The 144,179-nt window shown below is 40.5% G+C and overlaps 3 protein-coding genes across 15 annotated transcripts in view; 1 reads left to right on the top strand and 2 right to left on the bottom strand.

Annotated features, from left to right (window-relative positions):
• Positions 1-6,074, bottom strand: part of EPHX1 (epoxide hydrolase 1) — a 19,917-nt gene extending 13,843 nt beyond the window's left edge. Inside the window, exon 1 of one of the 2 annotated variants that reach the window (XM_042875029.1) lies at positions 6,007-6,074. The gene's annotated coding sequence lies outside the window, so the exon portion shown is untranslated. Of the gene's footprint in view, positions 1-2,919; positions 3,033-6,006 lie in introns of those variants that run through there. The other variant, XM_042875020.1, reaches the window with a different exon arrangement.
• Positions 6,075-12,442: 6,368 nt separating this feature from the next.
• Positions 12,443-19,808, bottom strand: SRP9 (signal recognition particle 9). Its single transcript, XM_042875082.1, has 3 exons — positions 19,667-19,808; positions 16,835-16,903; positions 12,443-14,988 (listed from the first exon to the last, which is right to left on the bottom strand). Exons 1-3 carry the CDS (start codon positions 19,736-19,738, stop codon positions 14,869-14,871), a joined length of 261 nt encoding a protein of 86 aa, XP_042731016.1. The 5' UTR covers positions 19,739-19,808; the 3' UTR covers positions 12,443-14,868.
• Positions 19,809-50,952: 31,144 nt separating this feature from the next.
• ENAH (ENAH actin regulator) lies at positions 50,953-139,349 on the top strand. 12 transcript variants are annotated; one of them, XM_042874942.1, is made up of 16 exons: positions 50,953-51,053; positions 96,354-96,519; positions 97,644-97,821; positions 106,519-106,530; positions 106,896-106,980; positions 119,281-119,600; positions 121,481-121,591; positions 123,279-123,586; positions 123,843-123,976; positions 124,381-124,435; positions 124,723-124,771; positions 128,692-128,758; positions 130,513-130,572; positions 134,578-134,656; positions 135,049-135,106; positions 136,103-139,349. In XM_042874942.1, exons 1-16 carry the CDS (start codon positions 51,049-51,051, stop codon positions 136,138-136,140), a joined length of 1,725 nt encoding a protein of 574 aa, XP_042730876.1. In that variant the 5' UTR covers positions 50,953-51,048; the 3' UTR covers positions 136,141-139,349. The 12 variants fall into 12 exon arrangements, with proteins under 12 accessions (XP_042730876.1, XP_042730829.1, XP_042730835.1 ...); XM_042874895.1 differs by having other exon boundaries at positions 120,791-121,591; XM_042874901.1 differs by lacking the exon at positions 106,519-106,530 and having other exon boundaries at positions 120,791-121,591.
• The last annotated feature ends 4,830 nt before the right edge of the window (positions 139,350-144,179 follow it).

Here is a 144,179-nt window from a genome sequence, read left to right as displayed (position 1 = left end):
TAACCTACACAGCTCAACTGGGAAAGAATTAAGCATCTTACGTAAATGAAACTTAGTAAAAATAGGAGTTAAAACAGGTCAAGAGAATATATGGCTTGATAATTAAGCAGTCCTCTGATTAAACACACTTCCTCATTGGCCATTGATTGCTGCTGGACTTCTTCAATAGCAAAGGGAGTGACTGTGGCTGCAACTCAAGTTCAGAGCATCCTAAGTAGAGCATCTCTTCAGTAAAGTACATATTAAAAAAAAAAAAGAAAAAGAAAAGGTGTATGCAGAATGAGAAGCAAGAACATGAGGGCAGCCATCTTGTATCTCCCCATCACTTTGGAGGAGGGGAAGTATTTGCAAAACCCTTGAAAGGTAAAGAGTGGAAGGGCCTTCCCTTTCTTTCTCCCTCGGAATGTTTTTGAAAAGAAAACAGAAGACCACAGACATTGCACTCCAGCTCTTAAACACCCCTCCACAGTCAGCAAAGCTCTCTTGAGGTGAAAAACAACCTGATCTCATGGCAGCAGACGCATTACCTGCCTGCAGAGCTGCTGTGTCTTAGTCAAACAGAATATCGTTTAAAAAAAAATTCGTTTTGAATATATTTGAACTGCTTTATGCTGCAAGTAGGAAAAAAAAAACAAGGTTACTCATTCTCTTCACCAATTAATGTTTTCAAGCATCCCTTTAAGTGCAAGAAATGTTTGCTGGGGAACACTGCTGTCATCTTCTTAGTGTGTAATTTTAAAGGATGTCGTGATTCAAGCACTCATACTCTGAGAAACTGATAAAACATTAAGTACTTCAGAACTTCCATAGAGCAGGCACTGTTTATGGATGGCACTGAGCAGCACACATTCTCTCCAGACTTCAGAGGTTTTGTTGGTTTTACTGCTGCTGTGAATTAATTTGATGCTCTGGAATTGCTCAATCAAATAGTAAACAGAACAGAGCAACTGTATTCCTGGGTCAAAATAAGAACTGTAGCAAAAGTTACTCAAGTTCACATGTAACGGGGTTAAGGGTGACTTTATCTTGTAAGTGCCTTTATATGATGTGACACGTTCACTTCAGTTGAATTTTCTGAAGATTGACATATAATAAATAAGGCAATTAGATGGATAGAAGCATTGAAATAAGCACCCAATAAAACGTTTGTAGAGAAGTCAGGCAGTCAATGCAGATAGGACAGCCAGCTACAAAAATGTATCACTTACACATACAACTGCTACAGCCTTGGAAGTGACCTAATATTCCCAAATCCTCAGGAGCCAGAGAAATGAGAATGATTGGCACTGGAGGAACTTGATCTTTCTATTTGCTTCATGGGTCCTTCTGTACTGTCCGTAATTTGAGAAAGTGCTACTTTTCCTCCGCCACGAACAAGGCAAGTCTCTATGTGATTCCACTATACTTGAACCACAGATTATCCCAGAATTAAAGAGCACAATTACATTTTACTGCAGAAAGAACTCGAGGGGCTTTTAGAAACTTCAAAGCACTTTACACAGAAATAATAACTACCAAGGCATTTAGTAGATAGGATTTCTCCTGTTACGTATTCACAGAGAACAGCAGTTTCCCCCAAATTATGACACAGCTCCATGTCTGGACTACAAAGGTTTGCCAGCAAAGCTGTACAAACACCACATATGAAAGGAAATATCTTCCACTCAAACACTGCGCAACTTGACTACCATAGCTTGAATAATGTGCAGTAGTTACACCTCTGAATGGTGCTATTAAGCCATATCAGTAGAAAGCAGCAAGGGCATGGGTGAAGCAAGTGCTCTAAGAGACCACACTGCTTTCAGACACACACCAGAGGTTATTGTGATTAGTGTTAATAACATTTTTGCTCTAAGGTTGGTTTACTAGCAAATTGTGAGGTGGCTCAGAGCACTTAGCACACTAAGACACTGACGGATACAGGATTTATTGATTAATAATTACTCTGCAGGAGAAATAATGGCTCCATTTACAGATGATGTTTCAGTTTATTTTTGTTCTGTTATATAACCCCCCATTAGGTTTTACTGAACATGTTCCCCTCTGCCACAGCATCTCTGTTTACAGATCGATTTGCCCGGAGAGCAGCAATTACAGGTGTCTTTTCCCAGTAGATGTGGAAAGAAGAACCATTGAAGGACTTCATGAACTCACACCACCTCTAACAGAGTCTCTTTGCACTGACAGCCTAAAAGGGACAAAGCCATGGCACAATCCACGTGTTTCACCTTCAGCCTGTTGTCCTACCATATTTGGGCACCCCATTTTGGCACTTCATAACACCAGAAGCAAGTAGAAAAATGAGGACATTTGTATAAGAAAAGCTTCCTGCTTATGTGGTTTATGGAGCATGATGACAAACTTCAAAATAGCCAAGCAATGCAGGAACTACTTTGCATGCATCTGATAACATCTCCCGAGTGAGCACAAAAGGATACATTAACATTGTAGGAAAAGAAGAGCAGTAGGCAGTGGGTAAAATAAAGCGTCCCACGCAGGAAAGCGAATGAAAGACAGGAAATACACATCCAGGAGAGTTTCTGGTTTGTCTTGATAAGAAATTTAACATTTACATTTTTATTGCCACAAGGAGGTGGCATACAATGATACCTCCAAAACAACAGGAAGAAGTGATACAATCCTGTTCCACAATCTTTTTCTAGGTTGTTCGCAGCTAGGAGTTATGCAGTCCAGCAGGAGCCTAAGACCTAAGGAGGGGCCTACAAACAAGGAAGGAGGTCACCTCCCCAAGAATGGGAGCCCTGCTGTCCCCCAGGGACAGGGCAGCTGGGTACCACACAGGAATAGGACTGCAGGCGACGACAGGGCTGGGGATATGCCTCCAGCACCACTGAGGGCTGTGCAGAGGAATACCCAGCATCTGTGGCAGTGAGGCACGGCTCTCTAGCAGCTACCCACCTGCTTTGCCCTGTGGACAGCAGCAACCATCAACAGAAGGCTGGTTTAAGGCTATGAATGGACCACTCAGAGCTTTTGCTTGCGAGTTAGTTTGCTGCACCTCATTCTGGAAGAGCATTTGAGTACCTTTATAACACATTCCCACCTATTCTGCCATCCTATGATAGCCAAGAGCATGAACTTTTCAGCACTGCACTGAAATCTGATAGGCAGGGAGACTCGAGCCTAGATAAGTAAAAGTATTATGGGACTAAGTTCACTGTTAGCCAATTTGCCTCACCCAGAGAAGGTGTATTTATACAACCACCGCCTGGTCAAAGCTCATCTCATAATTTAAGAATTTGGTATGCAGTATTTTAAGAGGAAGGAGCTCACTTCACAAGAACATGTATTGAAGCAACATTACTTGCTCTTTCAAATCCATACCCGATGTATTCCTATGTGCTACTTTAAAACACGTCTTGTTTATCTCAGTTCTCTTATTTTGCTTCTATGATGTTTGAATAACCCCATTTCCTCCAAAGAGTCAAAAACCCCAAATAAAACAACAAGTACAGGTTGCATAAACACACAGTGGCAGAATCTGACCCAGGCTGTCTGTGCTGCGTGTTACTGTAACCAAATGCCTGAATGATGGGCATGATTTGGGGGAAAGAAGATCTGTTTCTCTGTGTCTGAAGGCTGCTAAAGGATTCTTAAATCAGCACGGTTCTGTTAGAAAAGTGAAGGCCAAAAGAACTGTTTAAACTTCCATAATAGCATTTGACAGCTACAACGTTAAGGTTGGCAAACACAAAGATTCTGTGCAATTTATCCTATCTGGCGAATTCCAACAAGAAAAGCAAACAAGAAAAATATAATTTGCACACATGAAAAGAAGTGACAGCAGCCTGGCACGCGGCTGTGGGGTGAACACAGCTGGAAGCTGGGTCTCCCAGATAGGCATCTCTCAAATCCAGCTAGAGAAGTGGAGGATATCATGCCAGTAAAAAGTTTTTCAGGCCGTTCATAGCCACTGTCCAGCCAGTTAAATGACACCGTTCAATGAAATCGACACTAAAGTACATCTTGAGCTTTACTTCAACATTTAATTTCTAATGTGAAAAAAGAAATGATGAATAGCACATTGTTCTATTTTGCCTTCTAGCGATAATGAGCTTAACCACCTCTTTGTATGCCAACATCTGCATTTTACAGATGGGAATGGAAAAATGTGCACAAGAACCAAAAGAGTTTGATATAAACAGATAAGGAAATGAGATCGAGGTAATTGTTCCTCAGACTTTAAGCTAAGTTCAGGCTCTATTTTTAGCTTCACCAAATTCTCCAGTGCTAAATATTTAAAGGCTGCCTCCCTCCCTTGCAGTGATATTGCCAACGCTTTGCCCAGCCTGACCTCCAGGTCAGATGCAGACTCATCCTGCACAGCTGCTGCTATGGCACAGCACACATCCTGCTCCTTACAGTGGGATTTTACAGATTAATTCTCTTAAGATTCCTCCATTAAATCAGAGAGATCTTCATTAACTAGCAGCTTTACAAGCTTTCTGTATTAGCACTGCGAGGAAACTGTTATTAAAACCTTTAATTACTAACACATGCAGAACTGACATGCATGCGGGGTGCCTAGCAGAGGAAAAAGAGTGCTGACAGTTAGAAATGTTGTATCCAAAGTACATCAGAACAAAGGATGTGATGATCTTCCAGTTAAGAGAAGGTTTAGAGGCAGAAATGACAAATAAAAGACTGACAGGAGATCAGATTCTGGCGATCTGTAAGGCAGTGAAATAAGGTGCACATCGTAAATTCAATGGGGATCGTGACTCCAAGCAGAAAGGGGTAGCACAAAAGACAATATGAATGAAAATGTATCAGATTTTAAAACAGAATATTTTTCTTCAGTAATTGTGACTATGGAAACAGGAAGAGACCACAACTTGTAATCTCTCTATGAAGACTTCATTCTCAAAGAGAAAAGGAACTTGAGATGATGATGAGAGGAACAGATGGTAGTCATCATTTTCTGTCAAATACTGCAACACCAAAAGAATGTGCCAGTGTAAACGTGTACTGAGAACAATTCTTCCTTCTTCATATCTCTCTTAATAATATCGAAATGTTGGAGTTCTCTTTGGATTTGAGTGCTTCATTCAGAAGTGCACTACCCCTACCCACCAGATTAGAGCACTTAATGCTGAAAATGAAGTAGCCAAGAGGACCGGTCCTGCAATCGTGCTTTAGTTTGGATTCTTAACATACAGCCATGTAATCTGACAGAAAGATCTACGAGGCAACAGATTATGTTTAGTGTGCAGATGTGGTGGACAGCTAGGACCTACAGAACAAGCTGACAGAGCAATAACTAAGTGCCTTCAAGGCAGAAATGAAAATAAAACATCTCCTGCCTCTACCAACAGAGCAATCCGCACAGAAGCGTTCCAGCAGGCAGAAAGCATTCAGTCAGTAACACTGCTTCAATATCCATAGCAGCTGATAACGCTGCTCTAAAACAAAACCAAAAGAAAACCCCAAACAGAATGCAGAGGATGGCCACATCTTTACACCAGCTGCCCACCTGGCTGTGCAGACTGTGACCAAGACACTCAAGCAAATGTCATTTCAGAAGCAGAATTTCGTTAACTGAACGCTTTACCCTTTGCGTAGAGGTCCACTTGCAAACACAACAGTTCTTCTAATTAAAATAATGCGTTCAGAAAAGGAATCTGGGACTTTTTCAGTAGTAATTTTCAGAAAGAGAAAAAAAAAAAACATGTTTCAGCCTTAATTACAAGCAGACCGGAGCTCTTCGGAGAGAAAGACGGCACTGCTTTCTAAACGCCTTTTCTTTGGGGACTTGCACACTAATTAGAGCTCCGTTTGCCACGTTTGGAGCAGCACCGCAGCGCCGAACAGAGCGCCCGGACACCCCGCTCCTGCCGCTTCCTTCGCAAGAAGTTCCCTTTGCTCTCGGCTCTTCAACAGGGACGGCCGGCAGCGCGGCGCGGCGCCCGCCGCTCGCAGGGCACTCGCAGGGCACCCCGCGGCCCCCCCGCCGCCACCCCGGCCCCGCCCGCCCTCCCGCGCTACCTGCCGCGGTCGGATCGCGCCTCGACTCGCCGATCGCCGACTCCCCCCCCGCGCCAGGCAGGGCCGGTGACGCGGTGGCGCGATGGTGCGGACCGCCGGGAGATGTAGTTCCGCGGCGGGGGGCCGGGCCGCTGCGAGAGCGAGATACGGTGCGCGGTTGGGGCGGCCCTACCGCCCTCGAGCTGGCAGCGGGCTCCTCCCGCGCGGGTCGCGTTCGACGCCGAGCCACCGCCGGGCTCCGAAAGGCGGGCAGCCGAGGGTTCGGCTCGGCGAACGATTTGCTGCTGCGGTGCGGAATCGGCACGGGCAAAGTAGCGAGAGACCGCGGGTGAGCTGCCTGTGTCTTCTCAGACAGAGCCTCCACATGCATTCCGACTCCGAGCACGGAGAACACCTGCTTCTTCCCCAGGCCTGTTCTCCAAGGCATGTATGTCTCTAACTGGGTGTCCCTGTTCATTCAGTCTATTTCATCCAGTTGGACTAGATGGCCTTCAAGGGCCCCCATCCAGCTCCAACGGTTCTATGATTCAGTGTCATCTGAAATTGGTTCAAGAGATCAGAGTGAGCCTCAGAAGAGCAAGCTGCAGCCACTATTGCCAGTAGTATAAAACCATAAAATTATAGGTTCACCAAGGTTGGAAAAAACCTACAAGACCATCCAGTCTAACCACCTATCACCAATAGTTCTCACTAAACCATGTCCCTCAACACAGTGTCTAAATGTTCCTTAAACACCTCCAGGGCTGGTGGCTCCCTGCAGAGGGACAATTACTTCCCCACTCCTGCTGGCCACACTGTTTCTGATGCAGGCCAGGATGCCGTTGGCCTTCTTGGCCACCTGGGCACACTGCTAGCTCAAGTTCAGCCGACCGTCGACCAACACCCCCCAGGTCTGTTTTCTCTACACAGTCTTCCAGTCACTCTACCCTAAGCCTGTAGCATTGCCTGAAGTTGTTGTGGCCAAAGTGCAGGACTCAGCATTTGGTCTTATTGAACCTCATCCCATTGGCTTCAGCCCAGCGATTCAGCCTGTCCAGATCAAGTAAGACAAAGCAAGCAGCTTCCACTCCTTTTTGGCTCTTAGAGGTCATGCCATTCCATCTCAGTTTTCATCTACCACTTTTTTTCCTAAGGGCTGGTATTTGTTAACAGCCAACAAAAAATAGAGGAGGGGAACAACCATGGTAGACACTTATAGGACTAGAAGTGTGAGAGAAACTGCATAGAACCCTGAGGGAGGACCGTGTAAACAAGAAGAAACTGAGAACCACACATGTGATTAGAGAACAGCTTTTTTATTTTACAATGTACTGAATCACAGAAAATCGCAGGGGTTGGAAGGGACCTCTGGAGATGTTCGAGGCTCCACAACCTCTCTGGGCAGCCTGTTCCCATGCTCTTTCACTCTCAGAGTAAAGAATTTTGTTCATGTGGAACATATAACAAATATGACAATGCAGAATCTCCCTCTATTGAAGCTCAGATTTGAGAACAAAATCGTTATTAAATCCACAACTAGAAGAAAGTGAAGATGCAACTGCGTAACAATCCTCTTCCCACAGAAAAGTCACCATGGTCAACTACGAGGAGAAAATAAGATGAATTAGACCTATAGATATAAAGAGCAAGATTAAATTTAAAATAGATGGAAAAGAAGAAAGGAAAAAAGAGTCCAGAAGGAAGTTTAATAAAATAAGTTAGAAGAATGAGGAAGGAAAACCTTTTTTCTGATCCTGAAATCAAAGAGCCCCATCTCTCTAGTGATAGAACAAGAGGTAATGGCCTTAAGTTGCATCAGGGGAAGTTCATATTGGATATTAGGAGATGTTTCTTCTCAGAAAGAGCGTTGAGACAGTGCCCAGGGAGGTAGTGGAGACACCATCTCTGGAAGGGTTAAAGAAACAGAGATGTGGCACTGAGGGAAGTAGCTTAGTAGGGGAACTGACAGATCATGGCCTGAACTGGTGACTGAGCACCTGGAGAAGAGGTGTGGCTGGCCTAGGAAGCACAGGCTAAGTGTTTGCACCTGTGCTCCCCATGTAACCAGAAGAGGTGGGCCCAGGGTAGCTTGTATAAGGGCTGGACACTAAAAGAAGAGCATCTCTTGGATCTGGGATGCTTCCTGAGGAGGTGTGCTGTGTGGTGAGAGAGCCTGTCACAGCTGGGTGAGTTCAGCTCTTCTTCTTGTCTATGATTATTAGTCTACCTGCAAGTACTTTGCCTTGTGTTGCCAATAACCTGTAGAAGTGATGTTGCTTCTTTGTGAGTAGAATGTTAGTTATGGGGGATGTGGGTTGCTGGCTTTACATGATGATCTTGGTAAGCTTTCTGAGCCCTTATGATTCTATTAGTGAAATGGTACCCTGTAGATGTTGTGGTGTTTGAATGGGTTATTGTGAGGGGCCACCTGGATGCAGCCAGGAGGCACCTTAAAAACATTCTCGTTTGGAGTAGCTGTGTGTTGGGCAGCTGCTATTGATGTTGTGTATGCTTTACTATATGCTGCTCACTCTCAATCCCAATACTCAGCATTTTAAGAGTTATCAGACAGTTCTGTGAATCTGTGGGATATTCCTTTACCTTATAGCACACGTTCAGTTCAGAATGTTCCATCTGAGAGGCTTCTAGAGGCCCTGAGTGAGAAACTAGTCTTTGTTTCTGTACTACTAAGTACTGTCTATATGAACTAGAACAACATGAAAATATTTCAGTTATTGACAGTCTTCCAGTTAAATGTTAAGTAAAATCTACACTGTAGACCATTTAATGGACAACTATGAGGTTTTTACAAGCAAGCTATGGAGATAACAGAATATAAGTAATAGAGGTTCTGCAGTGGTCTAAGCCAATCTAACTGGTGGCTCTTCTATTCCAATTACTCTTCTCAGCCCTCCTCAGAGCCCGAGCCCTGACTTTCCTTTCCCTAAGCACTCATCTGACCTTTAGTGATGCCGTGTCAGCACACAAATAGGCAGAATACCATAATAGCAGGTCTCCAGATGAAGGAGCTTTTTGATGCACTGGTAAATGGAAAGGGTTTAGCCAAAGCTCTGAGGTGTGCTAGAAACTGTGTGATAGAGATGGCAGGCATCAGCAACCAGCTGTTACATTGACCCAGGCTAGTGTGGAATTCCAGTTTTGTTATGTTGGTCAGATGACACGGAGCACTGCTGGAGCGGTTAGGGAGCTGTTTGGAAAGCAGCTGTTTGCCCTCATGGAAACACTGAAAATATGGTCAGTTGGTTGCATGTTTAAGTGCAGTCACCTGTTATGCACTTCTGCTGAGTGAGAAGCATATATAAGGCTTCCCCCTGAGTGTAAGCCCAGGTTAATCTCTTCCATTTCTTTGGCTACTGCCCTCGGCTGTTGGGTAGCACTGCCATGGGAAACTTGTCATGAAACAAAGAAGAGCAGCCAAGCATTTGAGGCAGGGCTGGATGGGGCTGTGAGCAACCTGGTCTAGAGGGGAATGTCTCTGCCTATAGCAGGGTATTGGAACAAGTTGGTCTTAAAGGACCCTTCCAACACAAACCATTCTATGAACCAATTGTTAAATGCTCACTGAGAAGGTCAGCTGCCTCCTTGTTCTCCAATTTCAAGAGCTATTTTATAGTAATTTAAAGAAAGGCATCAACTTCTGCACTGACATGCTTAAAGCATTAGTTCATTCTCCTATCTGCTGGCTTCTTAAAGGAAAGGATATCTTTGGGAGGTAGCTTCTCTAAGGCTTGCTCAAAACTTGCCAGGGCTCATTTATTAGTGCCCTGAGGCAAGCCTTTCATCTTTCAGTCACATAATGACAAGAGAACTGTATTTTAGATGGCTCTATTTACATGCATCAGCAACCCACTTAAAATACATATTTTTTTTTACTAGCCAGTGTGAGCAGTGACTTCTCATTGCTCATGACCAGTCAACAAGTATTTCAATAGGTTTCCAGAAAGCTCAACTCCCCTATGAAACTGGTGTTTGAAATCTTGCTGTAAACACACATGCAATGCTCAGGAGGATTCTTCTCAGTATCAGCAGAACAGATTGGGCCTTTTATGGAGATACCACTTCTAGACAAAAAATGAAGGCAATGTGCTAGCACAGCTTCAAAGGAGAAAGCAACAAATCAAACCTTTCCCAGGCCTTTCAGCATGACTAACATTAAGCTCTAGCAAAAAGACTAAGAATCGCCACAAAAAAGCAGACAGAAGAATGAGTGCAGAATCAAAAATCTCTTCAAAGGTGGTCTTGATTTAAATAGAAAACAGTTTCATGAATGCCATCAATTGCAGTATAAGAGAAATTTATTCTTGGTTTTCTAATACCCAAATTCCCTGCATCATGGGCTGCCATTATGGGGCATGCCCAGGCTGAGCACACAGGCTCCGGCTGGGAGCCTGGCCAGCTCTTGAACCAAGAGCCCTCAGAGATGGCACTAATGGCTTGAGATGTTTTTAGGATAGCAGAAAGTCTTTGTTCCCATCAGGGGACTCCAAGAGCAAACACCTGTGACTAAGTGACTGAGGCACAATGTAAGGGGGGGGGGGGGGGGGGAAATGCGTATTCGCTAGAAACAAAGACAATGTACAAAAATAACTGCATTTACATGTAGGTAACTAAACTCTGCTATCACACTGACTGTGCTCTTACTGGCTCACAGTTCCCACAGACTTGTATTACGTGGTCCAATTTAAGCCCACGTTCTCCTGCCAGCTTCTGGTCTCTTACAGCAGCCAGGGGGCCTACACCAACTGTCAGGGATTAGTGGACTGCCTCTCTATGTGTTCTGCTGAGTAACTGTTCTCTTCCTGAAATACTGTGGTAACGTTCTCTGATAAATGCACCACTTCTGCAGACTAAAAGGCCACATCTACCTCCAGCGCATGGTAATTCCTCCCAATAAAAAGCTGGGGAGGTGTATCTGGAAGTCAGTCTGAAGAGTATTTGCTGGAAAGTAACAACAGATAAAAGGTGTTTTTATGTCATCTCCAACACGAAGGTGATTTAACTCTTGCCTGGATTTAAATACCTTTCAAGGCCTGTGTAAAAGATAATGCAATTGTTTGCTTACAAAGATTTTTTTTTTATCTCCAGTCATGCAGCATCTACCTTCAAAGTGGTACCGAGTTCTCAGACTAGATACCTCATCTCTTGGAAGTGAGATCACTGTTAACTTAAGCAAAAACTCGATGTGGAGCATAGACTAGATTTCTAAAAAGCAAGTTAGTTGTTATCTTTCTTAATGGATCTTCACAAGAAAGCTTCTAAAATATGCTTGACGAAAGCAACTTCGTTTCAGTCAAAGTTACCTCAGCACAGTGCATTGTACAAACCAGGCTTTCAGTTTGAGATCCAACTTTGTAAGGCTGTGTGCTGATGTTCAGTCTCTTGAAAGAATGGGAACTGTTGCAGAATCTGGTCTCTAGATGAGAAGATATCACACGTTTTCACTTCTGTATAGCTATTTGCTGTAGATTCCTTTTTCCACTTCAGATCAATCTCAAGTGCCTTTTAGAAGTGGTCACAGTATCATTTCTGTGTAACATTCTTCCCCTAAAGCAGAAAAGAAGGGGAAAAAGCTCAAGTACAGGACAACAGTGTGTTCCCATCCTTATTTATAAAGAAGTGAGCAGATTGCTTCCCTGTGAAGCAAGAGGGCAACACGCTTTACAGATGATGTAATCCCTTAAAATCAGCCCAAGGGAACAACAATCATCAAAGGCTTACTGACAGTGGCTGGCAGAAACCAAGGTTCCTCCACATTTATTACAGGGATGTTGAGCAGTATCCACTTCTTTCTTGCACTGCAGGAAAGAACTTATGGAGATAAAATGTAATTATTTTGACAAGTTAAAACATTGTCAAAGGCTTGGCTTCAGTTCAATTCCCTATTTGCACGGACTCAGGCACAAAAGCACCTAATTTTCCGGAATAAATCTGATGCTCTTGAAAGCATTAGCTCGACTTTGATGAAAACAAAAGCCTCTTTCACAAGCATCTCTAAAACCATGACTTGTAACCAGTTCTCACTTCTACAGATAATTAAAGGATCTTCCTGTAATCCAGAACATGCTTGCATATCCAGAGGCTTAGAATTAAAAACTCTGAAGGAAATAGACCCTTCTTTTTATTAAACTGCACTCACAGAATGAGATGGTCACTGAAAATGACTAACATATGCAGCAACAAAATAAGCTGAAGTAAGCAAAACCATCCTTTGATTTTAATAACTTCAGTCCTCCTGCAAAGATTCCCATTACCAGACAAGTCACACATAGGTTCCTGAGCTGGCTGTTTGCATCCTTTAATTGGCACAACTGCTTCTGGAAACCAGAAGCATTTGCTGATAGGCTGGGCTGCTGCATTCAGTGCTTCTGAGTGCAGATATTCTATGCACATCAGTTATCTTTTTTTCCATCATGTATCAACAGACACCTTTGAGCAGTTGGCAGTTTGGCTTAACTCCGTGACAACGTTTATTAGGAGTTGGTAACTACAGTACAGATGCAACAAGTGCGAACTGTACTCTCAACAAGAGCATCAGCAGTACGAAGCAGAGCTTTGAGTTCGGTGTTTCTACGAAGCATCCCATGAACAGAGTACTGAAGTGACTGAAAGCTGCAGGACAAAGTCAAAAAGCATGAAATATGTCATCTTTTTTCCCCTAAGTGAATTTCTGAAGGCTTGTTTGTTTTTAAAGCAATAGCTTTAGCAGTATTTTTATTATAATTGCTTAGTACCATCTTCATTTTCCAGCAAGTACACAAAGAACAAGCATAACATCACCTTTAAGAATGCAGCTTTAATATTTCCTTATGATTTTACAGCAATAATGTCTGAATGTAGGCAACCAGAAATTGATTTTCCTGCCTTTTTCTTGACAACTGCAATTTAGTATAGCACTGTAATCCCTTCCTCTGCTAGTCACCAGTACTCCCCTTTAAAACCTCCTCAGTCTCTAGTTCAATCCTTTCAGCCCCCTGGTACACAAAGTTTACCTGCAGCCCTCTCTTTACCTTTATCCTCCATGCACAAGTGAATACAGTCAAATCCTTCTGTCCCTCTGCTCACAGAAGACCTCTCATGCCAAACCAATTTGTAAGTGGCCAAAAATCACACTGAAATAGCAGCAGCCTTTGCACCTGCCAAGTTAGTAGTGTAAAACTTCACTTGTGTGACTTCTACACAGCACCCATACACCGCAGAACAGTATTCTAGATTAAAAAATGGCTTGAGTCCTTAACATGCTGTATTGTAATATTAAGATGACAATTTGGAGCATCAAGGAAAATTTTCAGATCACAGTATCTTATTACAGCTTAATTATGGACAAACTCCATAATTCTCTCTGGGTTTATCTGCATTTCAAAAGCCAATCCAAAAACATTACATGTAGGTCACTCCTACAGAGTGGCTACTGGCAATTTAGCACCTAAGGGCTTTCCAAAAGCATGCAGTGTTGCACATCAGTTGGTTACTGGGTACTCTACTGCAGCAGCTGAGCCTGTGTTTTGTGTTAGACCTCAGCAAATGTGAGAATTGCTTCTAATTAGACTGTGCTTATTTAATGTCAGTGACAACAGGTAGCTATTGAAGTGGATTGTTTTGCCATATTTAAATGCTAGCACAGACAAGTCTTGTATGGCTCTGGCTTGTTTTCACAGCTTGATTTTTTTTTTATTTTTTTTTTTTCTTAAAGCCAAAACAATCTGGGCATACAGTACAGCAGTAGCATATTTATATAAAAAACAAAGTGTGGTTTTAAGTATGCATGGTCCAGTATCAATTTCAGCTACTGGGCTGTCAAGCATAAAAACATTTGCAAAAGACAAAGTTTCCATCACCTTACCAGAGGTAAGCGTGCAAAAAAAGTCAAAGCGTAGTGGGCACGGGTCTATTTTTGACAGTTGTATTTATTAAGCTGGTTTTTATCTGTCTGTTCAGCTGGCTGATATCCATGTGCCTCATGTAACATTTGAAAATGCACAGTTCACAAATAGCTAAAAATGATGACTGGATAGTGGCTGGTTGCATTCTTCTATTAACATAACAGGCAAGAGCTTCTAGAATTAGTCCTGCTGATACACTTCAACTCTGCCCGAGGCAAGGATGGCAAAGGTCCCCTTTTCTAGTATGCAATAGTTCAAGTACTGAAAGAATGTTCTGGTATTTTTCATCAATATCTGCCTAACCAGAAAAGAAACTGCTCGAGTATTGCTAACTGCACACAGCAAGTGTTACTTTAACATTTCAAATAGAGAAGCTTAATTATTTACCCAATATAACATGGATTCTACAGATGCATTGCTGATGTTACACGTGACCAAAATCAATACTAAAAGCTAAAATTTTGCTAGGTGCAGTCTTAATATACATTGGCTGCTTTCTGAAGTGAAATGTTAAAATTGCATTCTTCTAAACCCCACTGAAGTATATTATTTATGTAAATATTTATTAGATCCATTAATCACACTACAGTATTATGTTAATAAAGCCTCTCACTGAGAATACATCAGCATAACATATGAAGACAACAAAACCTATATGGAATTTTATTACAACTTTCCAGAAACATGCTTGTGGCCCACCAAATTCACACAAGTACTGTAGAATTGTGAAGACTTGTCTTCTTAGCGTACTTAGTGTGTAAGAATAGCTTCTTGTTCAATTCCCGAAAATAAATACAAGCTTTCAATTGAAAGCATTAATTTTCCTAGTTTTCCAAAGTGGAGTCTGGGGAGGAGGATACTCTACACGTGTAACAGTCCACTTTGGCATGAAAAAGCATCTCCTGTCCCGCTATTTGTTCAAATCCAAGAGATGTTTTCTTCCAGTGAAATCCGACCGTGGCGCTCCTTTCTTTTCAGCAGCTCAGTCTGTTTCCATGGCAGCACTGCGGGATTCCTTAGCCACCATCAGTCGCATCAGCTGACTGTGGAACTTCTCAATCTTCTTTACATCCTGTGCCTGGTCTGTTCTATACAGCAAGCACTGCAAGAGAAAGTTGCTTAATATCAGATTCCATTTGCACTGCTTTTACCCCACTTGCAGCTGTAACAAATTTGTGCTCGAACCAATGAAACAAGTATTTCAATGAACATTTGTGGAGTGTTGCTACCATGTGGCAGCAGCAATACACATCTACCTTCTTTTAAAATGCCTGTTTAATTTTCTTTCAAAGGTTCTTGCCTTCTGTTTTGAAAACAGTGAAGCTCATCGTTTCTGTTATCTTTTCTCTCAAAGGTGGTAAAACTTGGGCTTTAAAGCTGTCTTTAAGGGCACACTTGGTTTAGGTTGAATTTTATCTAGAAAAAGGTTTTTCACTATCCTGTTCTCTATATCTTGAAAGTATATTCTGCCTCTAGCAGTCCTTATACACTGCTAGTGACACAACATCAGTATTTCCCACTGAATAGGATCCCCCTCCCCTACGCAAAATCCATTTTAAAGATAGTTCTAACGAGGAAAATAACATCTAATTAAGATGAAGAGGAATTCCTTCATGTGACAAGCCTGTAAATGCAAAAGGAACGAGAGCAATATGTTAGTGACTAATCATAAAATGGCTGCTTAGCTTTCACTGCATGAGTAATTTCTTACACCTGCACAGCATCAGTTTGACTGCTCAGACCTACGTAACAACTACACATAACAATGCTCCATCCTCCAGCACTCTGAATGCAGCAACTTTTGCCAGCAATGAAATCCTCTTTTAATTCAGAGGTGAGCAGTACAGAAAAGCTTATTTTTTTTTCCCTCAGCTATATTAGTTGTACACTTAGCAGAAAGGAAACCCTTTATTTCCTCTCTTTACAAAACAATCAGCCTAACAGCCTTCCACAACTGGCAGCAGGTAAGAAGGCCTGAAATAAAAAAGCTGAAGCTTACAAGTCACAGACACCAATCTTCCATTACTGAAAACTTCAAACTGAACTGCCTTTTGCTTCCCTGTTATCAGTACACCATGATCAGCATCTCAAACTAAGCCCTGTCACTACTGTGTCATTATTGGAATTTTGCATCTTGCCTTGGAAATACCAGTGCCAGGCCACTCCTGGGAAGGAAAAATCAGGTTTTTCCAGATCTCAGTGTAAGGAATGGGCATACTACTGTTGCTTACTTGGGCTGCACAACAATAACTTGGCTGTAATGTTGTTACAACCAGAACTTGTTGCTGGCATGTACTTCTGCATGTAGATAAATTCTATTTCTACCTGCTGTCTTTTTCTAATCCCTTGTGAGTTTAAGCACCCTTCCAGACTATTTAGATCAATAGTAGTAAGTAAATGCAGCTCAAATGTTTCTGAATGCATAACAAATGGCTGTGGTACCATAGTATTATTTGAGAGGATGGGATCTTTGTGCTGTGAATGAATGTCACATTTCACTGTGATAACATTCTAGTGTCTTCTCATCACAAAGCAGCAGCTTACCCTACAGATTAAACCTGTCACCACTTTCAGCAAAGTGAAGGGACCACACTTGGCAGTAAATGTGTTTGAAGATGCTCCTGAAATGCTTCAGCAGGAAGTACCAATGTAGTTCCATGAAGATGGATTTTTTTTGTAGTGCTCAGATAACTATTTTAGGATTCTACAAAATCAAAGATACGGGGAGACCTAGAAAGGATACTGAAGTGTTTGTTAGAGCTTCTTGTGGACTATGTAGAGCTGAACTACAGAGGTCAGTTTCAGTCACCAGAAGGAAATTAGGGAAACCTGAGCAAAACAAGGTTTTAGAAAACTGTAAGGTACTCAAGGCAATGGCTAAGAGCTTATACTTGCAGAAAGCAAATACTTGAAGTCCAGTAAGCCCTGAGAGCGTGTTCTGTACTTACAGCTACATCATCCGTTACTTTGATGCAGAGGTTCCCATCACAGTGTCGATATTTGAGAACAACTCGCACCTGAAATAACAAGCATTTTAAGAATTAATATCCACATTACTTGCTATAGAATGTATGAGGGAAGAGTGCCTGAGTTCATACTGCCTTCATTAGAATTCTGCACTGCTTCAGTTTCACTGCCTCTCAGTGGACCCCAACTCCACTGTCTATTGACCTTACAGACAAGATGGTTTGGAAGCTAATCACCATGCTTCCACATGCTAAATCAGTACTATAGTAGCAACACGCATGTTACAAACCACACTAAATACAGCAGTGACATGTGCAGGGACTCCAGTGACAGGTAAACAGATGACAAGAGTCCTGCCAATGCAAGACACTCTCTCACTGTGTATCACATAGTTTTGCTTGCAAGAAACCTTAGGAAAATAGTTCTGTGTGAACACTTGAAAAGGCTTGACTGAGTGGGATAAACTCAGCATTACTTCTTTTCTTATACAGTATCTAATTATGTATTAGGTGAGTATGATGTAAGTGTTCTACTTCCAGTCACTACAGTTAATTCAGTAGCTACATTCATGCAGACTTGAATCATGCTAATGCTTTCATAAGTGGAGAGGGGAGACATAACAAAACGCTTCTAGTGTAATTTAAAAAAACAACAAACAAAGGGCTCTTTCAAATTGCTTTCAAGACTCAACAAGGCTAGGTTTGAAGTCAGGAAGCAAGCATTCTACTTGCTAAAAACAGCTCCTACCACAGTAACCTGCCCTGAGATTCAACCTACCCACAGCCCTTCTGCATTCTTCAGTTACAAAAGTTCTCAAAACCATTGTGATAAAAATCAACTCTCAGCAACTGACTGAGCATTGAATGAGTTTTCCTGAATGCAGAACTGAATGCAGAACAAGGGGACTTCTATTGTTTCTGATCTCAGCTGGCATTAGTATCTATAAACAAAGCAACTTGTGCTTTTGAGAACGTTCTGAACTAAGACAACCCATGCTATAAACAGGTTTTTGTTGACCTATGGTGTGGTCAACAATCACCATGACTACAAAATGTGTTTTGAGACTGTCTCTATGAGAGATCTCTTCACAGACTTATCTTTCTTGTTCAAGAAAGCCTTCTGACCACAGCACCTGTGTAACTACACCTCTCAGCCAGGCAGGCTCAGCAGCACAAAAGAGGCTGTTAGAGACATGGACTAGGTAACTTGCTCCCACTAAAGCAAGGCCACTTGCTGTCCAGCCTCATCAGCTCCCAAACAACGCAGACCTGTCTCCCACAATTCTTAGTTTTTTGGTAAATGCAGTTGCATACAAAAGCTTTTCAGGCAAGTAAAAGAAGGGTACTCCAACTATGACTCTGGAGCCTACATAAACCCTCTCATAAATAACCAAGTTGATAGCCACAGCAGAGTGTGAAGGAAGAGGGTGCCTTAAGGTCCCTTACAGAGAGGGAAAGGTGCTTCTGGCTGCAACGGCAGCCTTTCCAAACTCTTAATTTAACTGGATATTGCAAAGCATTATGTAACAAGTTATTTTTAGTTTCTTATCAGTAGGTAGGAAGCAGTTGCATAAGAAGTGGTTATTAATGCTAATGGCAGGTCTGGGACCCCCAGCACAAGAAGTGGAAGTTTTGTTCTGCCTAGAGGAGGCTCTGACCTTGTTGTGGGCCTCCAATACTTAAAGGGAGCTTATAATCAGAATGCGAATCAACTTTTTACATAGGTAGATAGAAAATGAACGAGGGTGAACAGTTTGAACTAACAGTAGTGAACTAATTAAAAGAGGGGAGATCTAGATTAGATGTCAGGGAGAAGTTTTTCACTGAGAGGATGGTGTAGCACTGGCACAGCTGCCCAGAGAAGCAGAAGATATTGCAACCCTGGAGGAGCTTGAGGCCAGATTGGAGGGGGCCCTGGGCAGCCCTGCTCATGGCTGGGGGGCTGAGACTGAATGGGCTTTAAGGTCCCCTTTAATTAATGCTATTCCGAAATTCTATGGTACTACTTCTGGTGAATGAAACTAAGCCTTTCCTACTGGTGTCTTCTCAGGCTTGTGAGTCCTGTTGCCTTCTGTAACTTTTTGGCTGAAGGTTTTTAATGTTTGTGCAAACTGAAGACAAAGGCTACTGGAAACAAAAAGCAATCGTATATTAAGAATTCCTAGAGCAATTACTCTCCAGGAAACAAAGCCCTTCCAGTCTTAAGTGATGCTGTGGGCAACGAAGTGACATGGGAGTTAATCAATGCTTTTGGTCTGGATCTCCAGAGGTCCCTCCCAACAGCTCTGTGATTCCTTTAATTCAAACAGATACAGCCTCATACGCTGTAAGCCAGCTCTCAATATACTTTCATTCAAGAGAACTGCTTTAATCCCCTTCCCGGATGTCACGGTGCACCTGCTGTACAGAGGCACCACAAGTCAGCACACACACAAGTTCTCTGAGATCAGGTCCTCGCGGTCCCCACGTTTCACGGGTAACGCGGTTCCCTGGGCACGTTACACGGGAATTTGGTTCTACTTCTCGGAGCGTGACGATGATGTATCAGCAAGGAGCCCCCTCCTTACCGCTCCATTTTTATCCTTGAAGGCCACCGGGATTAAACGCAGGGAAACGCTCTCCTCCGCCTCGTGCAGGGCGCTGGCAGGCACGCGGCCCGGAGCGGCCGCCTTACGGCGCTGCTTCCCTCACCGGGCGGCTGAAGAACGCGGCGGCGAGAGCCCCAGGTGCGCCACGTTACTCGAGGCCTCCCTCGGGAGCCGGAGGCCCGGCCCACCCGCCAGGCCTACTCGGCCCGACGCTGCCGCCACCCACCTTCATGGGATCGGCGAGGTAGAGCTTCTCCGCGGCGCGAGTGAACTCCTCCCAGGCCTGGTAGTGCGGCATGGCGGGCCCGCACAGCGACTCGCTGCCCGCCGCTACGCTCCGTTCCGCTCCTCCCGGCGCCGGCAAGATGGCGCCGTAGGCGGGCGCTGACTCGCCGCGAAAGGACGCCTCCCATTGGCCGGAGGGAAGCGGCTGCCCAATCACGAAGTGCGTGACTCAGAGTTTGTGGCCCGGCTGGGACGGTCCAGCCGGCACAGCGACCCCGCCAGGAGCGGCGGACCGCGGAAAGGTTCGCGCCAGGTGGCGGCTCTGCCTCCTCCGTGTGTTCCGGGTTCGAGTCCCGCGGCAGCCCGGCGTTGGGCGTTCCGCTGGCTAACGGGATCCGGCCTTGAGGGGGTGCGCGTGACCCGGTCACCGGTACTCGTATGGGAGCTGAGCAACAGCTCCAGCCTAGCATGTGAGCAGTGAGACAAACTGTGAAATTACAGGAAAGGCACGGGTGTGGTGGGCATACGTTCTGTTCTTGATGATAGTTTTGCTGTCGTGCTGCTTGAGAATCCACTTTCAGAAATGTGTTGTCTTCCAGATCAACAGCTCTTATCAAAGGCGATAGATACATTGGCAGTCTGAACCAGCTGTCCCAAACACAGAAGCTAACATGGAGGGAGCGCTGCTCCGCCATCTTACGTTGGGGCAGCCATGTATAACTGCAAGGTAGGAATTGCTTTTTGGTAGTTTTATAGACAAGAAGGGCTGTAAATATGTGAAAGTGAAAGGTGTGGGAGGTGCAAACCCTGTAACACAGCCCAGCACTTCACAGAACCGTGGCACACCAAGTTGGGAATCTGTTTTTCAAATCAGATGTGGATATTTTCTTTCTGAAGGAGGAATCCCAGCTTTGGGTTGTGTAGTCAGGAGCAACTTAGGGTTGATTTTTAGAGGATTTTCATCTTAATGTAAGTGTTCAAGATCTTTTGTACTTTCTTCAACACAAGAGCTGGCTTAAGAGCTTGTCAGCGCAGTTATTAGCCTCACTGTTCGTAATTTCTTCAGTTAAGCCAATGTAACAGAATGGCTAGGACAAACAGCACATCTTGAGATTTCTTTTTTCTTAACCAACATGATTTCTGAAATCCAGATTAGTATCTTCTAGAATTCTTGTATGTGCATACTTTTAGATGGCAGACTGCAGGAACCAGGACAAGAAACTAAAAGAAGGATTTCTTCATTGCCTGTGGTGTGTCCCTTTTGCATACGATGTGATGTACAGTTCTACATAGAGTGTTCTTGGCTGCAGGTTTTAAGGATTTCCTGCTCTCTGCCACCGCCACCTATGGCCCCACACTTGTGCTGCCACAGCTGTTTGTGACTCCAAGCTGGGGATCAAACCAATGACCTCAAGTGGATTAAAAGCAGCACCATTTTTAGTAACACATTTTTTAATCAAGGTTGGTTCATTTTTCCAGTTGACTCTGTGGCCCTATGAACTGCTGTGCTGACGTAGCTGTTGAAAGTGCACCTTTTTTGGTGGTGAGGCGGGATGTGGGAATTTCTACTGTTTTTGCTGGGTTGGCACCAAAACCAGGGGGTTCTACTTTATAACCCCAGCTCTCCTGGAAGAGAAGCTGTTTGCTGAAATCTCAACAATTAAAAAGATAGGCTATTTCCAAAACTCAGTAGATGTCTGGAACCAAGAGCTGGTGTGCTGCTTCACTGTGTTCTCGTGTCCCTGAAGAACAGAATGTTTTCTTGACATGTTTGAAAAGTAACCCAGACTGTTGCAGTTATTCATCTGTGAGTTGTATTTTATGTGTGTCCAAAACTGTATTTTTCAAGTAAGTTCTGGTGAATGCAGCAATAGTAGAAATCTTACAATGGGCTTTTTGTTTGGTGAAATAAAAAGAACAGTTGTTTATCACTGTGTGAAATATTTGATAGTTAGCCAATAATAATTTAGCAGTTAGAAAGAATTCTGCTAAAACACACATACTTATCTTGCTTACTTTTCTTGAGCTCCTGCTTTCTTTCATGCAAGAAATCATTCCAGCAGCCTAGTGGCTATTCTGTCATTAAGTAAGTGAAATTAGGAATGCTACAAAACCTCATTGATCCCTCTGTCTCCTTTTATATCCTTGCTATATTCCCTAGGCCACCTTAGATAATGTCTTCTTAGGTTGGATTTAAGGCCATTGAGAACTATGAAGCAATAATATAATTACTTGCGTGATGAAGATTTTTTTGTGTGTTTTCCCTCAGGCCTTTCCCCCTCATCCAGCGTGTTTATACATGATGAATGATCTCTCTTTGATCATGCTTCTACATGTATTGCCACTGCAAGTCCTGCTCTGTGTAGTTATGTTCAGGCACCTGGATTCCACATGGAAAGGCTGTTGTTTTCTTTACGTAGTGTCTTCCTTTGCATAAAGGAAAAAAAATAATGAAAGAAAACGGTAGAATAAGACCTTGCACTTAAAATATCCACTGAGATCTTGAGTTTAGAAAGATCATGGAAACTGTAGCTGCTCAGCATCGCTCAGGGTTCAATATTTTGTTCCTGTTCACTCATTAATACTCTATTTAGCCTAAAGCAGGTACCGTATTACTATTTGCAAGTGTATTTTTCAGGTAAGTGTATTGAATTCATTAAAACAATTCTCTATCACCACAGCATACTGCTGGTGGTTCCTTCCAGCTGAAAGTAGCTTTGTAGAGAACACTGTGCGTTATCGCGATAAAATGATAGTTGTGATGGAAAACAATAGGACAAACTCTGATCTCAGGTGGATTGGGTTTTTGTTTTTCTTTTTTCGTATCTGAAAGAGTTTAATTAGGAACAAAAGTTGATGCTGAGCTGATGATGCTGTTCTTCAAGAGCAACATAAAGTCACTGGAGTTATACAGGTCTAAAAAAGTTGTAATAAGGAGTTAGTTACAAGGGTATTACTACTGCCAGGAGTGCTTCATGCTTTAAGGAGATAGAGTCAGTTCTGTCAAAATATCTTCCCTTTGGTGAAATTAAAGGAAAAGCATGGGCATGGTGATTACACGTTCCATTCTTGTGTGTATGTTCTAAAATTGCTTGGGATTTGTAATGATGCAAACTTCAATTACGCAAGCTTATTTATGTGCATAAGGATGCAGATTGATGTTGAGGACAGGAAGCTCAGTGGTTTTTGACATCTCATTCGTTTTTTGAGCCTCAGCAACCATGAGAACAGAGTCTGCAGTCAGAAGCGGTTGATGCTCCTGGATGGGTTATAACATGCCAAACTGAGCTACAGTTTTTTCATTCTGCAGCTCTTGAAGGAGCACAAAACACACTGCTGCTTTCTATAGGTTTTATGTTTTAAACAGCTTGGTTAATGGTTTTGCCGGGCTGAACAGCATATGATTAATTACATCAGTGTTACTTTCCTACCTTTCTTGTACATAAGCATTTAATCAAGTGATTCAGATTCACCTTGTCCTAACAACAGCATAATTAAATATTGGTGTAACTGAGCAGAAGCGTGGCTTATGGCAATGAAGGCTGTATGGGGGTGACAGGATTCTGAACTGTTGTTCACGAATCTACGTGCCTCTCCCAGCCAAGTCACAGCAACTAGCCAGGATGAGACCTGAATGCCCATTAATTTCCTTCCTTTTTCCCCAGTGGCCTTATTTCTGGGAAAAGAAACACACTCCAAACAAATCCCTGGGTCACTGGGGATTCAGAAACCTTGGCTGTGCCATCATCTATGTTTGCCATACATTATAGCCATAGCCTTCCCCAAGGCAGCATTATCTGCTGGTTTGCTTTAACCATTTGAAAGAAATACTGGCCATTTAATATGGTTTAATCTAATCTTGCTCTATCTTAGGGTGTTTATATAGGTACAGGTCAATAGCCATTGCATGAGGCAGAGGGCTGTCCCTACATATGGCCATGTTGCCTTAATAGAAACTGCTGTTTCATTTTTGTATGCTGTTCTGATGCAGTTCTTGTTAAGTTCTTTGTTTTTGATAACTAGAAAGATATATCCCTTCCTGTTAAGTGGTCAGTTTAGTCCCCTCAGCATAATAGTGCATTTAAACTAATGTCTTGTTATGCGAGAGACATATGTTGGAGAGCAGTCTGTATCTCATCATAACGTTGACTGTGGAGATTTCAGAGTGAAATAGCAGTCCTCGTGATGGCCTTCAGGGTAAAGAGGAGCACATCTGGTAGACAGCTCATGGACCCGTATGTCAAACAGGAAGCAGACAGGCACTCAGCACTAGCTACTCAGATTTCGTGTCATCATTACATGAAGTTTCTGTGCATGCTTAGGATTGGGTTAGATCATCAGTTTGTACAGACTGGAGGTGCCCTGATTTCTTACGTTAATCTTTAGAGACATTTTCTACTGAATAGACATGTCTGAAGTCTGATTTACCTGTGATGTTGATGCTGCTATGGCTGATAGAATTGAACAGTGCAACCAATGGAATGGACAGGCCATATCAGATGCTTATGGCAATACCTTCCAAAGTCATCTGTCCCAGAATAACTTATAGGTGGTGAAAGCACTGAAGGTACTTCTGACTACATTGATTTCTAAGACTAAGCTACGTCTCAGCCCATAAGATTGTTTGAGCATCCTCCTGAGTCAGCTGTTGGTAAAAGGGATCGATGGGCCCAGCCACCTGTCACTGCCTTTTCCCAGGAATTAATGCCCTCTCTCGATCTGTTTACAGAGATGCTTGTGTGAGTGCCCCTTAACCCACTTCAATCAAACTGGGTTAGCAAAAACCTCCCACTTAATCCATTTAAGCTAAGTCTGGCTCAGGTTGACCAAAAGTAGGTTAGGGGGTGCCCACACGAGCCTCTGCAGGCAGAGCTGAAGAGGTGGTGATTTCCACAGGAAGAAATAGGATGAGCTGAGCTGGGGAAGTGGATCTGAATCAGCAGCTTTTTCCATCCCCTCAGCTGCGGCAGAAGAAGATGGAGAAGGGCCTGCTCCACACACATGGCTGTGCTGGGCCACTTGGCTGGCAGCACAACATCTGAAGCTGCAATAGCACAGCTGTTGTCCCATACTCCCCTTCTCATCATCACAATAGTTAAAAAAAAAAAAAAAAAAAAAAAACAACTTTGTGAAGACCAGCTGTTGCTAGAGCACATGGCAAAGCCACTGCAAGCTCCTGCACTTCCATTGAGCGTTGGTTCTTGTTCAAGAGTTGGTGCAGGTGGAGCTCACAATTGAGTATGACCACGTGTCAAAGTGGATGCTCAGTATTGGCATTGCCAGTTCCTAAAACAACTGCAGGCATGCACATTGCTCCTCTGATGCCTGCAGTATGGCAGCTTTCTATAAAGTATATCTGATACAGAACTTTTGTAGCTGTCAGGCTTGCAGGCCCACGTAGAGCATATGCAAAAGCTGGGATCTGTGCTGGAAGTGCTTCCATACTTCCGACATATGTTGTTGCTGTTACAATCCCTGTCAAGGAAATAGTAAGTATTTACCTGGCCCGTCGACTAGCTTTAGTCTGCAGAGAAATTTTCAGTTCAGATCCATAAGTTTAGCTTTTTCATAACATTTGGAGCATGTGAAAAATAGGAAAGGGGAGCTTGGCAGGGTATAGGTGTGGGAGCAGGGAGAATGTTGTGTAAATGATACGTCAGGGCTGTGACTTTATACCAAAGGGCTAATTCCTAACAAGATTTGAAATGTGTCCTGACAACTGCATTCTTGCTAAAGTATTTTCCTCTCCACATCAGCAACTTTTCGTGATCTCTTTTTTTTTTTTTTATTATTATTGTTGTTATGCAAATCAAATAAGCCAAAATTCACGCGATCCACTTTAGGAATGAATTAGAAAGTATCTGCTTCTTTCATGTGGCAGAATTTTAGGCATTGTGCAGGTACCAGAAATGTGCATGAAAAGATCGTGAGTGAATGAGGAAATATCTACTGCTCTGTTCATTTTAGGGTGTGGGGGAAGATGAGAGGCCTGAAGGAAATTCACAGCCTGGTGCTGACACTCCCTCCCTATCTCTCAGCCTGTTACCTCCTGCTGGATGGGAGGGACAGGAGCTGGGAATGGTAGCTGCATGTTTTCTGAAGAAATCTCTATGGCAGATCTCTATTTATCAGGATTCAGCCAATCTGTGTCCCCTTTATGCGGCACAAAGAGATGAGGCAAGGCAGTGCATCTGCTCATACATATTTCAAATCCTTTATTCTTTTCTTTTTTTTTTTCATAGGGCTGTTTTCATTTTTCTTTTAAAACAGTTAGAGTAAATCTCAGTGCCCTAAAGCAAACTCTTCTTCTATACAGTTTACTCTTGTTGACTTAAAAACAAGCGTCATGAGGAAGATTTGCCAGCATAGCATTTGCCATGCAAAATTTACATGCAGCTGCTTTGAACTAAATTCCCGGCAGAAGTGAAAAGGATTTTGAGGCTTCCAGATCTTAGCAGGCTGCTGTTTTTTGCAGACAGAAATCTATATGATATATACTTCTCTAGAGATCCCTCCCTGCCAGCTAGGACTGTACTATCCTGCTCCAATCCCACTGAGACATATTATCAGCTTATGGGAGGGGATGCTTCTGGACCAAGTAAGTTAATTAGCTTTGCTTGGGAATGTCTTCTACTGAAGTAACTGATTATTTTCTTGAGGGGAGGAAAATTCTTATCTTTAGAGCTGAAAACAGCAAAAACATGCAAATTTGTGCAAATCTTGATGCCTGTTTCTCTTCTGTGGGGCAGCACTCTTCTCACAAGCAGGGCAAATTTTCCAGCAGTTCTGCAGTAGTTGTAGATTGAATCATAAATCTGGTTTTATGGATTGAGAATATGCTCAGGAGTGTTTGAAGTCCATTTTCAAATCAGGTGTTGATAATTTCAAGTAAGTCCTACTCTGTCTGAATCCACCCTCACAGTAGCTGAGAGTCTGTTGACACTGATAGTGTTTTTTTTGGTAACAAAACCGTGATCTAATCCAGGATCAGTGGTAAACAGGTGGTTTGCTGTTCAGACATGTAAGGTAGCTAAGGCTATCAAGGTAGTGCAGTCCACTGACTTCCAGCACTGACACAGTGGCCTCCTCACTCTTCAGTGGCAATGCTAACTTCAGAGTGTGGAAGCGGCTCTTCTTAGGAGCGAGATCAATTAAGTGCCCCATAAATCTTATTATGTATTCCATTCATTCCTCAGAGAAGTATCACGAGGGTTAATTATTTCTCTGCTCTGACTCAGACAGTGGTTTTGTGCCAGAGGATTCTGGCAGTAAGTATAATCCTAGTGATACCCTCTGTGAGGAAACCATTGTTAACGATGTTGATGAGGAAGCGCTAATGGAAGCTGAACCGGAGCCTGATATAGAAATCAAGAGACCTAAGGCAAACAAAGGGAAGAGGTTGGAAACCTTGCTGTTTGCTGCCTTCCGTAGCAGTTCTTGTGAAAAACAACTCATTGTCTCCTTCCCCCTTCCCTCCCCAGCCAAACCCAGACTGCAGAATGCCTCTCCTGAAGGAGGAGGAGGGAGGGAGATGTGCTGCATTGTTCCCTTAGGACGCTGTGCAGCAAGGAGCAGGTTTCACACAGAGTAAGTGACTCTTAAGCAAAGCTGGGCTGCCAGGCAGGGGCTGATTCCCCCGTCCTGCCCATGTTCTGGAGCGAGGCATGGCCAGTCAGCACCGTGAATTATAAATATATTAGCCATGTTACTCCATTCAGAACTAGTGCTGTGGAGCTGGAGATTTCATGAATAAAGCATATGTTGAACTCTGTTCTTCCCTATTAGTATTTCACAAACGCATGATGAGAGACCAGCAATGTCTGCCTGCTGCACAGCTGTGCTGTAAGGGGCAGAAGGGCTCTGTGTGAGTAAGCAGAGATAGGTACAGCCTAGCCTGTAAAATTTCCGTTGTCCCAAAGAGATTATTTTGCTCTCCTACCCTCCTGTGGTTTCCAAGGCCCAGTTTAAATGCATACAATGACATAGTGTAGATAGCTATTTTCCATACATGGCATTGGTTGTTCAAGAGGAATCATTCATTCATTACTTCAAGGCAGTACTGGAAGGGATTCCCACTCTAAAAGAGAAGTGGGCAGGATTATCTTGGGTCACATCCTTCTTCTATTAGTCAAATGGTGAAACCAGACATCTGAGTTGTTTCAGTCTGTGACCTTACCCTATGTTTCCTGACAGATCTCACAGCTTTTCTGTTGTCTCTAGTTTACATGTAGGATTTTTCAGTCCCTCTGGCAATCTGCATTCTTTCTTGAGCTTTTCCTAGTATCTTAGGCCTGTGGGAGATCACAACCTTGCCTTGGTTCCTATGTGACTGCATAACTAACCACTTCACTAATTCTCTGCCTTTCTCTGGACCACCGCCTTAAAGGTATTTGTGGCCTTCTCCAGTGTTTCTTGATGCTATTCAACATACCCGACATCCTTTCAACTTGCATTCCTCTTGGGTGCCTCCAGAAACAGAATAGCAGTCTCTAGTGTTTCTGGATACTGTGGTCCTTTGTAACAACCAGCAGTTTACACATTTGTCATTCAACTCACAATCTGTTTTGCTGTTCCTGGCATCTTACGGTTGCTCTCTCATTCTCTAACATGCTTAACCTTCTTCGGGCTCAGCAGCTGCTCCTGGAAGGTTCCTAAGGCTAGGGAACTTTTCAGATTCTCCCTCATGCACTCCAGCAATGAATGTCATTAGCTCAGGTTTTTCTTTTTTTTTTTTTTTCCTGTTTCATGATATAATACATTTTTTTCCTTGGCATGTTTCTAAGTACTTCTGCATTTCCTTTTAACTCCTGCAGAATGTGTTACTCTCCATTAAATATGGACACTGTGTGACTTTATTATTTCAAACATCTTTGTAAGCTATACCCTGCAGTTGTAGCCTGTCTTCATCAGACTGCATTCAGCAACAATCCCTGGTTACTGAATTACCCAAACAGCTGACTGCCTTCTGTCCCCAGTAGTTCTCAGCCTTCTCTGGCTTTTATCATCATCCTGAGGCCCAGTGTTTGCATTTTGTAACATTGTGAGGCTTTCTCAGACAGCTCTGTCATAGTAACATCTCCTCTGGTTTGCTCTATCACCACAAGACCTTTCTCCACATACATCTCTTCTTCAGCATCCCCGATACCCTGCAGCACTTCACAGCTTTTGCCTACATCCTTAGCAACTTTCCTGGTTCTCTGATGTCCCCTGGCTGCTAGCTGGCTCTGTTTGATTTTTCCCAATCTGAACTGCAACTCTCTCAAGAAATCCCTTTCTATACCATATATGATCTTTTCAGGCACTTCTGGCTCACTAATGGTTATTTCCACGTTTATTTAAAGTTTGACTCAAGACACTTTCACTCATCTGGAAATGGTAACAATCATGCAGATAAATAGGACTTCCTTGTAAAGCAGCAGTTCAAGCATTTGCTTTGGTTTTTTTTTTTTAGCAATTATTTTTAAAGAAAGCACAGAGCTGTCTCAGGGAATTCTGAGAACAAGACATTGTTACAGCATTTCCGAAAATGTGCACCGTCAGTCTGGGTCTCTTCCATAAGCGACTAAGCAAGGTGTCTCAGGTCCTGTATCACAATGAGCTTACTCAGTTTGTAAGGACCCTTAAAGAGTAAGGCTGGCAGAACTGCTGAAAATTTGACCCATGATCGCAGTGCCTTTGCTTCTCTTTAATAAGATGGATATAATTGTCCGATGCAAATCAGCCAGGTAATATTTTTACAATACTTGAAACATTTGGATGATTGATACTGTAGAAATTTAGACTTTTGTTGCTCTTCTGTTAGACATCTCAATCCATAATAATCAATGATAGCATCCTGAGCTGGCCCTGATAAGGCAGTTTTTACAAAACCTATTTGATGCTCAAAGTTTTCGAACAAAAAAAAAGAAACATTTTGAACTTTATGAAGCTGTGGAATTGCCTTTACTCTGATATCAGCCCTCTTGAAAATATTTGAGCGTGAAATAATACCAGTTGTGTTTCTTATTAGCTATTGGTGTAGTCGCATCATCATCACTAGACTCATCTCTCTTGGTGTAATGTAAGCTAACTGCATCTGTTCTGCATGGATGTCATTACAAAGCGAATTTTTCTTCATAAACACTTGAACTCTCTGTCATGTTTCTGTACTTTGACTCTCTCCTCATCCCCAGCATTTTGATTCCAGTAAGAATCCTAAAATGAGTTTGTTCTTGTAGTTTGTCGTGTGCAAACACGCACACTTATTCCTGGTTTCCACTTATAAAGATTACAAAAAAAAAATCCATGTGACGTAAACCTTACAGTGGTGCGTTACAGTTTTATTTATATAGTTCCTTTGTCAACCCTGCTTCTAGTTACTTCCAGTATTGAGTTCCCTTTTTAACTATGTGAGGGTATGTGCTTGTTTGCTTACATTATTTCTTTTGCTGTTTAAGTTCTAAAGCAGTCAATAGCACATTAAATGTGGATTTATTACTGCTTGTGTATCAATGAACTGCAAGGGAGGGGAATGTTACTGAGAACAGTGGGGTCGTTTTCTTTTTGCACAAAAGCTCTGTTTAGCAGAAGGGGAAGAACCTGAACCTGGCACCAGCTATTTTTGCACTAGCCAAATCCCGTCATCAAAACTGCACGGGAACTGTGCTACTTTAATTCTGCAGTAGGGTAAAATCAGCTTAAGATTGCAGATGTGTGCTTCCACAGACCTCTGGACCAACCCTCTCCTTCCCTTTCTCCCGTCCCCTCAGCCCCTTCTAGGACAAGGGCAGAAGCCATCCCCACCAGGTGGATGCCATCAGATGAGGTCTGTGATGGTCACCCTGTGACCATTCTGCAGAAGCCAATTCAGCACCTGATCCACATTCAGTCACAGCACAGCTGGATTTTTTTTTAACGTGAAAGCTGAGCTGGACCTGGTAGCTTTTAAAACCTGGAAGATTTTGGAGAAAGAGAAAAGCAACAAATGCTGAATATCCACCTTGCACCTATCCCTTGCACCGGGTGGATGTGTGTTTTTCCATTTTTTCCTGGTAGGAATTTCTCTGGAGTGAAGGATTTCTTTCCAGGTACAGGCTGTCATTGTAGCACGGAGGCTGGAGAATAACCATAGAATAACTTGAGATCAAGTAGACCTCCAGAGATAATTTGCTCCAAACTCCACTCCAACCAGCACCAATTATATAAGACTGCTCCTTGATAATCCATCTCAGATAGATGGCCCACAGAGAAAATAAAACCCTTGAGCTTACATTAGAAAAATATTCCTTAAACTTCTTGTGAGCGTAAACCTCTCCTGAATCATTTGTCTTCCCAAGAATTTCCTGAGCGCAGCACTTCTTCCTGAACTGCTAACCACCTCTGACTGACAGCAGCAGCTCAGATCCCTCCAAGGTGAGGGAGTTGGAATTGATTGTAATGTACTGGCTTGCAGTGTGAATCTCTGTTTCTTGCCTTGGCAGAACCGCACTGCAGTGAGCAGCTAGATGATCTTGCATAAGTGCTTACAGCCAGTGCTAATGGCCACAGCCTGGAGGAAATGGGCATCACCTAGTAAGCAGATTTTTCACCCTCTTCTTTCTGTATTCCATATTCTTTCTGCGATTGACCTCAGTTTATGGTTAATACTTAGAGGAAAAAAAAAATATTTTTCTTTCTTGTCTTAAATATGATTATTTGAATCCTCTTGCATTGGAAAGTACATTCCAAGCTGCCTATGGTTAAGCACAGGGTTGAAGGAGGGTATTAGCAAGCAGGTTGAGCCATGGCTTATTGCAAAATTAAGTTTTTTATTTGTCTTGCTTTGTAATTTGGCTCGTGGTTGAAATAGCAGCATTACCTCTAGCAGTGCTCATTCTGCCTTTAGCCTCTCTATTGATATTGCTAACAATAAGTGAGCCATCTATTTTTGTGAGCGCCTTGTGACAACCAGCTCAAGTGACACAAGGCGCTGAACGCATCTAGGCGAGGCTCAGAATAATAACATAGAGCAAGAAGTCTCCATGTTCAAATAGCAACTGCAGGTTAATCTGGACCAAGTGTTTGTCTTTCAGCTTCTGGTCTGTATGACAGCTATTCGCTTAAAATAGCATTTCAGTGGAAAAAAAAAAAAAAAAAAAAGGAAGATGTTCCTCATGACAGTGCTCTCAGCCAACCTTTGGAAGGCGCTGGTTTACCCTTAATACGACATGTGCAGCTTCTCTGAAGTCCCCATCTCATCTGTCCTTGGTACCCACAGTGTCAGGAAGCAGTTTGGAGAAGAAGGTACAGAATAACTCCTCTGAATGCAGCTGAAGTGGAGAAGCGTTAAGGAGAGCTGGGTATAATTACCTGAGCTGGAGCTCAGCCAGCACAGTGCTGATCTGAGGAACAGGAAAGTCCCGACTCTGCACAAGGGATCCAGGCAGATTTGAAAGAAAGTGCAATAACACAAGTGCATTTGAGTATCTGGGAAGGTGTTTGAGAGAGTGAATGAACCCCAACTATGACCTCTGGGGAGCGTGACAGGAAACAAAGCAGCAAGATCAAGAGTGGAGGAATATAATGGCAGTATATGTGGCACAGCGCTGCCTGATAAAACCTAAGCGTCAAAGAGGGCTAAATTATTGGAGTTCACTTAACCCTCTACCCAAGCAGAGTGACACGAGCACAGAGGAATACAAGACAAGTTATCTCTCCTGTGTCCTTAAATAGCAATGAATAAGAACTGAGTCAGAGCTGAAAATTATTGTACATCTTTAAGGTAACACCAGGTTAATTAGCCATCATAAAGCTTTGTGCAGGAGGAAGGATTTCTCCCTGCTGGGACACTCCCTGACTGAGGAGACCTGGTCTTACCTGGAAGGATATTACCTTTACCTCCAGAGTCCTTAATGGGTGGTTATTCCACCACTTGGCCACAAGCTCTAGCCAGCACCAGCACTGAGCAAGCTTTTCACTCCTCCTTCATTCAAGCAAAGCCTTCACAAGTCAGAAAACTGATACAAGCAACAGAAGGATGAGAAGGGGTTTGTTGCCAGCCACATTGCATTTTAAGGTCCTCCTGTGCTTTTCTTTGTATTTGCTGGGAGCTGAATATGTACTCAGGTGGCTGCCATTGATCTGATTGCCCGCAAAGCTTTTCGGTGTTTCTGAACTTTCTCTTTCAGGCATTCTAAATGCTTTATAAGTTTTGTCAAAAAAAAAAAAAAAAAGTGATTTAAAAAGGAATGCAAATGGAAATGTGGAGAGTCAGTGGATAGGAGCAGGAAAGGTGGTTCAGAAAGCAATGTGAGAAAAAAGGAAATGAAATGAGGGGCTGACGGGAAAGTGGGGCGAGAAGAAATCCAAGCAGGACAGCAGAAGGGATTTGAAACCCTGCATTCTTCTCACTGGCAGGTTTTCTCTTTTCTTACTTTCTCTGAGCTCTTTTTTTTCCCCCTCAGCTCATTTGTTTTATGCCAAGAGGCTTATTTGTCTTTCCTGGCTTATTAGCAGTGCATCTGGATTTAACCACTCTGATAAATCAGCTCCTCCAAAGGCTGAGATCTCAGAATGAAAATTAGGATGGATTTTGAGCTAATTTAAACTGATATACATCTGATGAAGTAACGTTTAGCCATGTGGAATTCTAGTGCTTGAGCAAATGCATAAACAACGAACATTATACCCCGTCAGTGTGTCAGAAAAAGCATCGTCTGCTTCTTCCAAAGAGATTATTTTACATTTGAAGCACATACCCATAAATGTCTGTATTATGCAGTTTAGAAAATTTAAGCATGGGAAGTTATGTTGACACACACCAGGCTCCGAGGGGCTGTCTTCTACCGAGCGTATTATTTTTGCGAAGTGGTAAACCTTTCATTGTTTTTATCTGCCCAAATGTAGTTTCTAAATTGTGTTTGATTTGCTTTCTGAGTACCGTGTGTGCTTACTCTGCTTTAGCCGACAAATGTGAGCTGGGGTCAGAGTGCAAGCTCAGACAATAGTCTGCATTTCTCAGCACCTTGCAGGATTTGGCAGTTCAATGGCATTTTCCCCCCCTATTTATTATTGAACGCAGAACAAGAGCGCCGTGGAATGGATTTGTCTTGGTCACTGTTCTAATATAACTGGCTTGGAATCCGAAAAATACATTTTAAAGGCAGCTTTGCTTCCTAGCGTAGGAAAAGCACTGATAGGAATTGGTTAAGCACCTCTATTTAAAAAACAAAACAAAACAAAAGAGGTAATTGGAATCCAAGTTTCAGTCATGCTGCCTTAGAAAGCAAAACAAAATCAATAACGATCTGAAATCTTGTCCCTTGCTTCTTCTCACTGTAGCAGCGAATGCCCAGTTCCCTCAAACAGTTTTTGGTGGTGAAGAATGAGCTGGCAGGAAGGACCTCAGCCACACCTCAGCTCCTTTGTGGAAAGCCCAGTTGCCTACTTAAACTCATCTCGATTGGATTTGTGTCTGGATTTGCATCGCTTTGAGGTGGAAGCGTGGCCTTCCTGCTGTCTGCTGAGAGCCTCCATGAGAGGGATGGAGCAGCCAGGGGGACTCGGTGCTCCCCAGCAATACTCATCCATTGGGGCTGGGGTGACACCTGCGTGGCAACAGTAAGGTGGGCCAGAATGGGAGCAGGGCCTTGAGCAGCAAAGCCAATGGGGATTAGTTGTGCATGTGGGAATAACAGAACACTTGAGGGTCCAAAGAAGAATTCATGTGTTGAATAAAATGATAATTTCTTTGGAGAGCTACAATTCAAGAGCAGTATCTGCTGTGCGGTGGCTTACTGATTTCAGTCCAGGTCCTGGTAGGATATCGGTGCTGGTCAGACTACAAGTTCTCAGCATGGCACAGAGTGGGCTGTTGTGGGGAAGGCTGGCTCTGTCCTGGCCAGAACCAGCATGCTGAGCAGCGAGATCTGCAAGGATAGGGGCTGAGCAACCTGCAGACACTGAGTTATAAAATGGCCTTTAAAGTGGCGAGATGAATAACCAAGACAAGCAGAAAAAGATTTGTGCTTTTATTGTTGTGTACCCAAGGTTCAAGTGCCGCATCAGTGGTGCTTCAGCCTTCTGTTATCTCTGAATATGGGAGAACTGCAGCTGGAATAAAAGTGCAAGGGCACCGTGGCCTAAGCTGAATCTACCACCTGCTGCTAGTGTAACAAGCAGTCATCAGCATTAAACATCTGGGCCTGATGCTGAGCTCTGGGCAGGGTGGCTCTGACTAACTGATGTTCCTTCTTGCCCTGCAGTCCAGCTGGAGACCCAATGTTTAGACGTGTATTTTTGCAGTTCATTATTCAGCTTATTCCTCATAAGCTCGTAGCTTATTTGCTACAAGTAAAATGCATTTGTCCAGTAAACTGCGTGCAATTGCTTCAGGAACTGCTGAGCTCCTGTCTTTTTGTTGTGCAGCTGAAAATCAAATTACATAGGTTTAGCAACAAAGCTATAATTAGGGTCAATGGAAAACTGTGGGTAGGGTAATATTGTGGATTCTGCAATTTTTGTCATGTTGCTCCATAACAGGGTAGAACCCAGCAGTTTTATTTCTCCACAGCGCATTAAAGCTGTCAGTAAAATGTCCCCTGCTTCCTGCAGTGGAACCGGCCCTTCAGCAAGCGCATTGCCCAGGCTGGCCTCAATTTGTGGTAATCCACCAGTGTGGCCCAACTGTGCTCCTCCTGCAGTCGATGGCAAAGCTCCCATTTGTTTCAGAAGGAGCTGGGCAGGTCTAGGCAGAGAAAATAGGAACGGATCGGGAAGATGATAGAGCAGAGCTGACAGGAAAAGAAAGCAGGCTATCGTGTTCCATGGTAATCTCTGCAGTTATCACTGGATTTCATACTGATATCACCAGGAGCATAGATTGTTCATAGATTACAGTTACGTCGTAACTAATATTTAATCAGTACTTTTTTTTTTTTCTTCTTTTCCATCACACAAAGAAAATCTCTTCTCTAGGCTACTGCTACTCCTGCCTCTGGGTTCCTCTTCTTCCTCCTCTGTTTTTCCTCACTTTTCCATCATCCTCTCATTCGCATCCTTCTTTCATCCGTTTCCAGATCTTGCTTCTTGGTGGCCTTCATCCTCTCCCCCTCTACCATTCCAACCCCCAGATTATCAGCTGTCGACTCACTAATTACTGACTGCGTTGTACCATTGCTGGCCCTCTCAGGAAGGAGAGTTCAACTCTTGAAATCATTCTTTGAGGATGTCAGCAAACTCGGGTAAATGTCGTAAGACTGATGTCATGGTTGGAAGGCTGCCCACAAACGGTTTTTATCAAAATTTGTTTTAAAAAAAAAATCAAGTTTGAGCTCTTGTGACTATAGAGGTGGTCTGAATATGTCATAGGGCTTCAAATAATTTCAAAGATGATGTGAAATCTAACATTCATTCCTCATGACAGAAGAGGAAAATAAAAATGAAAATGGTAAAGGAAAAAAAGAAAGAGCTAATTGTGGGGGAAAAAAAGCACAGAAGTAGAAAGGAAAACAGGCATGGAGAAGGGTGAGAAATATAGAGTGCTCACTTTTTTTTAGATGAAAAGTGTGAAACTAAATGAAAGAAAAGAAATGAAAGCTTAAAGATTGAAGGGAAAGAAAACAAAGAAGGAAGACAAGTGAGATAGGCTGGAGATTGGGACTGAATTCAATTCCAGCACTGCAGAGAAAAGTTCCAGCTATTGAATTACAGTCTAGATTCTTTAGATTGCAGCATTGTAAGTAAAAAGATTGGCTCTCTTCTGTGCTTACCCAACACCCCCCGACTACGGGACTGCCACCACATGAATGCCTACTGACACTAAGAATAAAAGGTTGAAGTAATTCCTATGCACTAGATGACTTGGAGGAACCTCTGCATGAAGTGGCAGAAATAAAGACCATATTAAAATGCAAGTGATCAAAGCAGATGAGCAATGGTTGCAAGGTCAATGTCAATTCCTACCCAGCTCTCTGTCACATAACACAAGTTTAATCTGAGCTTGTCCATTCCTCCCTGAACAAATGCAAAATGATTTTCAGGGGTTTGGCTAAATTGAGAGGTTCATTGTACGGACAGCAAAAGGTAACCTCCTTGATGCCGTCATTAGTGATCCCTTCATACTCTAGATTAAGGATGTGCTAGGATTTCCTACATGTGTGTGTGTTAAATTTTAAAGGCGAGTGGTATCTCTTTCTCCTGAGTTGGTTACTTTGGCTGGAATTTTCCAAAAATATTGAAATGAGGTCAATATCCTGAACTACAATAATATTACGATTAATACCTGCCAATGTTCTAAGGAGCTGAAAATAGTGACTTATGAGGAAAACTAAAATCCTCAGCTACAGAAAGTCTAATGTTTGTGATCTATAATGTCGCAATGTACACTTACTTTGTAAATTCCAGCCAAAGACCACAGTTCACCTCAAATGCATTTGCCCTCTCTCAGCCTGCTGGGAGGGTGAGGTTGCCACAAGGCACACAGCAGCAACGCTTGGGAGGTGGGAGGAGGCATTCAGAATCCCACATGGGAAGCAGGAGGGAGCAGCAGACCCTGTAGTATCTTGGATGCCAGTTTCATGCTTAATGCCATCGTTCTGTCCCTGCTGGTTAATGAATTAGCAGGAACTGAAGTGTAGTGTGTACATTCTAGCTTTGCCAGGGAATACAGCCATCAGCAAGGTCTCCCTGTGATATACATTGCGCAGATGCACGCTATTATTTTCCCAAAGGCTTTCACGACTCGGGACTCCATTTACTGTTGTATCACTTATGCCAGCAATCAATTCATGCATGACAGAGCCCAGCCTACTCAGAGATCCTGAAGACTTGAAAGATTGTGGCTTAAAAGATTAAGTTAAAAATTAACTCGTGGCAGTTTTTGCTGAATTCACCTCACCGACTGATTTATCATTTAGCACAGGACTGTGGCTGTCTTTGATTTATGTCCAAAACAGAAGAATGTTTTTTTCCAGCTGTTGTCACATCCCGAGGCTATGCATGTGTACATAAAATGTATGTGAAGGAGAGGAGCTCTGTTTTCCAAGTGTGAAAGGGAAACAATTCTGACTCGAGGCATACGTCATCAACATCCCTTGCCCTTTGTTCCCAAACATGGTAAGGAGCAATAGAGCAGTTTGTGGGCTATAACATGACGTCGTGCAAGAATGCACAGCTCTCATTTTTTTATGCATATATGTATAACAATCTCAGTGGAGCATCTAAAGTATTAAGGGTTATGAAATATCAGGCAACAGCAACATCTAAAAGGTAAATGACACAGTGGATAGGAATCTCCCTTCAAATTGCACAGCACATGCAACCATTCTGGTCTGTGACAGCTATACCACTAGATTTTTTCCATGTTTATCCAAAGTAGCTTAGTAAGCATATCATGCATTCCATTCACTGAGTCCATGTACAAAAATACAGGGTATGATGACCCTAAGCAGCATCTGTAGCGCCTGCAAGCTTGTCAGGAAAGAGAATGGCCGATGTTGCTGCTGCTGTAAACTATTTCAATTAGTTTTTATAACAGAAGTGGTAGAAATAGCTCTCATTCAACTGCAGCTATGCAGCTGTTACTTCAATGGAGCTGTACCTGTGTCACTTTATTATAAAAAAGGTAAGAGCTGTGCTTCTGTTCTGTGAGCTAATGAGAAAAGGTTGTCAAGAATGGCACAAGGCATATATATTATTTTCAGTTTAGAACGAATCCATTTATCTTTTGTGTTTGCTAAAAGGGGCAATTTCAGGGTTTTTCTGGTGACTGGAAAAAAAATGTAATGCAAGATGCAGGCTTTCTTCTGTCCCATATGTCTTAAGTATACAAAGCTTTTTTTAGAGAATAGCTTTCTTTCAGGGCAAACTCATTCTTACTAAAAATAATCCCTATGAGCTCAGATAAAATGAGAGTAATGTTGCTGGCACATACTGGTGCCTTATTTACAAGAAAGAAAGAAAGAAAGAAAGAAAGGCTAAATCAACCTAACCTCAACCTAACCCATGCCTACACTACAAGGAAGGAGCTCAAGAACTGTCCCTGTCGGTGCAGGACCTTGATTGAAGGCCGAGAGCTATTCTGGTTGCTGCGGTCTGCGGGCATGGAGCTGTAAAGCAGGAGGAAAAGGGCCAGCACAAACACCCCCACCCACCCTGACCCCTGGGACTGGCTGCAGAGATGAGCAGGGCCATGTGCTGGAGATCTCCCAGTGCAAGGGGGTGATCCATGCATCCTTCTGAGGCCTGGGCCTTCCATCTCACGTGACTGTGAATTTGCTTTAACACGGTACATCTCTGTGCTTCCCTACAAACACAAAGCACAACAGGATTCCTAAGGGAAGTAGGGCCTCACTTTGAATCTAAAATCCAGGTGCTTCCAGTTATGTGCACAGAGGTCATTCTCCCTCCAGTAGGTCTTGGGGCTGTGTGCTGTATGAAAGCAAAACTGAGATGGCTTTTTCATGTTTGTGTCCTCTTAACATTGAACTTCAACACTGTGTCTGCCATTTGTCTTTGTACAAATGTCTTCTCTTCAGCCTTTACTACTGAACCGTGCCAGATCCCTTCTAATTTCTGCCTTGTGTAATATTTTCAATCAATTCAGCCCATTATTGAGTAGACTGCAAGCCCCTGAGACAGGGCTTGCGTCATCTATTAAACAAAATGCTCAGCAATTATTTATGATTTGTTCTCAGGATGAGATTGCAGCGTTTGTGTACATTATTTAATCTCAGACAAAGACCATGGTTGTTAAGCAGACAGAAAGACCCAAATTTTGAGGAGGGCTGAAGATGATGTCTCAGCTTGCAAGTGTTGTCCCATACCTGCATCAGTAGGCAAACATACTACACATGTATGCTGAAATCAAGCCAAAGCATGCGAGTCACCTTTACTGTTGCTTAAATATTTGCTCATGCAACACGTTGTGAATTGCCTATCCATACAATTACTGACATGGTATCCAGCTAGCCTCTCTGTAGTGGTGTGGTCTGCGTTTGCACCTACGCTAAGAGCAAAACTGCAAGCTCTGGGTGGCTAGGCTCCTTTCCCCCAAATAATGTATTTGCTTATAAAGAATTCATTGACTTAATGCTTTAGAAACCTGTCCCAGGATCAGGTTAATTTTATTTTCTAGCTAGAAGAAGAATCCCAGGATCCAGTTGTTCATTTATAATTCAGCACTACGCATAGTTGTAAATCACACTAGCAGCCACAGAACAGTGCAATGCTGAGCAGCCATTTTAGGTCTTTGGTTGCTTTATACCCTTTCCACATAATGAAGCCTGTTAAATGAATCCTTATGGGAATCATTCATGAGGTTTGTGTTTTGTGCATGAAATTCCATGTAGAAGAGATTAATTTGGCAAAGTAAATGGTCTGTATTCTGTAAGAATTAGTTCAAGGTAGTTTTTTTCTGAAAGGCTTGTTGCTTGCTAGATGGAACAATAGTATTATCCTTTTAAGAACATATAAAGCCATTCTCTCTGGGGAAAAAAAAATATATATATATATATATATATATCAAATATAGTATATATATATATGTATATAATATTTATTTATTTATACTTTTTTTTTCAGGGAGATTGTTTCAGTCCGAAGGAATAAAGGTAGCAAATTCAGTTCTTGCTGGCTTTTATTCAGAAGACATGGTCTTTTGTATCTTCTTTTTTTTTCTGAAGCGATAGCCTATAGCTAGATACATGGAACATATCCTATCTTCTCCTCTTTTACCGAAATGCCCGAAAATAACAGCCTGTTGCTTTTTCATTTCAGGCTTTAAATTGAAGCCCTAACAATGGATTGAGTAGAGGCTCTACTAATAAATGTGTGTAATTGTAGTCCACATTTTTTCTAATGTTCTGCTGATGAAATTACCACTTCCTCTCCTCCCAAAATTTGCTTGCGGACAGATGTATCATTTTTTCAGTGAGAAATAATCCAGGTGTCCAATCGACCCAAAGGTTGTGCATTCATTATTTCAATTTAAGTCAATTAGAACAGTGCAGATGCCTCTTCTATTTGATGAATTGCTTCCAGAGAAAGAGTAGAGAATTAATTAAAATGCACAATCTAATTGAACTGAAATCATAAGATTTTGTTTCTAGGAAACATCTTATGAGTACAGATGAGTCTAGAGTTTTGTGCTTCTATCTAAGTATAGAACGTATCATTTCAGCTTGCACCACCAAACTTTGAATCTGATGTTCCTTTGCAGACTGCTGGTCTGATTTCATTTCAGAATGGAGTACAGCTTAAAATTCTCCAAGCCCAGAGACCTGGGTGGGGGCGTAGAGGGGAGACATGTGATTTTGGTTTCGGTTAATTTTAGACTTATTTCTGTTCAGGAGATCAGTTGTCTCTTTCTAAAAGTGTTTTAATTTTGGCAGACTCCTCAGATGAAAGGCTTATTTCAAGATATTTCCTGTTGAGTAACTGATGTTGCTGCTGCTGAGAGGTAAAAGAAGACATGTACAGTGCTGAAGGGAACGTATGGTAGTGTCATGGTAATGGCAGGCATGAAACTGACGAGTGCCAAGATCTGCCCTGCCACCTCAAGCAGCCCAGCAGGCTGCGTAGAGGGAGATCGCAGCATACAGTATCATCAGATCTATCCCTCCAACCTTATGTGTGAGCTCTGTCACCATGCATTCAAAACATGCATTACTGGTATTACATGCGATCACAGCTTCTAACTCTTCCCCTTTCTGGTACGAGGATTCCCAGCCAGTTTCTCAAATGATCAATGTTTGGTTAGCACGGGGATTCTTTATCATTTATTTCCAACATGCTAGAGATGCCAGAAAACTGCAAAGCAGAATTCTGTATGATGTTCCCATTTGGACAAAGCCATGGTAAAGTGAGATAGCAGCAAACAAGTTCTTTCCTTTGAGGTGACTATTCAGAAATCTTGATGAATTCTGTTGTAGCACCTGGAATACCACTGTTCCCATCCAAGTATTCCTTTTGTTGTCTTGCCCTACTAAAGGCCACTGCTGTGCAATTGCTCTATAGTTTCTGTTCCCACCTAAGACTTCTATCCAATCTCACAGCTGTAATAATAAATACGATGTTAAATAAATAAGGTTTGGGTTTCTTTTTAATGTAGTGACAGGAGAAGAGACGATGAGATGCAGCACTGGGCAGTTAAGTCAGGTGGATCTTTTTTTATTGTGTTGTAGATGATCTGCACTTACATTCAAGTCCTTTGAATACATGGACACCAGCTTTTTTCTGGTTCTTACAGGTTCTTCATATAGCTGCTGTAAAGAGAACGCAATACTGGATAGAAATCATTAGACAAGTGAGGTTAGAATCTCACGAGAGTATGCCTCCAGAGCTTGGAAGGTGAAAACAAGGTCAGAGAAAGTTATTAGCTTTTGAGGAAAACCTCTCATAAAGAATGTAGTAAATGTATATAGTAGGCTATAGGAACAGAAACATGCTTATGGCTACTAGTGAGCCCTCACAGAAACTAGTCAGATATGCAAAAGGTGAACGTCAGAGAATGTGAGGGAGAAACGTTTATGAAGCTCAGCAATCTTGTGATTGCAGCTAACTTCACAAAATTCTTAGAGGAGGAACAGAAACTCCAGGGCAGTCTCTTGTGTGCTTATTTAATTTAATTAAGTAATGCATTTTCAAACCACTTTTGCCATGCAAAGGGATCTTAATTATAGCATAAGAATCAGATGTAATTGATGTAAAAGATCTTCGTGTAAATGGAAATATGCGCTGCTATGTTTGAAGCCAAAGGAAAGAAGAAATATCCCACTGGAAGGTGGGTGTTTATATGGGTCAATTCTGTCTCACTTGTGTGTGCTAACGATCTGGCTCATTCAGAAAACTCATGTACAGACAATGAGGATGATTTCCTTGTTTCTATGAGCTTAAAGATCCATCCAAAAATGTACCTGAAAAGAGCAGCTTTATAGGATAGGATCATACAAATGCTCAAACAGAAATCTCATGTCTGAGACCTTCCTACAGTATGTACCAGCTTGGTCTTCCTGAAAAAAAAAATAGCTGCTTTGAGCTTTTCTCAGGGATCTGTGTGTAAGAGGAGGGAAGAACACCTCTTAGTTAACATACGAATGCAGCCAATAATATGTTTACTAGGGTAAAATGCCTTCCCTCTCTGAAAAAGTTAGAGGCGATGATTGTAAAGAATTAACTTGTCTCATTCCTGCACTGGTCTCACCCTATCAATCACCTCTTATGAAAAAGGAGAAAAGGAGAAACTTCTCTTTTTTTTTGTTTTGTTTTTTTTGTCTGATCATGTTCTCTCCACATCACATCAGCTCACAGTACTGATGATTTTATGAGTACATCGTCTCTATTAGATGCTAATGGTTATGGTTGCTTCCAGCTCAGGGTGGTTCTAAAGCACAAACAGGTAAGAGAGGGAAGGCTTGTCATTTCCTTGCAGGTATACCAATATCCTGGCTGTAACGTTTTAACAATAATAATTTCAAACATTACGAAGCTGGCACTTCTCCTCCACCCACTGGCGTAGTCACAGCAGAATGAATGGCTCATTGTTATGAGAATCATTTCACTGCACAAGGCAGCCTCTATTCACAATTAAAGGGTTAGAAATGTTCAGCCAATCATAACAATTAAATAAAATGATTGTCTGAGCTTCCCTTCGGGCTTTAGTATAAATCAGCCTTTCCTCATTTCACACAGTCAGTGCAACCAGCTTTTCGTTATATATCCAAATAATTTTTTAGAGTAGCAGCAACCTTAGTATGAACGGCCAAGTGAGATGTGTTTGCTGTTTGCACAGTCAGGAGCAAAGCGCAGCTGGCTGCACACTGAATGAAGGGATTGGGTTTTTGCACCCAGGACCAGGAACATGGGAGGGAGCTTTGAATAAAGCTGCATTACAATAGTGGAGGCCTTGAAGAAGCTGAGCTGGGAACACATTTAGTGACATGGAGTGGTTGGTGTTTTAGGAAAAGGTGATGTCTGAAGAAGCCCAATATAAAGCTGACAACTATTAAGAGGGTGAAAGCACAGGGAAGGTTGCATTTACCGAAGCATAACAGAAAGGGAGTAGACTAGGGAGAACTTTATGATAGTGAAATGTACTACAGACCTTGTAAGGTTGGTTTTTAAACAAAACCCTTGAAATAATATGTCAGGAAGAGTTCCTTTCCTGGTCCTTTCCTATCTCTATTTACTTTGATGTTCTCCAGAAGAAGAGTAATACTTTCTTATAGCCAGTTAGAAACGCCAGCATTCAGCAAGTGTTTGAAAAAGGCCATGACCCTATGAAAACCATTGTTTCTTGAATCTACACTGTTCAGCAGCACTTTCTAGGGAATGGCATGCTCAGAAAGCAGTGAGTGGACCTAGTAGCCAAATGTCTGACTGCACCGCACCAGTCTGGCAAATAACCGGTGTGAGTAGCTCAGAAAAACTCAAGGCAATAGGGAACAAGGTGGTACAGTTCTGTCTGAGGTTGGAGGAAGCAGGAAAACATGCATCACTGTTTATGTGATCGTATTTATGAAACACTGGAGCTAAACTAACAGAGGAAGTGGAGAACAAACACACAGCAGTGGATGTTGTTGGTGCATAGTCCTGACAGTGTGACTTAAGGCCAGTTGTAAGGAGTTCCTTCTCACTGGTGTTAAGATAAGAGCGTATCTCAGTTTTGAAATTGCTGCTAACCAGTCATAGTAATAATAGCGGCATGTGTTAGTGTTGTAATCTCTTAGAAGCTCATTTCTTCATGTCTTTTTATAGAGATGTTAATTCATTTGGCAAACATTTTTGTGATGTTCTTTCTAAAATACTGAAGAAGAATATCTTTGCAACTGCTGCTTTGTATATTTTGGGTCTCATGCATGATTTATCGCTTACTAAATTTGAACTCCAAATTATGGAATTGGCTTCAGCTATTGCCAGAAAGCATAATCTGCAGTGCTGGAAAGGAGTAAAGAGGTTATCATCACCTTACTAAATCCCTACCTTTATTGGAACAATATTTTTAATGTAACTTTCTTCCAACCTCATAGTCGACAGATGCTAACTCACAATAGCAAAAGTGCTGTCATTTAACTATAGTCAGGACATTATTTTTGTTGCAAGTTATTCCAGCTTTGCAGTCAGTGGAAACTAGCAGGCTATAGTAAAAGTGTTGTCATTCATCTATAACTGGGACAGTACTTTTATCGTAAGTTATTCCAACTTTGCAGTGAATGGAAACTAACCAGCAATAGTAAGCGTGTTGTCAGTCATCTAAAATAGAAAGGAGGAGAGAGGAGAAAGATGCTTGAGAGATGGAACATGTTGGCAATGCAGTCAGAGTTGGATATTCCCAGTGTGTCACTGCATTGCGTTCCTTTTGTTTGTTTGTTTGTTTGTTTGTCCATTGGAGATAAACTACAAAGTAGCTTAAAACTGGTGAAATCTGATACAGGCTTCCGACTCCTTTGGCATCTGTCTACTTCAACTCTGACAGAAAGACAGGGTACGTCCTTCTGGGGCCGCCAAAAATGCCCTGCTAAGCCAAATCCTGGGCAGCACTGGGGCCAAGAAGCAAGGTAAGCAGCTGTTTGCACACCTCAGTGCTTTCAGCTAGAAGGTAGCAGGTAACTGACAGCAGCTATCTGACATAAGTACTGTAGAAGTAGCTTGGGTATGGAGGCTGCGGTGTAGCCCAAACTTTAAGAGTAATAGCTCTTTTAGGCAAGAGCCGTGTCTTTGTTTTCTTCATGCTACAAGTGCACTGTAGGCACTTAGCAATTATTAATAATAGCTAATTAATAATGGCTCGAATCCTTGGCTGTAGTTAAGGAACTTAAAACATAACTCATACGGAGTTGTAAGAAAAGATGGCACAAAACCATTTTAACCAAATCCTGGGCCAGCTTTGTGCCTGGACTTTCCTCCAGCACAAGATAAAGCAGCAGGGTACAATTTGTTCTAAGACATTAGCAAGGGAGAGCAAAGAACATAATGAATAAATTTTATTGGGAATGCAGACTGGTGGCAAATAAGACCATTAGGGGATAAAAGTATAAAATTAGATGGAAATAGGAGATGAGATTGGTCTGTCACAGTGGTCCTCAATCAGCATGTCACCTCACAAACCACAGAAGTCAGTGGCAGAGTGGAGGTGAATGATAGACAAGGGTCAAAACAACAATCATAATTCATCTGAACGTGAGAAAAGCATTTTTACGCTTAGCACACAACGCGTTGATTTACATTTGATAGTGCTTACACAGAAAGAGGCTCCAGCCCTCACTGAATAGCCTGCAGCACAATACAAAATCTTTTAATCAGAATACCAGGGGGAGAAACAATCCCTTTTTATTCAAGGAATTTTGGTTTAAATATGTGAGTATACTGGGAACAGACCGAAAGACACATACCATAATCCAGGCTCACATCTACAGAGGTTTGTGGTTGGATTTGATGGTGTTGTTTGGCAGTATGAGGGGCACTATAGGGAACCTCGGTGGAAAGGCACTGGGGAAAGCTTCAGCTGTTGTTTTTTTTCCTCTTCAGATGTGCTTGATGGAAGATGCATCAATTGTTTACTTGTATAACAAGGAGCAGGGTACGTTGGCAGGAAGAGTGAGATTCACATTCAGGATTCAAAAGACTACGTCTGATAATGAAGGATTTGATTCCTTTCCTGTTCATGCTATTTTGCCTTTTCTTTTTTTTTTTTTTTAACAGCAAAAGAAGAATATGATTCCATTAGGGAAAATCCTTGCTGACTACTGCTGCATTTATCTGCTGAGTCATCCCAGTAATTGTAATTGTTTATTTCAGCATTCTAAAAGAATTTTAGAGATAGTTTACTCCCCTTCCCCCAGAAGATGGCTGAGAAATACTGCATAATGTCATAAATAAAATAAAGCTGAAGAGTTTTCGGTTGAAAGGCTTTTTTTCAATAGTGTGCTATGCAGGACTTCAGCAGCCAGCTGACGTGTGGCAACCTGAGACTGAAAATGACTTGAGGGTAAGGGAAAGAAAGAACACGAAGAATTATACCAGTCAATATATTTTATCTGTCCTTAAAACAGTCTGGTCCTCATCTTGTTCAATCCCGTGGAGTTGGTACAGACATCAGCTCTGTATCTGGTCTAAAGCAAAATATGCATTTCTAAATTAGATTAGCATAATCAGTGATGGGAATAATACATTAAATTATTTAATTCACTTTTGTTTTGATAATGTTAACAGGACTGTTAACAGGAGCACATTGTCAGACATGTTTTTTTAGCCCACCATTTATTTCTGGAAATCCCATCACTACCACCAGAGAAGCCATTAGCTTTCTGTCTGAAAGTGCTTTGTTTTTGCAATTCTCTCACTTGTATTATGCAGTAAATTGAATTTTCTTTCTGTATTAGTTCTACAGAAAATAATTCCAGCAAGCAAAGTAAAAAAACTTTTCCTACATATTCAAAACCCAAACTCTGTAGAGACATTAAGTAAAATGAACAATAGCCTTCAAAAAGCCCTAAACCACTGAGAAAACCACTTCCCCCCACTCCAGAAACCTCTCTGATGTGCATCCTGCATTATGCTATTCTCAGAACATTAAAGAATGCCAAAGTGATCTTGTGTAATCTCTGCTGCCTTAGGATACAGACTGACTGATGAAGATCTGAAGATCTGAGCTCAGTTTTTGTCTTAAATACAGAATTTCCAGAGAAACAAAGGCTGCAAAATGGAAGGCTGTTTTAGAGATGATGGGGAAACCTCACAGTAAGAGGATGGATTATTCTGCTTTTTGAAGCTTTTGGATTCCACCAGCGTCTCCAGAACATTAGTCACGCATCCCCCTCATCCTGTATTGAGGGTGATCCATGCTGACGATATGAGACCAGCCTCAGCTGGGTTTGCTCGGGAGAAGCCTGCCAAACCTCTTGCATCTGGCTGATGCTAAGCAGAAACACATTCTCTTCTGGTTAATGCCTGGGTGAGCCATCCTTCCAGCATTCAGAAAGCCTCCACTGAGCTGCTGGGAGCAGAGGCACACCATACTGCCCAACCTGACCAGACACATCTGAATTCCAGTCCTCAGCTGCAGCCGAGCAGCAGAGAATGCAAGGGGGAAGGATGCAAAGTGGCTTGTGGGTATTCTGATCTGCTTGGATCCTAAGGAAGGAAGGTACAAACACCCCTCTGACACAAATTGTAAGAGCCATTACGTGCTTCTGCCTCTTAAGCCGTCAGGGGCCCTACGTTATTAGGAATGACACCACCAGCTACCGAGGCTTCCCACCACATCCTTTTTGTCACTGCAATTAGGGAGAGAGGCAGGAGGTGCTGTCGAGGGCATGAACAGCCATGTTCTGCCACTGGAGGATCCCACCAGTGAGAAAGATGATTGGTGGGCTTGCACAAATTGACTTGGACACATCTAACAATCGCAGCTTGGGAACATGCAGGCCAGTCACAGGAGATTACAGACTTCTCAATGCATAATTCAGAGCCATAAGTACGTACATGGCGCTAACTCATTCTTCTGCTAAACTGCTTTAATTTCTCGACAATAACATTGCTAAACGGGCCTGGAAACAAAAAGACGCTCAATATTTAAAATTGATTTCTGCCCTGTATCATTTTGGTTCCCCTCCTCATATAACTACTAATACGAGCTTCTGCAGATTGAATATTCTGTTACAGATTAATTCAGTGGGATTTCCGACAAAGCTAGCACGCAGCATGACTTTGCACTTGGTGACATTGGTGATACCGGCACGCAGAATGTTTCTTCTGGCGTTTTTACAAATCCTGTTGTACAACACTGCACGTCTAGAGAAATCAAGCTATGACCATATCTGATTTGGCTAAGAACATCAAGTAATATAACACAAATAATACTAATAGGTTTTTGTTGGGTTTTTCTTTTATTATTTCCAGGAGTAACGGCTACTGGCTCTTTTCATTCCCCTTCAGGCAGACTTGTTGCTGAGGCATACTTTCAGTGTTTTTCATACACCTGTCACAGCCAAAGTTCCTTTAGCTGTGACTAATGTGACCAAACAGTCACATCAGAACAGTTGCTTTACAATCCTGATATTTTCTAGCGTAGAGCAACTGGGAGCTCAGAACAGACTCCTTCCCAACATTTCTGCTATTGTTTCTGATGTATCTCCTACAGCCAGCTGGATTATAGATCTGGTATATATCTATATAGATGCTCAGATATATCAGTTGGATATAGATCTTCACATTTATATTTGGCTGCTTCAAGATATCTTTCACTGTCAGAATGGCTTCATTTTGAAACCTTTTATTTGGAGGACATTCTGGTGATACAGTAACCACAGACCTTAGAAAATTCCTGACTCGTCAGGATTCTTAAGATCCACAGTCAGTCACGAGCGTCCCGAGTATTTAATGGAAACAATTAAGAGAAATGCATTTAGCAGGATTCGAGTCCCCTATTTCAGACTGCACACATTGTTGTCAAAAGTACCCACTTAATTTTTAAGAGTATGATGCTGCTTTGCTTCTGATTACTCATCTGCATTTTGTGATTCACCTCTACAGATACATTCTCATTGACATCATCCCTATGCCAGTAAAAACATGTTAATTTCCTTCACAAAATCAGTATTCATCAGTTTGAATTTCAGAGCCCATCCTTTTTTTTGAAGTAGTGTTTCTAAAAATTGACTTTTTTTTTCCCCCTAAATTGACTAGCTCTGCTCCTGTTGTGTTACTGAAACCCTTTCCTGGCCATGAATAGCCCTGCCTCAGGTACCATATCAAATCAGAAAAAGATTGTGTGCATGCTGTCACATAAATGAGACTCAAGGTAAGAAACAAATCTGCGGATCCTAGGTCAGTGGCTTCCTCACAGGGCAGTGGAGGGGCAGGTGCTGATCTGTGATTCTGTTCTGTCTGGTGACAGCGATAGGGCCTGAGGAGAAGGCATGGAGTTGCGTCAGGGGAGGGCCAGGTGGGGGTTAGGGACAGTTCTGACCCAGAGGGCAGTGGGCACTGCCCCAGTGCCGGAGTTCAAGGAGCATGTGAAAAATGCTTTCAGACACAGGATTGGGATTTTGGGTGCTGCTGCACGGAGCCTGAGGCTGGCCTCAGTGATCTTTATGGGTCCCTTCCAACTCAGCATATTCTGTAATTCCATATAATTTCTAAAATTCTGTACCTTTTTATATCTGAAAATCTAGAAATTTACAAAGGAAGTACACATACATTTCTTTCTCATATCCTATATGTTTTTAATAACTAAATGCTAGAAAAGAATGGCAGTTCCAAAGGAAAGATAAAATCAGTGATGCAAAAGCACTAAATCTCCTTCATGCCATTGGAAATTGGAGTGATCCTTGCTCCTCATTTCCTTTGACTGAAACCAAAGAGAACAGGCAGTCAGTGCTGGACAGAACTGGGCTGAAGGAGAGCCAGTTTGAAACCTCTGTGCCATGTGCTCAAAACACTGGTCTCAGAGACCAACCGCTGGCTCCACACAGCAGCGCCCAAAATCCAAACCCTACATCTCAGAGCATTGTCCAGACACCACTTGAACTCCAGCAACTCGTGGCCCTGCCCACTGTCCTCTGCTGAAGAGCAGTTCCCTAACACCCAACACCACGCCGTTCCCTCAGGCCTGTCGCTGTCACACAGAGCTCAGCGCTGCCCTCCACGCCCTGTGAGGAGCTGCAGCCGCCATGAGGCCTCCCCTCAGCTCCTCTGCTCTGGGCCGAGCAAACCCAGGGGCCTCACACACGTCGCCTTCAGACCCTTCCCCATCTTTGTTGCCCTCTTTTGGATGCCCTGTAACACAACTATGTTTGATGTTGCGGCACGCAGCCTGCACCCAGTGCAGGAGGTGAGGCAGCTCAGCGCGGAGCGGAGCGGGACAAGCCCTCCCCTCTCCCGGCGGCAGTGCTGGGCCCGGGGCACCTTCGGTGCCGTGGGCGCAGGCCACAGGCGGCGCAGGGCCAGCCTCCGGACAAGGCCCCCAGCCCCTCACCTGGGCGCACTCCCCGCGACCCCCGGCGACAGGAGGTGCGCACCCCCGGTGCCGGCGCCGCTCACGGGGTGGGCGTGCCCGCCCTCGCCCCGCCCTCCCGCGGCCCCGCCGGTGTCTCCGGCCTCCCCTGCGCTCCCGCCCTCCTCCCCACCTCCCCCCGCCCTTCCCGCGCGTTGGTTCGCTCCTCTCCGCCCCTTTCCCCCACCTCTCCGTCCCCTCCCACCCCCGGCGCCCCGCGGTGGTCTGGCCCGGCCCGGCGGCGGAGGGAGCGGCGGAGACGGGCGGGAGGGCGGAAGGTGCCGGCTGCCGGAGCTCTCGCTGTCCGTTGAGGCGCCGGGCCCCGCGGAGCGGCGGCGAGTGGAGCTGAGCGGCGAGGAGAGAGCGCGGCAGGGCGGGGGAGAGCGCGGAGCTGAACGAGGCAGCGGGAGCGGCTCCCGGCGCCGGGCGGCACCATGAGGTGAGGGGCCGGGGCCGGGCGGGGGGCGGCGGGGCCCCCTGCGCGGCGGCCGGCGCGGTGCTGGGGCGGGGGGCTGGGGCGGGGGGAGGGCGGCGGGCCGAGGGGAGCCCCGCGGGGGAGGGGCCCATTGTTAGCGGCGGCGGAGGGGGAGGGGCGGCCCCGGCCCCCGCGGCGGCGAAGTTGAGGGGCCTGGGGGCGGCGGCGGGGCCGGGCGGAGTGCGGCCGGGGAGCCCCTTCCCGCGACGGAGGTGTGCCCGCACGGCGGCCCAGCGCCTTTCTTTCTCCATTCTTCTTCTTCGTTCTTTTTTTTTTTTTTTTTCTTTTTTCCTTTCCCCCCCCCTTTCTCTGCCCCTTCCCGGCGTGTGTTGCATTGCAGCAGCTGGGCTGCTCCCTGTGAGATCGATAGGAAGCGGGCGGCGGGGAGGGGGAATCCCCCCTTGGGGGATTCGCGATGTAAACAGCGCCGGGCGGGGGCTGCCCGCTCCCACACGGGACCCGGCTCCGTGCGCCCCATTCATTTGTCCCCGCGGCGCTCCCGCCCCGTTCCTCCTACCGTTTTCGTCGTCCTTTCGTCGGATCGGGGCGGCACCGGTGAGGAGCAGCCGGCGTACGGCGCGGGCCCCGGCCCCGGCTGCCCTGCGGCCCCCAGGGGCTTCCACCCGCTTTGTGCTGCTGAGGCCGGAGGCCCCTCCGAGTGCGGAGAGGTCCGCAGGGTGAGAACGGGCCGATGCCTCTGCTGCGGCTCCGCGCCCGTTCGCGCGAAATCCCAATTACGGTTCTGAACTTCAAGGTTTGTTTTTTTTCCTTTTCCCGTGTGCCTTCTATGCAAGCGGTAGCCCTGCAGCTGGAAGCAGGGGACACGGTTTGTCCCTGCTGTTCTACTGGAAAATGCATTCCTGTATTTCCCTCTGGCTCTCTTTGTTAGCTGTAAGCATTTGCATGCTCCTTTCACCCTCGTTTCACGTTGTGCTGATTTATTTTCACCCGTCTGTGTCACTTTGTAAAAGTGGGATGCCCCGCAAGCACAAAGTTACAACTTGAGCTCACAGCTCACGACCAGACCCTTCAAACATGGGGTGCTCCTGACTTCCTTGGGCAGCCCTTAGTGCAGGCTTACACCAAGGTTGCCATAAACCTTTGGAGAGGGCCCCATGTAAACCCGGCTTCAATGATGGCAAAGCATGGTTGGTATGGAGCAAGGGAAGCTGTCCCAGCACTGTGCGCTGAATGTGCAGCACTGTGCACAGTGCTCTGAAGCGTCTGCCTCAGGACCTCTGCCAGCTCAGAGGCAGCGCAAATATTTCTCTTAACCGGTGTAACCGGGAAGTGCCTAGGTTGAACCTACCCTTAGGTTGCTTATTTAGGTGTTGGAGTGGTTGACTTCAAGCTGTTAGTTAATGTTCATATATGAACCTGTCGTGCCTTTCTTCCTGCTCCTGAGTGCAGAAGGTGAAGCTGGTGAGAGGGAAACAAGGTTAGGTGTTGAATGGACACGCTGAGCTGTCATTGGGTGTTTTGGAAAAATCTGACTTCAAAGGCTTGATTGCAGGGCTTTTTTTTTTTTTTTTTTTTTTTTTTTTAAAGAAAAAAAGCAAGCCGTACCAATTAAACTGCACAAGCTAAGAAAATGGTGTGGTTAAAGCAACGTTTTCTCTCTATAGAGGCACTATTAAATTGTCTTGGTTTTGTTTAATTGCTCCAACTCCAGTACAATGGCAGGCTTTCAGTGCACACTCTCCCTTTGGACTTGTTTAGACTAGGATTGACGCTGTATTTCTGAAACATGTTCAAACCAAAAGGTGCACACCCTGCTACGCTTGGGCAACGTGTTTTAATGGGTATTTGCTGGTCAAGGTAAGTCCTGATGGGAAGGAGTGAGAGAGTGAATAGGAAAAGCAACCAGTGCTTCAGATATAGTTTCTGTATTTGTAGGTATTGCTGAAAGTAGATTTTTACATGATGTTGATGGTTTCCTGAATTGCATAAACTGCGTTCTGCTTTTGCTGTTCTGTAGGTAAGTATGCATTTGGTGCTATAGTTAACACAAAAATAAGTACCAGAAGTAATCCTGAGGTGAGCTGCAGCCCTCCCTGCCTTACCCCATAACTTCTGTTTCTGTTACGTTCTTTGGCACTTACATGAGTGAGGGCCTAATCTTCAAGTCATCTCAAGCCTGAAATAATTACGATGACTTCATGTTCGGATTTCACATCTTGTCTGGGTTGCTCAGGTGATCAGTTACCAAAGAGCAAACTAGTTTTCCTTGTGTTAGATCAAACTAAATGCGGTTGTGGAGAGCATCTTCATAGTATAAAGTAAGCAGCAATTCAGTAGGATGCAAACATCCATCAGCACAAGTTGACCAGAGGAATTCCTGTGGTAGTCTGTTTTATATCTGATTTAAAATTAAATGCTCTTTGGGCAGTATCTGTTGGAGGATCTGCTTTTGGTTGCTGACAAACTTTTAATATTACTATTCCAGTTAAGAGATGAAGAACTGGATATGAAGTTACTTGCTTTTGGGACATGACTTGACTAGCAGCCCCCCCGGCTTTGGGTAAACAGTTGGTTTTTGTTAATACAAAAGTCAATACAAAAATGTTCCTCTTAATGTATTGTAGTTAGCTGACTGAGTACTGCCCTAAAAGTAGTTTCCTGAATGCACTTATAATAGGTATCCAGGAATAGTTACGTTTGGTGAGGTTTCACTTTTGAGCCAGCTGGGTTGCAGTGATGGGGGAAAAAGTAGTTAAAATATAAGCAACAGCAGAGTTTTGTGCCCTGGTTCTAATAATAACGCAGCTTCCCATCATATTTATACAAGAAGCTCATCTGTAAACAAGATGACATTGAAAGATGTGTGGAAATCTGTATTACGGAAGCTGATGAACAAAATGGTGTAGAATTGGGATTCTACAGTGGAGGCTAACTGAATGCTTTTAAAAATGCTCTCGCGTTGTTTGGCATCTCGCTCATTTTGTATGCTAACTCCAATAAAAATAAATGAGCTTTCCAAGATGCTGACTTTTTTTTTAATCAAACTGTACAGCTTTCTCTTGGGGTTTCCACATCCATTTCTTTGTGTGGGAAAGAATTGTTTTTCATTAGTGTGCTAGTCAGAAAGCAGACTGTTTAATCTGGTTTCATTACCCAAGTTTCAGGAACTGGGAAAGAAACAGCATTTTTTGTTTGGAACTTTAAATTTGAGTATTTCCAGAGCTCTGTATGTTCATTTGTGTTTACGATGGGCTATTATGTGTATTGTGAGTGTGAATGTTCACTCTATATTTAGATAGGGCAAGCAGCTAAATTACTGCAGATTTTTTTTCTTTCTAGAAAATCATGTCATATCCTCACTTGTGTTTTCAAAATAAGAAGTTAAATTTGTGGGCTTTCATATTAAAATTTCTCCTCGCATCGAGTAGCTTTTCTGCTGAAGTATGTTGCTCTAGGATATAATTAATGTTATTTAAAAGTCAGCCTATTTAGTGCCTGGGTTAGTAAGCCTTCATTATACTTTAAGTGTTGTGCTAAGATGTCTGATACCGTACTCAGTATCATTAATATATGAGCGAGAGCGCATGGCAGAAGTCACAGAACATGTTCCTCCATTAGAGCTGGGAGTTCTTCAAGAATCCCATGTACATTTCATGGGGCTTTTGAAAAGCAAGCATGCAACAGCACAGTATTGGTGGTGACAGTAGTATGTCGTTCAGTCTCTCACAGCAACTGCTGTTACTTAAGGTAAAATACCAGAAGCCATCAATTTGAATGCTCCACATCACAATGTGGGGTCATACTTTGGAATGTTGCCTTTGTTGTAGCTTCCGTGCTTGCACAAATAGTGTATTTGAAGTAGAAGGCTTAATTTACTTCAGAAATACGTGACAAAAAGTTGGAAGCGTAAGCATGCAGTTAGTTGAGGTTGGGCATGCACAACTGCAACCAGTACAGATCCTAAAATTGCTCGTGTCTCAAGAACAAAATTGGAGGTGTAGGCAGTTTGTTTCAGGTGGGTACAAGAATTCAGGTTTCTTTCCTTGTTCTCAAGTAAACTACCAGATGGAGTGAGTCATCTGTCTGATAGACGCGCAGACGTTAGCTAGCACTTTATTGGTGACAATAGAAAGTCATTTTTGGACTGGTTGTTTCTGCCTACCTGGTACGGAAGATGACAATTGTTTTTGCCCTCAAGGTCTATGGATCGAGTTCAGTGAATTAGTTTGATAGTAAAAGTCTTTAAAAGATTACTGTGTGTGAATGGAAGATGCGTCAGGATCAGAATACAATTTTTGTCCTTGAAAAAGCTATTTATGACCATCTTACCAATTATGTTGTCAGCCTGTGAAAATTAGGAGTGGTCTTGGCAGTATGTAGAAGTCAGGAATGCTCTCTAGAAGGAAATAGACACAAGTCTTGTCTTGATTCTCATTCAGGGCTTCGTCTTGGTTCTTAGAGGAGACCAGGTTGCTTGGTTCCTACTTCAGGCTGCTGTTGCATGGAAGCCTTTCTTCTATGCTTCCTTACAAGGAATTATTACCGTTTCAGCACCTGTTTCAGTGAATGCCTTCCTAACACACTTAAACCCGAAGTGACGTATCTCTGCCCTGCGTTAAACATAGGGTTGGAAGTACTTAGTGATGAGGAGAGCTTCTTGCCATGCCAGTGGAGTTCATGCAGAACTATTGTAGGAGCAGGTTATTGAGCTGCTGGGTAGAGTCATTTGCTTTCATTATTAGAGAGCAAATGTATTTTCTGAAACTGATATTATTCTCTTCTTTACTGTGACCTTTCTTCAGGAATTGCTCTTGACAGTTCATGCCTGCTTCCACTCAGCGGGTAGAAATATGTGTGCCAGCTCTCTGAGCAGCCAGACAGGTTTCAGTTTTAAGAGTGCTTTAGTACCGAGAGAATGCAAAAGATACAATCTTTTTATGTTGAAGGGGAAAAAAGTTTGTTTTTTCCATGGTAGTTAAAAGTGAGTGTAGCAGAGACAGAAATCTTACAAGCCTTGAGGACCCTCAATATATTTGAGTAATTTTTGCTGATGCCTGCCTCACTTAAACACTCAACCCTTCCTTTCCCTGCCAATCCTTGTGAATTGTACAGCACTGTTGTATTCTTGGGCTGCTGGCATCTGCCCTGGGACTAACACGGGGCCACAGCCGTGCTGCTGTCTGGCACTGCTGAGATGAGATCCACTGGTGGGTCCCCGGTGTTCCTCCTTGCCTTTGTTTCCTGCGTGCTCTCAAATCTGGAGAACAGCTAGTTTTGTGTAGCTCTATTTTTGTTTGGTGGCATACAGAATCTTTTTTTTTTCCCCTGATAGAAATGACTGCAATGCTTTATTTTTACTGTCACATTTTCTAACTTAAAGAATAAAAATGTGTATCTCAGTAATGAACTCAGTTATGCTTTGTTTTAAAATGCATTATGCCAACGCATGCTATAGATGAAAATGCTCAGTTTTATTTCAGATAGTTCTAATTAATCATTCTGATAATTGGTAACTCCCCTGCCCAGTGTCAGTGGTTACAAGCTTTCCTTTCCTGTAGCTGTTTCTCAATGAACCAGAGTTCCTCAAGAGAAGTGAAAATCCTGCGTGTTGCCTTCTGACAGTGTCGTGCACCCACTGCTCTGAATGTTACCATTCTGTGGACATTAGATTGCTTGTCAGCTTGCTTTGCTTGGGATTTTCCTGTGGAACTGCTAGTTTTAAGTACATCTTGGGAATCAGTGCATGAGTCAGCGCAAGGAGCTGATGTAAGGTCCCACTGCCCTCCATGAGTAATCTATAGACAGGGTTAACTTCATGGAGACAAACAAATGAAATAACCCAACAGCAACAACAAACAAACTGCATGATCAATATTCACGCCAAAAAAATCTGCTCTTAGTGTCATGTATTGAGCATTCTCCAGGCAAAGCTTGCTTACTGTTGCAGTCCAGTCCCAAACCAGAATGCTTCTCTGTGAAGTTCGTGGACTGGTGCTGTGGCTTTTGTTTTCTTACTTGGTTTGTTCACGTTTTTGCTTTTCCAATGATGGTGAAGGTGCTGATACCCGGTGGAGTATGGGGGAGGGAAGTGGAAACTGCCCTCTGGAGCGTGATACAAAAATGTTACTTTGTTGGGCTGACGTACTGCCAGAAATAACTCTCAGCTCCCTGTTTGCAGCACAAACAAAATTGGAGGATTTTGTTTCAAACATTCTCTGATTCTTCTGTTGTTCACAAATAGGAACCTCTTTTTGGTTTCTGGAATCAGACTGCAAAGTGATCTGTGCTTATTGCCAATTACATAAAGAAGGTGAGCTTTGCTGGCTTTATGTTCTCAGTGTACTAGCCACCTACTTTAAGAAAGTAGTAGTTTAAAAGCTGGATTTAACAGAGTAGTATAATTACAAGAGTAATCGTTATTGGTGAAGCCTTTGTTATACCTTAATTGCAGTTTTATAGCAGCTAAAAAAGTTTTCTTTCTAAAAATCAATTTCAGTCTGTGTTCTTTAAGCAGTATCCTGAAGTAGATTTTAACACTTCGACTTCTTTTGGCCATGTACTGCTGTCGTCCCTCACTTGATTGCAGGTTACTGTACGTAAACAACAGGTTTGTAACTGAAATGCTTTGAAGGTCATGTAGTTACAGGAGTGTTTTATCTTGGTGTCATCACACTTGAGCTACTGGTAAATGCTTTTGTATTTCAGTTCTGTAGACCAGTGTTTCTACAGTGTTTCTGTATTGTGTATTTGTGGAGACTTCCATTTAAGTTTTGTGGTTCTTATTGTGTGGCATCAAAAACGCAAATACTACATGGGACGGTGATTAAGATTCTGTTGTATTTTGTGCATTTCCAACTGAACTTTCAATACTGCTTGTTAGTGGTATTAATTACTGGCATTGGTGGAAGAGATTGGTGTTTTTAAGTTACATTCACATTTCTGAGTGACTCTTTGCAAATCTGACTTAGTGTATGCTTGGAGTCAGCTGGAGCCTTTAACCTAGTAGTGTTGCTTCTTTAAATTGCTTGCTCTTGACTATTTTGAAAGAGCAAGCCTTTTTAAGGTACTGAGCTTCCAACTTTAGACTAGGATTTCTATTCTAGCTGCTGCTGATGTTCATGTCAGTGATGCTTGCGATGTAGAATATACACCTTTACTTGTTCTGAAAACTTTTTTTCATGATCTGTTTTCTTATTTAACAAAATCCTTTCTCCTTTTTGCTTTCTCTTAAAAGCTGAGTCTTTTATAAACAATGCATAGTGACGTGTACATTTTTGTTTTCTCTTCTGTGTTGAAGACCTGAAATATCTGCAGGAGAGTATACAATCCTTTGGCAAACTAGAGTCCATTAAACAATGCTGACTCTTCTATAAAAATACTCAGTTGAAGTTAGTGGAGCAGTGTTTTGTTTTTTTCTTTTAAACTTCTTGAATTTGAACTTAAAATGGAACGCAGCGAAACTTTACTAGAAGACTTGCAGTTAAATGCATTTGTGAAGCATATTTTCTTTTTTGGAAACTGCAGTTAGGTACTGTAGATTAAGTAAAAATGAATGTTATAGTTTCAAAATGAACACTGTTATCCATTGTCTGAAATAAATGGTCTAGCTGGGCTTACAGAGCAGTGAAAGCTAGTCCAAATGGACCTTGTTGTGGCAGAGATAATAAAGTAGTGAATGACAGCACTGATAGGAAGGTGATTGCTGCTGACCCCTGCAGCTTTTGCATGCCTAAGTCCAATCAGTAAACTTACTTAGATTGGGGCATGAATAGTTTGGTCATGGTTGTCTACTTCTCTAGTGAAAATACTGATCAGTTATTGGCAATTAAGTTTGGAGGTTTTCTTTTCTCTCGCAATATGCCTGCTTTCACAGAAAATTTGAACTAACAGTGGGAACTTAAGAAACGATTATCATATCCAATTTTAGCTTAGCGTTGCACACCGATGCACTTGGTCAAATCGTTGAGATGAGCTGAATGTGAGAATGGTGCAGGAAGCAGCTGATACTTTGGATTTCCATTCGGCGTTTGTGCAAGAAATGTGCTGTAAAGACAGACCTACCTTACTACTCAAATACAAACCATTTGGTCTGAAATGAAGAAGGAATGAATGCAGTAGGCACTGCTTGGCAGTCACTGCTCTTCTCTTGGTTGCAGCCTGGTTGAGGGACCTCTGAGGACATGAAAGGCCTGTCCAGTTCACTGCTCTTCTGGCTAGTGGAAGGCTGAAGAAGGACATTAGGAGGTTAACCTTGAAAAGATAGCTGTGAATCTATGTCTAAGCAGGAGTAGAAGGAAGAACAGATGAATGACTAGAGCACAATAAGTAACTGCTAATAAAATACAGCAGAAGATGTATCTAGCACTTTGGACGCCTTCAGCGGCCTGGTTAGATTTTTAGCTACTGACTGGAAATGCAGTAGTGGGTTTTAAATGAAAATTTTGATATTTTGAGCTAAGATTTAGGAAGAAGAAAAAACATGTGGTACATAAAAAGTATGTTTTGCAATTTCAAGATTCTGTGGTATGTTGTGAGGCAGTGCCGTTGTTCCTTCTGCTTTCCACAGTACAGCATGGTGAATCCAGTAGCCTTTAGTGACCAACTCAGTTAACTGCTTCATACACGAATTACTCCCAGAGCTGTTGCTGCTGGACCTTACATCTGACCTTAGACCTATGCTATAAGTTGAGGGAGTTTCTACTCTTGTTTTTTGGGATTTCACTGTGTATTTTGCCATAATCTTAGACTAGTCCTTTTATAGAGTTTGGAAGAAAACCGTGTCTTGGCCTTCTTGGTTGGTATACTCTAAAGGCAGCTTTGAAAAGGAGTAACCAGCATTTACATTTTGTACTTGCTCTACAGTTCTTCAGTGATAGAACAGTGCTGCTGCTGTTTCCAGCAATAGATCATCTGCAAACGGATGGCAGTAAGATAAACACAGAGGTTGTTTTGCAGGTTGAGTACTGTTGCTGTAGCTGTGTTGCTCTGAGTGTATAAACAAGACAAAAGGTTTTATAAGGAGAGCAGTATCTTTTATTAGATCGACTGCCAGGCTGATGAGCAGCGGGACCCAGACGTTCAAGTGCTCAGTTCTTGGGAAACTTGCTCAGGTCTTTGGAGACAGCATGTAGAGATCTTGTACTGCAGGGGTTGTTGCAGGAAGGTTGTAAATACAGATAGACAGCACTGTGCTCTTTGGTTTTTTATGGGTAGCTCATGATTATGATGTGAAACTTCATAGCAGTATCTAGTAAAGTTCTTAGCTAAAAATGTGAAAAGCAAGTAAGCATCTGTAGGACCCTATTTAATTGTCATTTGGGTTTCCAATATCTCTGCAAGCACAGTGTCTGCATAAAGGAAGTAAAGATGGCATTGCAGCCGTGGTCACCAGTGTGACGGCATGCAGGTAAATCTGTAGGTTACAGGTAAAAAGAAGTGGATTGTGTTGCAAGGACTGGATCTTAGGACTTACCTCATGGTTAATAATAATTAATAGTAGGATTTTGTTTTTGCCCTGTTGGTGGCATTGTATGAGAAGTCCTTAGCTGTTATGAACTGGGGAGGGTGTATAAGCTTGTTTGTTAATGGCATGTTTTATGCTGTTTAGGCCTGGAGGCTTTATTTCTCCTGAACTTCTAGGTAAATTGCACGTACTTTGTAAGTGATGTTAGGATGAAGACTGCACTGTTAGTGTAACTTCTAGGAATTCTTTCAGTTTGGATGATTTATTTGTATCCTGTCTGCATCCATGTATTTGAACTCTTGCATTTCTTTCTTCAGCGTTGAGCTGAGTTCCGCGTAGGTCTGCAGCTTGGTTTGTAACTCAGGGGAACACCATGGCCTTTCTGGGAATGAGGAAGGTTTTTTCAAGGAAGCAAAACCTACCGCCACCACCAAAAATACCAGAGGAAATTGTTATTCCATGTTTTAATACTCCTTATGAGGTGTCTGTTCCCCAGCCAGATCAGTGATCACAATTTTCCCACTTTTAGGGGGAAAAGATTTTATGCAATTCATATCATCTTATCCAAAACATCGAGGAGGAGCACAATTTAGAGATGTCTGCGCACAGTTTTGCTTCAGAATTCATAGCAGGCCTTAGTCTGAGTTCATTTTCTTCTTTCTTAAAACCAGTCCCGCAACAAACAAAAACTCCATGAGCAAAATGAGGCAAAAGTATTTGGAAATAAAGCTGTAGGCTTCTCTTCTAGAACTTGAGAGCTTTTGTTGTTGTATATAGGAGGGCAAAAATCTGACATAAAATGCTCAAAGTGTTCCATGCTGGAGAACAAAGATTTTCTGCAACTTAAAGAACTTTTGCATGGACATGACTATGGAATTAAAATGCTGCTTTGCCTCATACGCTGTATTTTCTCTCAGCAGCACCATATATTGCAAGCATTTGAATACACAGAGTTGTTTTGATGTAAAAGAGACCCTGTGCTGAGCCTCATCTCCTTGGTTAAGTTGGTGGTGAGGGCCATGTTTATGCTGTGGATGTTCTGTTTCTCAGAATGACTGGGGTTAATTGTAGCTTGGCAAGCGGAAAAAAAAAAAGTTCCATATTGTTTTTCTGCAGTGGATTCCTGTTGCTATGCAACAAACAGAATGTCACTTAGTGCAGGCTATATTAAATTTGTATTCCCTGCACATATCTCCAAACGCTCATTTTTGTACTTTAACAGGAGGGTACGTTTCTGACTTCCTGTAGGACTGTAGTATGAAGCATATATTTGAGCTTCTATTCTGGTGCTTGCTGTAACTGTGGATACGTCAGCGTGCTTGCATAGCCTGCCTTTGTTTTTAGATGCAGGGGCACCTGTGCAACGCAGTCAGACAAAAAGGGTGATGGTTATGTTCCCGGGGGTGGGATGATATTGCCAAGCAACATGCTCAGACTTCAAAAGGGAGAAATTTCTGCTATGGAAAAACCTCAGGCTATGAATTCTAAAAACCTTTAAACGTGATACAGAGAAAGTTAATGCAGGTGGCACTACATGGCTCTTCATTAAAAATTAACTGGTTTTGTTCCTTAGAATTAACTTTGATATTTAAATATGTTGACACCTCCCTTCCCTGCTGCATCCATGTTCTCCCCTCCCTGTTCCATCTGCAGCACTGAGGCCAACCGGTCCCAGCATCCAGCCTCTTTGCCTTTAGATGGATTCTGGAATAAATGTTTAAGATGTGCTTGGCAAAATTATGTTCTGTGACTGAAAGCAGTAATTAAGTAATGGACAAATGACAACAACTGGTAAGTCACTGATTCATAATGAAGTTAGATTTTCATAGTGGAAAAGAAGTCAGAAATAGTATTTGAGAACTAGAAAGATGTTAATTTTACATCTACTTTTAAGTTCTGTGAATTTTGTTGTAGATTTTGAAAGCCAGCTTGTAAAATCTGAGCCTGAAATTAAGTTAGGTATTAAAATAAGCAAGTCAAATAGTGTCCTTTCTGCTCTTAGCATTGAAATATGCCATTTCCTAAATCTCTTCAAACTGACAGTCTGAAGCAGGTTTGTCGGTGCATGTTTTTCGATGTTTTTTATTGCAGACTTTGTATGGGTCTTCTTGATAAGTGCAGGAGTCAAAATGAAGTTAGGAAAGATCAGGAATACATTGCATTGCTGTTCGCTGTCTTGTTTTGCCAAGGAGGTGCCTCTAATGGAGCAGGCGGCCTCTAGTGATGCCATTTTCCTCCTTGTAGACTGCTGCTTAATTCAGGACTTGGTGCTTGAGCACTGCGGGCGTGATCCCAGGCCAAACCATTTCTTAGTGTGCACAAAAGAGAATATGATGCAACCTAAAACACTCTCATGGCAGTCTGTATTTGGTGAGGCTAAAATGGAGCTCCTTCATAGGGAAATGATACAACAACCTGAGGGGAGATGCTTCCTTTTCCTTCTTTTTTGTTTTTGTTTTTTACTTTTGTTGGCCTTGTTTAGGAAGATAAAACCTTTTTTCTGTTCCAGAACTATCTGACACAATGATTGCTACCTGTGGTTTTTAACATCATAATGGCTTTTTTTAGTGGTGTCATTTGGCATGAGAAACTGTAGGAACTTGTGAAAACTGCCTCTTCTTCTTGAGGATGCAATGTGTGTTATTGTGGGGGAAGCAGTTTAGTTGTGATGTACTTGATCTGTAACTTTAATGAAATTACCTCATCTTAATGTGTAGGATGGAGAAGGTCTCAAGTAAGTGCAGGAGATTGGGAAATGTGACTTACAAGGTAGGTTATTTAGGAACTTAGAGGAACTCCAGGTGGGAAATGGGTCTTCTAAAGCAGCTCTGGGTGTGCGATTGCCAGCACTTGAAGTTCAGTGAATTCATGTTTTAAACCACTGGTTTTTATCTTGAGGTGTCTGAAGTACCTTTCTAGTGTTTGACCTTGAATTTGCCTATAATACTGTTGGAATAGTCTTTTAACTGCTATTACTGTGTAGCCCACCCCTCTCCTTTTTCCTCTAAGTCTGGTAACAGCTGTGATTTTGCTGACGCAGGAACTAAAGAAAAATTCCACAGGAATTTTCCAGGGGTAACTTTGGGAAAGGGAAACAAACAATTGAGAACAAAAATTAACAACTAGGAACAAATGTTGTTTAAAATCTTTTTTTTTTTTCCTTTTGTTCCCTCCAATGTTTTTTTTCCTTTGTTCTGTGCATTGAGAGGTTTATTGTATCATGCCTCATTGTATAATGGAGTAGCAATCCAGAAGGAACAACAAGATGCAGCAGTAAAGCAACTCAGCCATTTATTTGTGTATTAACGGTTGCCAGATGAAAACAGAGATGGGTGGTGCACACTATTTTGGCATTTTCTTGCAGCTCAGGTGCTGTGCTGCTCTAAGTAGGGCTCTTACAAAACAGTCAGCTTTTGGATCTGTCTTCTCTCTGAAAAGTGAAATTACGTTGAGACAGGTTGGTAGACTTGATACAAGTAGTCTGAAGTTCTGTTCAGCTGTTGAAAAAAGATAATTTCTTTGTGTATTTGTGGTCTGTCCCATTAGCCTACCAGCTCTTGTTCACTACTACTGGTATGCATATACAAAACAGTGTAGAAACAGTGCTGGAACACATGAATGTCCCCCCCCCCGGCCCCCCCCCCCACAAGGGCTGGTTTCTGGCTTGCAGAAAGAAAGAAAGGGGGGGGTTTGAAGGCCCCTTTTTTGCCGTTTTTTTTTTTTTTTTTTTTAAGATTTTCTTTTTATGTTGCAGAGGTTGTAAAGTCTGTAATGAAAGGGGACTGCTGGAAGAGAAGATGACTTCATGGTCTCTGCTCAGTGTTTTCTGGAAGAACCGACTGGTGCTTCTGCATTAAAGAGATTCTGTCCTTTGGTGTTGGATGAGTTGTTCAGAGTTGTCAGGATGCTCATTAGTTCTGTCCTGACTTCTTTACTTACCGACTAACTTGAGGCTGTGGGGCTTAATCTTTCAAAACGTTAAATAATTTAGTATATTCCGTAGTCCTTCAAAGCACAGAAAACGTGATATAGCACAGAAAGCATTATACAGCCGCTGAAGGGAAAGAGCCCAAGTTCATCCTCGATCGATTGAGATCGGAAGATTGGTGCAGTTAGCATCCTTTGGCTCCTCAGTGCCGGAAACAACTTTCTCAACCTTTGCTAGCGTTTTAAAAATACCTGGGTTCAAGTTAGAACTTTCACAAATGCAACATTTGATACTGCTGCAAGTAAGCCACAAATAAATGTTGAATTTGGTATTCAGAATGAGGTTTGAGTAATGTGGAAAAAGTCACTACACATCGAAACAGTGAAGAGAAGAACTGTAGCTGTTCACTCACTCGTCAGTCCATTTCTCCTTAGTGAGAGGTAGTCTGTGAAAAGAGGTGGGAAGGGCGAGAGGAGTAAGTATGTAACTAAGACTGTACTTGATTTTACAGCTGTAAATCACTCTTTCCTCTTACATATAGGCAGCCTGAATTTCAGTACTTGTTTCTTGTACTTTTTTAACTTTGGAAGTGACTTTTCAAAAAACTATTAGTGTGATTTCTTGAGCTCTTGAAAAATAGGACTAATAAGCCAAATACAGCATGCAGGTTGCCAACAGATTTGGAATTTCTTGATGTACACCCCTGCATGCTTCCTGAAATCAGCATAACTCTCAGTAGTCCTTGATCAGTTTGCAGACGATGCACTTACAGGAAGTTGAAAATTGTGATTTGCAGCAGTGTGTGCACAGCACAGAGGAGTACTGAAACACAAGGAATCTGTGTTCTGCTCATGTGGTGCGCAATCAGAGCCACTGACTTTGAACCAAACTAAAACATATCAATGTTTACTTGTCAGTGTTTACGAGAGGGCTGGGAAGAACCTTGGCGCTCATTCCCAGTGTTTGTGTGGCTCAGGCCATGTGGGTTTATCTGGTGATGCTTTGAATTAAGGCTATCTTGATCTCTCCTTTGCCATGTAACTGAAAGACAGATGTAACGTTCATGTGTCTTATATAATGGAACAGTCCTCTCCGACTCCTAGATAATTAGAGATGCAACTGCTGTATAATTAATGTTGGATTGGGTCGCTTTGCATGTTTTGGCTATCTGACAGGTGCAAACATGGTTATTAAGGGAGGGAGGTGTTGTGGTACTCTCTGTGCGAGAAGGAACGGGTTTTCAAAATAACACTGGCCTTATTTTGAGAGACTGGGGGAAAATGATGCCAGGTTTGGGCAGACAGTCTGCAAGAAAAACCAGTCTGGCATGTAGGCTGTAGTTTGGGCACCTTAGTTAAATATACAGTATTGCCTTTATCAGGAGTTTTTCCCTTACTGTGTGGCTTGAATCACTTTCTGTAAATTAGGCCTTCTGTACTTGCTAACTGTAGACATAGACAACAGCTTATTCTCTTTTAAGTTACCTCTTGTGTATATGAGGGATTGTTTTCCCTTAAGTCTTTTCAAGATAAAGACAGCTGGTCTCATTTATCTTTCCCTGTGGGCTGCTTTTTCCCAAGACCTCCTGCTGCTTCTGCTACTCTCCTCTGGGTCTGCATCTCCTCTGAAGCTAAGTCTAACTGTCACCTGGTCTGTCCTGTTGCTACCTTGCATCTCTACCCTGGGGTATACATAAGTGCAGAGCTGAACTGTTTTCCCCAAGTTATTTTTCAGTGACTTGGTGTCATTCAGAGTTCTTACTCCATCCTCCTTTAAGTTCAGGCATTTTTCTCAACTTCTCTCTTTGGCAGTAGAAAGGTATATTATTCCATTTCCTTGTGCTTCTGATGCAGCACAGACTTCATAAAATGTAGCCTTGAAATATTTTTTCTGAATATTGTGCCAATAACTTCTATCTGAATTTGTTTTCTAAAACTGCTTTCCTTACAGTTATTTCTGCATTGCTGGGCATTTTCATGAGAAATAAAATACAGATGTAAATTCTTTTCAGAACCAAGCCATACTATGGCATCTGCTACTTCTCTACAGTAATTAGTGTAGGACTCCAGAATAGGAGATTACTTCTTTGATGTTATTAGTTTTTAAGTAACTTTGAAGGTTTATTCGTTATGTTAGCAGGTTTTTACCAGTAGTTTATGCTTTTCTTTTTTGGAGGGATTCTGGTTAAATTCAGGAACCTTCCAAACCTAACAGCTGAATCCACTTCCCCATTCAATGCTTCACATCCACCCTGGCCTCAGAGAGGCAACCACTGATGGATCTCACACATCTGCAAGTCTTACTGACGCTCAGACCATGGAGGAATGAGGTTCTGAACACCAGCTGAAAACACAGTGGTAGTGATCTTGGCTGTAGCTTTGCAGAGTCTCTGCTCAGGTTTGAATAGAGTCTGTTCAGCATGAACTGAATGCGTACAGTCTTCTGCTCACAGCTACCATGTTTGGGGTTTTCTCACTGGGGAACGAATCATATATATTCAGATGTGAAGCATATAAAGCTGCAGTCTGTCACTAGTACATCATTTCATCAGAAACTTCAGGTTTTTGTTAGAAGGAGGTGTATTGCTGTAACAATCTGTGTGGTTTAAAAACCTTCCAGGAAGCCTAGTGTATTGAAGAGTATTGTATGACTTGCAGTCAGTATATTCTTCTCATGCAATTTGAGCTAATTGTTCTTAGAGCAAAATATTTTACTTGAAAATAATTTTCTGATTGAAGCTCTTTTGTTTTGTACCACGAGAATTAATTTCACTGAGATGTAATTAGCAGTAGTCATGGCTTCTGTGTCTGGTAGAAATACTGCTTGAAAAGATAGGAGCAGCTTGTCTTCTTTGTACCTGGCTTATTTGCATTTCATAGCGGGCTGGAAGTGTTGGAAGTACTGATACTGTGTTAGCAAACTTTACCAACTAGCTTTGCAGAACATTAGACTTGGTGGATAAAGCTGAAACTGATCATCATGGATTACCTGCTTCTCCAAACTTGCTGAATTCTCACTAAATATTGTCAGCGTAGCAACTGCTTGCTGCAGAATGGTCCAAAAATGTGAAAACCTTTTAGTTTTGCTTATATTTTGTGTTGCCGTGAGATAATATTACTACATTTTCTTTTCTTGTTGGAGTTCCTTTAATCTGCCCTACGCTGCTGAGTACCTCTCTCTTTGAGTAACTTAATGCTGCTTATCTTTCTATCAGATGTTAAATTTAAAACTTCAGATAACAAAGAAATATCACAAGGGGAATGGGAGTGGGGTGGAATGTCCTTTTTTTTTCATCAAGCTGTAGTAAATGCTGTACAGGATTTGCATCACAGCACTGAGTAAAATTCAGAGATAGAGGTGTGAGCTAAGTGATGGTGGCAGTGCTGTGTTTTTTCCAACAGCATGGCTTTCCATTTTGGACGTGTGCTGTTTTTATGCTGTCACCTGTGTAAGCCAGCAAAGGGAGACACATGAAAGTATGAAAGGCACACTTAGATTCAGCTCTGGTGAGGCCGCACCTTGAGTATTGTGTCCAGTTTTGGCCTCTTGTTGCAAGAAAGACATTGAGGCCATTGCGGGTTCACAGAAGGGCGACAAAGCAGGTGAGGAGTCTGGAGCATAGGGCTTATGAGGGGTGGCTGAGGGAGCTGGGAATGTTCAGTCTGGAGGAGGCTCAGGGGAGACCTTACTGCTCTCTACAACTACCTGAAGGGAGGTTGTAGTGAGCTGGGAGTCAGCCTCTTCTCTCATGTAACTGGTGATAGGACTGGAAGGAATGGCTTCAAGCTGCGCCGGGGGAGATTCAGGCTGGATGTTAGGAAATACTACTCATCTGAAGGAGTGGTCAGGTGCTGGAATGAACTGCCCAGGGAGGTGGTGGAGTTCCGACCCTGGAGGTGTTCAAGGAACGTTTGGATTTTGTGTTGGGGGACATGGTTTAGTGAGTACTATTGGTGATAGGTGGATGGTTGCACTGGATGATCTTGAAGGTCCTTTCCAACCTTGGTGATTCTGTGATTATTTTTTTTTTTAAAGCTCTGTCAGTGGAGTTATTGACAAAATAAATGCTTTGTTTTTGCTTTGTGGAAAATGTCTTTCTCAACTCGACCTGCTGAGTGCACTCTCCTGGTAATTGTTCTGGGATTGGAAATGTCTATAGATTACAGAATCATTAAGACTGGAAAAGACCACTGAGATAATCTAGTCCAACAGTCAACCTGTTCTCACCACATCCCTCAGTGCCATCTCCGTGCTTCTTGAACCCTCCAGGGGCAGTGACTCCACCACCTCCCCAAGCAGCCTGTGCCACTGCATCACTGCTCTGAGATGGTTCCTAATATTCAACCTGAACCTCTCCTGGAACAACGTAAGGACATTCCCTCTCATGGTAGATGGTCTCAAGACCGTGCCAAGGCAATCTCTATAGGTAGGGTTTGTAGCCCAGAGATCACGATGGTGCTACCAAAAAATGTAATGGAATCAAGAAAGCTTGACTGTTATACTGGGTTCTAAGCATCTGCTAGTGCACGCAACCATTCTCCTTGTTTTCTGTGTTTTAGCTTTTAGGGTTTGGAAACTTCATTATGTTGGGTCAAAAGAAATGTTGTTTATGGAGTTTATTATCAGGTGTGTGCTGTGCAAGTTTCAGAAAATAATGACAAGTGATGTCTAACACTTGCTAAAGCTGTACTTATTGCAGTCTTCTCAGAAATTAGAAGAAGAATCAGTGTTTTTGTCTAAAGCTGCAAATCTGGTTTTTCTATTGTTATCATCTTAAATTGTGGAGTTAATTGAATGTCATTTTCAAAGAACTGAATATTATTTTTTGGAATATGGTTAGAACTATAAAGATGCTGTTCTGTTCTTGTAAAGATTTTTGGGATGATTAACTGGATAATTGCCAGCCAAACTATCAATCCTAAATTTAGTTGGCATTTTGAAATTTCTTGATAGGCCTTGCTTGCAGAATGGGTCTTAAAATGGGAACTTCAGTTTTCTAGCTTTATATCTGCAGTAAGAATCTGTCAGCTTGAACCACCTTAGAATCTGTGTGCTTGAACTCATCTTCAGAGGTTGTAAAAAGTGGCTTCAGGAAGCCCCTGGATGAGCATTTCTGCAGTTTGGGGAAGACTTGTGATGTGGCCTGTGCACTGCATGTGACTGTGGTGAAAAATGCTAGGATTATTTGCAGCTCTATTTGAGATGTGGAATGCACCGCATCTATTGTTAGCTCTCCAGCTGAAGCGAGAGCAGGATTGTTTTTCGATGTCAGCTAACAGGCCTGCTGTGCTGCTGTGCAGTGCTGGAGTAGGTGAAGGTGCTGGCACTGGGGAGCTGCCCCAGCTGCAGTGGCTGTGGGGCAGCTGGGATGTGGGAGACCGGAACTTACAGGCTTGGTTTTGGCTTTTAAATTCTTAAGAGGACTGCAGGCTGTGCGTTGTTAGAAGCCTGTGAAGTTGACTGTGTTCAGCTCTCCTCAGTGTAGTGTCTCTGGAAGTCTGAGTGCTCCTCCTGGCTAATTCCCACTGCTGAGATTAAGCACTCACTGTCTGCATGTGTGCCATAGGATTGAGGGCAAGATTGGTGCCATCCAGCCTGTCAATACTGCAATTGCTAAACCAGATATTAATGCTGCATTGCTGTTGCTTGTAACAGGAAAAAATTGTCATCTCTTTTTTCTGACTTTGCAGTTGAAATACTGAGCTCAGAATTTCATCGTGGAGTGCACAGGTCTGGTAGCTGTCTAAAATACAGTCTCATTCTGTGTCGTTTTTTGAATTTCTTCTATCAGTTAATGTGCTATTAGAGGGGCATGAAGCAGTGGCTTCCTGATGTTGCCTGGCAGGGACACTGGTGCTTTCAGAGGCTTGGTTTGGTGTGAAATGTTAGATAATGGTACATCAGAAGCAGTGTAGCACTGTATTACATTTAAAATCATGCATATAGGCGTGAAAGCTGTTATATCTAAAATTAATAACAGAAAAGAGAGAAAAAAAAGCTTTTTAAGATTTGCACAGTGTTGACCTCCATACAGTGTGACTGTTTATTTAAACTGTTACTTCCTTCTGACTATTTTAAGCAATAGAAAACAACTGTTAATCTGAAAGACTTTGCTTCCTATCTTAGATGCAGCTCACTTGATAACAAAGCAAAGCAAGCAGGATGTGTAGTGCAAACAATGCAAATGTCAGTGCTCTAGGATTCCCTGTTCGTGGACAGAGCTTGGTTCTGTGTGAAGCAGCGGAGATTGCAGCAGCGCAGTAACATCACAAAGGAAACAGGCCCTATGCCCTGTCCTGTGAGCATAAAAGGCCAGGTGATGGAAAGGCTTCAGCCCTTTGTGATTACATGTCCTCTGTAGGATCTCCTTTTTAGGCTGATACTATCTGTCTGCAAAACTTTCTGTACCATCAAGTGCTACAAATCCATTCAGTAAGTAGCTCTCTTTAACCTTCAGGCAATAGGAACTGATGTTGAATTGAGTCAGAAGTTCACAATTGATAACTGGCTTCTGTTTTTCCCCTCGTGCATTCTTACTCTATTTCATGGTATGTAGCACAAAATCGCACAGCTGTTTCTTTGCTAGGGAAATGAAAAGGGAGAGCAATCCCGTTGCTCATCATACCTCAAGGCCAAAAGAGCATTAACTTCCTTCAGCACAGATTAAGTGGATATGCAGATTAAGCAGTTGAGACTATCCAAATGGCACCTTCCCCTTTATTCCTTGGAGCAAATGGAGGTCGGTGGTAGGAAGTAAAGATCTTTCTAAACATTTTGACATTTTTTTGACAGGTGATTGCTTCAGTAGTTTTCAGTATTTTCTTGAAACCATTTATATAGACATATGCATGTCTGTGTATGCAGCAGAGAGGCAGTATGTATTGCATAATTTGTATGGCTGGAGGGAAAGCCTGAGCGTTCAAGTTTGTACAGCTCCTGTGTGTGGTTTATGCTATGCAAGTGCAGAGGTCCCTTGTAGCTTTACTCCAGGTCCCTGTTCTGCTGCTGTACCACGTTACATTCCTTACTTGTCTCATAGGTCAACACTTGCTTTTTTCTTCCCCTTTTTAAACTATAACTAGGTAGCTGTGTTTAGAACAAAACACACAAAACCTAAGTAGAAATCCTGTGATATAGAGGAATGCTGGATTTGCAAGGTTAGTACCTGTACCAGAAAAGACTTTACAAAGTCTTCTGTAAACTTTAAATTCTGATTCCTTGCCTGTCAGGAAAAAAACAGGTTTTTATGGTGTGGTAGCATCAGTTAACTCTTCTGTCTTGCCTTTCTCTCTTCTTATGAGGGTTATAAAACCAACCTGGAGGAAAAAGCACTGACCTTTGAAAATGGTTATGGTGGCAGCACTAAAGGTGTTGTGATTTTGATAGAATAATTGTTTTATTTGAGGTTTTCAGTGCAAATGTTATTGCCTGGAGGGGACAGGGAAACGCATAAAAATGTGGTTTATAGTTTCATAGTCAAAACCTAGTGAAATGCTTGAAAATCACCCCTCTTGCAAGTTGTTTGGTGGCTGTTACTTGTTTCTTTACGGGCTGGCATAGTTTGTGTATCATTAATGTAAGAATTACTTTGGGAATTTTAACATCAATTTCTGTATATTTTAAGTCTTAATTAGACACTAAGCCTGGAAGCTTCATTAATTTATCTCCTGTGTCCTCCTTTGCCATGAATGCAAGTAGTACTTGCATTAGTAGTGCAGTGGTAGAAGGCAGGATTGTGAGTATTATATAGGTTAACAGCCTAACGCGGAAGGCAAGAGAGTGATGAATAATCCTTCCTGCTTTGTTCTGGGGAATCATAAATGCTGCTTTAAGATGTTCATGTCTTGTGGGCACACAGAAGGTGTATGTAGTTGCAGCATGCTTCTCATTTCTGTCTGGCAGTTGGTAGCTGTAAAAAGTCAGTGTAGCTGTGTGTAAGAAAACGTAGCTGTGTTCTAGTTCATTCAAAATTAAATTAGATTTCCATGTCAGGACCAAAACCTGTCTTTATTTACATTTGTAAGGTTCCCGTAGAAAGAAGCGGAAGTTATGTAATTTAAATTTAGGCCAAACACTTCTTTTAGGTGATGTGGAGCAGCAAATGATGCAGAAAAGGCTTTGCTTGTCTTGTATGTTGGAATTAGGAAGAAGTAGCACATAGTGGGAATATATGCTCACCACCGTGGGTTGTCTTTATAAGAAACTTCAGTAGAGCTCCATTTTAAGGAGGATGAGTTTCTTAATTAAAAAAATCTACCGTTTCTTTCATTTTAGAACATGTTGCAAGTAATAGAGGTAATTCATTAACTCTGATCCATTTAATGTGCTTACATTTAGCTATTATTTTCCTCTGCAGTTCTTTGCAATCAGCTAGCTGCAAAAATTAGACTATACTTGGGGTTATGAATTTAATTTATACATTCTTTTGTTTTTTGCCCTGGGGAGTCCAACTCTGTGTTCCTGCTTTTTTTTTTTTTTTTTTTATAAGATGTGAATGGGCTGTAAATTGTTTTCATCAGCATACATAATGCCATCATCTAGATTAAAATATAAAAATATTGCCATAAATCAGAAGTCCTCCTGGCATGGTGATGACTATAAACGAGAAATGAAATTCTGTTATTGTAATTGAATCATTTGGTTTGTGTGTCATCGCTGGAGTGTCCCAGATTGGCTATTGGTGAGGTTGGATGTGGATGTGGCTGTCAGTGCCTCGTAAATCTCCCAGAGAACTCTGTTCTTGGCTGTTGCGATTGAATGTTGGTAGAGGAAACACATTGAACCCAAACTGTTAAAAACCAAGAGGAAGTATTTTTCCAGTGAAAATCAGACTGGTGGGATTGTACGAAGGATGTAAGCTTAGAGACTTTGGGTAAACTAAGTCTAGACTACAGTACTATTCATTACATAGTAACTTCATGCTATGGCTTTCTTTTCAGAGAAAGTGCTGATGCATTGAAATTCTTCCTTGTAAGAGTTCTTTGCTGTTAGCAGACATGTTATCAGCCGGAGAATGGCTCTGGAGGGAGCTTTCAGCCCTGCCACACCCTGGCTGCTCAGCCACGCTGCTGGGAACTGTTTCAGTGGGTTCCTTAGTAACTCACCATTTAAATAAGACTTGGTAGCTCTGTAGAAAGCATTGTAAAAAGGTAGAAGTCCGGGCTTACACTGAGTTCTAAACGCGGAAGATGATTCAGAGACATCAGGAACTGAGTGCAACTCTTTAAGGTGCGGGAGGTGAAGTTATCACAGTGTAATTCTATGCAAAGTTATTCTAAATAGCCTCAAAATCAACACCTCAGGGCTTTGCGGTGTGGCTTTCCTCTGCCAGACTCTTACAGTTTTTAATACGGGAGGCTGCTTCAGCACAACAAGCAAAGTCACAGTACCAAAAAGTATTTGAAGTACTTATAAAAGTTCTGTTGGCAGGTGTGGTTATGCAAACTCGGGCCACGTACTCACAGATGGTAAGTAGAAGTCAGTATGCTAACAGCAAGGACCTGGTGCCTTTCAGGTTGTTCCTTGAGTGAGATGGCTTGCAAGGGGCAGGAACTTGAGCAGGCACTGTGTGGGCAGCCAGGCTCCATGTGCCTTCTGATGGTTGTTAGAAATGGCATTTGTTGAAAACATTACCCCTTTGTGTATGCTGTAGTCAAAACTTTCAAAGCCTTAACTTTTCCTCACGTATCTTGCTGTCAGGAAACATTGCTGATATGTATGCAAGTTACAAATTTGTCTAAATTTAGATCAGATAGTATTTCTAAAAACATGATGAGGAGCATGGTTAGTGCTTGCTAGATTGTGAGACAAAGAGCTGGCCAATTCATTTTCCTATGCGGTTGGACCAACTGTTACAAAAGGAGATTCTGCATTCTCTTTTCATCTTTCATATGTGTTCCTAACACGTCATTCATGGAGGCTGGAACCTCTTGAGAGCAGAAAGCAGATTTCAGAATCAACTCCAAAGCCCTCAAATGCAACCTGCCACAACCTATGTTTTTTTCTGGAAAGAACAAGTTAATAGTTACTCGGCCTTCAGTGATGTGTTGCTTGAATCTCACTACTGGGGTTGTCACAAGATGTTTGTGATTTATCCAGATACTGTGGCATTTCACTGGGGAGCTGATGTCCGGTTACTGCAGACAATGGTCACATTGATTGCTTAAACATTTGTTGTTGCTTGAAATAGCTGTGGCAGTAGGACCAGCCCGAGGATAATCGGCAGAAGTTAGTGATAACTCCGAGTATAACTTCTGTGTGAACTGCAGTATCTGCGAAGCTAATGTGTGCTTCAGCTGTGCTGGTGAGGTGAGCAGATACCGAATCGCCATAGTTGCCATGCATCTGTGGATATTGATTCTGGCTGAGGTCCTTGGTTTTGAATGACAACTCAAATACAGCAGCGTGTTGTGTGGATTTTAGTTGCCACATTGCCAGTGCACTCCATGTGAGGAGAAGCTGTGTGTGCTCAGTAGTTTGGAGCTATTGCTACTGCAAAGCTTTAAAAGAAGCAAATATAGATCCAGACTGTTTTGAGGCTAAACCTGATTTTCCTTATCAGCTGAATCAAATATCATTTGAGTAACCACAGAGGAACGAGTTTCACTGGAGGACTTTGTAATCTGAAGCAACTGAAACTTAAATAGTGTCATACTGAAAGTAAAACTTACTAGTTTTACTATATTGAAAAATGTTGGGAACTGCAACAAAGCACCCATTCTTAGACCATTCAGGGATTAATTGTTTCATTTTAAGGAAAGTTCTATTTGAATGCTGGTGGGTTCCAGAAATAAAGGCTCGATGTTGGTGATTCCTTGTCACTCTTCTCCTTTCCCAGTCTTTCCTCGTTTGTGAGGACCATCTATAAGGATATAGTGAGGTGCGGAGCATCTTGCGGTTCTTAGCCATGCAGGTGCCTCCTATGAAGGTAAAGGATTTGTTTGCTTTTCCTCCAGAAGAGCTCCCCTCTACATGCATTATACCATGTAATATTTGAAACTTGGGATGAGAATAATTATCTCTGATAGCTTGTTTGAAATCTTGTGGGCTAAAAAAAAAAAAAAGCTAATATGCTGCTTTTTTGACCTTGAAAATACACGTTCTAGTCTCTTTGTCAGCATATGGGAAATACTCTGGAGCATTAGGTTGTAAATATTACCCTCTCTCCCCTCCCCCCCCCCTTTTTTTTTTTTTCTTGATTTGCCAGTGTGCTTGAAAGTATTCAGTGTATTTTCTGGCAGGCATATCTAAGGAGGCAGCACATTCTGCTTTCTTAACTATAAAGAGCTCATTCTATAACTTATTATCCTGGGACTCAGCATTAATCAGTTGCCAACTTGTAATTTACCGGATACGTTTCTAGGCATGATTGAGTTTGAGGGACTGTTTATTCTGGGCGAGTATACTAAATATCAAATCAGTTGGAGAAGTGTGACAGAAACAGTCTTCTAAGGTTATAAAGCTGTCTTGTGTTGACAAGATATTCTGAATTCAATGTGGATTTTTTTTGCAAACACTCTTTTTCCATTTCCTAAGCATTTACCGTGAGTGTTTAGGTCTTGTCTCAGTTGATTTCTTACATTTTACTTCTGTGTCTCAGCTGCTTAGAGGAAGTTGGGATATTCTGGTCATGGGAGTGTGGTGGGATTTATTTTTTTTTTTTAAACTGCTGCAGATATTGGGGTGCTGTGGCAAAGGATGTGGTTTGGAGACTCATCTGGCACAGTGCACTGCTTGGGGTCACCAGCCTTGGCATTCCTCAGACATCAGAGTGGAGCCGTGGCCTGAGAATACCTGAGCCAACTGCACGAAACTCATTTGAAACATAAAAGACATTTGGTTGGTTCTTGCTGCGTGTTTTCCTAAATGGTAACCCGATCAGGAAACTATATAGAGTCACAGAGTTAGAAAAGACACATATAGATCACTGAGTCCAGCTACTGGCTCCACACAGCACTACCCAAAATCTGAACCTGATGTCTGAGAGTGCTGTCCACATGCTCCCTGAGCTCTGGCATTGGGACCGTGCCCACAGCCCTGAGCAGCCTCTTCCATGCCCACTGGTGAAGAACCTTTCTCTTATTCCCACCTGACTTCCTTCACCCCCCCACCCCTAATGCAGCTATTGTATTTATGTTCAAAATAGTTGTCTGAATATGACATAACTGAAATCGTTTTATATAAATGATGCAAGTTGCTAACTTGCATCAATGACTGGAGGGATGATGTTCTGTACGAAAGGGCTGCAGATGTGATAAAGAAGAGGTACGTGCAGCTCCTGACCGAAAATACTCTCTGATGTTTGCTCCAGGGCTGCCTACGTGCAGAGACGCTCCTGAACTACAGAGTTGAGGAGCAGCAGTCAGATTTATCTTGACGTGCCTAACTTTCTCAGGATCTTCTGTGAGAAGATTTCACAATGTTCCTGAATAGTGTTTTCTGGTGTTTCATTGCTGTTACTGGAAGGGGAATTTTCCTATTCCTCATTCTTGTTTGTGGATGACGGTATGTTTTTCCTCTGCATTGTATGGTTTGCTTCTTTCTTTTGTTACTGTATGCCCCTCTTGATGCACTGCTGTTTTCCCAGCTTTTGCCAGCAGATCATTCCTCTGTCTAGAGGGTACTATGATCTACTCTCTAGAAGACTAATGGCAGTGCTTCCTTTTCCTTTATCTACCTCCCTTTTACTGTTTACTTGCATGATACTGTTTTGGATACCGCAAACACACAGTTTATTTTTTTTGCTTTTGTGAGTTGGGTGATGATGCGAGATGGTCCTTATCTATTCTGTGTGGTCTCTTGTCTATCCTGATAGCGAGGTACTTGTGTATATACTTGTGTATATTCTCCTACGTGCCAGACTGTTACAGTTCCCACATGACCACCAGTGCTGTGAACTCTTCATGATGAGCTACTCATCAGTTGGCTTGTCACAGAAAATGGGAAGTGCTGAATCTTATGATCCAGAAGTAACTGGGAATCTAGGTTTTTTCAAGCGTGTCTTTCATACTTTGGGGTTGGTTTGCCCCTAAATAATGAATAAACATTTGGTCAGCTGGTTGTAATGATACTGTTTGACTGGGTTTGGCTAGGCCCCTTTTAACATCTTTGGACTTGAAGAAACTCCTTTTATGTATTTTTTTTTTTTTTTTTTTTAATTTTAAGTACTATGTAATTTTTTTTTTATATTTTTTAGGACAGTATTCCCAGTTGGTTTGTGCTGCTGTATTTTGTTTTCACCTGCCTGCTGCATTTACTTAACACCTTTACCCAGTGCACCAGTTCTTCTGTGTAGGTCAAGCTACTGCTTTACCTCTAGGAAGGCTTCTTTGACTGTTCTTTACCTGTTGTGTTAAAGGAAGCACTGATGTGCATACTATGTATCATGGTATGCTGTGTCTTGTCAGCAGCATTTGGTTCATGCCCAGACTTCTCCAGTTGCTTCAAATGCACACTTACACAAAGTATACCTAATAACTTTCTGACCCTTATTAGGTAGGAGAGTTAGGATTCCAATGCTGCTGCTTGTTGCTGTATTTTTTTCATGTAGAAACACATAACTGTAGGGCTTGGCAGGGACCTCTCTGGAGATCATTCAATCCAAGCCCCCCCGCTGAAGCAGGTTCACTGCAGTGGGCTTTCATTTTGGTATTTTCTTGAAGATAACTACTGAAGTTCAGTTGGAGTGGAGATGCACAGAAAAGTTTCATTACTGTCTCTGTGTGTGTCGCTCATGAGAAAAATCTTGAGTGGAATCAGCCCTGACTAAAGGGAGCTCTTATTATTGAAACTCGCTGATGTCTGTGTGCCACGCTACTTAATTTAACAGATGTTAGTTAAAGAGCGCTGTCTGATGTCTCTGCTTGCAGATGGAGCTGCATTGCCACATCTAGATTTCAACATGCACAACTCCCTGCTCTGAGTGCAGATGCTGCTGGGCCTGCTATAAGGAGAGCAGCTGCTGACATTTAAGCTACTGTTTTTAACGAGGCCTGGATTGGATTAGTTTGCTTAGGTCACTGGCAGCCTTTGATGGCAGGAATGAAAACTGAAGTAACCGGTTCCTAAACCAAACCAGAAGTTTTCCTCTGGATTATTCAGTGGATTCTGCTGACAACATGGCTAGCCAGTTAGCTTGAGCTTCTTTCTGCTCTGTGAAACAGCCTTCCTGTATGTCTTTGCTTTGTGGATTCCCGTCTGGTAAAAAGAACCTTCAGTTCTCCCAGCTCATTTGTTCCTGCTATAGATGGATCTGAATTTCAGTTCTTGTTGAAAGCTGCGTAGCACTTGTGAAGCACCTGTGTGTGAAGAGGAGAAGCTAAAGAGCTGTTTTGGTGTAGCATGTGCTGCTCAGAGCCTGGGTTCTGTTATCCTCACTGGCCTGCTGGTGGCTGAATTCATGAGCATGCAGTCTGACATATGTGATTAACCTCTACTTACCGTATGTGTAGCATGTAAGAAGTCCTGATGCAAGTCTTGAAAGCCTTTCTCACACGGGTATGCGTGATGCTCTTTAGGAGCTTTTTTTTTTCCAAAATAAATGCCTCTTCACAAAGGCATTGAGTGCTTTCCTTTGTGCACAGGTGGAGGGAGAGCCATCAGTTTACCTTTTTGCTTCTGAAGATGCTGATAATTGTAACAAAGAGAAAACCAAACAAAAAAACTGATATGCTGGTTGGGGGAAAAAATGTTTAAAGGAAATGATTTGCCAAAATATGTAATGAATTTTTCTAGGGTTTTATGGACATTACTGTTTCACTTTATGCGCTGTAACTCCATTCTGTTAACTTTGGTTCATGTTACATTAACCAAATCTCACTGTTACATTTCATCACATGATTTTCATAAAAGTGTGCTTGGACGATGGTTTACACATAAGTGGAAGATGGATTATAATCTATTGGGGACCAGCAGAATGCACTGTAATGTATGCTTATACATGGCACAAAACTGACAGAATTTTTTTTCTGTTATATCTGTACCTGTGCACATGGTTGGTAGTGTTAAAGGAGAGTGCACCTGTTTTTGTTTGCTTACCTTAAGAGTAGCAGTTGATGAAATAACATGCAACATAATCTGGTTACCAGTGGTAGAACTGAAGGAATCAGCATGAAGCTGTGGCTGGGGACCATCATGTAGTATATCAAGAAGTTTCTTCAGCAGAGGGTGGTGGGCATGGAGGAGGCTCCTCAGGGTAGCTGGCTGGTTTTTGGTGAGTTGTCCTGTGTGGAGCCAGCAGTTGGACTCCTTAATCCTGGTGGGTCTCTTCCAACTCATGATGGGATACTCTACTTTAGCAGAACATAAATACTTAATACCTGCAGCGTGGGAGTCGATGGAGGTGGACTTCTTTAGGTCATGTGCAGCAGTAGAATGAGGGGCAACAGGTGCAAACAAATGCAGGAAGTTCAGTACTAACACAAGGAAGAACTTCTATACTATTGAAGTGATGGAGCCCTGGAACAGGCCAGAGAGGTTGTGGAGTCTCCCCTGGAGATTTCCAAAGCCCACCTGGATGTTTTCCCATGCAACCTACTGTAGTGAACCCGCTCTAGCAAGAAATTGGACCACATGATCTCCAGAGGTCCCTTCCAACCCCCACAGTTCTGTGATTCTGTGAAAATGCAGTATCTAGTGAAGCCCCTTGTCTTGTATGTTGCTTACTTGAAAAAGCGTTTTTATGGGGCAGGTAACAACCAGACCTTATTAAGCCTGTAGCTGTTGCTGTCAAACTGATGTATGTGTCTCATAGAATCACAGAATCCTTAGAGTTTGAGGGAACCTTTAAAGATCATTTAGTCTTCTCTGCAGTGAACAGGGACACCTACAGCAGGTCAGATGCTCAGAGCCCTGTCCAGCCTGGCCTTGAAGTCTTCAGATGAGGCATCCACCACCTCTCTGGGCAAGCATAGCAGTGTGTAATTGTAGCCTGAGTTTTAAAAAAATAAAAAGTAAACAAGCAAAAAAATCCCTAAACCCCCCAACACTTAATGGGCAAGTAGAACCTGCCAGTGCCAGTGGTATTGCCAGTGAGAACCACAGCTACTCTTCTGGAACCACCCTTGTGGGGAGGGTAGGAGTCCCAAAGGTTTTTAAGGAGGGAAGATACAAGACGCTCCCTGTGCGGTTTAAAGATTAAACTTCTGACAGCAGTCAGTTAGAAGGGTATCATTGGAGAAACCCAGCCCAGTAATAACGGCTGTAAAGAGCAGAACTTTGTCCCGTGGCATGGCATCCAAAATAACTTAGCACTTAAATGGCTACAGAGAGCAACATTTTAAACTGAAGTAATGCAAGACTGCCTGGAAAAGGTGGTTTCTAAAATGAGGTTAGAGCTGCAGAGGAAAGGTAATACAGTGGCTGGTCTGATCTACAATTAGGGAAACCACATGAAATTTCTTGCTCTATAACAGCCATCTTGTATGATGAAAAAGGCATGTGGGATGCCTGCTGGGTTGTGCTCCTTTTATACTGCAAAACAGCGCTTTCCAGTAATTACTGCTGTATGAGATGAACCAGTGAAATTCTCTGTGCAGATAAAGCTTTTTGGCCCTTTAATTAACATGAGCCTCAGCAATGAGGGTGCTGACAAGGAGCCTTAATTTTCTGGCAAAATCATGCCTCAGCTCACCTTTGCATTGTAGTTACAACACTGAATACCTTATTAGAGCAAATAATCAGTGAATACATAACTATGGCTTTACAAATGCTTTCTGCAGTTGAAGTTGGTGAATGGGTTCTGTTTTATTTTGTTATTGGAGAATAGTGAATGGCACAGGTGTCCAGCTTTTATACTTCTCTATTTTTAATACTTTGAGTATTACAACCTTAGAATAAAAGCCTTAAATGTCTGGCTGGCCTACTTGTGTGATGTTTTCTGGGTTGAATTTATACATTACTGCAATGAAAAGTATTTATAATAATTCACTTGGGTAAAAAAAGATTAGCAGGAAAAAATAAAGTGCAAAGTACTATTAGCCTGTGGAGTGCTTTGGGTTTACATGGTGCTCTCAGTGCAATTCAAGGTATGGTGAATTCCACTCCCTAAATATGAGGGGATAGAATAGCTGGCTTTTATAACTTTAATATTGGAAAAAATGTCTGAACACTTCTGACATAACGTAATATAAGTACCCTCTTTCTGGGCCTGTTTTTGATCTTATTGCTGTTTTGAAAACTTTACTTTCCTGTTTTTTGACTGAAGGAAGCTGGCAACTACTTTTCTCCATGCCCTAACAGGGAAAAATACTTTTGTTAGAACTTTAGGGAACTTCCTGAGCAGTGTGAGTAATACCATTGTGTATAATAGATTGTTTTATGCTATGCACATAAAATATAAAAGTGATTAGTCCTTTGAGTAATATTGTCTGTGTGCATAACCCATCCTTGAGCTCAATCTCGAGCCCAGATACACTTGGAAATTTACGTGGAGAGAAATGGATTTGCTCAACAATTATCTGTGCTTGTAGATGTACTCAACAGAGATATGAATTGTCCTGACTGAAAGTTCTGAATTGAAAGGGCTGCCAGGAAATATATTGTCTTCTTGCTGCTACCGCGTCACCAGTAGACATGTTGCAGTTGCTTTTAAAATGTGAGTGTCGAGGTGAGTATTGTAATGGAACAGAAGTTCAAGTGAACAGGAGTATGCCTCTGTATTGCTGGAGATCCTGCTGCTTAACAGATACAAACGTGTAAGGTTAACATCATCATGAAATGGATACAACTTTCTTAACACTCAGCTTCCGTCTCAAAATGTGAACATTTGAAAAGCAGAGGGGACAACTGTGATGGCAGTTGAACGCCTATGAGCTGGGAGCAGGAGTTCATGGCAAGCAGTTCCCCATTGCTGAACTCGATAGCTCTCATTCAGGTCTGATGGCAGATCTAAGAGACCTGCTAGGAGCCAACAACCAGCCTCCTCAAATGAAGCATTGCAGTCTTAGGAAGTAATCACGTTGTCAAGCGGTTTGAAATAGTACAAGAGCTGCTTTCTGTGGAAAAGCTGTGGGTGATGTCACGAAGGTGTTGATGAGTTTTAGAAATTCTGTTGATTGATTTTTAACTAGAGTGAGCATGCGTCATGTCTCAGCTGCTCCATGTGTGTGCTTTGTGCTCTGAGTAAGGTTGTTCGTTTTTTGGCAGGGTAATCATCTTTTGTTGAGTTTTGATAATAGACCTATTTGAGGCAAGACACGTTGAAAAATAGTCTGTCTTACTCAGAGATGATAATTTCAATGTCAGTTTATACTAGGTTCTCAGTGTGGATTTAAAAAAAACCCTTCAAGCAGGTGTTTAGAACACTGGTATGCTTTAGTTAAGGGGGCTGTAGAGCTGCTGCTGCTTCCTTCTAGCTGCTTCATCTTTCTTCCAAGAGACACGTGGAATAGCTGACATTGAGAAAATCAAACAGCTTCTATTTAATGGCTTGTGGTGCATCTAGCTCAAACCTATTTCTAGGACAGCATTACATGCACTGGATGCACAAATGTTAGTGTTAATTAACTAAATTGAGTTAGTTACTGCAGTAGTCTCTTGGTGTTCAAAGCTAAAAGTGGGTCACAGAGACTCAAAATACTTCTACAGTGAGTTCTAGCATTGATTTCTGTATTTCTGCTCATGCTGTTTTTTGCCTGTTTGGAGAAGTAAAGGACGTTTTGCATAGAGCCTCTTGGAAGTAACCTGTCTTATTCTGATGGAGTTACAGTAGTGGTTATTTTGCAGGAGAGAGATCTCCATCCAACAGCTCCTGACAATGGATTTTCTCTTTAAGTCAAGCGCCAATACCATAAAAGAATGGCAGAATTTTTAAATGAAGTCACCTTTTCTACCTTATCTTTGAAATCGTTGCCTGTTGAAGCCAAATGTCAGATTTTAGGAGATGCTGAAATTTTTGCTGTTTGTTAACTAGCACTAGGATATTCAGAGGAAAAATGGTCACGGGTCTGGCCAACTTATAGATTAATTAAAGTTGACTATCATTAGAGTATAAAAATGGGTTTATATCTAAGAGATTGGATTTCAAAAAGACAAAATTTCATACTTTGACTGAAGTATATTGGTAAAATTTGTTGGAAGAAGTGAGGAATTGGGAAGGAGTTGAAGCAGGGCTTACAAATTAAGGGCTGAAATCTTGGCTGTTTTGAAGGGCTTCTAAAATGGCCGTGAGTTGACCCTTTCAAGGAGGACATCAGTAACGTATAGCTTATAAGGGAGAGAAATAATCAACTGTTTAAAAAGTGATGCTGAGGGACTAAAAGGTGTGGGAAAGAAATAGGAGTTGCTCAAAGGAAGGTTGAATTACACTTGCCAAAAAGTAATTTGAATCAAAGGAGGGTGTATTGAGAAGTGTGTGTGAGGGGCAGGGAAAGAATGAACTGGCCTGAGTGCTATAGCAGTTAACTCTGCTGTTAACCATAGATTAGAGAAGTTCTTGCTGTTACTTTTCTGAAGTAGAGAAGATTGTTAACCATTACATGCACTTCAGCGTATACTTTTGTTGCTTTCTAGAGAAGAAAAATCAGATTAAATATAGCATGGACTAAGTTCCTAGCAGTTCCTGTATTTTAGGGAAGGGAAGGTATTTGAAGAGTGACTTCAGAAAATTGCTGTGTTGCTTTGTCTTTGCTGCTGCTTTGTTACTGTTATGCTCTACCACTGTGTATATGGGGTATACATTTTCAGAACATTGGGATTACTAACACGATGGATGCACTTACCTACTTTTGCAGTTTACTTATAAAAATGTAAGTAAACTTAGTAACAGGAAACCACATTTTTTGTTCAAAAGAGATCTGTAGACACTTTTCAGTATCATAGATCCTGGCACGTATTCTGCAGTGTTCAATAAATACCGATTGCGCCATCATCAAAACTGCCACTCATGAAGGTGCTGTAAGTATTTCCTGGTTTGAATTCTTCCATGAATTTATTGTGATCTTGCAGATAAATTCTGTGGCCTATGAGCTACATCCATATGAAAATGAATACTCTTCATTACCAGCTGTTATTTTTTTGTCTGGCAGGGCATGCAGCAGGTGTGTGCTTGAAGCATATGGGAAAGGAAGAGCATATTTTGAAATGGGGCTTCCACAACCTCCTTGGGCAACCTGTTCCAGTGTGTCATCACCCTCTGTGTGGAAAAACTTCCTCCTAATATCTAACCTGAATATCTCCTGTCTCAGTTTAAGACCATTCCCCTTGTCTTATCACTATCCACCCTCATAAACAGTCGTTCCCCCCTTCTGTTAAGTAATGTTTGTGGAGAGAGTGATGTATGAGCAATTGAAGGAGCAAGGAAATGTAATTTAAAGAGAGAGGAACAGGAGAGAGAGGTAAGAGAGTGGGATGGTTACAGCAAGTGTAGCACAGTAGAAATGAAATAGGGAAACTTTGGATGAGGACAAGAGGAAGAGAAAATGGTTGTGAAGAGCTTTGGCGTACAGCAAGGTATGACTACTATAATCACTTTCCTTGGAGCAATGAGTTGAAGATGCTGTGATCAGCCTTGACAGGTATTTTTCTAATCTCTTTTTGAAAAAGAATCTCATGTGAAAGGGAGTTCTACCAACTCCTTTGTTAACTGTCCTGATGCGTAACAGCAGTTGTTACTAATTTCTTCTTGACTGAACTTTTCTTATAACTTCCTAAAACTATTTTTTCCTCCTTCCTTTTTCTGAACTTGCAGAACAATGACTCACCTGACTTTTAAAAACCACATTTCATTTTTCCTTCCTTATTTAAGTGGGAGTACCAAATTCCATGTGTGTTTGCTGGGCACTTTTAGAACAAGAAGAAAACGAAAGGGGAAGAGTGGAAGCATTTTGGAATGTGAATATTGCGTATAAGATGTTTGGGTGTTTGTCCTTCCACTTTACTCCTGATTAGCAGTGTTTCATTTGAAACAGTGTGTCTATATTTCAGTCCCACTTCATTATACCTTTAATAGTTGATATATATTTAATAATAGAATTACAAGAAGTTCAGGCAGACCTATTAATTGGTGAAGACCAAAAACTTTGTTTGATCTAAAAAGGAAAAGCATTCAGATGTTTACTTACCCTTGGATCTTCCCAAGTCCTTCAGTTCCATGTTTTTTGAAGTTCTCTCGCTTGTTTCATCTATAGTTGAGAACTGTAGTATGTCGTTTTCCTTTCAGGCTCACTGAGTTACTCTGCTAATCATAACATTCTAAAATAGCTCAGTCAGATGCTGTTTTAAATATACAGACATCTATTTTGTAGAACAGGTCAGTAATACAAACGCACAGTTCATTTAAACCCTCTAGCTTTAGACACTGAGCAGCAGGACTACTAGTGTTTTAAGGTCTTTCTTTGTATGCTATGGGAGAGGCTGGCTGAAACTGCAAGTGTGAAATGCACAATGTTATTTTTGGGAAGAACATTCCAGTAAAATGAGGTGTTAAGGCAGTAATTGTCATAAATAAGGTACTTTTGATGATATGTCTGCAAATCAGTAGGACCTCCTCAAAGGATCTTTTTTCCTTCTAGAATTTAGTCACTATGGGAGTCCTGGGAGTTCCTGAGCTGCAGTCCTGGGCTCAGTACAGGCTGTCCTTGAAGTTGGGTTGGGTTGCTCTTGGCCTTGTCCAGCTGAATTCTGAAGTCTTTTTGGGGGGTGGGGGGGGGACTTCCACAGCTAGCTTTTCTGGCAGCTTGTTCCAGCCATTAAGTGCTCTCCTGGCGTAACTTTTTCTTAACCTGGTTGCAAGTTCCTTTTCTATAACCTTTGGCTGTTACCTCTCATCCCCGTGCACTTCTGAGAAGAAGCTGGCTGTATTCTCTATAATGAGCTGTGGAGTAGTTGAGAATGGCAATTTCGTGTATGCTTTTTAGCTTCTTCTAAGACTAAACACACCCAGCTGTCTCTGCTGCTCCTCGTACATCTTTTTCTCTAATCCCCTTAATGGTTTTCTGACTTGCTCCAGTTTGTCAGTCTTTCTTGTACTTGGGGAGCTCAAAACCTGACATGATGCTCCAGATATGATCTCAAGTGTTGCATAGAGGGGAATAATCACTTTCTTACAGACAGGTCGTTACTTTATCTCAGGTGTAGTTTTTTGCCCCTGAGGTTTCTCTCAGCTGGTTCATCCAGCCTGCAGACTGCTTTAGCATAGCTTTGCTGTGCTGCATATCTGCTCTCCCTGTTTGAGACAGCCATCCACAGACTTGCTAAAGCTGTTTCCTGGTCACTAATGAAGACATTAAACAGTATCAGCTTTTAACCTGAGTCATTTGTCAGTAACAGCTTACCAGTGAGATTTCAAACTGCTCACTGTAACCCTTTGAGCCTAAACATCTATGTAGATAACTTTTCTCCATCTGCTTTGTAGCCCATGCATTCAGACCCTGTCTATTTAGTTTGACTTCAGCTATTGTGGAACACTGTGCCAAAGGCCTTGCTGAAGTCTAGTTACATGACATTTGTCGTCATCTTGCAACAGAAGACAATTGGCTTGATCAGGTATAATTTGTCCTTGAGTATCCTTGCTGTCTGTGACCAGCTGCCTTCTTCACTTCCAGACATTTGTACCAAGACCTCTAAGAGTATTTGCCCTATCATAGAATCATAAAGTGGTTTGGGTTGGAAGAAACACTGAAGCCCACCCAGCCCCAAGCCTCAGCCACGGGCAGGGCTGCCCCTGCCAGCTCAGCTGTCCAGGGCCGCATCCAACCTGGCCTTGAGTGCCTCCAGGAGTGGTTCACCCACAGCTTCTCTGAACAGCCCTTTCCAGGCTGATCTGTGGCTCCCCGGGTCTTAGTGCTTCCACTTGTTTGTGAAGGTCACAACATGTGCTTATTTCCAGCTGTCCAGAAGTTCTCTTGTTCTCTTGCTCACCTTTTAAAGATGTTTATGACCTCGTGACATCACACTTCAGAACCTCCACTCTCACTGAGTGCATGCTGTTAAGCTCTATATAATTCTGTATCCAGTATGCTGAAATGAAGCCCCTACTTAATGTTAATTTGCACAGGCATTAAGTACTGCATTCCTCCAGACTGCCATGAAGCTTGTGGACCCAGGAAGGTGACTTACTGGTAGAGAGTGGGGCTGACAATCTCTAGCTTTTTCTGTGTTCTCTGCTGCTAGATACTCCTTGTTTCTGCAGCGGAGCCCTGTTTTCTCTAATTCTTATTAATATCAATGCAGTATTCAAAAGCAAGAGTGTGAAGTATGCTGTTCACTTCTGTATTTTTAGGTGGAAGCAAGTTTTAAAAAGACACTTCCTACAAGAATCATTGTAATGAGTAGTGAATTGCGTATCTGTGTATTAATGCTGGGGCTGCAATGACTCAATCAGAGATCAGCCACATCCCCTTTACACAGCTCTCTACATCGGAAGCATCCATTATATTAAATAAGTAATGTAAAAATGCTGCTGTCGTACTATTCCAGGAGGAACAGGGTATCCTTTATCTGGAAGTAAAGTGAGTTACGTGATCCACAGCAGTGGTAGTGTAATGACGGATTGTGTTGCAGAGTGCATTCAAGAGCTCTGATTGCACTGGCAGCCTGGATTCTGGAAGCTGTGATTGGTGCCGTGTGTTGAAAGTTTTACGAAATCACATAAGGTCATTTCTGTTAAAAGATGTATAGAAGATGGGAAATGGGTGTTAAGTGTTTTTTTTTTCACAGGAAATTGTGAGCAACTGTCAATCTAGTTGCTAAAGATGGTGTTGTTCTTCGTGCCCACTTGAAAGCTTCCCATGGTACAACTGGGCTCAGATTTATGGAACTGGAGCACTGAAAATGACAAACCATAAAAAAAGATAGTTTATAGGAAGGAAGGAATGCATCTGGCCAGCTTTTGGCACTGGTCTAAAGTTAATAGACTTCAACTTCTAAAGCTATGATAGTTCCTTTTCAGTAAATGTATTGATTTTACGACTGCTAGCTTTGCTCAGTCACAGCAGTCTGATGCTTGCAAATTGGTTCGTCCTAGATTGTGTCATGGAGCTTGTTATCTGTTTGCTTTGTCAAAAGAAGTGTACAAGCTGAAAATCTGATTTTTCAGAGCGTTATGACATAATGGATATTTTTGATCTAAGAAAACTCTCAAGTTGTACAAAAGATCATTGGTAGCAACCTTGTGCTTCTGTTCTACCATGAAGTAAGATCGCCATCCAAACAGTGCTTGCCAGACTGTAGCAGAACTTTTGGCTTGCAATGCCACTGCGTTGAATCATTGAATCTGCATGGAGGAATCTTAATCTACTTAAATTACCACTTAGATTCTGCATAATCTTTTAGTGTCAGTAAACTCCTGAAATGTGTGAAGAAACTGTGGGGAAAAATAGATTTGCTTTTAAGAGTGGAATATATTCAGGGAAAAAAAAAAAAATCTGGATAAATTACCAGGGATGGCATACTTCAGAGAGCACCTTGTGTAAGAGGATAAAAGAAAGCCATGGTATGGGTGAGTTCGTGGCAGAAGTGTAAACTGAACTGTCCCATTGTGGGTCTCTGGAGTCTAAACATAAGATTGGATTTTAGCAGCATGAGAAGAGTGTCTACACAGATCTTATTTCTCCTGCAAATTGGTTGTAATGAAACAGCCAGCCAGCACATAGTTCAGATATTTTTCAAAATTTCTGTTGGAAAACATTTTGATGATTCTTGATAGGATAAAGAATGTAGAAAATTAGGGGGAAAAAAGATTGCTTTTGCTGCTTAGAGGTTACTTCACTGAAAAAATATTATCTCAAAGTTAATTAATGAAAGCTATTAATAACTTGAAGGAAATAGTTTATTGCTAAGTTTGTGAAGACCAAATCTTGTGTATAAAATTCCAGTTTATCCAAACTCTTATTTCTTCTCCTCACAACTTGCAATTTCAAGTAAACCTGCTATTTCTTTTGGTCTTGGAGCTTGGACAAATGTACAGTGTTTGGTTGTGCAAAGTAAGTTCTTCATTGGGAACCTTGTCTCTGAAAAGTATTGCCTGTATCGAGATGGTGTGTGCATTCTGAAGGCATAGCATTCTAGTGCTGCATTTTTTTCCACACCAAATTATTTATAAGGAAGCCTTTAAATCTGAACAGCAATTTATGACAAAACTGCTCCTCCTTTACAGCCCCAAAGCAGATAAATATGCAGATAGTATTTTAACACAAATAAGGGAAAAAATGAAGGGAAGCAGTTAACCTGCGGAGGGTGAAGTGGTGCGGATGGTGTGTTGGCTTGGACCCTGTTATTTAGCTGATACTTCTGAATATCTCCAGTTTTATGGAATGCAGTGTGTACTATGGATGATCAAAATTAAGGATTTTTTCCTTCTTTTTAAAAAACAAGACGTCAAATTGTCATTTCTTTTGTCTGCTGTAACAGTTTGCCAGCTTAAAGTGACAAGAGGCTTCTTTTGTGTACAGAGTAGTTACAATTTGTTACTTTTTCATGTGGTTTCTGTGATGTTTCTCAGTCCTTGTACTGTCTGCGTTCAGAACATATTCATTGTTACAATTTCTCAGACTATTTTTGCATGTACTTTATTATTATCAATTAAAACAAACAACAATTTGTACAGAAATTTGCATGTCTGATATTTCTGAAATAATATTCTGAACTGTGAGCATTTGTCTGACTCAAGCCAATGTGTTTTCAAACTTAAATAGCAGCTTCTAATGAGAATAATTGCTGTATTTTTACGTGATTCAGCATATGACAAACCTAGAGATGGTAATCAGTTGCCAACTCAGTGACTGCTTGGCCATTCTACGGAATACTTTCATGGTAAATGTGGTAATGTGCAACAATATTTAAAAATATAGAATTCATAGGCTTAGAAATCATATGAAAAATACTTCCATTTGAGATTCAGCTGTTGTTTTAAATGATACTTTCTTCCTGCAGTGATTTCCTTAACCTCTCCAATAGCCACCTGCTGCCAGGTCTGTTGATAAAACTGTGAAACTAAAAGAACAGATCTTCAGCAAAATAAGAATTGTATCCTTGAGTTAGTTACTATAAAAACAGGCTGCTCTTAAATAATGTTAAATGATTTTATGCAGAAATTGAGAAGCAATTTTCATTGTTGAAGGCATTTACTGAGAGAAAAAAAGCTGTACAACAATAAAATTTCAGAATAAACCATTGCAAAACACTGTGTCAAAAGTAAAGCTTTGTTCCTTTGCAAGCTTTCAGTCCCAGCATTTAGGTTCAGCTTCCTTTATGCCTCAGTGGTAGTAGGTTTTATGTCTAGTAGAGAGTTTCCCATGCAGATTTGTCTGGTTTCTGATACTCCAGCTAGTCTGTTCTGTGTAATTCATGAGAAGGAAAAAGTGGGAGAGATGAATGAATCAGTTATCAGTCAAAAAGAGGTTTTTCTGAGCAAAGGCAAGAATTAACACATTACAAGGGAGCTGTTAGTGAAGCAATCTGGAGCTGCTTCCTCTGCTTTCACCTCCAAGTTGAATGGTAACTCGTGGATGAGTTTGACCTGTTCTAAGAAATCAACAGCCAGTCTTGTCCTCAGGGTGATCCTAATGTCAGAAAAAGATTCTGCATGAGAAGCAGGTGTTAAGTATGTCAGCTGGTCTCATATTGCTCTTATTCCAAAGCTTAGAAAGTGAGTTAAATGCTGTACAATCGGAAGTCCTGGAGTGGCCAAGCCATGTTATATGAGGTTGGATGCAACAAGGTGACATGGCTCATTCTGCTGTACCAGGCACCCAGTGCTTCTGTGGAGCATCATATTCAGCTAGGTTTTTGTAGTGCAGGAAAAAAATGGAGGTTCTTTCTGCTCAGTTAGTAAGTTAGAGAGAAAAGTAACTTAAGGGCATTAGAAACATCTTATTAACTTTAATACGCTAGCAAATAACTACTGAATTGAGCCAAATGAGCAGCTTAGAATACATGCCAACTTTGTGGAGTATCTGTTTCAGTTGATAGAAAGCAGTGCTGCAGTACCAGGTATATTTTCTTTTAATAACAGAGTGGAGAACGCACATTCTCACTGTATCATGCCAGTAGGGGTTCAGGAACAACCAGAGAGAATCATCTTTCAAAACTCCACCTAGGTACAGAGCTGGATATTTTGACCTACATTGTGCTGCTTGTAAAATTCCATTTTAAGACATCAGTATTAGGATTGTTTGTGGTTTTCTAGCTATGTGTTGCAGTTTGAAAATCTTAAGTAGGCATTTGGTGAATCAGCATCTTTCCATTCCTTTCTGACCTACAAAGACTGCTCATTTGGGAATGTTGTTTCCGTGAATTGGGAAAATACCAGCCAAAAAAACCACTGAATAGCCAAAAGAAGTGGTAGTGGATATGACTTAACAAACATGACTCTAGTTGTTGTATCAGTAACATACTAAAGGCTGAGACTGCTCAGGTTCTGAACCTTCTCCTTGCTTTCGTTGGTATATTGAATTGTCTTTTCTATGGCTGCAGTCCTGCACTTCTCTGTATGCATTTGATCATCTACAACCTTCATCCTTTTTTATCCCTTAATGGAGGGAAAACAAGCAGCTCCTTTGCTGGGGGAGGCTTAGCTCAGCAGACTGCTGGTGTCACTGTGCACTGAGCTTAAGAACTTGGAATGTGAAAGAGGGAGCACATTCCATTTGGGCAAAGGAATCATGTCTGTTAGGGGTCAGTTTGCTGTGGTTTTTGAACTTTCCATATGATCTCATCGCTGGAGGAGGAAAGTATATTCTCCCTTAAGAACAATCTTATGATTCATTACTACTATATTTTTCTGTGTGAGCTTTTTGAGTGCCAGACCTCCCCTTACTTCCCCCCACCCCCAACAAAAAACAGCCCCCCTGTCTTCAGCTTTATATAATATTGCTGTAGGTGGATTTATTCAGAATAATAGTTGGCTTCAACAGTCAGAGCTTTATGTCTATAGAACTGTTGCTAACGTATATTTATCCAGATATTTGTTAAGCTTTGAATTTTGGGGAGAGGGCTTGTATGCTTTGTTTCCTAAGGTTTGGTAAGCGCTGTTTAGGCACAAATCTTCCTTTCTGTGGATATCATTTCACATGCTTATTTCAGCAAGTTTACTTGGAAATAGATAATCACTTCATTTAATGGAGTGAAGATTTAGATTGTCACTTCAGTTCTGCAGCCCACTGGCCCAGTGAGCTGGCAGTCAGCCCCTGGAAACAGCTGCGTGTTTTGGCAGCAGCCTTGGAAGCTGGAGGGAGATGTCTTGCTTGTTCTCCCACATACCCCAGCAAGAGCTTCTGTTGGCTAGTCAGAATGTAACAGCTCCTGGGACTGTTACACTGGGAAATACACCAGAAGAAGGAAAAAATGTAGAGATGCGAGTCAATGAAGGGTGCTTTAGAAGGCCTAGTGGCATGGCAAGGAGGTGATGACCCTTTTCCATTTGTTCCTCTGCATCACTGTAGAGAACTTGCTCATTCCCAATCTGTCTGAAAATGTGTGCTGTAATAATACCACAGTGGCTTTTAGGTGATGAAGGAAGTTGTCTCCTTACATCTGACAGTTGAGTACTGCAGTCAAAGGAACACAGGCATTACAGCCTCTGTGGGCTGTAAAGAGGTCACGTATAAATACTGAGATGAGTGAAGACCTTCTTCCTGTTGGAAATACAGTAGGGAAGTGCAATAAACGTGAAGAACAAAGAATATGATAAGGAGCACTCTTCTGTTTCATTTGACTCCCATCCCTTTTGAACTGAAGTTTGTGTATAGTGGAGAAATATGAAGAGTATGGGTGAGGTGCTGGTTAACAGTCGTTGCATAAAACTTGGTGCTTTCCTTGGAGAAGGTGGATCAAGGAAAGAAAATAAAGCCTTGTTTTTAATTAGACCTGCCTGTGACGTGCTGGTGAGGTACACTCATGGCTGTTTGGTTTGGTGTAGCCTTGTGAGGTCAGGAGCTCAGGTATGACTCTTGTTTTAAAAAAGGAGAATTTTGGGAGGGAGCCTAGCATATTTAGTTTGTAGTGTTGGCTGTTGTACTCAAATAAACGTCGAAGAGAAGGCCTGAGAATCCATTTCTGCTAGAGATCATGCCTTCCTACTATTCTTCACAATAAGTAGCAGTCATTTTAGAGTGCAGAACTTTTCCTAAGAGAAAGAAATTGAATTCATTTCCCTCTGTGTAGTAAAGTACAATTATTGAACGCTGGGAAAAGACTAGCACACTGTGATGGTTTAATTTGTTTCTGATAGCAATGGTTTCATTTGTCTATCTTAAATGCTGCGGGCTGGTAAACAAAGTGATGGATGGTGGGAGCTGTTAGCAGGAGGGGAGTTTGCTGCCTTCAAATTGGTACCTGGATAGGAAAATTATAGGCATGCAATGTGAAAATTTTAGTTTTAGGATTTGTGTGAAATGAAGGTAGAGTGCTTATTTTGTAATAATCAAGTAGGTCAACTGGAAACTGTTGGTATTTGCCTTTTTTAAACGATGTGAATCATCCTGTATCTTTGTATGGGTAAGAATTACCTACTGCTATTAAGAAAATTATTTTATTTCAAATGGAGCATGAAATATTAGTGATTGAGACTTTTGTATAGTATTTCCAGTTGTAAGGCATAGCCTGAAAAGTGGAACTAAAAATAATTAGAACAGTTGTTAAAGAAAAGCTGGAAGTAGAACTCAAGGCTGCTTTGTTTGTGCTTTAAATTGTGCCACTTACATTCTGAATAGTTGTAAAATAAGTAGTTTTTTTCTTATGTTGGAAAAAAAAAAAATAATCATGTAAAAACAGAGCTTCTCCAGAGCTTAGCCACATGGAAGGACTGTGGTAGGGCAGAGAATAAGAAGGCACTGAAAAAGAGCATCTGAATTTGATGGTCTGTACGACTAATTAAGTCTTCTGATCACTGTACCATTACTTAATCATTCTCTGGTACTACCGTGCTGTAATTGGAATGTATTAGCTTATTGTCTCAATTTTTAATAGGATCTAAATGATTTTTTTTGTCTGCCACGATTGTGAGTCTGAGATGAATTTATTTTTTGATGGGAACTCTGCAAACCACGTGGCTCTGTTTCCAAATCAGTATCTCTGTCCTGTCACGTATGGTTTATCATGCTTAAGGTGAACCCAGATTCAGATGTAGCAAAACTGTTGTAGGTTCAGAAAAACTACAATGTGATGTAGAAAACCACTGCTGTTTATTTTGTACTTTGTGATCAGTGCAGAGCACTTCTGGATCTGAACATTGCCAAGATTGTTGCCAGAAGACTCTAAATAGGGAAATCTAATATGTTCTTGAATTGTGTTCCTCTCAGATGAAGGAACACCATCTACCTGTGCTGTGCTTTTTAATACGACTTGTGAAGCATCTGAGATTTGCAGCTTGTTTTATTTACAGGATTACAAGAGTCTTTGCATTTCTCTTTGGACCAGATGTGGTCCTTCAGGTCTAAGCGATAGATTTTAAGATATGTATACAGTGCTTCTTTTCCCAGTATAGTTCATACGTTATACTCTTACTCTACTTGTGTTCACCTAATTTCTGTCTGCAAAAAAGGTGGCCCACTGAGAGATTGTTCTCCTGTTATGAGCTTAGATAGTGAGATTAGAATACATGTCATTCTAGAATTGAGAGTGTATTTCTTCACCTGATCTTGAATCTGTCGCTGCTGTAGGAAGCATGATCTCTGTATTCTTTCTTCTCCACCATTCTGGTGTTGAGCATTTACTCTGTTAGCTAGAAAGCCATGGGGGAAGTGTGATGGAAATTGGTGCAGTGTTTTGTCAAAACCATTGTTACTGAAAGCTAGCAAAACGGCTGGATGTGTTTCTGTATTTTCTTGTGTCAGGAGATGCAGATGAGATATTGGAAAATCTCTTGATGTCTTTCAGTAGGAATGTGGGGGGAGTTGTCTTCTCCACCTTTATATGTTATGAACAAATATTTCGTTACTGTCCTTTTGTTATTTATTAAAAAGAAAAAAAAGAAGCATGTCTCCTCAGTTTTCTCTGTTCTCCAAATGGTGCACTGCATTCCTTGCAAGCCAGGCATCTCATGTGTTTTCTGTAATGCTGGGTCTGCTGAAGTGCAATGTTCAGAGAATTTGGCATACTGATAAGAAATCATTCCTTTCTATTTTTATGTCCTGTCTGCATCTGGACTTTTCCCGCAAAGACAATTTGTGTTGTCCCATCCACACCCCTGCAATAAATCATGTTTACAGTACATTCTGCTTTCCTTAGTTTCATTTCTATTATGATGCCATTTGTGATTTTCTGCCTTTAATTTTAGGCTGTACCTTAGCTTCCGGATGACTGCTGTAATCAGGATTAGCTGTGAATGTCAATAAAGTCCTCTGATGTTGAAATTGCAGTTTTCAGTAATTAGCAGAACACTTACTTAGGAAGGAAATGTAAATTCTAGGTGTGAACTGATGTAAAATATATCAAAACCAAAAAGCATTTCATTTATGGGTAGATTAACTTGTGTGTGCTGAACATCATCCTAGCATCTATGTATGCATGCAGTTGCATTCGTTTCCTCATACATATTAATAGGAGCCTGGACATTGCAGTCTTAACTTCTTGTAGAATTAGTTACCCCTTGGAAAATGCAAATTGTATGAAGCTTGTACAGTTCCAGATTATTTGCTCTTTACTAGTAGTCCAAAATGTTGCATGTAGCTTTAGTGTTTAATTAGAAAGCTCATAGTTGATGGAGAGGATAAAAGAAAACACATAAAGAAAACCGCTAAGAAAAAGTGCAGGAAAAAAAAAAAGTAAATGCTTTTTTCATTAGTAGTTATACTGCATTTGTCTTGACTGTACATGTTCAGAATGATTGCCTGTTAGCAAAATGTCAAAGTGATAGCAGTTTTGAGTTAACGGAAAGTAAGAAAGCTGCAAGGAGTGCTACTTCAACTTTTTGAGTGAAAAGAATTTGCCTGAAGTAATCTTAATGTTCTGATCTGAAATACTTGTATGTTAACAGCGAACAGAGTATCTGCCAAGCACGAGCTGCTGTAATGGTCTACGATGATGCCAATAAGAAATGGGTACCAGCTGGTGGATCAACTGGATTCAGCAGAGTTCACATATATCATCACACAGGCAACAACACGTTCAGAGTTGTGGGCAGGAAGATTCAAGATCATCAGGTAGGTGAATCTCTAAAAATTCTGAATACGAACGTTAATTTTTTGCTTCTTTTTAACACTAAGAAATGCATCTTTGGTAATGTGGGAACTTCAAGTAGTAAATATACTTTCATTTTGAATTCAAATAAGGAAACTTTATTATGACTTTTTCCCCATAAAACTAAGCACTTTGTATACATTTAAAATTATTCTCCTGGTACAGTATTCACCTTTCCTTTCTGGGAAGGAGGAGTGGTAGTGTAGATGTAAATGATGCGATTCTCTTTTTAAGTCAGAGTTTGGGTCTAAGGACTTCTGTTCTTCCCTGTTCTCTGCAGTTAGCTAAATGGTTACTCATTTCCTCAGAGCAATTTATTAAAAAAAAAAATCTACTACTCTGAGAGCTTGAGAGGGGAGCAGAACTGATAATATTGTAATTCCTCAATGAAGAATTTAATAGATCTTGATTAAATAACTGACTGGCACTCTTGTAAAATTTGCTGTGCTTTGTGATAACTTGGGGTGGAGTTGTAGTCTTTTTTTGTTTGAGGAGAATTTCTTTATATAACCCCTTTTCCAGCTTTTCATGAAATGCTTCTCTTCTGTTTATCTTCTAACATGTACCTGGGGCATAGACTGAAAATACCTTGTGTGATTTGTCACTAAAAACTTGCTGCAAGTAATAAATAGTACCTGTGTATTCATCTGAGGACAATTTTCTTTTTGATAGTCAGTGGAAAAAGCTGAGAGCATATAGTTACCAAATGCAATGAGATCTTTTGGATGGCTGGTAATAAATGGTTGTACTGGTTAGAATTTATCACCATTTGTGTGAGCTGTAACAATTTTGCAGGATGATGCCTTATGATGCATAGTAGAAGTCCATGTAAACTGCTGCTGAAAGTGCTGCAAGCTAAGGGATGCAGCATCCACAGGAGGAAGGTGATAAGTTCGTTAGAATATATGTATATTTTCAACAAGTACTCTGAGGTTAATGGAAGACCAAGGCAGTCTCTGAAATCTGGATGCATTTGCACAACTACTCTGTTACCAAAAATCAAAACTGTTTATATTGCTCCATAAAATTGAAATGAAACTTGCAATGAAACAGCAATTTTATTTATTCCATTTGTTAACTGTTGTAGGTGGTAATAAACTGTGCCATTCCAAAAGGGCTCAAGTACAATCAGGCTACACAGACCTTCCATCAGTGGCGTGATGCTAGACAAGTGTATGGTCTGAATTTTGGCAGCAAAGAAGATGCCAATGTCTTTGCAAGTGCCATGATGCATGCCTTAGAAGTATTAAATTCCCAGGAAGCTGGTAAGTCTTTTAACTTTTTTTTTTTTTTTGGAGGTAGATCAAATAGGGATGAAAAAATTCAAATGTTTATGCAGAGAAGTCAGTAGGTCTTCTAGCCATGATTAAGCCTCTAGTCCATTTAATTATTTGGGTGTTTTGTGTACTGAACTGCTACTGACTAATAGTGCTTCTCAACCTGATGCTGTCCGTGTGGATGCAGTTCTAAAAACAATCCATTTTCGTGGCATCACTTATATGTAGAAACTTACTGACTCGACTTTTTTTGGGAAACAAAAAAAATGCCTGATCAAGAAATGTGTAACTCTTAATCAGGATATTTTTCAGGATTTCTAAAACTATTCAGTGTTTTTAATATGTATCAGTATTTTTCCTTCTTGAGGAGTAATTGTTTATCATGAACATTTTAGACTTTTTTTTTTTTTACTTCTGAACTTAGGAATTGGTGTTGTCCTCTTGATAGTAGAATAATGTTCTTACCATACAGTTCTCTTGCATCAAGACTTCAGATCCTAGGAGTAACATTGAGATGAGCACATACAACTTAGACAACAAATCTATTATTTCATTTGTTCTCTTTCAGTGGGAGAATAGGTGATATTGAAGATTTAATTCTTAGTGGTGAATTTAATGGCTTTAGGTTTTCATGTGGTATCTGTGATCTATTCTAGATAGATATTACAGCAAAATGATCAGTATAACATTGGGACATCCACAGAGGGAGATTTTATTTTACAAGACTTTCTAGAGACTTTCGTGTTCATGTAATCAAATAGAATTCTTTTGTCCTCATTAAATTTTAAAGTTTGCCCTTGTAACAAGAGAGAGTTCTTCTGTGCCAGGTTTTTTTCTCTTGTATAAGAGATGCTGTGGGTAACCTTACTACAGCTGTCCTAACTGCAGCAAAAAAAAAAAAAAAGAAAGGTGACTTTTGGGTTTTTCATTGTGATAGTTGTTTCAAGAACTTGCCTTTAGATTCTAAGTTGTCTGCACCAAGAGGGATGATGCATTCTGCAGTGCTTGTATATGAGGCCAAAGAATAAAGGGTAGCTAGAATTAAGATGTCTTTTGCCACCTGAAGTAATCCAGTTGTGTATCCTGTTCTGCCTGGATGTTTTCTCTTAGAGTTCTCTTTTCCTAAGGACTATTTGACTGTAAATGTTTCATGTGCTCCAGGTGTTTATTATCAAACCATCTCATTTTGCAGTGCTGGTTGTAAAAGCATTCACATGCATACATACAGTTTGTTTTAGTACATGAAAGGCAACATGCTATATATTGGTTGGTTTTGTTTTTTCCTATTTACCTGCTAGACTTGTAAAAGTTTGTATGATGTGTATCTTAGCTGTTGTTGTGATACTGCTTCAAAAATGTGTACCTAAAGAGGAGAGCTTGTCTTTCCTGTAAAATAAAACAAAAGAAACTGCCGTGTTTCTTGGTGTATCTAAAAGAACATTTAAAATCTAAGTAATAAAATCCAGCATAGATAAACCTCACTTCTACAAAATTGCTTACAATGGAAGTTTGATTCTTGCAGTATCCTTATTTCCCGCTGTGTTTTTCATTTTGGTAATTCCTTTCAGCACTTTGGTTATTTTTATTCGTAGAAGGAAATCCAGTTTTAATGCTAGCTGAGTGTACTGTTAAGAAATTCATAAAGCTGTGGCTTTATGCTAAGGTTCACAGAAATCTAAATGACTTCTGGGGAATATTAAAGATTATTTTGTTGATGTGCTTTTGGTTTGCCAGGGAGCTGTTAGAGCTTACTCTTTTTTTTTTTTTTTTTTTAAATTATGTAGTCTTCATCTCCTTCTCCTGCATGTATTGGAAAAATGTCCTTGGTCTTCTACTCGTAGTGGCCTCGTTGCAAGCTTAGTTTAGTATCTCTCTCCCTCTAGTGGACTTGCAGGGATAGACAGGGTGCATGCAGTACTGAGCACAACAGGCGTTTTGTCATTCGAACGAGCTTAGAAGGCAGAGTGAAAGCGTTGGAAGTTGGAGCAGAAGAAAAACATTACTGTAAACAGCAATTTCCTGATTTAAAAAAATAAAAAGTGTTTTTCTCAAAGCTGGCTTGGCAGTGAAACTGTTTGAAATGTGCTGCATGTCTAGTTTTTTTTCTCTCCTTGATATGGAGTGCTGATTATGTGATTATTGCAATTTCTCTTGCATTTGAATGTTGGTTATTGGAATAATACAGAACTGAATGTGTTCTCACTCAATTTTGTGTGGCTGCAGTAGCTGTGTAAGCAATCCCTGTGCTTCTGCTGAGCAGACCAGCAGAGCAGCTGGGCCCCCTGCACACCATATCAGAAGGACAGCATGCAGAGTGGAAGCCTTCTGCTGAGACTTGAAGGCAGCCTACTGAGGCTACGGACTCCTGCTCAGGAGATGTATTAAAAGAAACCAAACTTTGTTTCTGGCACTCACTTGGGAAGATTTCATTAAAGTAATTGTTGCAGGCAGTCAAGAGGTACTACACCTTATCCAAATGACAAATATGTCATCAGTTTAAGAGGTCATTTGAAGAAGATTTCTGGCTTAAAGGTTGCATGCTGTGTGTTCCAGGTATTTGGTAATTGGTCTTAATTGTCTTGAATAAAGATGACAGATATCATTCAGTTTTACTGCAGAATATGTTTTTGGAAGTAGTATTATTTTGTAGCACCTTTGTCTTTAGTCCCAGGAAGGCTTTGCTAACAGAAGAAAACAGGTATATTTGCAGTTTGCTTCTTAAAGTTGTTTGCAGTGAAAGCTGGTGAGGGAAAACTGAAAGGTGTTGTACAACTGTCAGTAAGCCTATACTAATTCTTTTTAATATAATCATGCGCATGTAGGATTCAATTTTTGGGTTTTTTTTTTTTTTGTTTACATCATGTGTTAATTCATATGAAAATCAGGAAGAAGAGAAGAACCTTTTCCTTCCCAAGATGTCTTTATTTTGCTGATCCAACAGTAAAAAGGGAACTGGAAGTCATGTTTCTTTAAAATGATTAGTAACCCTGGGAGTTAGGTTGTTTAGTTATTAAAGAATCAAACCTTTACAGAAGAAAAAATGCATGCTTTATTCACAGCTTTGGAATTACAGCTACATATGGTCCTTTCTCTTTTGGCAAGATAGTTAATTAAATCTTTGAATGGACTTATTCATATGATAGACTGAATAATTTAGCGTCTTTGGGAAATACAAACTGGGGGTGGAAACTGGAGTTGCCTCATGGTATTACGTATAGAGATTATAGGAGGCTGAAATGAGAAGTACACGGGAAGTAGGGGAAGGAGAGCTTCTCCTTGCACTCTTGTGTTTCTCATCATGCTAAAACTTGTATCAAGAGAAAAATGATTCTGCTGCAATGGTGTAATTATTCAGTACCTGTCCTTTCGGTGACTCTGGAGCAGGCTGTCAGCACTCCCTGTCAGAATATAGGAATGTGACATGGTATTACCTGTGTTGTCAAGAGCAAGCTAATATCTCTGTTTTTGGTAGTAAGCTTTTCCTCTTGTTTTTGTATATTGGATTGATTAAAGAGAGGTTTTTTTAACTGTTAGCTTCTGTAATAACCAATCCTGATTTATATGCCAAAATCCTGATATGAAATAAATTGAGCTGCTGCTTAGACAAAATATTTCCAGTTGAGTTGCGTGTAAGATTATCAAAACGATCATCAACTTCTTTGTGGTATGGAGAAGGGCAGGGGGAGTTGCTCAGTTTTCAGTGATATGCTCACCTCTAAGTTTTACCTTTGTGGTATTTCTGATTTGTATGGTTATTGAGGATAACTGTTACATCACATGGAAGTGTTGAGGTTTGGACTGGAAATCCAGAGAATTTCATGAAAAAGTGATAGTTGGTCTTAACTGAATAGCAATCATAGGTAAAAGTATATTAATTTTATGGATAAAGTTCTGTTTAATAAGCATTGGATAATATATTTTTCTCCTGAGAGTTGTATTTGTCTTAAATATTCCCAGTAGAATTTGTAGCTAGACTAAATCTGAAGCCTTTTTCAAGCAGCTTTGTCATACAGTCAAGAATGTAATTGAGGAAATATCACTTTGTTATAAACGTTCAATTCTTTAGCATTATACAAAAGCAGTTACTGCTTGTAAGATAGCTATTTAAAGACATTTTTACAGAATCAGGGAAAAAATGTAATAGCTTGCAGTAGATTGATATATTTAACTTTTGACTTCGTTTTAAAGACATACTGTGTGATTTTGTTAAGTGACCTTAGTATTATATTCTAGAAGCTTTTGTCTCTGTTTCCTCCTATGTAGAATGGTGGTATGGAGGGAAGCCACAAGCGTAAGGTCGCCAAACAAGCTTGTTCCCAAGCCAAGTGTAACACCCAGCAGTTTTATTTTCAGGGCTCTGCTGCTGCTGATAAGGAGTCTCTGCCGGCTTTGATAGAAGGCTTATCTCTACTCAAATTCAAATGTATTTTTATGTGTTTTTGAAGGTCTTTTTTATTCTTGGCCCCTTTTATTACCTTGATCAACTAAAAGTATCTTTGAAGTGAAATGAAAAGTACTGACTTTCTATATAAAAAGAATGAAAAAAATAACCTACTTATCCTTCTGCTAAAATAAATCAAAATGAGTCTATTAATTCAATTGAAGGCAGTTATAAAAAGAGAGCCATATATGAGGATGTAGATATTGGAAGGATTGGGAAGTCTTAAATGGAAAATGATTAGCTTATGCAGAAGTACTTGAGTAGTGGTTTTTTTTTTTTTACTTGTTAATGCCCTGGTTTTTGACTGCTGTAATTTTATTTATGAATCCCTAATCCAAATCTAGGTCTAGGTGAGTGGTGCCACTTTGCTTTTGCTGAGGAGTAGATAGCAGCACTGCCAAGGTTTTATTCTGTGATGCACAGCAGTAGGACAGGCTCTGAGCAGAAGAAGTAGAGACAAATAAGAGCTTACTTTGCCATTGCTACTTTTCCTATTTTAGGGATTGGTAGTGGGAAATAAATAAAGTCTGTTTTCCATTTGTTTAAAAAGATGAAAAAGCATTTATTTTAAAATACACAATTTTATTATTGCATTATAAAAGTTCTTACATTCCACAGCAGAATTGTATCTTTTTGTTCTAGTTTTGAACTCTCGTCTGGAGTGTGTTCTTTGCTTGGTAGATCTGTTCAAGTTGTCCTTTATAACCTTTTAGAAAAGGCTTTCATTACTATTCTTAATGCACTTACCTTTATAGCGTTTGCCTATACAAATTAACTTGCTGTCTGCTTTCACTGCATTTGTCCTTGAAAAGTCATTCCTACTTAGATTGGAATATCAGGCTACATAATGGATATGTTATGTAGTTTTGGCGCTGATACGCTGAGGAATTAAGCAATGGGAATTCACTGGGTTGTTTTTATAACTACTTCTCTGTATATCTTCACCCCCAAATAAATTTCCTGTGATACAGTTGGTCAAGTTTTTCTAAAGACACTTGATTTTTAAAAGCTTGTATTTTACTGCTGTATTCTGAACAGTGCAGTTGTATTGGAGTTGCATTTTTATACGTTTGTTGGCTTGACCTACCCCTGTATGACTAGCTCTGAAGCAAGCCTGTTGAAGCAAACTAAATGAAGAGATGCACTTCTGTAGTGTTGTATAGACCTTGTACAGGTCCTTGGATATCCTGTAGTTCATAGACTGTTCCTATATCGAATAGTAGATACCCTGCTGTTTTTTATGGTTACTGCCTTGCAGGAATGTACTGACTTCAGGTGCTTTGGCAATGCTACTAAGGTAAGACAAGGGATGTTAAAAAAGGCGAGGTGAAGAGTTTGAAGTAAAGCTCCAGAGCAGGACAATATAATTGCAGATACTGAGGGGTGGGGGGAAAGCAGGCTGAAAGGCATTGAGAAAATCATGCGTTTCTGCTGCCAACATGCTAGCTGCACCTTCATAGCATTATGCAACTGGAATTAATAAATTCAGCTCTTGAACAGTCATGTGGAGTTAAGTCAATTTTAGAAAGGTGATACTGCAGATGCTTAATTTGGCCCATGCAGCTGCCTGCAGCCTGATGTCCTGCTTTGAGTGGTGCCAAGAGTCATCTGTGGGAAGAACCAGGACAGACCCTGACCTGCTGGGCGAGGCAGCTTTGGCAGGCTTTTCCCCTGGGGAGATTCCTGATGCATTGGATTTCCAGTCCATCTCTCATTAGCCAGTTGTCCAAACTGTTGCAGAGAAAGGGGGATGCAAAGGTGAGAACAGGCTGAAAAACGGAAAGCCTTTAAAGGAGATGGATGAAATATGAAATCATATCCTCTGTTAAAATATGCCAGAGTGCACTGTCTGTACATTCCTGAGAGAAGGAAAGATGTTAGATTTTCCTTGAAACTTAAAATGCGTGGACCATTCAGTCTCACGTTGTACTTGGTTTCTACTGATCTTTCAAGATAGTAATCCTGCTGCTTCAGGCTTCTTCCAAGCAGGGTCTGTGGTTGCTTCTCTGTGAGCTTGATGTTACTGAAGTATCCTGAAGCCTCTGAGAAAGCTTTTTATTACCCAGCTCCTGCTTGCTTCTGCTTTAAGTTTTTATAGCATCTTGCCCCCCTTCTGAAGGGTTGCAGTTTAGCAAGGAAGTGGTGGTCTTGGCTGTTGAAACAAATGAATTTATAGCATCAGACATATGCTTTGCCACTTGATGTGTACCTTCTAACTTGCCTACATCCATCAGCATGGTGGGGTTTTTATAAGTGTGTGTTTGCAGAGAGAAACTTGTTGGTGAACAGGCCAGATGGCTCTGCAGCTCACCATTTCTTTTCTAAAAGCCTTTGTTATGCTCAGGTTGCATTTTCTTATGGCAAAAATGTGAGGTTCTAAACCTAACCGTGTTAATTGTTAGCAGGTGTTTGGGTTTCTTGCATGTACAGATGCAAAGGAAGTACCAGAACTTGCTAGGGTGGGTTGATTAGGTTCTGCAAGCTTGGCTTGTGTGTTTTGGCACCATGTATTCTGCAAAGAAGTTTGAGGCAATGAGACACAAAGCTGTGATCCATGGTAGAACATGATCATTTTAAGTACAAATTCTGTTTGTAGAATAACAAAAGCAAGATACAACAACCGATCTGTGTTACTTCATTTCCCTCCTTTTCCTTCTGTCTTCAGTGAACACTTTATGTGGGTGTAGGTTTGATCTAGTTGTTTCCACTGTGTTATAGTTCCAGTTAGTGAATGAGCAAAGCCATCATCAAAAGTTGTTCTTATTTTTTTCTAATTTCTGTTCTTTGTTTTCTAATGCTTAGACCTATGTGGTTTGTTCTGATAAATGACAGGTCTGATTGAAAGGGATATGTGAGACGTAGCCAGCACTTAGTGGCATCCAGTACCTTTGTGCAGCCATACAGCTGCTCCTGGATAGTGTCTAATTCTAAAAGGCCATGAAAGGCTGGAGCATGGTGCAGACAGCCAGGCTGCTTCCTGGGCTGCCTGAGAGCTTCAGTCACAGCTTAATGGGCATAAAAGCCTGGCAGCTGTCATGCAGGGAAGATGAGCAGAGAAATCTAATTTCAGAAGTTTTAAAGCAGAAAAACTTTCCAGATGACCAGTATATTTCCGTTTACTGACAATTTTATTATTAATTGTCATTATAGGTAGGTCTTCTGCATCAAAAGTAATAAAGATTCACATTTGTTGATAGCTCTTAATGATGCTCCAAGCAAAAGTAGTGCATCCAAGGCACTTTTTTTTTCGTGCACTTGGACATGAGGACCTGATGCTCGCTGAAAAAAATAAATAAGAAAGATAACCTCTGTAATACGCTTTCCACTTCTGTATTTTATAAGTAAGTTTATATGTTACACTTTAACTGTAGGATACAGAAAGTTTTAGCGTATTTAGGATCCGTTGAATGCATGATGACAGTGGAAAGAATACAGTGCTGTTTTTTTGAGTAACCTTGTTGTTGTTGTGTTGCCTTTGAACAGGGCACTTGTTTGCTGAATCTGAGGCAGATTAACTGTCCTTTATGTCTCAGTGTGTTGCATATGATCTCTTTATGTTTTGGATGACTTTCCCAAGTTCAGATGGCAAACGGCATCTACATTTTGACATTTGAGATGGATGAGATCTCATTACAACCCCCCCACTCTTAACTACTTTTGTGGAATCTTGGCAAGAAATTCCTGTTTTGCTTTGGGACCTCCTTGGAAATGGATCAATTTTTATTATCCTGCTTCTCTTTGATGCTAAGTTCTGTAATCTTAGATGTAGCTGCCATCTAATTGATTTTGTTTTACCAACCATTTTAGCTTTAAAAAAAAAAAAAAAGCATTTACTATGTCCTGTATGCAATTCCAATTTTCTGTCCTTCAATTTTGTTAATTCTTAAATAATTTTGTACTGTACAGGTATTTGCAAGCAAAGTAGGAAAGCCTCTTTGCTTTTAGAATTGCCCACCAGTAAAAAGTCACAGATAAGTGATGTCCTTCTCGTTTACATCTCTTGTGTTTAGTAGAGCGTGCAGTTTTTGCAATAGTTATGTGCCTTTTTCTTTTGATACAATATTTGCCTACCCCAAAAAGGATTTTCTCTGATCCAAGTTGAGAAGCTAAAATCTGAGTGAATTTTGGTTTTGGTGTGATTTGTAGAAACGTACTTTGTTTTCCTTCTTTCAGTATGGTGATAAGCTTCTGATGTTTTTTTTCTCCTGTTCTTCTTTTTTTCTTTTTTTTTTTTTAACTTCCAGTGTTCTATTTAGGTGAGTGCTATAGTTTTTGAGCCTTTTCTATTCCTCCAAGAACATTTGCTCACTGTTTTAAGAAAAGAACAGACATGGGTGCTTTTCAAAGCTTTTGTTAAGTCCCATCATCTATAAAAACTTGTTTTGCATTTCTGTAAAAGTTTCATCCATGTGAAATAAATCCATTTTGCAGATCAGGTAATGTTTGTTGCAGCTTTTATTTGCTGTATTATGTTGTTGAGCTTGTTTGGCTTACAAAGCAGGAGTAGATAGCTTCTATGTCATGCAGTGGCTGTTCATGTGCCTAGATTGTTGCACTCTTCCCCCCCCCCTCACGGAGTAGAAGTCCAGACCATTGATTTATGATCTGTCTTCACTTTTAGGTCCTACGTTGCCTCGACAGAATTCACAGCTTCCCTCTCAAGTACAAAATGGCCCATCACAAGAAGAATTGGACATCCAGAGAAGGTATGGTACTGCAAGTGAGCAAGCTGTTCAATTGAAGAGTATAGTTGCCCTTCACTGATAATGAGAAATTAAATGATGAGGACTTCCAAACTGTCATAGTCCTTCTTTCATTACCTGTCAGTACAGATTGGTGCTGTTTGGAGAGTTTCTGGGATAGTGTATGAAATGGCAGGGTCTTTTGGGGTAGTGGTATCACAAAGTGAAAAAACAAAGGTCTTGGACTGTCTTCACTGCCTGTGAAGCAGTCCTGGATTGTCTTACCATCAAACCGCTCCCAGAGATTAACTGTTCCCTTCCAGACGGGGTGCTAGGAGTGATGTGGGTTACACAGAGTACAGATGTAAGGAATGGGGTCCTTGAATGAAAAGTAAGTGGTCCAGATTGACGGTGAAATGCACATAAGAGTTTTCAGTGCTAACAGGAACAGTGTTAATGTGCTGGGTCTCACTGGCAATAGTACTGAAGATTTTTCTATTTTTACACTTTTTGCTTAGTTTACGTGGAGGTGTGTGAAAACAGATGGCCAATTTACAAACAGTTCATATAATATATTACATGAATTCTCTACACTTGTGGAGAAAAGTACTGACATCAACATTGGTCATACTTGCCTGTGTCTTTCCAGCAGTATGTGACACTTCTTAAATCTGAGGAGGAATTGCTTTATCTGACAGTTCCCTTGTTTAAAAATGAACATCAAGAAGCTCATTACAAATCTGTCTGTTTAAGGTGTTTACGTGTAAATATGCTGTCATGATAAAGGTCTCTTTTTATGTTTCTTTCCTTTTGACAGATTTTTTAAACAGCTGTTTTCTTTTGATCTTTTTTGTTCCACTGTAATGTTTTTTTGATGTTATTTCCCTTTCTGTTCCTTTAGAAGGCTTTATTAATTGAAATTTCTAGTGCTGAAATACTTAGCAGAGAGGCACTGTAAATGGATGTCACCAGAAAGAAGTGCTGCCCCGTATGAAGAGCTCTGAAAGTCTCTTGAAACTTCTTATGCATAAAGGCCGTATTATTAGGTGGTGTTCTTATGGCTTCACTTCTCATTTGATCTGTGTGCTCTGCTTCTTTTCATCTAAGATAACGTCCTCTTTGAAATCTGGTCCTGTTTTTGATTTGTCTTTGTTTTTTTTTCTGCCCATGAAAAAAGATGGTGAACTAGAATGAGTACTTACTCATGTTGATAGCCAGATTGTTTGTGGGAAAATACTGCTTTTGTGTCAACAAGCCTAAGAGAAACACAATTTTATCAGAACGTATCACGAATATTCTGCTGTCTCTGTTTTTTTGTCTTTGTAAGCATATGATTGTAATACAGTTCAATTAACTCTGAGCTACATCTTACGCGCTTTCAACTTTCAGACTGTAATAACAACAGCCTCCCTATGATAAGAGAATAGTAAATAGTTGGGGAAAAAAGCACTTATGTATGTATTACTTTTGACAGGACTGTGAGCAACATTTCTAGTCTCAGTGGCAGAGTGGGCAGAATTGAGTACTGTTGGGAGCAGAAAGACGTGAGAGCACAGGAGAAGGGAATGAATGTGACTGTATGGGAAGGAATATGGAGTTGAGATGCATCAACAGAAATGCAAGCTTTGCAGGATCTATTGCTACTGAAATGTGTCTCTTGGGACGAAGGGTTTCTGTTTACGGTGTGACTCGATAATAATTCTCTTTTAAGTGCTGGTCTTATATCCCTTCCCTTAAAAATCCCTCAATCCAGTAGTGTTCGAACAACTTCCACATTAAGAAAGTTTAGGAGAATACATTTTGGGTGATTAATTCTAGGTCTGAATAAAAGATCTGCTTTCGTAATAAGTGAAGTTGGAAAAGGACCCTGTAAAGATCATCTGGTCTAACCTCCTGCTTTTGAAACAGGGCTAATTTCAGTGACTTGTAACTTCAGGGCTTCCCTAGGCACAAATAGAAACAAGTATTGCCTCACAAATACTTTGCCACAGGAGTGGCCGGTGAAGAATGGCATATTAAAGGGAGATCTTCAACTTGTTGATGTTATACTTTGCTTTCATAGCTGTTCAAGAATCTTACTGAATCTGGAAGCTGAAGAATTTAATTAAATCTTTGTCAACAGAAGTGTCCTATATTTTTCAAAGATTGCTGTTTTAGAAATCCTTTAGATGTCTTATGTTTTGAATAAAAGCACTAAAATAGTAATTTTACTTTTCAGAGCGTGTTAAATAAATGTTTGCATCAGTTCATATGCATTGAACAACAGTCTATAAAGCCACTAGGACCACATATGCAGTGTAAAACACTGAGGTTTTTGTAATACCAATATTATAGGTCGAGTGGTCAATTAAATGATTTCACCTAGTAAGTTTTTAAATTGTCATTTTCTTAAAAGAAACCTTAGCACAGGTATGTGCTTTCATATTAAAACAAAACAGGCAGTATTTGAGGATAACTTTTAACCTTCCTTAACTTGCAGTTATTTAAATATAACAATGATAAGCTTTAAAACACTTAAGATTCTGTTTGATCCTCAGAAGTGAAGGCTTTCTTTTGTCCTAAGAGTTATTTTTCATTTTGTCAGAGTGCTAGGCAGTATATGCAAATTTCACTGGTTATTTGGTAATGAGCAACCTCAGTCGACATAGGTATTTGCTCATAACTTCAGAGTTATTTAACATTTTAAAATACAAGATGAGTTCATGACATGCCTCTGTGTGCCACCCCTGAGTATAAATTTACGTTCTCTTCTAGCCATGATAAATATATTGTCAGGAATATGATTCACTGAGTTGGTATCTGGCACGACACTGAGGAATTTATTGAGTTAATGTTTATAAATAACTTCAAAATCATCGCTGCTTCATAAATAAAGAGACCAGGAGCATCAGAAGCAGAGGAAGTGTATAGGTTGTAAGGAATAATGAAGGTATACAAGCCACCTGTTATCTTTCAGGGACGTAATGGACCAAAAGTTGACCGACTTTTGTCGTAAGTAATCAAAACTATTAGAAGTTCTCAAAACTCAACAGCAGAATAGTAGTAGGGGTTTTTTTTCATAGGTGTTCAATATTTAAAGTTTGCTTACAGCTTTTATTTGTATCTGGGTTTGCCTTGATGCTATTAAAGAGAACTTGGTTGTGTGACTGCTAGAAAGTAGTATTGATGTGGTGCAGTATTCATAACATCTTTTGGGAGGCTTCTTGGCCATCTATGGCAGAAGTTCAGAGGCTGACAAAGGTAGCAGTTCTTATCATTTTTCAAAAGGCTTAAATGAATGGATTGTATTTTACAGATTAAATATATTTTTTCTCAAGCTTTGATCTTAATTTATGACCACCTTATAAGGGTCTACATTTTTTTTGGTAAATTCATGATTTTGAATATAATTCCTCAACTATTTTAAAAACAGGTACAGAAATGCTGAAGGAAAACAAGCACCCACATCCTGCAATCAAGTAGAAATCTAGTAGTTAAAATGTAAAGAAAGGAAAGCTTCCCCATGGCTTTCTGTGCTTATAGCCTGATTTCTACTGTTGGTTTTCTTTCTTTTTTTTTCTTTTTTTTTTTTTTTAACCTAATCTGTGACCTTTCCCTGGTTAGTAGCTGCACGTATTGTTTCCAGTTCTCTTTTGCCTTTGAAGTTTATTTATCTGACAACTTATTTTGGGAAAGTAAAATTTCTTTAAAGGCTTATGAACTGATTAGATTTAACTGAGCAAACAGTTACAATTGAGGTAGGTGTGTGGATTAAATGTAATAGTTATCTTCCTGGTTTAGGTTTATAAATGTTCAGTGGAATACTGCTATGTGTCTTACAAAGTCCACATGAAGTTTACATTGCAAAGTCATAATTTAGATGGAGTCAAAGGATAAGTGTGTTTTTTTTTGTATTTCTGTGTTTTTTTCTTTTTCAGTGTATATGCTAAGGGTTCCAGGGAGATGAAATTGTAGCAATATAGCTTAGTTCTCAGGTTGAGCTTGTTGAGGCAGTTTTCTGGGTCATCCTGAGGTAATTTGGATCGTAACAACTTCACTGTTGCACAGTAGGAAGAGAGGAAATTGAGTCAAAAACGAATGCCCATCAGCATTGTTTATCACATCCTAAAGACTTAATTTTTTTTGCCCTCAAATTTTATGGAAAACAAAGAGTTCTGGTATGGTAATGACACTTTTTTTTTTTTTGTGCCTCGTTTTATTTCCATTCACAGTAAAATTTTTTGTTAGGTCTGTCAAGTCTGCTTACAGAGACAACTGATTTTATGTAGAGGTAGTGGGGTGCAGGCTGGTTACAGCTGTGAATAGCTATGGATGTCAGGCAACACTAACATATTCAGCAGACTGAGGAAACCTCTTTTCTATTAAGCAATCCTATAACTACATTGGCAAAATTACTGCCTTAATTGCTGCAATTGAATATGTATGTTGCTTGAAGGATGGTTCTGCAAGTACGTTAGTTACGATTCTTGAAAAATGTCTCTTTGAAATCTTACTATTTCCACAAAATCTTCAGTTCTATGGGTTTTATTTCTCTGTTTAATGCAAATTATGAAATCAGAGTAAGAAAATAGTCCACATCTTTTCCAAAACTTTCATTTCTGTGATTCCATTTTATGAAACTAGTTCTGTTCCAGTCATACTCATGGAAATACCATCGAGGCATTTGCCAATGAAAGTAGGCTTTTCTGCTATTTGAGATCCTTATTTTCTATTAAAATCTGTTGTGCATAGAATACTTCTTTCAATCTGGTTTCTGCCAGGTATGTTCAAGTGTTCTGTTTGTCTACATAATAGGTTTAAAAGACCAAGTTAAAGAGTTAAACTATGAGGCCCCACCAAAGTTCATTAACAGACTCCTTTCTCTACTGGAGATTCTGTATGTAATAATCCTTTGGTTTGTAGTTGCCTTCACTACTTCATTGTGGTGGCTAGTTACCAGTTTTTGACTGATGAAAAACTTTGTTTTCCATCTGATATGTTTTGAAAAGCTTATTACATAAAAGCTTGTTGTTAGACCTTAAATCTCTTTTGATCAAGGAAATGAAAGCTGATTAGTTTGACTTTGGTAATGTGAAAAGCCTTAAAGCTGCATCTAAGGAAAGAATAATTAACCAGATAAAACAGCTGAGTAAACTATGGCCAAATTGTGTTTTCTTTTGTGAAAGACAGCAGGCAATTGATGCAGTGTTCTTTAGTGTAAAACATTTGACAGATACCAAAAGGGAAGTTCCTAGTTAATGTGGATGGCAGGTCTGCTAAGGAAGTGTGAGAAGCAGCAGTTCCTCCTGCATTGGATTGAGACCAGTCATGTTCTATTTAGTTTTCCCAGAGAAACCAATCCTGCTGCTGATGGGAGTTGAGGTACATGAGTACAAAGGAGAGAAGCAGAAAATGGATTATACTGCAGATCTTGATCAAAATGGAATGAGAGATAAAGGGTAGCTGATGCCCTGTTCTTGGACACTTTTAGAGGGAGGGGAAAACCTCCTGTACATTAAATATTAGTTTGGGATACCTTAATGTTAGTCTAAAGGAAAATCAGATTTGACAGTGGAATTGTGGCATTCACTGGCAATCAGTTTCAAGGGAAAGCTGCTTAAATAGTGGAAATAGCTGTGACAAATAAACTAGATTACTGTTTCAAAATCGTGACACAGGTATGCAGTTAAAATTCCTGTATAATTTTGTATTAAATGATGTTAAAGTGTCAGGTGTTCTTTGCAAACTTCAGGAAAAAAATATCATTGAATAGTCACCTGTTTAGAGATCTGGTGGTCCACCAGTGTTGAAACTGGAAAGGTAGAGCATGTATTTAAATTCTCTTCATAAATCTCTACCTTTGTTGAACAGTCAAACATTGCAGATCTCCACTGTGTGTTTCCAGCTCATTTTATCTTCATATGAGAGAGTGAGCTCTGGCAATTGTTAAATTATGGAATGATGGATAAGTATTCAGTATGGAAGATGAAAGAGCAATCTTCATGTTGGTATTCAGATTTATTACTCAGGAAAGTTTGTGCAAATTTTAAGGGCCGTGGAAGGCACACCTTTTCCCTTTCTGAACCTAGGCAAAAGAAGATTAGAGTATTAAATTAGCAATCTTCTGAATAATCAACTTATTAAAACACGTTTCAGTTTATTTCTCTAGACGTTCAACAGTGATCAGATTGGATTGACTGTGTGTAGTTAAACTGATGTCCAGACACTGGGTTGCTGCTCTCTGGTAAATCCGAAAGGCATCATTGAAAAGCTGAGGTCACTCCTGCATCTGGAGCTAAGCCTCATGTTGCCTGCTTGCAGCCAGCTGCTCTGTTTGTTGCAGTGACTCAGTGGTGGAGGAGGTTGAGGATCATATGTGATGCATTCTGGTAGGTAGGCAGTGACTGCTGGATTTAGATAATGGTTGGGCTTCCAGCATTTTACAATAAAACTCCAGATGTTGCTGTCTTGTGTGTGTTGCTCCGTATACTGAGACAGGTTAGAGTAGTACAAGAGCTCAGAGCCCTAAAAACATGCCCAGACTACCTGACTGGAGTGCTACTGACCTTTTCTCACAGTGCTAATCGTGACAATACAACTTCTTAAATTGGTAAATGTGCTTCAACTTAATGGCCATGAAGTTTAATTTGAAGTTTTAGTAGATCAAGTGATGTTTCTGGTGACTGTTCAGTGCACTCCTCTTAAAGTGGTTCTTCCCTGTTCTTGTTTTGGCTGCTGTGACTGTCACAGCTTTAAGCAGACAAAACAGGGTTGGTTTTCCTCTTCATATTCCTCAGTGACTTGATGCTTTCCTTCGACTTGTAAGTTATTCAGCAAAGAAATAACAGAATATGAAATTGATGTGCTCATAAAGATGGCATAAACAAATACTAGGCTTTAGCTGCATGCAGCTGACCACTTAGTGCAGCAATCTCTTCAGTCTGTCCTCAGTATATATCTTTTTTCTGCAGCCTTTGTCTTGGTTCCTTGTTCTCTACAGTGAGGTTTAAAAAAATATATATATGTATATTTCAAGTTATTCTCTGATCAGCTTGGAATGTTGATCTGCTCAGTGCCTGTTGGATTTGGATGTGATAATAAAGATTCTTCTGTCTGTACTGCTTGTGGAAATACCTATTATTAATGTGTCTGGCTTCGTGACAAGAAGTCCTTCAGGTTCATGGGTGAATTCTGTTATTGAGGTACATGCATGGTGGTCTTGGTGCAGTTCCGTCACCTTTTTAGGAAAAATTTTAATGGCTTGATCCCACAGCCAAGATCAGAATAACCCGATGTTAGAATATTAAAGATTGATGTGAATGTACAGGGAAAACCTCCACATGAGGAAATAAGGTGGCCTGGCAGGGCAGACATCTGTTTTCTTTTGCCAGCTGCTTTGTGATGAGTGTTATCTGTAGGGTTTTCTTTGTGGCATTCTGTTCTTGTTTTATTTTTGGACAGGATGAGATTTAATGTTTAGGCAGTAAAGAAGTGAGAAGTTTCATGAAAGAATTGTCTGTCCCTGTACATTAGATTTGTTTTGATATAGAATATTGTTTCACCAGCAAAGGTGAAGTTCCTTAATATAGCTGTTGTTTTTCCTTCAACCCATGTGGTGGTAATAGTCACCTCTGAAAGAAGTGACTGAGACATCAATTCTTTTGATTGCATTGAAACCTTTAACAAAGGGACTTGGGGATCTCGCTCATTCATCTACAAGAGCTAACATAACCTAGTTGGCTTTTTTTTTCCTTGAGGTACTATATGAGACTCATTTGGAATAGTTGCATTGTGTGGTGATCTGTTACATATAGTACTGTTACTTGCTAAAATAAGCTTATAAAGCGGCCACTCTGTACAGAGGTATTACCTCATTTTGTCTAACATCAGAAGCTGAGCTTATTAGCACTACCTCTTACTTGTTGACTACATGTCTAAACCAGTAAAACAGTACCTATATTGCATGTAAGTGATGTGCTCTCCAATTTTATAGCACTGCGTCAATTGTTCAGTGTACGTCAGCTGTTAGATTACATTAATTCACATTTTTAAAATAATTAGTCAGTTTGCTTTAGCATTTCGCTGTCAGGGAAATAGCATGCTGGGACATTGGCAGTGCCTCTTGAGCTCCATTAAAAGTTGTGCTGGTTGGTAGATAGTGAACGTTCATGATCATAGTTGACAATTCTTCAGTCACGTAGAAAGTACATGTGTTTTAGATCTACCCGATTCTTGACATCTCAGAAATGCTTTAGAGAATTTTAAAATTACATTATCAAGTGATAACAAAAAACTGCAGAAATAAACATATTGTTTATCCTAGTTTTAATAAGCAAAATTAGTTTTTAATCTTTTAAAATTGTTCTACTTGTTATGTTGCTGTTCTTTTTTAGTTTACCAAACTCATCCTTGGTCGTTAATTGTGTTGAGTGTGTTGAGGCAATAGAATTGCATTATTGCATGCTTTTCTTTTGACCTATGCCACTTTTGGCTTCAGATCTGGAAGGTTCACTGTAGGAATCCAGTCGTGGGTTTTTTGTTTTTTTCTTCTTCCTTCCACCCTGTTGAAAGGAAGGGAGGTTTCATAGATAAATAGTGAGAATAAGTTTAAATTATTGTCGGGGTTGGTTTCATATATTACTGAATAAGAATTTTGGATAACATAGGAAATGTTTGCAAGGTATTTTGCTGCCCTCTCTGAGTAGAAGATCTAAATTGTAAGCAAATTTCGTGACTTGTTCATGGCTTGTATTTGCCTAGTTAGAAATTAAATCAGAATTTTTCTGGATTTGCTGAGTAAATGGAAAATGAAAACTCATGCAAAAATGTTAAATGCTGAATCACTTGCTGTTTAATTATGATAATTCTTTTATTCAGGTTGTAGGTAGATAAAAATGGTTATCTTGTAGGTCTTTTCTGTCTTTTATCTGGATCTTGGTAGGCAGCCAGTATGGTTTGGTATGTGTCCTTTGCTGACTTAAGTATTTTTTTTGCATCAGATAAATGTTAAAGCATTCAAAGGCTTAAGTACGTTTTGTTTTGATATGTGAACACTGTGTGTATTTATAGCTCTCTGAAGAGGACAAAAGCCCAGGTAAGCCTTATGAATGTGTTCACATGTATTAGGAGAACAAGTCAGTCTCAACACAATTTAATTTTGAAGTGTATCTTACACTTAAGCTAAAATTGCATACAAATACACGAAGTATAGAGGCGGTGTACTTTATGCACAGTTTGTACAGTTGGTCTCTTTCTGTACGTGTATGTGTGCATACTTACATATATGCACACACCCCTCTCAAGTAGTCAGAAAAGCTTTAAATGAAGATAACAAAGTCCACCTTACTGGGTCAGAGCAAGTGTCCATTTAACTTAAAGACTCATACAGGTCAAATGTCCAGAATACTTTTCCCTGCTGCTCTATCCTTCTCTGGGCATTTTTGGTTCTACAACTTCTTGTACTTTGTCTCAAATTCGAAGTGCCTTTCCACATATATGTATACCTACAGTTGTCTTTTCCAACATGTGGAGTTCTACTTGTTTAGTTATTTGTTGTGTGGAAGCTGTCTGGTACATTTGATGATCGTGTTGCATCTCTGAACCTTTATAGTTCTGCTGGTTTTCCCACCTTCTGAATTAGGAGCACAGACATAGATTAACCATGGATTTATGAAGATAAAATTATTTTCTGTACTGTTGCATAGTCTTAACTGAATGCATATAGTTAATGTTTTTGAACAGAACACTCAAATGGATGTGTGCATAGAACTTTCTTTCACAATTCTCACTCTTTAATCATAGCCAAGCATTTTATGTGAATTTAGCAGATATCTCCCCTGCATTGTGTCAGCTACGTCACAGTTATTCTGTTTACTAGTTTTATTTCCTGATCACTTGGAATTAAAAGATACATCTGTAATTCTTCACAACCAGTCATCCTTGCTATCCTAAGAACCCTAATATTAAGGAGCTTAGACTGGGGTGGTGCCTCACTGTTTCTTTTCCTGGTTACTTACAGAAATACAAAATGATGCAGCTCTTGGTATGGCTTATCACCTTGCTCTTATGTGAGGTTGTGTCAAGGTTATTTTTCTGTTAAAAAATAAAAAAGAAAATTTTAAGTATCTTAAGCAGTTGCTTGATATGTTTCTAAGCATGATCAATTGTTGATACCTTCTAGCTGCATAATATGACAAGTCTGACTTAGTACTATCTGCATTCTCGTTTTGGGATTGACAGTGTGTGTGTTGCTTCCTAGATAGACAGTGCTAATTTAGAATGAATGAGTTAACAAAATGAGTGAAGCTGCTTTAGAACGTGTAAATGCTGATTCCTGTTCTGAATAGTTTTTTTTTAGATGGGAAAATGTGTCCACTTGTCCTTTATGAAATTAGAGCCTAAGATGGCTCAGCTGAAGGTAGCCAAGATGAAAACCCCATTTTTCTCTGATGATATTTATCTGTGGAAAGAGTACGGAGGAGAACTAGTTTTGTACAAAACACAGCAGGTAGGAAGGTAGGAATGTTATGCCAAAAATATTTTCATAGTATTTGAACGTTTCTGTGGTCTGCATTGTATTCTCTTGATGTTTGATCAGAGGCAACCCTCTACTGGTACAAAAAAATGCGTTAGTCAATTAATGTAGTTTTTGGTAGAAGTGAGAGGTTAAAAATCAAGCATTTAACAAGGTGACTTGCAGCATTAATTTCTTTCTAACTGCCATTACAATTTTGTTGCATGGGAGTGCAGGAGCAGAACTATCTTGCAGCTTCTCAGGGTGTTGGGTAACAAGGTCAGTAAAAAAAGAGTAATTTTTTCCTGTACATAACTGGGACTTAATTGCTTGTTGTAACAAGCTGTCAACGTGTTAGTGGCTTTTTTACATATTATTATATTTAAGGAGGATCATTCTTCTGAGATAAGATGGACCTGAGTAGTAACAGCATGTGGGCTGGGCTTTCCATTTCTGCAAGTATATTCCAAGCATGAATAGAAGTGAAATAGCTAAAGTTCCATTCATTTTCATGCTAGTTTTACAAAGCTGTAAGCCTGTGATGTAGAATGACCAATGACCTTCCTAAATAGAATTGGCCAGTAGCAGTCTGTAGATACCGTATGCCATAGATTAAGGTGTCTAAATTTAGGTCTTTTTTTTTTTTTTTTGCTGCATAGTTAAAAAACTGGCTGTGCTTTATATTTGTTGAAAAATCTTCAGTTTGCATCTTAAGCAGAGCAGAAAATGTCTGTGTGCTTAATATATGTATTTTTCTTTATAAATGTGATATTTGGGTGTTTTTTAAATTGAGAATTAAAGTAGTGTGTGATAACTGTGTTTTTCAGTGATTTGCTGACAGAAACATAATGGTTGCATCTTTAAGGGCATGCCTAGTTCTTCTTGTAATATTGAGCTCCCTTGTTTTAGTTGACTAGAAACATGCATGTTATGGTTAAAAAAAGCAACAGCAAAAAAAAAACCACAAAAAAAAAAAAAACATTACGTGAATATTTAAAAAAAAAATAAAAATAAAAAATGCAGATTGGTACAGCCTGTGAACTTCCTACTCTTAGGAAATTATTTCTGTTTCCTCTGCCTGTGTATCTGCTTCTGTTCTTCCTCTCTGCATCTTGCACCCTTGTGCTTTCCTTTGCTAGGACTTTCAGGAGCTGGAATCCACGCCAACCCCCTGCACTGCTTCCCTGGTGCCCACTCCCAACATTTCTTATCACTGCCCGATTTCCCCCTGAAAGGTGTTTTTATCTGGATGATAGTTCAAATGTAAATATGTGTAGTATGCAAGTGGAAAAGGATACATAGCGTGCACTTTGACACATCTGTAAAATTTGGATAAGTACTGGTTGCCTAGCTTATATTAAAGTTTGTTTTTTATTTTTTTATGGGGATTTGTGTAATTGCTATTTCACTATTCTTTTATTCACTACATCAGATATGAAGTACCATATGCAAAGAGCAAATGTAACTCCGTATCCTCAGCTCCTAAGATTGTATCAGCGAGTAAATTATCAGTAGCTTTCTGTTCTTAGCTTTTGAAAGCTGTCTCTCAGAATGCTAAATTGGTTAGCAAGAAATTGGCTATATAGTTCTTTTTTTTTTTTTTTTTTTTTTTTTTTTTTAACAATGAACATACCTTTTACCTAGCTTTGAAAAATAGCATGCAGAGTTCAGAATTCTATGGAGGTGCAAATGTTGCAGTTTTATTCTCACTGTTGCAAAGACTGTTATTTCATCTCTTTTTTTTTTTTTTTTTTTCCCCCCTCTAACAGTTATTTGATATTTCTGGTTTTCACTTTGCAGCTCAGTCTTTTTCCTTTTTTTCATGATTGTAGACAGTTGCAAGAGCAACAAAGGCAGAAGGAGCTGGAACGGGAGAGGCTGGATCGTGAACGAATGGAACGGGAGAGGCTGGAGAGAGAGAGGCTAGAAAGGGAAAGACTTGAAAGAGAGCGCCTAGAGCAGGAACAACTGGAGAGAGAACGACAAGAAAGGGAACGACAAGAGCGCCTAGAAAGGGAGAGACAGGAAAAGGAGAGGCAGGACCGAGAAAGACTTGAACGACTTGAACGGGAAAGGCAAGAAAGAGAACGACAAGAACAGTTGGAAAGGGAACAATTGGAGTGGGAAAGAGAGAGAAGAATTTCAAATGCTGGTAAGAAATTCAAAACTGAGCGTGTTTGAGTACCGTATTCCTTATGTGTTTGGGTGATGGAGTGAGAGACAACAAAGGGCAGTGAATATAGCTGTTCAAGAGTAGTCAGTGCTTGACTTGCAGTTGCTGAAATTGCTTCATTTCTTATGGGAAGAAGTCCAAGATCTTTGACTTGCCTGCCATAATTGTCCATTAATCCTGAAATAAAATATTTAGATTGTTTGTTCACTCCATTGCTTTAATTCTTGGTTGCTTGAAGAACTTGAATCATACTGGGCATCTCCAGCATTGGTTAAAGTATGATGAGTTAAGATTTCTAAGTATTTTGTTGTTGTTTGCTCTATTAAACAAGGTGTGTTCTCATCGCATAATATGACGAGAAAAGATTAGGTTGAGTGTGTTCATGTAAGGGTATGTACCTACGCAAGGTGAATTAATAGTGTGAGAAATGCCTTCAAGTATGAATTCTTGCTTCATTATGATTGTAGTAAATTTCAGTGAGATGTATTTGTAGATAATGTACTGCCTGCGGAAATGCATCAAGCCACAATTGGAAGCTTTCTTACATTGGTAATACAATGGAACGTTAGTGAAGCACTTCTTGGTTGTTCTGTAGCTAACTCAATTTTACATAAGTGATCAGGTCAAGGTAAAATTCAATATATTATGTAAAAAGCTAGCCGTTTTAGAAAAGGGATTTTATTGGTAGCTTTATTCCAACTACTTTGATGTTTGTGATGGAGTGTTCTGAAGGGAAGAGAAAGGTAATATTTACATGCTGCCTATGGTATGAGTTTGTATTAGCGGAATTGTTTAAAAAAGAAAAAAGTTAAGATCACTACACTTGCTTGCAATTTGCAACAAAACAAGATGATGAAAGCTTATAAGACTTGATTAATCAACCCTGTGTCTAATCCATCTCACAGGTGGGATTTGAGAAAACTTATCCTAGAACACGCTTGTAAATTCAATGTTGGCACAAAAATAGTTGGTAAAATTTAAAGGAAGCTGTTTATGAGATATAAAACTTTCCTAACAGTATTTTCACTTGTGCCTAATCCTCTGGTACTAACTGTAGTCTACATTTATACATTTTGTTTGAATGCTGGTTTTGTTGCTTCATTAGCTCCCTTTTTCTCTTTCTCCTTTTTTTATCCTGCCTTTGCTGCTGCTTTCCATCTTCTGTCCAGCTCCATCTTTCGACAACTCCCCGTATAGCACTCCACTTCCTGAATACTCCAGTTGCCAGCCTCCTTCAGCACCTCCTCCATCATATGCAAAAGCAGTCTCAGCACCAATGTCAGAGGCCACACCGGAGTATGCTGTAGTGACTTCTGCACCACCGACTTCCACTCCCCCTACACCGCCTCTAAGGCACTCTGCATCACGTTTTGCTACATCTTTAGGCTCAGCTTTCCACCCAGTTCTTCCCCATTACGCTACGGTTCCTCGTCCACTGAACAAAAGTTCTCGGCCCCCTTCTCCAGTGAATGCCCCGGCGACGTTACCTCCAAACCCAAAGCCAGTTGCCTGGTCTGCGCCCAGTTTTGCCCCGCTTCCCCCATCACCTCCAGTAATGATAAGCAGTCCGCCAGGCAAAGCCACCGGTCCGAGACCAGTCCTCCCAGTGTCGGCTTCTAATCCAGTGGCTCAGATGCCCGCATCTCCCACAGCTCCTAATGGGCTTTCTGAGAATGTGACTTATGCGATTCCTTCACCTTCTACCTCAGGTCCAACTCCACCTCCGCCGCCTCCTCCCCCACCACTGCCTTCCTTTCCGCCTCTGTCACTCTCTGGACCTCAAGCTTCTCCTTCTCCAAACTCCCCTAATGCCTCGACTCCCTCATCCAAGCCTAGTGTTCTCCCTTCTCCCTCTGCAGCTACCCCTGCCTCTGTTGAGAACTCTCTAAACTCTGTGCTGGGAGACTCCTCTGCTTCTGAGCCAGTCTTGCAGGCAGCCTCTCAGCCGATTGAACCTACGACCCAGCAGGGTAAGGCTTTCTGTTATTGCTACTAATTCACTAATGAGGATTGCAGTCCAAACCAATTTGTATCAAAGCCCTTAACTGCTCTGAAGAATTAATGAAATGCTTCAAAAGTTGCAGTGATCTTAATACCACAAGGAAATACCATTTGGAAACTGGTAAGGGAGAAGAGCCGGCAAACTGTGATCTGTCATAAGTAAAATTTGGGTTTCTTAAGCTCTCATCGGTTGAGAACAGAGCTTGTTGAATACTTGATTGGTAAATCTTGCACTTTCAGGTTATTGAGATCGTTGTATTAATAGGCAGCATCATTAGTTTCCTAATGACAGTTGAAGCAGAGTGTGTATGTGATTTTTGGACATGTGAATGACATTAAGTGGGAAATAATTTAAACCACTTTGGTACTTGTAATGTAGCTTAAATTTGAGAAAGTAGTGTGTAACAACTGCAGTTCTCTTTTTCTTCTATTTTGATGTATGTGCTGTGTGCACACTTAAGGTCTTCTTATGGTGTTCTAACAGCTTAGCAGATGACAGTCTTAAAAGACATTCTACCAATACATTTGATTTACATGGAGTAAATGTCTGTGTTAAGCTAAATCCTGTTTTATACTAATTTAGCAGATTTAGGTCTTACATACATAAATCTGCAGATAGGCTGAGGGTTTGGATAGAGGGAATCCAGGGGAATAAGTAGCTTCATCACACACAGACCATGCAGAATTGATCCTGTTGATGCACTGTCTTGCATTAAGTTGTGAGCTGCTCTGTGATTGAGTTGGCAGTAGGGTGAGTGGCCTTAGTTTTATTATGGAATGAAAGCAGGTACTTGGATGGTGAGTGACTGCTAAAGAGTTTAAAATGTGTTTGAATGTACACAAGAGTTGTTAGCATATTAGGAAGCCAGGGAGTCTTGCATGTGCAATTCCTGATTTGAGACTGCAGTTCTGTAGTTGAGTGAGGGAGCAGAAAGAATGTGTGGGGCTGTTTTCTTAATCATTGGTTCTGAAAGTGTTCCTATAATATAAGTAGTTCAACAGTAATCAGAATACTCTTTATTCAAAGTATATTTTGTATTGCATATCAGTGTGAATTTAAAAGATTAAAGGACTCATAAATAAAAAATGGAGGAGCTTGTCCTTGTCAGCTTAAAATGCCAGTCTTCTAACTCACTAATTAGTGTTTGTGTTTAATTATTGAAGTTCATTTTTGAGGTACTTTTTAGAGGAAAGACTTTCGTGCAGGTTTAGAAACTGGTGTTGGAACTCGCACTTTCCCAGGGTTCACATGCTTGGTGTGTTAAATGATGTTGATAAAATGAGAAGTCATTTTCTGTTCAGCCCTGTTTTGAGAAATAATGTGTTTCTTCTGTGGTATTGTATTCTTACTTCACTTGACCATAAAAGCTTTGCCTGTTTCCCTTCAGAAGGTTCTTGGTTGCAGCACAAAACCTGACTGGAAGGTTATTGTTTTTAAATGGCTCTGAAATTGTCTTGCCTCTTACAGCGTGCTGTGTAATAATTCCAGTGCATTAGTAAGAATGGTCTCCCCTGCTGAAACTTGCAGTGTTTTCTTGCCTATTAAAAAAAAAGATACTGGTATTAACCTCTCGTATACAAAGAACCTGTATGGCAAATGAATTATCTTCAATATCCTCACTGTAGGCTGTTTTTTTTTTTTCTCTTTGGCACTAGGTGTTGTCCAAGGACCACCTGCACCTCCTCCCCCACCCCCGTTGCCCCCAGGCCCAGCCCAGGCCTCAGTAGCAGCCCCACCACCTCCTGGCCCACCGCCACCACCGCCACCTCTCCCTTCATCAGGGCCTCCACCACCACCACCACCTCCTCCGCTTCCCAGCCAAGCTCCCACAGTTCCCCTCCCTCCTCCTGCTCCCCCTCTTCCTGCTTCGGGGTTTTCAGCTGGATTTGTGTCTGAAGAAAATCGCCCTCTGACTGGACTAGCAGCTGCACTTGCTGGAGCCAAGCTTAGGAAAGTATCACGGGTAAAAGCAATTATTTTGTTTCTTTTTCTAACTTGTATTTGTAAGTTCCTGAACTGTTCCTGAACTGGCTGTAGTTTTTGTTTCAGATTAATAGTAGTGTAAAATAGATAGGCTTAATTCATTATTTAAAAAGCATTACAGGATGTACTACTTCATATTCCTTATGCAAGGAATTTTTTCTAGTATGCTTTGCTTATTTCAGCTTATATCGTTGTCAGCTATAACTTCATTTGCACATATTCTGTGTTTTGCAAAGGGTGAAGACTCCTCCAGTTCAAGTGGAGGAGGAGGCTCTGCTTCATCTAAAACAGACAGTGGCCGTGGAAATGGGCCGCTTCCCTTGGGAGGCAGTGGCTTAATGGAAGAAATGAGTGCCCTGCTGGCCAGGAGGCAAGTAACAGTTTCTGTGCTGGAGCTGTGTAGTCATCTTAGAAGTAGGATTTTGGTGTCTGTTTTCAGCCAGCGTAAAGATCAAACAGACATCTGCATGCTCATGTGGTTGTTTTGTGAAGTTGAGAACGTTTTGTCAATAGCTCTTTTTACTCAAGTGCAGGTGAGTACTTTTCTTCTCTGTAAGTCTTTGTGCAGCAATATGGGCTACACACTTCAAAAGGATAAAGAATTGCAAAATCACTTTGGCAAGAGGGCTTTGTCCCTGAGAACATTTTGAAAGTTGTTTAACATTAATATTAAATTATAAACAGCTTGGTATCTAGATATCTTTAATTACAGTGAACAGCACCCTTTCATCTTAAAGCCATGATGATCTTGGTAACTTTTTTCTCTGCTTATAGGAGAAGAATTGCTGAAAAGGGATCAACAGAGCCAGAGCAGAAAGAAGATAAAACTGTGAGTTGAGAAATTGTATCTACTTCACGTTACTTGATATTTGAAAAAGATCCTAATGCACATAAGATGACCCATATTTTACCATATTAATATACATTGTCTGTTTTGTGAATTGTGTGCTTGTATGTAACATTACTGAGCAGCACCATTAAATCTATGAAAATTGTTTTAAATATTGGACAGTTGAGATTCATTTGCTGAATTCACAAGAGTCAAAAGTATTTTTTTTCTCTCTGCCACTCACTCCTGCTTCCCTTATTCATCCTTTTCTCTTTCTATTTGATCAGGAAGAATCAGAATCTTCAACCTCTAAGGCTTCTTCAACAAGTACACCTGGTAAGTAGCATAGATTTGTGAACTCTGAGACTCTTAATACTAACTTAAAGATAAATCTCAATCAACTGCATTGCACTTTTGGAGTGTGGTACTTACCTCACAACCACTAACTGGCATTTTACTGTAGAATGACATCTACTGAAAGCACTGTGTTTAATATAGCAGCTTCCTGTGTCTAACCTGTGAGGCTGCTAAGTGGAAACAGCAGTGCATGTGAAAGCAAGCTCTTTCCAGTCATGTAAAAACACAGTGGGTTGCTATTTTGTTTCTATGTCTCACTTGAATGAAAACTTTTACAATCATATGTAACAGTTACTGATTACAGGTAGTTCAGTAAAGGTTCAGTCCTGTAAGCCTATTCTAGATTTAGAAGCCTGGTGTAGAAATTCTTTAAGCACAGTTCTTCTGTTGATACATGACTGCGGCAGAGTTAGGAAATGTGTAGTTCATGTTTATGCTGCAGTCTTTAAGGAAAACTTGTATGTCAAGTGTTTTGTAGTCAGTCAATATGTATTATCAGAATGAATACTGTAAATACTTGGATGTCACTCAGGTCTTCGTAATGCAGGGTTTTTTTTCCTGTCCTTCAGTAGTACCTTCTTAAACATTCACTTCCCTGGCCACCACCTACTGTGCATACAAAGAAGGAGGAATGTGCCATACACCAACATTCAGTATGCTTCAACTTCTTATTGATTGCTTGCCCATGTGTATATTCCTTCAGTAGATAATTAAGCCACTCAGAGTTTTGCAAGCCTTAATGTTGAAAATCATTGCTGTAGGGTGAACAAGTTCCAGGTAATCACTGTCTTTGAGATAAAAGGAAGAGACAGGAGCTAAGTATGCTTTAATAGAAATAATGAGAAAACTGTTACTATTGTGATACAGCAGGCCTTCTAAAGAAGTGAGGTTGTGAGGCAATAAATGACTTTCAAAAGAAAAGATGGAAAACTTGATTTCTTTCTTATCTTTGGAATTTGCTCTATTGAGGCAGAGATGTTAACCTTGGGAAAATTGACTGATTTTCAAATACTGTTTCTAATAATACAGACCAAAAAGGGGAAATCAGAAACATTGGAAGTGGCTTCTTTGATTGTTGCCTCCTGACCAGCAGGGCATTCATTGTTTGCCCCTCCAAACTTTTTGGAAATATCAGATGCATCCAGACCTTTGGCTGTTTCGTCACACAGGAAGGATTCTACTTCATTTCTTGATGATATAAAATATTCTGACAATGGCATGCATCATCATTGAACATGTTTAAGAGAATCAAAAATTCAAAAACATAATTGCAACAATGTACTATGGGGCAAGATAGTACAAATGATGTTTGAAGAAAGTTTTGTTAATAGACAAGAATGAAATGCAGAAACTTCCAGTGAGATGTTTAGAAATGAGTATCCTAAATTTTTAGGAAGAAGTAGATCTGCCTTTTAGAACAATAGGTTCGTTGCTACTATCATGAATTTAAATGCAAGGATATTGCCATGTCTGTCCCCATTCCCTTACATCACAGAATTTGTCATGGTACCAAAGTAGTCTACTCTTGGGAGAGGAGCCTTTGGTGAAAGGGTTTTGCTGCAGAAGTGGGGATTGGTGAGGGAATAAGAAAGTGGTAGTGGCTAGCATGATGGTTAAAGTTGACCTTTCAGAGAAGCCTGTTGTCTGAAGTGTAGGAATGGAAAAACCTAGTCACATTGTTGCCACAAGGTAGAAAAGTATTTAAGAGCTTTTTTATGTAAGGAAGAAGGGTGTTTTCCTTGCTTGTTTGACTTCCAGAAACTTGAGGACAGATAGAAATATCAGGGCTGCCAAGTGGAGGAATTGAGTGAAACTGACATATAGAAATACCACCGTGAAGATGAATCCTTTCTCTGCCCTTTTTGGTGGAGTTATAGAGCGGTGGTCATCTTTGAATTTTGTATCTTTGAGTGAGGAATGTTATGAACTGTGGTGATTTTAGATGCTCTATGTAGTCTTTCTTTATTGATAACCTTCTAGTCATTGTATCAACTATATGCTGAGCAGTCTGAACAGTAGATCTGTCACGACAGTGCTTCTAGTGTTAATTTGAGCAGGCTGCTAAAACATTAAACAATTACTGTTAGTTCAGCTGGAGCATGTGAGTGCTTGGTCTAGTTGTGTAATTGTCTTATTACCATTAACAGTATGATTGAAATTGTTATGTACAAACTTATATTTACTCTTAGGTGCTGAGCTTGCCTTTCCTATGTCTTGTGCTGTGAGCTACCAGTGTTCCAAATTCATTGTCACATGGAGTATGATGTTGAAAGGGGAGAAATTTCTGCTGTTTTGAGCTTGGATCTCTTTGGCTGCATTTTTATATGTCTTAGCTCTTGTAAGGAGTTGCACTCTTTTCTGTTGCTTACAGGGAGAGTTGTGGCTTGATTAGACTTGTTAGTCTGTCTCTGCAAGTTTTATATTCCTTGCGGGAGAGTAAGCACATTTTATTTAGCTTTATGCAACTGTGTAAGTTAAAACATGTTAAGTAACGGAAACAAAACAAGCTCAGAATTATACAGGAGGTTACAGACATGTGAAACTTGAATACCTTTGCTATTCCAGCTGGGTAATAATTCCCATCGTTGGGACATGGTGAAAGTTAGGCGGGATAAGTCCTGAAGTGCAGAACAGCAAATCAATAAAGCCTGAGACCTATTAGTAGTATTTGTAGCATGTAGTTGGCTGGCCACAGACTATTCAAGTAGAATTCTGTAGTTTAAATGCTCTTCTTATTGTTTTTGTGGAATTCAAGAGAACTTCCTGGTTTATGTGAGACACAGATCAGATATTTACACCTCTCAATTTGCCCAACTTAAGCAGAGTTGAAGGAATAAAACCTGACCCATAAGAAATCAAACCTTGTGGTTTGCGGCTATGTCATGTGGAAGGGCAAAAATCTCATTCACCATGCGGTAATGCACAATAAGCAGTATTTAATTGAACTGTTTGCCCTGTTTTGCTGTTATTTCTGTCCGGAGTTGAGAAACAAAACTGTTGAGTTAAGCTTGCTTTCACACATTACTTCATGTTGCTGTAATAATTTCAGCGATTGGGTCAAAGTTTCTTGGAGAGGATGCTGAAAAAAACTAAAAACAGGCTTTGTAATGGAAAGTGAAGCATTAGTTTGTATAAAGATGGAAGGATTGTTTTAAACTTGAGTACAGATTACTCCATCCGTAGACTAGGCCCAAAAGTCCTGTCTCACAGTGTGTAACAGCATACTTGACCTTCATTGAATAAGCTGTCCATGCAGTAGTAGAGGTGCTCAGTAAAACTTTGTCCAGTATCACGTTGTGGTAGGTAAGCTAATAGCTTTCTGGATCCATGTATAAAATGTACTTTTTTTGAGTTAAAATTGAGTTAATTTTGAGTCTTGTTTTGAAAGAGGAAATTATGCATGGGAACTCAAGACTCATCTTTTTTAGGAACAGACTTTGGTAAATAAATATCTTGCTGCCAAAAGATATTCTAGTTTCTGTAAAGTTGTGTTGCTTTATTGAAACTGACACTGAATTATTGTTACATAATTTGTTAACATGCTAGGAAAACTCTTAGTTTAAAAACATACTCAGCCAGTATCTGGAGCTGACTGGTTATGGTTCCAAAATTCAATGTTTCACATCTAAGGCAGTAAAATACATGAAGTAAGGCAGACTGTCTTCCAGCTGGTTTAAGACTCAACAGGCATTTACAATGCTTAGAGCTGAAGTGAGAAATAAAGGTGCTACCACAACATAAATGGCTGTAGGATTAAAGTAAGATGAGATAGCTTAGTGTAAAGGAACTAAAGCAGTGTAATTTTAAACAAACAGAAGATTGACTTTGCCAGCTACTTTCTCACATATTTATACAATAAATAGAAGACAGCAATGTTTAATCTTCTTTTTTTTTGACAGAACTAACAAGAAAGCCTTGGGAAAGAACAAATACAGTAAATGGAAGCAAGTCGCCTGTTATATCCAGGTACTCCTTTTCATACCAGCAGTTATCTAAAAAGATATGTTTGCTGTTCTTGCTCATGCTGCTAAAGAGCTTTTGCTGAAGTAACAAGAAAAGAATCATCTTACTAGTATTAAAGCAAGATTTATGGATTGAAGAATGCTACTGTGAAACTGCTTTTGGCAGTGTTAACTAAGTATGAAGTATTGCTTTTGAGGAATGCTGACAAGTGAAATTTTGGTAGTATAAAGTGAAAATCCAAAAGATTACTTAACAATTGCTGTGCTATCTTTGTCTACACAAATGTTTTAATTCTATTTCCTTACATTAAGTCTGAAATTTCCTGCAATGGAAACCAAGTTCAGTGCTATCATTTGTATGTTCAGTAGTAGAGCTACTGAATAGCTTTTCTCCTTCCTATTTCTGTGTGTATTATAGTCCAGTAACTTACAGTATCACTGAGCTTGAAGATTTTTGTGACGTCCACTCTGCTATATTTCTTTACAAGCCTTGACTTGATTTCTTCCAGCTATTCCTCAAGCTGGTGCATCCTGCATGCATTAACAGAGCTCTTTTATTTTCAAACACAAAAAGGTATGAAAGCATTGTGTGGAGGAGAAACTTACTACAGAAAAAAAAGAACTTGTGAAAGGAATCCTAGAGAGAGTATTTTGGATTTCAGATTTTTTGAGACATTGCTGATTTGACTCTTTGGATGTAGGTTCTGTGTATATACAATCGAAGGGAAAGCAGTGCAGTTAATAAATAGGGCAATTTTCCTTATCAGATTGCTTTGGGAGGTCAGAATATCTTTGTATCTTCATTTGGCCTGTCCTTACAGCTTTAGTTCCTATTAAACTATTGCATACAGCCTATTTCTCTGATGTTTTTTTCAGTTGGTTAAATGGAGAGGTTACTTAGTCTGTTTTAAAAGATTTTCTGACCTAGAAGAAATTACAGATATTTCAAGACTACTTCAGATACATTAAGAAAATCTCTCCTAGCTTTTGTCTTCATCACCCAATGGAAAATGTTGATAGAATGCAGACTGATCAGAGCCTTGGTTAATGTATTCTCCATAAGCACTTTAAATTAACAATTCCTCGTTGATCAAATATCGTTACTGCTTTCCAGCACTGTCACAACATACCAGTAGGTGCCATAGCATACATTTTAGAATTGCTGGTAAAGTCTTCTAGGCAGTGCTTAGTTTACTGTGCCAGGCTGACGACTCTTTCATGGAACTGAGGAAAGGAAAAGTTATTAATAGAAGTCTCTCTGAATTATCTTTGCATTGTTCTCAAAATTTTCTACGGTTTACATGCCGAACTTGAGAAACAGGTTGTTAAAAATTCCTGGAGTTAATTAGTGAAAGGATAGTGCTACTTAGAACTTGCCACAAAGGGAATATCTTTCACCTGCTCGCCTAGAAAACCTGTTTCTGAACTAAACAAAGAGAGTGTGGTCTTTGCTAGCGATTACTGGCAAGTAATCAGAGTTTTCTTTTGAGAGCTTCCAAACAAATAGACAATAAAGGATTTGTGATTCAGAATGAGTGTTCTAAATATTTTGAAATAGATACTATCCTACTTAAAAGTAGGGCTTTTTTTTCTAGCACAGATTTTTAAGACTTGAGCTATGTGTTTTTCACATTTCTTGGTACATGCAATATAAAACTCTTGGAACATAATGAGACTCCTTGTATTCAAGGTTTTAAAACTGAACATAAAGAAGTTCTATTATAGCTTGTTAAGGTAGTGTTTCTCCCCCCCTCGTAGACGGGAATCTCCATGGAAAAACCTCGTTTCTGAAAACAGGTTCTATGATTCATTAAACAGGTATCATCCTGTTGGGACTTGAGACTTTGTAATAACTGTTATTTACCCCAATTCAGGGTTGGACTTTTTGTACATCGACTGGTAATCACCACATTATTAGGTCCCTCTTCACATTTTGACTATCTGGTTGGACTCTCTTCTGGAATGATTAAAAGAGGCGATTTCACAGGCAAATTGAAGAACCAATTTAGAATTCATTGTAAATACTGGATTTCTGGTATTCGCCTATGAAGTTATAAATTTCTGTTGGGTGTGCCGTGATTTGGGCAACCTGCAATATTTTGAGAAGAATTTTTTCAGAATATTTATTAAGAATTAATTAAGAATTTTTTGAGAATATTTTTTCAGAAATGTTAGTTTAGATATATGGGAATAGCATTCAATTTTCCAGGTGACTTTTTATTTCTGCTTGCCACAGTGTAAGTAAAGGTAACAAATAGATTTTTACCTGAACTAAGCATATGAAAGAATAAAAGACTCATTAAATATAAAATGTTTCTTTCAGGGAACCATTCACCCATTTTAAAATATCATTGTATATTTCTAAGCTGTAAATTTCAGTTTCTGTGACAGTAATCATAAAATACTGACATTGAAAGCCTTTGGGTTTTAAAAGCTTCCCACAGTTAAACTTCTTATAAGAGTCCCTTTAAATTATTCAGTCATATTCCAGCTTTGTTTTTCATCAAAGCACTCAGTGTGGTGAATACTACATCTTTTGTATAAAAAGTTTGACTTCTAGCTACTTCTCTTGGGTGGTGTATTCTGCATGTTGGCACGGAATGTCATCTTTATCTTGCATGTTTGGTTTAAGATGCTTTAGGGACTATGAAGATTGCTTCACTGTCCTGCTAGGCGATGCTATGAAAAACCACATGGGAGAGCTCTGTAGCCATCTTAGGGCTAATGGTTGAGGTGTTCTATTTGCTAATATTCATAGCTAATGTCTGTCTTAATGGCAGCTACATTCACCATTCATCTCTCCTCTGAGCAAACAGAAGGAAGAGAAGGATAATTTGGGCAGGGGGAAGGCAGATTTGACTGACAAGTAATTACTAGTTTACAAATTATGGTCTTCCGTGTTTGGTTAATGAAGTCTTGCAAGACTTCTCAGAAAGAGAAAGTTGAATATGTTCCTACAACTGAGTGACAGTTTATAAAGGTGTTCACCTACTGAGCCTCTTACAGGTGCTTGTAGGAGAAGATAGCGTACAATTGGCAGATCTATCTTGTTATTGTGGAGATCTGGAGCAGAAGAGTAGTAGATCCTTGTTGTTTGATTGCATTTGGGAGGAAATGGATTGTTGGGGATTTTTTGTTATTGTGGTGGGTTTTTCAGTCTAGTTCAGTAAATGGTATAATATTGTTGTATATGGGAACAAAATGATAGCTAATCATCAGCAACAATATACCAAGAATCTGAAAAGCTCATGCAGTTCTATCTGGAGTCAGACAGTCTTTGAACTGTCAGATATTAACTGCAGAAGTAGTATTCTGAAAGTCAGATATGTGATGAAGCATCAACTGACAAAGTTCCCATCTTGAGAGATAAATATTTTTATTTTTTTTTTAGCAAGGAGTTCTTTCATAAGAAACTTAGCACTGTCTGCACCTAGAGATTTTTGTAAAAGATTTCAAACTGTGGTTTGTTTTCATAGCATTAGCACACACTGTACATCTTCTGGTGGCTACAGGGTGAAATCTCTTTTCCAGTTGTTTCTACTGTAAAGTTACATTGTCTTTCAATTTCTATCTTAATCACTGGATCATATATTTCATTTCAGTGTGTTTCAAGTCGAGCAATGTTAGCAGTGTCCGTTTTACAACTTAGGTTTATTCTGATTTGATCCCACCTGAGGAATAGAGCTGGTATAACAACATGAGTTGTTCCTGCATCTGTCTGCCTTACTGCAAAGTCCAGCAGTGGAGGAGCAGTTAAACGCTGCTTCTGCTGACTCTGTTTTGTTCGGTTGACTGTTGGCAGTTTTCTCCAGAGTTGGTGCCTCTAAACTGCACATAAGTAACTTCTCAGGGCACAGAAATAAGCATGAAATAAACAAAACTGCTGAGACATGTCTACCACTGACCTGGCTGCACTGGTGTTCTTACTTCTGTTTAACAGCATGAATGGATTCAGGTGTAGAAATGTGAAATGTCATGCCACCAGTACTAGTTGATAGCTATGAATTTGTATTAGAATAGTGCTAGGTCTTGCAACTTTTGTGTTCCATGTTGTTTCTCTTTCTTTTTCTTTTTTTTTTTTTTTTAAACACAGAGAATCAATAAGAGGTAAAAGTAGGAGAATACAAACCTTGGGGAAGTTTTTATAGTACCAAAATGACAATTTAGTGTTATTTAGTGTGATGGTTGCAAGTCGCACTTGAATTGTTCTTTTGGCTAGCAAATAAGAAAATCTGTTAGATTTTAATTCATCAACATGTTCTGTTAGTGTTAGAAAAAATAGTATAATTAGGCTATTTCATGAGGGATAAGCCACTGTATTGTAGCAAGTGACACCTGAAGGTATTGATTTTGTTTTAAAAATATAGAGGTTCACTTCTTTTTCTTGAGTGAGAGCACGGCTTGTCTGCTAGCTAAATTATTTGTTAATTAGGTATTTTTGAAGCAGTGGATATGCTGCTTGTGTCCATCATGTTTTGCTGTATTCTGGAAAAAAGTGTGTGAAAGAAAATAAACTGCAGAACCGTACCTTTCCTGCTGGTTTATCTTTTTGCTGTGCCTGATCAACTTCTACCTGAATAAATAAGGTTGCACAAGCAACAAGTCTTGAAAAAGGCAGTGTTTGATTTCCTCCTGTTTCCTCCTGAAGTTTCTGAATGAGAAACTGGGCTTAGACCAGGATTTTATTGTTCAGTGATGCTACATATATGGACAGTGGAATAGGTCCCAGTTTATTCTACTAACAACTTACCCTTCCTTAAACATAACATACTAAGGTAATTCTAATGTTGGGGAAGCATCTTGAAATTAACAGCCAGCAGTTCTTCTAAATGCTTATTTGTTTAACGTTTTGTAGACTAACAAAGACTGTTAGGCAGGATGTAAAAAGTAATTCAGGATGGCAGAACATTTTTCCTCCTCTTGTCCCACACCATCATCAACCCTGCTTTAGACAGCCCTTTCTGTATTCCTGCTGTTAGCCCCTAGCTTCCATCTCTGCTCCTAGCTGTTGCATATGCAAGGCCCTTTGAAAATGTAGTAAGTAATGAATTTGGGAGTTGCATGTTGGGCAAATGGAAGAGATCAGGAAAACAGAAATGACATGGTTGAGAATTCTTTTATTTTGGAATTCTGTGTTTTAACAATGCAAAATGATCTCTGTAAGCAAACTTAAAAAGTCTCAGAGTATTATGTAACCTAAACATTCCATAGACTAAAAAATGAGAACATCTCAAATATTACATGATTAAACCCACTGCTGTTAAAATATGTGTTCTCAGAATCTTTACAAAATGATTTATGAACTAATATAGGTTGAAAGGAAGATTTGGAAGCCAGGCACCTGCTCAGAGAAGGAATTAGATGAGGTTATTCAGTCTTGTTCTTGCAGGTGATGCCACAGCATGCTTCTGGTTTGCAGATCGGTGTGTAGTGGTTAGAGGAAATGCTTCTTGGAGAGAGCCTTATCTGAAATAACTAAGTAGTTTAGAAGGGGAAAGATATAAGTATTTGATAAGGGGATCGGTTTTTCACATACGTGATAAGAAATCAGAAACCACTGATAGTGAAATATGTCTGCTGTTGTTTTCAACTAATAATCTATTCCTACGGTAATCAATATTTACAGTGTGTGGAAGATGTTCTTAGTTGTTGATTCCCATTCTGTGTGGTATTTTGGGTCTAACTGATTTTTTTTTTCCACTTATTTTTTTCCATTCTGATTATTTAATATTGCTTTGATGAATATTAGTAAGCTTGATGAAGAATTATATATGCCTCAGTAATAAATGACCAGTAATTCACTGATTTGTTTTTGTACTGCAGACCAAAATCTACAACAGCGGGGCAACCCAGTGCCAATGGAGTACAGTCAGAAGGTCTAGATTATGACAGATTGAAGCAGGTATGACAGCATTTGGCAATCAATTTCATTATGTCAGATTCCAGTTTGTGGCTGGGGCTAACTTGATGCCTGTTCTTCTTTGAACATTTTGCTTCTGCATGTTTTTTTTTAAATTCTATTTAGCAATTATGCTAGTACAATATTCTATCTTAACTACTTCTCTTTCTTGGTGAGCACTACTGGAATCAATGTATAGGACTTCTACACATATATCTACTTTTCAATTTACCTGCAGTAAGAAGGCATGTTTCAGGTTTGGGAGATGAGCTTGTAAGATTGTGGAATATAAATTTCAGAATGGTTAAAGGCTTATAGAAGGCTGAAATTATTTTGGATTTCTCTTAGTAGAAAACTGAAGGTTAGAAAGCTAACCTGTTACTCTTATGTCGCAGGATATTTTAGATGAAATGAGGAAGGAGTTAACAAAATTAAAGGAAGAACTCATTGATGGTAAGTATCAGTTTGTTATCATTGAGTCTCAGAGCAAATAAAAATGCAGTCTTAATTTGTTTCTGGTTTCTGTTCTGAGAATTAAGTATTGGTAAATGTAAGTTTGCTATCTGTTGATATTCTTTCAATTGTGCCTGTGGTGGTTTCACTGTGAAAGTTAGTTGAACTCCACAGCACCACTCTCACTCCACCATCTCAAAGGAACAGGGAGAGGAAATATGGGAGGAAAAAAGGGCTCGCAGTTCCAGACAAGACAGTTTACTAAAAGAAGGGGAAAAAAGGCAAAGGCTGTGCAAAAGCAGAATGCATTGGCACCAAGTGTTCTGTGTATGTGCTGTATTTGAATACTTTGCAGTTATCATTAGTATCGTGTGATTGTAGATTGGCTATTTCTATCATCAAAATACTTCACAGCTGCTGGAATGTATATTTCAAAACTGATAATGTGCAGACAATGGCTGCGTTTCCACCTTCTGCACTTGTCATGCTCAGTCTTCAATGTAAGATTCAGACAAAGGAATGTTCACAATTTTTAATTTTTAGAAGAAGATACTAAGTGGTCTTCTGTAGTCATGGGAAATCATTTAGAAAGAATATTCCATACATCCATGAGTCGAGGAGTAAATAAAATTACGTCAATTGTAGTGGTTTTTTAACACATTAGTGTAGATTTCTTTTTCCTTGTGGAGTGCACTAAACCTGAGTATGAGAGAGGCTCTCATTAAGCTAAAACCAGATAAGCCCACACTCGTGCTTCTTGATATCTCCAGCAAGTCTACCATTGAGATGTGGGATGGAAAAATAAAATGTTAATGAAGACTGGAGAAGGGCACTGCCTAGCTGAGAGTTCACATCATGTGAAGCTCCATTACATATGATTATTCACTTGCTGTGACTGTTTTAGAAGGCTGAGCTTTCTTTAAGAAGCTAGTTATGTATGCTGACTTTCTTCCTTGTTTTAAAATGTATGATTTGTTCATTTCTCTTTCTCCGTAGCGATCAGGCAGGAACTGAGCAAGTCGAATACTGCATAGAAAGACTAGTACTAAGCCGATGTGACTCTTTAACTTGGTATAAAACTGACTACGTTTGTGAGCTGTTAGAAGAAAATGGAAACAGACACTTGGAAGGAGGGAGAAACACCATATTCTGAAAAGCTTCAGACGCATCACTCTGGTGATATGCTATTTCCCTCCTGGTTTGCAGCTTTTTTCTGACCTTTACAGCAGGGTGGAAAAGAGTCTTAAGGTTACTGTAATGATTGTGCAGAAATTCCTACACCTTTCAGACAAGATCACAGTGCTTTGAAGTATACTCATGTCAAAATAAAATTGCACATGTTTCAGAATTTGTTGTTAAAGAAAAAAAAAACAACAGGGAAAAGCTGGGGAAGGCTTTTCAGAGAGGTTTTCTTTATTAATGAAGGATTTAGCAAGTTATACTGTTGTACTTCAAATGTATCTCAGGTTTGTCTTCCTATCATATCTGATGTTTTCATGAATAATTAAAAAGATCAGATGTGTGTAAGTTCAGTTCACAAATATGGAACAATTAGAAATATGTACTTTTAAAGGGCAATATTTGTAAGTGAATGACCTAGACAGTGTTCACTTGTGAAGATTTTGGAATTTTATGATAGGAAGCCTCTCTAGTTAGCCTTCATGCAATTTTATAGGAAAAAAAGAAAAAGCAATTGCAGTCCAGAGTTTAAAGATGTAGATGCCTTCCTACATTGTTACAATGCTTTACCAAATCTAAGACTTCTACATAAAGCAAATCAGCAGTCAAATGTAAATCATTAGTATGTTGTAGATTTACAGTAGATTTTTGGGCTTTTTTTAGATTTATGCATGTGGACATTTTTGTAATGTAACACAACACAGCTTTTTAATTAAAAAAAAAAAAATTGCATGTCACAGATATTAAGTAGCCTTTTCATTTTTAAGGCTTAATTTATGCCCAGAAAAATGTGGGATGAGGGAGGGGGAAGGTGACACATTTTTTATTACTTTCTACACTTTTTCTTCATCTTACATGCATGTGTAATAATGAGGAAAATGTGACTTTATCACTAACCATGTTAATGGAACCAGGTACTTAGTCCTTTTTTGTATCTTTTTTTTTCCAGTTTTGTATTTGAAATTCAGTAACACTTCCATAATGGTTCTGAAACTCCCATGAGAATCTAACTCATTTTTTGATGAGAGAACAAACATTTAAACATCTAAATTACTGAGGATGCACCTGTACAAGTGTGTGATTCTTTACCTTTTTACCATGACTCTCTGCTTCACTGTTTTCTGAGACTCCTTTTCTGATTGGTTAATGAAACAAGACAGCAGTTAGTTACATTAGAAATGTGGAGCATCAGATCACAGTAGATCTCCCCTTCTAATTTATCTGCCACCTTCCTTCCAAAAGAAAAAAAGAAGGGAAAAGAAAAACCCTACCAAAAGCACCACCAACAAAAACAGCTGCTCCACACAATCCAAACTGAAAGACAGCAGTGCTGTACCATTGGTTTCAGTCAGTAATTTGAGAATCATTTCCAGGGAGGATGCCGCCCTTCTGTTTCCCCAGGTTTTCAGGTTGTTTTTTTTTTGACTCTGTGCACTTTGGTGGCATAGAATTCCTGTGACTTGGACCTGTAGTGTTTTGGAAGAATAACGCGGATCGAAATCTTCCCCTTTCCTTTGCACTGTCAGTTTTTCTGAGCCGTAACAGTGCCATGTTTGCTTTGTGATCTGTGCTAATCTGAAACAAAAGTTTACTTGCGACTTTTGGAGAGAATAATGTTTCAGCATAAAAGTATGCGCAGCTCCATCCCATGGGCAAATGCTTTTGATGACATACTGTCTTAAGTGCTGAACACCAAAGCAAAACAGCACTTACTGGTTTAGAAAAGCTTAAGTTGGATTTTTTTTTCTCCAAACATTTCTTCTTTTCAAATCCTGAGAGAAGACTACAGTGGAAATATTGCCTAATTCAATTCATGAAACCATTTTTTAAAAGAAGAAAAAACTGTTTTTCTGCATGCATTTCTTGGAGGCGTTAAAAAAAACAAACCCGTAGTAACCTTGTAAAGTACTGTTTTTCTCAAAATAAGAGGAGGCATTTTCATCTTTGTTATTGTAACTTTGTTTTACACGGACATTTTCAGCATTAGGGAAGTTTACCCTTGTCAGAAATCATGTTGGGTTTGTTTTTAGGAGAGTTGAGGAGTAGCTTAGTGGGATAGTGTGAATGGATATAAGTGGTCCAAAATTAAACGAGAAGCGACTAGGTTGTGCAAGGAACTGGCTTATGCACTAAACGTTTTGTGCCTTGGTCTAAAATTAACATGATTTCTGTTCAAAAGAAAAGGAACAGATGTCTTCTTTCGTGCTGCTTCTACATACATACTTTCTATGATCCCAAGTTGCTGAATTGGTTCTTTCCAAAAAATCTGATTGAATTAAAGATTACTGTAAACATTTCCTGTCATACTGACAGTTGCACCATTTCCAGAGATTTCAGTATTGAAAATGAGCTACAGAAGCTAAGGTTATTTTGCCTACTGGTAACTAAGTTCTTTGATAACCATATTGTGGTGGTTCTGTGCTTTTGTATAATGGATGTCTTAAACTGAGGACAGTTTAGGGGATCCTTTCTGATTCCAGGAAAGCGTTGCTTTCCTCAACACTGTGATCTAATCTGTGATAAACCTGTACTATATACAAGTGGCTAACAAGTCAACCACAAACAAACTGAATGTAAAAATCTTAGTGCTGGTGCTGAAATCTCTTCAGACAGTCATAATTTCCAGTTCATTGTTTTAAAAAGTTATCAAGCATCAAGTGTCAATCGAAAACTGAAGACGATCACTAATGAATGTTGAATTTTCATGCATTTAGGTTTACCTTCTTTTTAGTTTCTCAGTTCATTCTCTGCTATTTTTACCATATTGTGTCATTTTAAATTTCTTACATGCTAACGTTTTGTTTGAGCGAATGAAATAAAATTGCAATATATACACGTTGCCACATTTCTTTATGGAACTTCATGGAAGAATCTCCTATGTTCAATACTAAAATTCTCAAACACTTTACTGACTGCTGATTCCATAATCCTTGGTTTCACCACTCATTTTTGCCTTTCCTTTGGAAGATTTGATAAAGAAAATGAAATACCTTACATGGAGTGTGTAACTGCAGGGACTGTAATGTTCATGAATGATAATGTACATAAATTCCAATTCATTTTCCATGGGATTTTACTTTTGTTCTAACATGGCACAGTTTGGTCTCCGTATCCGCAGAGAATTTGGAGGGAAGGGAAGGGGAAGGCTGATGATAATTTCTGGAGTGTTAACACATTTGTTTTGGTGGTTATATTCATCATTCAGTCCTTCAGCTTGGTTTTAGGTCATCCTCATTCACCAGGAGTTGGAGTCAAAACGCAGTTTCAATGCAGTACTGGTAAAACAAGTCCCATGAAGAGGTTTTGGTTGCAGCGAGGTACAAGATATTTTATAAATAAATAGGGTAATTCAACTTTGGCAAACATTGACACCAGCGCCATATTTGACACCAACTGTAACAGCTGTTAAAGGGTTGAGCTGTTTTTTGTTTGTGGTTTTTTCTTTGTTTCAGTAAAATTGTCACTGGATGATAAAGCAGTCTGCTAGAACCAGGGTGGCCTTTCAGCAACACTCATACAATTCCTCATTTAAATTTCTGAATGCTATTGTGAAATCCATCCATCAGTGTCTAGAGATGTATGATGTTTGTTCTTTAATGTTGCATACTGTAGAAATAGAGAAAGTGGTCTGAATCAAACTGATGATTATGACATTTTATACTGCTGATCGTGATACTATAACATTTTTAGAATTCTTGCCAGGATATCTCAATAACAATCATATAAAGCTTGCAGAATGAGAAGATGCCCTCTTTTTCTAGTAGGTGGACATAACTAAGCTGTTGGGGAGCAAGGAAAAAGCTTCCAAAGCTATCCCTGTACACAGGCTTAACGGTTCTATATTTTCCTGACCTCATAAGTTCTTACTGTTGGGTTTTTGGTAAAGAGCAGATGAAAAAGAAAAGTTATTTCAGTGGAAGTGGGGCCAGAGCATATTACTTCAGTTAACATTCACTGAAATTGTTTAAGAACTGTCTTTGGAATATGGAGACACTGAGGATTAAATGATCTAAATCACATGCTATTTAAGAAGGTCTTAATGGAGGGGGGAGAAGTCTGACTAGCACGTGTATTACTGCTTTTACACATTTGAAAGAGCGTTTCTTTTGTCAGACATTCATATGGGCTGATTTCAACAATAACTATTTACTTCAGTTTTGGGGGATGGTCACCTAAGAATGTTGAAATTTATATATGACTGGCAATATGTTGAAGTTGATTTATAATCTTAAAAAAAAAAAAAAAAAAGTTAGTATAGCTTGTTGCAATTGTCTGAGATAGGAAATAGAGCTTAGTTCCTAAATTCTTTGAAAGCTCAGCAAAAGTATAGGCCCAGGAGTAGTGCCCGCTTGTTAGCTGGTAATCAGCACCTTCAGGTAGTAGGTCGGCACAGTGATGTCAGAAATCAAGGAGCTTTGTGGAATTGCCTCCATTTTGTAAGTGGATCCCAGGTGTTACATAAATGCCTTTTCTAACTTTTAGAAGCTTTGGTGTCCCAAATTTTACTCAATGAGTATTTTTTTTTACCTTCTGTCCTACCTTGGTAAACTCCGAAGTAGGAAAGATGACGAGTGATTACTACAGTAATTGTTCAGCTACAGGGACCATCTCCTCCCTTCCCAGCTGTATTAGAGCTGTTCCTGGTCAGACATTTTCACTTACCGTTGTGACAGCATTTCTGTTCTGCATTTGCTTAAGCACAGTAGAGTTGGAAGTGATCTCCCATGATCATCCCATGCTTAGATTCTTAAGTGTATTTCTTTTTATCAGTATCGTGTGCCTGCTGGAGCCACTTGAGTCCTGACTTTGGACAGCTTTCAACTCAGCAGTAAAGTTATTGTTGCCAATTATGCCACAAACTGAGGTGACTCGCCAGGAAAAGAAGGAGAGCAGATGACTTATATATTCATGACTGAGCCTCTTACCCTCGGTTAGGGATAAGTATTCCAAACCTCTGTCTCAAAGGTAGGAAGATTTACATCACCTTTGTAAAGGATTGAGTTGTATTGTTAATGGATGATTGAGGGCCTTCTTTTGGGAAGACCTTTTTGAGAGGAGACTGCTTTCCTCACTTTGCTAGGATGATGGGTCTGTAGATGGTCTATGGCAGTTTGTCACTGCCACAAAGCTTTGAGGCTGCAGCAGATGAGAAACTTGAGAACTTTGTCTCTGCCAGGGTATGGTGCTCATATCTGAGGGAAAAAAATGGCCAATAATGTGCCTTACAATCTCTACTGAATAATCTTTGTGTTTCTAATGGAAAAAGCTCTCCACTGCTCTCAGTCCTGCAGGCTGATAACATGCTAAAAGGTCAGGAATGGAGAGGGGCTCATGAGGATTCCGGTCCCGATAGAGTTGCTCCATCATGGGATTTCACAGGGTAAGTGAAAAATCTTTCCCTTCGTATGGTGACAGGTGACAGAGGAGGAGTCCTTACTAATTGCACAGTGCTGGAAAGTCATTGGCAGTCTTCAAGGGCTGTTGTCACCTGCACTGACTTTATCAGGAGGTCTTCAAGAATTGAAAGTGACAAATGAGAGAAGGACATCTTCCAGTTCATTCTGCCCTTTGGTAATGGAATGTTTGCTTGCTAAGGCTTTCAGGCTACGTGCAAACCATCACCGTGCATTCAGTTCTTTAATGATGGATCTGCTCTGTGAGTCTGAAGCTATATGTGTGAAGTCAGGCTCCTGACAGTTTGTGTTTGAGCTGGTTGTGGGGAGGGGGAAAAGGACTGCATAGGTTTGTTTTTGAGAAGGCTTAAACATCTTTTTTTTTAATTATTATTAATTTTAAATTTTGGATCATCTGAGATGAAACTCCATCTTTTTGTTACGCTGTTTACCATTAGTTGCATGGAAGTGTCTGTCTCAGTTACAGAAGGTGAAGCAGATGCCATTTCACAAGTTCCTCCTCTTGAAACTATCTTTTTTAAAATAGGAATTAGTCACAAAGTGGAAGTTAATGCTGTTGAACGACTTGAGTGTATACAAAGGGATGATCACAGCACCCAGTAGCAGCTGGGGGGGAGGACAGTCCTGACAGACACAAGGAATTAAATGGCGGGACAAGTGCAGTGCCTGATAAAGACTGTGTAGCTGGAAGGGGATTGTAGTTAGCGTAGGGTGCACGGCCATCGTCTGATTATCAGATGTTCTTATTCCAGCAGTAAAAAAGAAATACTCATTGCCTTTTTCCTTTTTTTAATCTTTATTTTTAATCTACTTTGGTTGTGTTGCTTCTTGTCCACACTGTGGTGTGACAGTGTCATATCTTCGCAAGATCACATTCCTACACAGATCTCAAACTGCACAAGGGGTGAACGTACAGATTGCATACCAGTGACTGACAACTTTCAGGTTCTCTTTGTGTAACAATAAAGCATTCTTCAGACAAGACTTTTGTACAAAATAATTTGCAGGTGGAAAACATCCAGACTCTGTAACTTCTGTTGTATCTTGACAGTGCTGCTGCATTATTTTGTGATAGAACCAGCCCCTGAGATACAGGTGTTCACTTTGTTTTTACATAGTCCGTTAGTCTACATTAGTTTTCAAATGTATTTTCAGCTGTTGTTTCACTTGTGTAAATGTTCATGAGTTACTAATTGTAATTGTAGTAGAATCAGGAAGATGCTCTGTGCTTCCATTCAAGGACAAATGGTTGTACTCAGGTTGAGTGAAACAACTGGGTTTGCTGAGCGTCTGCAGTTAGCTCTGCAGGGTTACTGGGAAGAAAAATACAGGAGCTACTTGGTCATAGAATCATTCATGTTGGAAAAGACCTTTAAGATCATCATGTCCAGCCCCAACCCATCCCACTGTGCCCACTGACCACATCCCTCAGTGCCACGTCTCCATGGTTCTTAAACACCTCCAGGGACAGTGACTCCACCACTTCCGTGGGCAGCCTGTGCCACTGCATCACAGTTGTCATAACCAAGTGCCTCTGCAAGTAACCTGAAGGTGCAGATCTGTGCATGTGAGTGAGGGATGGCATTGAGTGGTGTGCCTTCAGGGAAAGGAGATTTGAAGAGTAAATCAGAAGCACAGAGAAGTGGTAGAAAAACTTGAGGACTTCAAGTTTCTGTCAGTCACAAATGCGGTGTTTTGAAAAGGAAGAGAACTTCAGAAGGCTGTGAACATGGCGGTGTGCTTAGTATGTTCAAAATAATGATTGTGGAGTGGAGTGTCTGGGTTTGGTGAGTAACCATGCATTGTTAAGGAAAGCAGAGAAGGATGATGCTTAGCATACAGAGGAGAGGAGGAGAAATGAAAAAGGAGGGAAAGTCAGAAGTGGAGTATTGCCTGTGGTAGAGCTAATTCCCTGTTAAGACTTTCTAGGCCTTCTCAAGCAAGGAATGAATACCTCATAAAACACTCAGTTTCTTGCTGTATGACTTTGCACTTATGCTTTTACTTTTCATTACCATAGAAATAGAAGGTGAAACGTATAATTTGAATCGTGTGTTTCCAATATTTGACTAATGTAATGGGGAAGGAGTTCAGTTGTGAAGCCAAGGTGCAGAGCCTTTCAGCATTACAGCTGAACATGGGGCAGACGGACTCCAAATAGTTCATCTGTGCATACCTGACCACAATTAGGGCCTGCTCCTGCAGTGAAGGTCTGGGTTTTGCAGTGTGTAAGAGATTTGTTGGCTATGTTTTGTGTGAGCTGAAGGTCAGCTTCATTTGCCGTGAAGTCTTTGGTCCTCTGGAAGGAAAGAAGTGACATCAGTCTGCAGCTTTTAGAGTAAAAGGATCATCACGTATTTATCCTCTGTGTTGTCATAAGTGCAGTAATTTCATGCTTTCAGTGGACCCAAATTGCAGAAGTTTCTCTGTATGCTCTCAGCTATGATAAAATACTGTGCGTGTTCAAGCCCTGAGTCTTA

This window comes from Lagopus leucura, unplaced genomic scaffold (assembly GCF_019238085.1).
Source record: "Lagopus leucura isolate 7727_CA_CO unplaced genomic scaffold, USGS_WTPT01 Super-Scaffold_73, whole genome shotgun sequence".
NCBI classification, from domain to species: Eukaryota; Metazoa; Chordata; class Aves; order Galliformes; family Phasianidae; genus Lagopus; species Lagopus leucura.
The sequence above is the reverse complement of the archived record's forward strand: the minus strand, read 5'-3'. Positions and strand labels throughout refer to the sequence as shown.

What these genes read in the sequence shown, in the direction of transcription:
- SRP9 (XM_042875082.1), bottom strand. Translation starts at nt 19,738, where the DNA reads ATGCCGCACTACCAGGCCTGGGAGGAGTTCACTCGCGCCGCGGAGAAG. An exon ending in ACCTCGCCGATCCCATGAAG is followed by an intron (nt 16,904 to 19,666) that starts GTGGGTGGCGGC and finishes TTGTTATTTCAG; the next exon opens with GTGCGAGTTGTTCTCAAATA. An exon ending in AAGTAACGGATGATGTAGCT is followed by an intron (nt 14,989 to 16,834) that starts GTAAGTACAGAA and finishes TTTCTCTTGCAG; the next exon opens with TGCTTGCTGTATAGAACAGA.
- ENAH (XM_042874895.1), top strand. An exon ending in AGTGCCCTGCTGGCCAGGAG is followed by an intron (nt 123,977 to 124,380) that starts GCAAGTAACAGT and finishes CTCTGCTTATAG; the next exon opens with GAGAAGAATTGCTGAAAAGG. An exon ending in TTCTATGATTCATTAAACAG is followed by an intron (nt 130,573 to 134,577) that starts GTATCATCCTGT and finishes TTTGTACTGCAG; the next exon opens with ACCAAAATCTACAACAGCGG.